The following is a 144,179-nucleotide window of genomic DNA, read 5'->3' as shown; positions in this document are numbered from 1 at the left end:
TGACTGAAGTTCCTAACATAATAAAAACGTTTAAAATTGAATAGAAATGAGCTTTATTGGAAAAGTATATATTAATAAAAATCAAAAACAACATAGCTTTATGGAAGTCAAACTATACAGAGGGTGTCTCATAAGTATCATACTTAGAGGGAAGACAAAGTTGATGAGTGAGCGTTGGTTTAATCATTAAAACAGTGGAGATTTAATGCTCAAAGATATTCAGATTATAAGGAAAGCTGTATAAAACCAATCTAATATCAGCATTCACTGTTTATCAATGCCATTAGGTAAGATGGTGCATGATTTAACAGTTTTTTGTCCTGCCGAAAGATGACGGATAGAACATGGAAAATTAATTCGATTCGATTCGAGTCGGAAAGTCGTGTTGTGTGTCTGGTTTAATTATGAAGGTTCTAGATGTTCGAGCTATCAATTCCGAGGTATATAGTGGACAACTGATACAATTGTTCTATCGGTTTCAGGTTTTATTGGAGAAATAGTTAATCTAAAGTAAAAGACAATGCTAAACCACATACTTGGTGGTATTTATTCAGATCCGTAGTGAAATTATTACGTGGGAAAAATTTTAATTCAGATGTTGAAAATACTGTGGAACAAACTAAACGTCGGGTTGAAACCATAAAATACTATGGGGTATACATTCTTTTTGTTTGATTGTTTAATGGGATCCGAAATTATTTATGAGACACCCTCTATAATAATGTCTTATGAAAGGGTTAAAAATATTGAACTACAATTATTTGTCGGAAGAAATGATACTGTGGAAGTGATAATACTACAGCATCATATTCCAAAATTAAAATAAAATTCTTGTCTCGTCTAATAATTTTTAATTGGTTTGAAGATTAAAAATTGAATTATTGGGGTCCCGTAACTAAATCCTTTTTCTTTAAAAAATAAAAAAAATACTAAACAAAACTATGAATGGAAGCGAATTTATCTTCGGAAAGTATTTATTTAAAATGTTTCTTTTTACCTATTTAGAGGAATATAAAATGCATACATTAATTTAGTTTAAAATTTCAGATCTTTCAGATATTTCCTACAAAGTAATAAGTATTTTTTTCTCTTTTATTGATTTAATTTTCACTTTTCAACGTTTCGTGGTCTGGTTTGCATTGCAATACGTATGTACTCTTTTTTTTTCAACAAATTGCTGGTTCCCAGGCTAAATATGAAACTTGTTTGATGAGGACATGAAAATTCAGCGTCGCAATTAAAGAGGCCAGACATCTTTTTATTTTGGACAGAATTATCATTACACTACCAGTTTCGTATACCTTTTGGGCATATTTACGACGTGCACTGACTGAATTTTTAGTTATTCTGTTCACTGAGACTTTTTATTTTCAGTACTTTAAACAGGGAGAATTGTTTCTTTAATTTCATAATAAAAAGTCCAAAAGTTCAACAGGAAAGTAAATTTGATTGGTATAATTAAAATGGTGTTTAACTGAAAAATTACACCAAAAGTTCATTTAATTCCATGCTATCTTTCTATTTAAAAAGACAAATGAAAGATCTGAAATCTACATATTTGTTATTGCTTACACGAGGGCGGTGTAGAAGAATGATTTTCTAATAAAAATTTCACTTTAATGTAAAAGATTTTATTTTTAAATATCTCATTGATAGTCTACAAACCTAGTCCATTTAATTTTCAATTCCAAGACAATCAAGGAAAAAAATTAATCTTCAGATTTTGAAGCCGATAATTTGGTTATTGAAACGTCGGCCAAACAGTTACTGCGACCACGCCATGTGACCTTGCATTTAAAAATACATTTCTCCGAACAAACTTCCTCAATAAAACAATAGTCCATCCACACCTAACTGACCGATACCAGACCCAGGAAACTCCAAATAGCATACAATGAATTCATCCTCTACGATATACCTTACTGGGAAAAAAATAATACCTTCTACTTGTTCCATACTTAACGAACCCAGACGAGGCGTTTAGAATCGTGGAGAAATTCATTTTGTCTTAAGACATCGAAGAGATATCAGCGAAGCTGCACCGACGTGGTTTCCATTCTTTCTTTTTATATATTTTTTTGTATATTGTTTTGTAGATGAATATATAGTGAGTTTAAGTTATCTTACTTTGTTTATTGTACTACCCTCGATACTCGAAGATTAGCGCCCATACAGTGTTGTAGTGGTAGCGTAAACTTTCGTGAACTATCAACAACGGTGCCAGAAATTCCAACTTACATACAAAAATAGTGGTTGGGAAGTTTATTTTTGTTTTTTCGTCTGAAATTGCTTTTCCCAAATCGTTTTTTTTCCAATAAAGTAAGGGTCAGGCTAATAAGAGCAGGAGCAGTATTGTTTTAGGCAAAAAACTATTTTCTTCAACAAAATGTAGTGTTTTTTTCTAAAATTTAGCTTCAAAATGTGTAAGAAAATATGCAAAATATTGGCTAGTTATCGTTCTTTATTTTTCTAGCTAATTATCAAAAATTAAACTGTGGTTTTTACTTTCTTGGGGGCATGATCTTCGGACGATGTACATTCAACTGCATTTTTGTTTGTTTGAGTATAAATGTGTACTCAAGTTTCATCTACTGTGATATGTCCTCGGTTTCTTTAATTGTTTTTACCCAACAACGAAAACACTGTTCTTGGCATTGAGAAGCTACGTCATTTTGAAAAAAGCTTTTATTACTTTGTTTTTAATAAAAATAATTACATTTTATGTCATATCAGTTTTCCGATAACTCAATTTTAAAAAATAATCACAACTGATGTATAAATAAATATTATCTATGGGGGCCATTGATAAAATTTCAATAAGTTTATTATATCTAAATAACGTTACATCTGGTATAATGCCAGACAAACCAAACATTAAAGTTTTGGTCGAGTTTTTACAAAGAGCCAACGCATTTTGTTTTGTTTATATTGTGCTAGACCTTGACTGTTTTATTTGATTTATTAGGTCTTCAAGTCAGTTTGCCGTAGGCTGTATTGGACAAGGGACCACCTGCCCTCTACATCGTCATTTTCAAAAACTGGATCAGGAGAGCGTACGAATTTCATTAAAAACCGTACACATACAACGTTCTTATTTCGGATATTGAGTTTAAAATAGGGGCAAGTGGTTGTATCGTCAATACAAACTATTCGTAAAAAGATTCTAATAAAAATCAAACCCGGAGCTCCGTAAACAGTAACCCACTGACAAATCTATATATACATAAGGATTAATATTGAAATTGATAATATCTATTTTATAAACCACCCCCTCCCCCCTTTTTTCATTTCTGTTTTTGTTCTAACCGTACTAGTATTAGTAATAGATACATTTGATCCATATTAAAAAAATCATTGATTTTTGACAAAGGCATACACATGGCAGACAAAAATCGAAAGTCACTTTTTTATTATTTAAACACCTTGACTTTTTTAGTTCAATATTCATGTGTAATAAACAATAGAGAGCAATAGATATAATTTATTTACATTTGGAAATAGTTCAAAAAGTCGTGAAATGCATAGACAGAATATGACGGTGCAGGATGAAGGAATTTACACAGTTTTTTTGTGCCCTTTGTGCCACTTGCTGCCTCCTTCACATCATCTAGCCATGCTCTTCTTCTCGTTTATAATATCTGTTATTTTCCATGTTCTGCGAGATTAGTGATACTTATGTATAATTTATTTTGAACTAAATTTATTCAACTTCTACTTTTTTTGGGTCCATGTAGCAGCAGCATATATTAAGGTCTCCCTTAATGTTTCTAATCTTTTAATTGTCTCATAATCACACCGCTTGTGCCTATAGTGTGCTTTTAGCTCAAATCCATCTACGTTTCTTATAAAACAATTTTTTTCTCTGATTTTTCTTCAAAGTTAACGTGTTCACTTTGGGCTATGTATTGGTCAAAGTAATGATTCTGTTCATGAAAACTATATAAAAATTTTATGTCACGTTCAATTCCGTTTTAAAGTCACTGAAAAAATTTATAATTGTCGAATATTTTCAAAACTAATAGCCTTTTACATCTTGATCAAAATAAAGATTTATACTATGCACATTTGAAATCATTTCAAATTCAATATTTCGAAAATATATTCCGCATTCCTTCAAAGGAGAAAACAACTCCTTTCCTGGCTAATACCTCGACGAGTATTGAATTACATCTCCTCTGAAGAGCGTGATGTCAATCGACTTTTTGTTAATATTAACGTCCTCAAAGAGAGGTTGTAACTACTGACTAGTTTCGACGTTATTACGTCTCATCAGAGCATTTTAATAACCCTTTTTCGGGCTTGAGACACGAACTGAAGACAACGTCAAAGAGCGTCGCTATTTGAAGAGCGTGATGTCAACCGATCGACAATATTAACACCCAGCAGTTTAACTACATGAACCAAATAGAGACATTCTTTGACGTTGTCTTTAGTTCGGGTTTCAAGCTCGAACGAGGGTTGTTAAGCTGCTGTGATGAGACGTAATAACATCAAAACTAGTCAGTAGTTACAACCTCTCTTTGTAGTTGCGAGGGGGATGTTAATATTATGAAAAGTCGATTGACATAACGCTCTTCAGAGGAGATGTAATTCAATACTCGTCGAGGTATGAGCCAGGAAAGTAGTTGTTTTCTCCTTCGAAGAATAGCGGAATACATTTTCGAAATATGGAATTTCTAAATTATTTCAAAGGTGAATAGAAGAAATCCTTTATTTTGATACATTTTTAACTTTTCTGTTTTAAAATTAATTTTTTTTAAAATAATTTTTGAAAGATTGATAGAAATTGACGTTTCGACTATTTTTTATGAATCTTTTAAAAATTATTTAAAAAAAATAATAATTTCAAAATAGAAGAGACCTAAAATCAAGAATATTTAGAAGCATTTATATAAGTTAACGTACGAAGATTTCAACTTTTCATGATGCCCACTCGCCCCTATACACGTCAGAAGCCATTCGTTTGAGATAAATGCATTTGATTTTTTTGTTCACTTACGAAGTCTAACCGCAGGTATCTAAAAATGTTAATAAGGGCTTAGGGTGTATGATGGCAGTCCGGCTCAAGTTATTTTTTTCAGCGTAATGGATACATCACAAGCAAAAGTTCAATAATTTAAAAATGGAATCAACGTTACATTAAAAATTCTCTCTGTAGAATGTTTTGATGCTTGAGAACATTAATTAGATTTATGACATTTTAGAATTATTGAATTGAGGATTAATCCATTCAAGTTTCGAAAATTAAAAGTAAAACGAGAAAAAAAATCGTTGAAGATTGAATGCCGTTTTGTGTTGTACTTGAGATATTAAAATTGAGTGGCGTTTTTTTCCGAAGAGTGACAGATTCTCTTGAATGCCTTTTGCTTCTCGTGACCTTCCTATTAAAAGACAAATGATGTAAAGAGATTAAATGGAAGTTTATAAAATTTTTAAGAACTACAGAACTAATTTCTAGAGAGAGGTTTCTTTAATATATATTGATATCAGTTGATATCAGGTTATCAACTTATCTAGTATTTTTCTTTGAAAACCAGTAAGTACAGCTATATCCTCAATTAACTCCTTTCCTTTCTTCGACAGTGAGTGGGAAATTAATCAATCGATGTCATAGGAAATGAAAATCGGCCATTTTATGTTGGATACAAAGAATGAACTCCACTGGAATATACTTACAAGTAAAAGTATTTTTTCTAAATACATGAAATCTCAACTATTTGATCATAAGTAAAATAACTAGGAGGCTCGGGATACATTTTTGAAATCAGGAAGCAGGAAAGCAACTGTTAACGAGGTTATTCACCCTATATTATGGGACGCACTGTATTTCGTTATTTTCCAATTATATTGAGTAACACTTAACTGAGAAATTGTTCCTGAATTAACAAATTTTGTAAATGAATGAAAATATTGACTGCAGTTTCGAAAGTTCCTACAATGACTCATTATTCAGTGCTGAACCTAATGAATCATCAAAACTTTGTCAGAAATTTACATTTCCATTGATTTTCGTAATGATTTTGTAACAGTTGTATTAATTAGTATCAATGAAATGTGATATACGCTGGTATAAGTTTGCTTAGTATTGACCCAAATTTATTACAAAAATTAAACCCTTGGAAAATTTCTTTAAATAGCAATATTTCAACGATGTGCTAAAAAAAGTGCACTACTCATCAACAATAAGTAGACTGATTACTCAACGATTATACTGTTAATTTATACATAAAATTAAAAAGAAAGTCATACATAGTTTTGAAAATAAACGAATTTAATTATATAATACTTAGACGCCAGGTTTCTCAATAAATAGTACAGGTAAAACAGAATTAAACCCGAAATTAAATCGGTTACCAAATAAGTCTAGTTTCTTAACAAAATTACGGGTGCGGGTTAACGAAATTTTGGAACTGGTAACTCAAAAAAATTTTGAAACGCGAATAACTCGAAAACTAAGAGGAATTCTAAAAAAATCTGCTCAATCACAAAATGTAGAGCACAAAATTTTCTACAAAAAAAGTCTGTAGTCATTTTTTCGTTGTAGCCACTAAATCTCCCTCAACGCCGAAAGCCGGAGCATCCGTTCGCGAATTCTTTCCACTGCGAGTTAAAGCCAATTAACGTTCCAGGCGCACATAGAAACTGCTCTAATTCTTTAAAAACTACTTCGTTTTCAAAGAATCAAAATGCATCATGATGGTTAAAATATCTATTTTCTACTAGGGTAAGCTAGCATAATTTTCGACTTGGCAAATTTTCGAAAATCTTGCGAGATGAAGAGGTATATTGACCATATAAAAAATTCAAGTTTCAATGGATATATTTCATCATTCGCTATATAAACAAGCAAATCCAACAAGAGATTTATCATTTATGTTGTTATCAATATTTTCATGTATAAAACACACTTGAACTACTTCTTGGTTTCAAAATGAACTTATTTTTAAAAAATATGTTTATGAACACCATTTTCGTTCTCGGTTGATTATTATATCAATATTCACAAATTTCTTAATAGTTTCTCTTTTACGAAAATGTGAGTAATCATGCAGTTTTGGCTCGGGTACTTTGTTTCGAATTTTACGTAGTGTTCGAGTTATTCGCGATTGAAACTTATTTTTGAGCTTTCAAACCCATTTTATAATGTAAAATTTTAAGGTTAGGAAAAATTAGAACCTTTTTTGTACAGAATGTTGTGCTCAACTTTTTTTGTCTCGTCAGTTTGTGGCGAAATCCATAGTTTTCGAGTTATCCGCAATTCAAAATATTTTTGAGTGTACAAACACATTTTAAGGTGAAAATTTTGAGGTTAGGAACAAATACCTGAGACACTTTTTTGCAGAGACTTTTGTGCTGAACATTTTTTGCTCGAGCACGTTTTGAGGTTAAGAAAAATACTTATAGACCAATCCGTAGAGAATTTTGTGTTCTACAGTTTTCGCTCCAACACTTTTTTTCGAGTTCCTCATAGTTTTAGAGTTATTCGCATTTCAAAGTTTTTTCTGCCAAAATTTTGATAATCCGTGTCCGTAATTTTGTTAAGAGTTGCTAGATTTATTCTGTATCCCAAAACCTCCCAGAATCTACAAAATCAAAACCGCCCAATTCAAGGTTTTAGCTAAAATCGCCTAATTTGCCTATAGGTACAAAAAATAATATTAAGCAAACGCAATAATTGTTTCAATTTCTTTCTAACTACACTGATAATATAAAATCCAAATCTGAAGCTTCATTCTGCTTAAACCACATCTTCTTCAGTCCAGTTTAGTAAATGTAGCTATAACTTTGAAATTATGGTATTTGGAAAGGTAAAAATAATCAGTATTTCTTAAGGACTTCTAAAATAAATAAATAAATAAATATATATATATATATATATATATATATATATATATATATATATATATATATATAAAGCCGTTTCCGAGTTAATTGGGGCGTTCCATACATAAAACTTACTCTGTATATTACAACAACATTATAAGTAATTCTAGTAACAACAAAAGGAACATTTAAAAAACTCCCTATGTAATTTTGTGGTCTATTACACACTATATGTGAAAAGGAATCAGAAAAGTGTCATTTCGTTTTAAGAGGATTTTCGTTACAAGTAAACAAGTAGTTTTATTTACCATAAGGGATCCGATACCAGGGCTGTGGGTACCTTTATAGACTGAGCTGGTTAAAGTTTCAGATAATAAAACATGTCATGTAGCGACGTGGGTAGTCCCGGCTTATCAATTTATTATTTGCTTCACTTTTCCAAGTCTAAATGTTAAACGTTGTTTTTAGAACATATTTCTTACAAAATTAACAGAAATACTTAAATTAATAATAAAACATTAGATTGAAATCGAATACGATACATACAGGATGTACAAACAACTTGTATTATGTCTCCAAATGGCCTGGCAATACAGTGAAACGTTGAAATGAGTGAATGAGAGTGAGTTGAACGATGGCACTGTTTGTTTTTCATATAGAGTTGTCGTTCGCGGTCAAGTTCACATATATACACACACATACATTTTATAAGAGCAGTTAGGTAGGTGAGAAACGGTCAGACCCATCACTCCCACATTTTTGAACTAGGTTACATGGATAAGTATGCATAATTGATAAAATCATTAATTTCAAGAAAGTAAAAACTAAATATGGTAATATATCCTTCCAATTAAGAACCGTATCAAGTCGAAAATTCTTATTGTAAATCTATTTTTAGAATTGAGATATTCAGAGAAATTTCTTGAATTTTTAAGTCCAATAATAAGTAAACTTTCAGATTGAAAATTCTCCCAAAGGGTTCTCCACAAGGTCTGTTTCATGTATACATACATAATCCATTACTCTAACTAAGCACATTTTCATCAGAATATATAGATTGTCACAGTTAAAAGAACCGATTAAGTAACTGGAAACATTTAGAACTGTATTGCTTTAGTATTATGAAATTATATGTTCATTAAATGTTTTTCTCAAATTATATGAATCCTCTAAATGACCACAACACCATAAAAATTTATTAACGACATAAGAAACACATTTTATACGTAGCGAAGTCCATAAGTTTTTGACTTAACATTGAAAAAAGGATGATATTTAGAAAAAGCTGTGATTATTATTTAAAAATAATATCCCTTTTGATAAAGTCTGACTAAAGCTATGACACTATAAAAATATGATGCATCTTATGTGTCAAAATGTTTGTATACCGTCTGTTTAATATCAACGTCGCTGTTAAATCTTTTAAATCTCCAGCTTTGCGAAAAAAAAAATAGTTGAACGATGCCAGATCAGGGCTTTATGGTGGGTGTTCATTCATAGAATATATTTTAGATGTCGGATCATAGTAAAAACCTTAGTTTCATCACTCGACGCTGATATTGCACCGCGCTAAGAAATCTTGTATTGGAAATGCCGGTTAATGCTACAATTTTTTTCGTTTTTAGGCGCTGGTCAGTTTCTTCCACTAATTTAATGTTTTCTGGAGTAGTCATAGTTACAAGATCTCCCACACCTTATTTATCTTCTAATGCTTCTCGTCCCTAGTGAAACAACGCTAGATCAGGGCTGTATGGTGGGTGTTCAATCTCAGTGGAGCCAGATTCGTGTATAGTAGCCTTGGAAAGCGAATCAGTGAGGTCTAGAACTTTTTCTCATAATTTTTTGACGCAACTGCCAAGTAAGAGTAATATGTCTCGTTCACAGTGGTATTTGATTCCTTGAAGTATATCAAAAGGAAACCTTCGTAGTCTCAAAATATTGTAACCATCACTTTTCGGTATTATTTGTGACCTTTTTTGGCACTGGTTCTCCGTTCCAATGCTACTTCATGGGATCTCTTGTAGATGTCGGTTCATAGTCAAAACCATAGTTTCATCACTCGACGCTTGTACTACGCCAAGAGTTCGACTCAATCACTTCGCACTAACTATTTATGCTGCAATTTTTCTCGTTTTTAGGCGCTGGTCAGTTTCTTCCACTAATTTAATGTTTTCTGGAGTAGTCACAAGACCTGCAAGTGGTTTTTCTCTCTCCTTTAGAGGAAGCGATCGGTTCTACAGCTAGCGAACAATTATAGAACCGATCGTAGTTTATGAAGATGCCACCTTTTCGTATTGGTGAAACGTTAGGAACAAGACACAATCGAACACACGGCTGAATGGCCCAAAAGCCGTACATGTATTGGTTGATAGCCATTAAAGCTTCAAATAATTCATAGAAAAACGTTAAAAAAATATAACTACGGCGATAACTGCATCATCGTATTTGCTTTGCGGCTTTTCAAATCTATTTTCTTTCTAATTAACATCAATAAATAATTACAATAAATAAATTCGAAAATATGGAATAACATAATAGATTTGAACAAGGTTAGGATAAGAATCATCAAAATGGTGGTAGATGATAAAAGAGAGACAGTTGCTACGCGATTGTGGTCAAATAAATTCTTGTAATTCATAAAAATTTCATTTTTCCATGCACTTTTACCATTTGAATATAACCGGTGACGACTGTGTACCAGTTATAAAACCGCATTAGAAATATCTTCCGTTTCTTTTCTCTTTTCAGTATGTTGTTATGCAACTGTAATTTTTGGGTTTCTCTTTCTTTTACATCGCAATTGTTGTAAGAATCAAATCAAAACCGTTTGAAGTCAATGTAGGTCACTACTCTCAGCAAAAGCATGTCTTTTGAAACTCTTTGTTTATACAGGGGGCCCTAAATAAAACCGATACTTTCGATTTATTGATAATCTGAAATGAATAAAAGAGAGAGAGACAGCGAGAGAAATTCATTGGATGATTTTTAGATAGGATAAGGGACATTTTTTATGGAAGGAAAGTTTTTTGAGTTAGCCCTGATAAAGGAGCTGCTTCTCTGCAGGGCTGTGGTTGTGGTGGTTGCCTGGGGTTCTGCTTGCCCTAGCTAAAATGGAGGAAAAGCGATGAACCATTGGCCAGAAGAAGACGAATAGATAGATCTAGTTAAGTAAAAACGGTTCTCCTGGATTTTTTTGTAAGGTACTTGTTTTTTATTTGTTACTTTCTTAATTTAAATGGGGGACAGGCGGGAACAGCTTCATTTGTATTATTTCCTATCGTAACCGGTTCTCCAGGTTAAAGGGAAACCGCAGAAAATCGCACACCGACGATCGACGAAGTGTGTGTGGAAGGGGAAATTGTCTAGGAAGTTGAAGTAAACTTCAGGGAGGTCTTCGTATACTATTGTTAGCAGCCGGAGGGATGGATAGGATAGTTTCCTCTTGAGTTTTAAGGCGAGGGGCCGAGTAATGGTGTGCCAGGGGGTAAGAACAGTTTCTTTTGCCGTGGAAGTGTTTAATTCGATAGTACGAATCGCATAGTGGGCTTATAAGTTATTTAGATGGCTTGGGATTAGGGTTATGTCTGTATTGATATAAACGGTGTTACTGGGGCTGAATCTACACTTGTATTAGCAGTAACAGTTAGTACTGTTAGTATGAAGTAAAGTGAGGGAGTGGGTTCGTCCGAAATTTCCTCCGAACGCCTTGATAGGACAGACTCGCCTCCGTACTCTGCTCAAAGTATCTTTCAGATTAGCCGCCTAACTGAGAGTGTGAGTGAATTTCACTCCCAGATAGACGGCTTCCCTGCGGATCTCCTCCTCTCCTCGCCTCTCTCCCCAAAGTCTCAAGTGCAAGTTTTGTGGTTGATGTTTACGCAAGGAATTTATATGTTTGAAGACGATGACTTGAGTTTTTGGGGAATTGAGAGTCACCCTCCAATTTGTGCATCAATCCGAAAATTTATTCAAAAGATATTGGGATTAAACGTTGAGAGAGCGCATGTTTTCGGCGGAAGCGATAAATGCGGAATCGTCCGCATACAATTGAACCTTTACTGCGGGGTCTTGAGGGGATGGGGTATCTTACATCATATATAGATGATGTATAGAAGTGGATCCAGATTGGAACCTAGTGCCGCGTTTGCTCACAATGGAAACAAAAGCAAAGTTGTGAAAATGTTTGGCAATGTTTCACAGAAATAATACCGAATTCTTGCACTGTTTGATAATCATAGATGAATATTGGATCCATCACTTCACACTCGTAACAAAAGAACAATCGAAACAATGGAATGGAAAGGAAGGAGCGGCTCCAAAGAAAGCGAAAGACCGTTCCATCGGCTGATAAGGTCATGTCATCGATTTTTTGGAATGCGCGTGGGATAGTTTTCATTGATTTTATTGAATAAGGAAAAAATATCAATGGCGAGTATTATGCGAACTTATTGCCAACTTTTGAGCGAATTAATCAAGCAAAAACTGCCACATTTGGTTAAGAAGAAAGTGTTGTTCCATAAAGACAGTGCACCAGCTGACACATCTACAATTATTATTACATCAAGTACCCTATTGGCCAGATATAACCCTCGCGGATTATTTCCTGTTCGCCGACTTGTAAAAATGTTTGGATGGTTGATGATTTTCCAATAATGAAGATGTGCTATCGGTAGTTAGTAGCTATACTTCTGGGAGCATTCTCGTAGATGTCATATAAGCCATTAATGCATTTTGTAAATATAAAAGCTTATGATCCGAAGAGTTTATTTGTACTATTTTTGAATAGTTCAGCATTAATCCTACTGAACCTACGGCGGTTCTCCCATTTTTTAGTTGCTTCGCTATATTTATAACTCTTGTTAACCCCATTCTTCTTATTAGTAAATGGATTAAAAAATTCATTTTGTTATTTATAAACTATAATAGATATGTACGTTATCAATAAATTGTTTCGATCTTTTTCATTCTTTTCCGAATATTAAGTTTCTGGTCACCTTTAAGAGAAAGATACAATGTTTTAGTTAAAAAATGCACACCCAATATGAGATTGGAATCATTCACAAAATTTTTGTTTATTTTTTCAAGAAGCTGGTCTTTTAAATTTTCAGACAGTGATTATATCGGGCCATAAGAACATGACATGGGACAAGATAATTTCATGACTACGTCTCGAAGACTCTTCAGTAATAAAAAATGCGCGTATAAAATTTGATTATCTTCACTTATATTCATGGAATATATGCAAAATATCAGCCAGGAACTTTTTTATGTTATAACAGATTACACTTCATAGGAGGCCGAATTAAAAGGTTCTTTTGGAGATTACACAAGACTTGTTTGAATTTATGACATTGATTATCTTAGAATACACTGTTGATTCTGAAAAACGCGCTAAAAGCTATATATTCACTCGGACACTTATTAAAAAAGTTAAAGTTTTATATAGGGTTTTTCAATGTTCACTTTGTTTATTAATCCCATATATCAACGTATTCTATGGTTTTAACCCAACGTTCAGCAAGCTCTTTGAGATCATTTTTTGGGGTTAGAAGGTAAAAACTGTCTTTTGATTCAAATTTTTACCAGCAAAGTTTAAACGAGGCCGTACGACCTGCGAAAACCAGCATCGCAGTGGTGACGACTCCAGAAATGTTGAAAAAAATCCACAAACCGGTACTGGATGATCGTCAACTGAAAATTTGCACGCTAGCCGCGTTTGCACACAATGAAACAAAAACAGCGTTATGAAGATGTTTTCATCGAGTATTTGGCAATGTTTTACAAAAAAAAACCGAATTTTTGAGCCGTTCCTTAACCATCGATGAACAGTGGGTCTAACACTTCATACTCTAAACAAAAAAATAATCAAAACACTGGACTGCAAAAAGACAACCGGCTCTAAAGAAAGGAAGGCACGTGCAGGCACCATCTGCAGGCACGTGTGGTAATTTTCATTGACATTATTGAAAAAGAAAAAACTCGGCGGCGAGTATTCTGCGACGCCGACGTTTGAGTGACCAAATCAAGCAAAACCAGCCACATTTGGCTAACGAGAAAGTGTTGTTTCATCAAGACAATGCACCAGCTCATCCGTTATTGCGATCGCCAAAATCAATATTATTAAAGTTTGAATCACTACCTCATGCGCCAGATTTAGCCCCCTCTATTATTTCTTTTCCCGATAGCCATTTTGAGGAGCTTGACGATTCTTATTATAAAAGGGGTATCGAACATCACTGGGAAAAGTGTATGGATTCCAAAGGAGATTACATTGAACAATAAATATATTTTCTTTGTTGGGCCAGGTACTTCTGGAACCATCCTCGTATGTTAGATTTAGGCGCGTAATTTTGGTAGCCCATAAATTTTCAATTACTTTGCATTTGCTACAAAAATGAAAATTTCGTCTCTACAAATTGATGATTTCATGATAAAACTTACATGACATTTGTCTGCTTACAAAAATTTTATAAATTATTTTTTTTGTATTTTTTTGTGAACTCATCCTAAAACAACCCGTAAATAATATCGTTATGGTATCGTTACCTCCCGGTATTAGCTGCTTCATCTTCTATAGTGAAGAAACTAGAGAGAGACCGTGACTTTGTTCAGTTAACGGAATATAAACGGTTGGACTTGACTGAAATCTAAAAGTGCAATTGCCATACTAGGTTTCAGATATATCTATATGTTCATTTTGTAAGATTCTTCACCAGGACAATCAAATGCATGAGGTCATGGTCATATTACACTCTTGTTGATTCTTGCATCGAAATTGTTGTTCTGGCCGTTCAAACTTCATTTTACCTGTTTACGTATTCCAAATGTTTCAGGAAAACATACTGGGCGGCCATCAATATACACCGCCACACCCAAATTTTCGACGTCATCTCTCTCAACTATACCATTAATCGATTTACTATAACTTTAAATTTTTATATACCGGGTGTCCTATGTAAATAGAAAACGTCTTCACAAAAACGTTTTTTAATAAAATATTTTTATTAATAAACAATAGTAGTAAACATATAAATTTCTATTTTTTTTTTCACAGGGTAGTAGTAAAATAATAAGTTGTTTTTAATTACTAGAGGTTAACTTATTTTACACAAATAAGTTAATAACTTGTGAAAACTCTCCTTCAGAATACAAACAAAATTCATCTATTGAGTTAATTTAAAAAATCCAACAGTTCAGTTAAAACTTCGTTTTAATAAGATTTCTTGTTAATTTATTTCAATTTATATCAATTAGTATTGAACATAACTTTCTCAATATTAGTTTTATTAACCTAAATCATTTAATTTCATACCAAAAAGGTACTTTTGATGAAACTCGATACTGTGTACTGTTTTCGGAATATTTTGATTTGGAAATTATGAAGTAATACATGATCATCAATTTTTTATTTGTTTCAAACAATATTAGTGTCAGTTATTTTCTTAATATATAAAAAATATAAATTTTTTTCATATGCTTTTATTTTAAAATTGAATTCGGACTGTAGATAATAAAGATATAGCAAAATACTGATAAGTTTTTTCCTAAATTCAGTTTTTTCACTATAGTATAAGAGAGTATTCATAAATATGAATGATATTGTCAACTAAACCACTTGTTTATTTTTACCTTCACCCTCTTAACATCTGAATTAACATTCAACTTTAGTTGCAATTGGTCACTAAAACAATTAGTTTTAGCCTTACTTGCGCAAAAATTTTAGTTCATTGGAACAATCCCTTTCGTGTTTATTTCAACAGTTATATCAAAAACTTTTCATTGTCCCTCACAAGGACAGATTGTGAAATAAATTGAGTTAAAAACAAAGAGAATTCATATTAAAACAGATATTTTAGTTCTATAGAAAGAAATAGTTGAAAGACAGGCAGATGATGAAATTAAGTGAAAATGAGAATATTTTGAGATCAGTTGGAACAGTTAACGAAATACTGACTGTATACAAAACAGGAAAACTATATTATACAGACAGCGGCAGGGCCGAAAGTCGCATAAATTTAATTTTAAAAAACCATTTTTATTTTGATCACATTCTTATTGTTAACGGTAAATAGAATACGCAAATCGTGTCAAATTATGTGAATTGACTCCAAGAGTACAGGTGTTGTCCTTAAAATTCTCTCCAAAATAGTTTACTCGTATTCATGATTATCAACCAAAACAATGTCGTATGAAATTTCAATAAAACTGTTCGGTACCCTTTTTCTAATAAGAATCGTCAAGCTCCTCAAAATAGGCATTAACTGTCGATATCACCTCTTCATTTTGGAAAATCTTTGACCGCAGAACTATTTTCTTGAGTCTGAGAACAGTAAATAATCCGAGGGACCTAAATCTGGCAAATAGGGCGAATGAGGTAGCAATTCAAACTTTAATTCATTAATTTTTGCCATTGCAATAACGGCTGTGTGGGTTGGTGCATTGTTTTGATGAAGCAATATTTTCTTCTTAGCCAAATGCGGCCGTTTTTGCTTAATTTCTTAGCTCAAACGTCGCAGAATACTCGCCGTTGATAGTTTTTTCTTTTTCAAGATAGACAATGAAAATTATCCCACACGCACTCCAAAAAATGACGCCATGCCGGTTCTCCCTTTTAATAATAAATTGGAACTTTCCAGATCATTCCAGAAATTTTGAGATCTTTTCAGAAGTTATCATGTGTTAAAAAAGGACAGAAATATACGTTTTCACATTTTCCCTACCCACAACTACCCACCGCGACTAAACTCCCTTACTATGACCTGTAGTCTTAGTAAGGGCAGTTCATTGGAGTTGGTGGTTATGAAGAAAACCTTGTCTTTACGTACTTTTTCTAAGTTAAATCCTTTCTGTTGGTGACAATTGAACTTGACGGAACTAATTTGGAACAAAATTATGGTTCTGGTTATAAATTGCTTCTCAATAAATTATTGTACCCAGGATTCAAATTCTGTGGTTTTTTGTCAGATCACTTGTTGTATATGTTTATCGAAATCAAGGTAAAATGTTAGTTGTTTAAAATATTTCGAATAACTGAACAAGCATATTTGTAATTTCCACCATGTGAAGACGAAATAAAATTTGTACGGGAAAGCCGGAGGTTTTTTTCGATGAATCTGTTAATTTTTTTATTTAACTCGTTTGGGAACATCACCAGCTAGAAAGATACCAGTGGTGATGCTCCAGTTTATATGGATTTTTTGTTACCACTTCTTAACACTAAACTGCATACCTGGTGAGTTATAGGATCTCAAAAAAAAAGAGCCTGGTATTTCGAAAAAAAAAATTTCTTAGCATCCCTTACTTATACAACGTAACTTGCAAATAGCAAATTAGGTATCCTGTAGAAGACTGTTAAGGACATTAAGTAATGGTAAGCGGAAGGCAATCGAAGTAATCTAGAGGGTTAATTAGAGGTTACCTAATCTTAAAATTTCACAGTTTTTTATCTGTGAATTTATTAAAAAATGTGATTTTTATACCATGGATAATTTGATTCTAAAACTTTTTCAAATATCGTTATTTTTCATAAGACTTTGTGATTTTCAAGGAAAATTTCACTAAAGGAAGGAACACTGTTATTTAGAAAGTCAAGAGTCATATAGATTTGCGAGCGATTCGCATACTTTATATTTAATGAAGTTATGTGGAATGACTGTATTCATATTACAAATGTTAGTAATTGTGATACGTATACCATAGTTCTTATCAATAATCCCAATTCCCCCTATCTGAATTCGCGCACTCAATTTTGCGAATCACTCGAGTCAAAGACTTCTAGTGGATTAGGTAAGTTGAGGTCACTGTTCTAACGAAATATGCGCATTTCCGTGTCCAAAATTAAATCATTTTGATCGATGAACCTATACAACATCTTTTAATGGGAGGTTATGTAACGGTTCATGGAAATTAATGTTCTTCTATGCCGTTATATAGAAATTAAAGAATACTGCAGATTTTGATGACTTACAACAACAAAAATATAATAATTAAGAGAAACATTTTCAATTTTTAAAAGTAGAATGAAAATGAGCTTGTTTACAAAACAAAATAGTTTTTATAGGAAATATATATTCATTAAAATTATTGTATTATTAATGAGAAGTATAGATACAACCCTGATATAATCTATTCCCAACTGGAAAGAATATTTTTTCCGTACGGCATAGTATTAATTAAAATATAGATGCGATACGAGGTCTGGCTATTAAATAACGAGACTGGTTAGGAAAAAGGGTTTTATTATAAAAATTATTCTACATTTCATACGTTCTTTCCAATGATCGAAGCAGTGCTGGAATTCTTCTTTGGTGAGGGCCTTTAGGAGCTCTGCCGTTTTTTTCTTTACCGCTTCCATCGACTCAAATCGAGTCTCTTTCGAAGCAGATTTGAATAAAAAAAGTCGCACGGTGCCAAATCTGGTGAGTACGGCGCAAAATCTGGTAAGGCGGGTGTTCGAGCACTGGAGTGCGCTTACTGGCAGGTGCGTTGTTCTGGTGCAAAATCGATGAGCTGTTCTTCGACAACTCGGGCCGTTTTTCACGAGCTCGTTCTCGCAATGTTGCCAAAACTGACAAATAGTAAGTCTGGTTGACAGTCTGACCCTCTGGAACTTGGAGTCATCACGATACCGTTAATGTCGAAAAAACGATCAACATTGCCTTGAATTTTGATGTACTCTCTCGGCCTCACTAAAGCGCTTAACCGCTCAAAAACACGCGTACTAGATAGAGAATTGTCCCCATAGGCCTCTTGCAACAATTTATAGCACTCAGTCCCCTCGCCACACACCTTTCCAATAGTTTTTTCCATTGATCGAGGAAGTGCTGGAAGTCCTCTTTGGTGATGATCTTTAGGAGCTCTGCCGTTTTTGCTTTACCACTTCCATCGACTCAAATCGGGTTCTTTTCAAAGCAGATCTGATTCTAACCTTTCAAGGACATCTGAGCAGACATATTGACGCAAGAGCTTTTGGTCATGAGTCAGATTTTTTGACACCAACTTCGTACAGACTTTTGCCATTTTTCTAACCGTTTCTTTATTGGCGTGTACAGCCACGGTAATCATCCAGATACTCATTCGACAATCTGCACGTACAAAACAGTCACAGGGCGACCTGGCGCTGGTCATCTTCAGTGCTCTCTCGGTCTTCACTAAAGCGCTTAGACCACTCAAAAGCACGCGCACGAGATAGAGAATTGTGCTCATAGGCCTTTTGCAACAATTTATATTACTCGGTCGGAGATTTTTTCAATTTAACGGGAAATTTGAGATTGATACGTCACTCCACGAGAAAAAAACACGTTCGTTTCAAACCGCTACTTGACAAATACTATATAGTGACGGAAACGTATTTTGGGACGTGCATAGACAAGATATCTAAATACCCAACGCACTACTCGTTTTTTACCCCGTCTAGGGCACCCTCTAGGCGCGCAGTCTCGTTATTTAACAGCCAAATTTCGTATTTATCAATTAAATCCTAACAATGAATTATCTATCCAATTGGTTCAGCTATAGGTTTAAAATTATTCATAAATATTCAAGATGGTTTCCTGTAAAAAAATATAAATACAGAGAGTGTCTTATAAGTAATGTCGGTGAAAATTCCTATGCCTCAATTTAAACATGTGGCAACTTGTTAAGACTAGTCTTGATTCTATGAAGAGGACAATTGCTTCACATTTTTTTATCATTTTTTTCTCTAAGATCATTCAGGATGCAATTCTTCCACGTAGCAGAAGTATCCATACAAAGAAAAATAGGAGTATTCAACCTTTCGCAAAATATCATCAACATCTTCAGTTATAAAAAATTAAATACCTAAGGGACTAAACTTCTACCATAATACAAATTGTACAAGAAATGTTAGCTATTATTAATATCAATGATTCCTAAATATACAAATAATGTTGTTCTTAGAAAAGTGTTATAAATAAATATGAACAGATTAAAAGGTTTTTTCGGATAGGTAAGCATACTAAAAGTCAATAGAGATGCAGAAATGTCAAGTTTGTACAAAATAGACATTTTGAGTTGAAATCTGTAAGAATACTATAGTGAAGGCGTTGTTAAATCGAGAGGTACTATGTATTTCGTAATGTGAATATTGTGATAGTTAAAATTGAAAGTATAATAAACAAGTAATGAAATGATAAATGATTGCATTTTGAAGTGTATAATAATTTATAAGCCGACATTAAGGTGAGCCTCACACCATAAGAAAGTTGTTGAAATAGAACTTATTGATATGTGGTCGATAGCGTATTGCATATTATGTTGTAAAATTGTTGTCTAGCTCAGTAGTGTGTCACTTTCTAATCTCATTTAATAAGTATTTCATTAACTTGCATACTTATTAAAGTAAAATAGTGTTTTTGTGGTTGAGACATGCAGCACACTCAACAAATTGGTACACGCCTGTAGGTGTAGGTTATTTATATCATTTTGTTGATCCTAATACATAGAATAACAATTAAAATGATATTTTCCATGAAAATCTATCAAAAGTAGTTTTTGTAATCATTGGCACTAGGATGCAACCCCAACCATCAAGTATACACAGGCACAAATTCATATCCAGGCATTTGATTATTTTATACTATTAAATATTCTTCTAACAATGTTTATTATTTCTTTCTACCCTCATTTCAAATACATGAAGCTCAAAATTTCGCAATTCAATGGCTTTTACCCCTACAGAAACAGAAAGAGAGAAAATAAGAATATGGAGCTTGCACTACACTACACTAGACTTTCACTACGACTTCGTGCCTACTGATAAATAAAGCGTTTGGTCCTTATATTCCTTGGTATTTATAGGGTTCCAAATTTCCAATTTACCCTGAAATCTAGATCGTTCCTTCATAATTTTTTCAGCGAAAGCCTTTCTAAGTATGCAACAAAAACAACAAATAACATGTTTCCATTTTGAACTGAGTTGGTTGTTTGTTGATAGATATAAGCACAGAACATACCCCAAGAAGAAATGCGAACAACAAAAGTGCGGATTTTTGATGCCAGTGCCCTCGATGGTACGTGGCGGAACTAATTTATTTTCGCGGTTCATTCAAATTTATACGAAGTGAAAAGTGTAATATGTAAATAAATACGTAAGTCATTCAGTTGAACAACAGATTACATATCATTACAATGATATATTTCTGTCATTTTGGGATTTAACAACAAAAACATAAAAGTTTGTTAGTGAATATATACATCAGGGTACGTTAAAAGGTTTAAGTTCATCTTCCAACAGCCTATGTCAAAATGATCAGTATTAATTCCAGAGACAGCAAAAATTTTTCCCTATATAGTCCATCGTTTTGCTCTACCTTGTCTATGAATATTTCTTAACTATGAATTAAAATTTTCTTCTATATACCCAAATGGTCCAATTTCACACAATCAGAAATGGAAGTATACCATGAAGGCAGATGAGAGGTAGGAATAGATGGGATAGCTTCGTACTTCAAATTCAAATTCTTTCCATTTAGAACACACATCAGGAAAGCGTTTGGTGAATTGAAACATATGTTCATTTATCTTGACAAATGACATTGACAGTAATGACACATTTTTAATATACTAGCGTCACAATTGTGGCAGAACTAAATTTGTGTTGCTGAAATTTAGATGCAAGTTTATTGGGTATATTTTGTGAATGGATAAAAGATACGAAAGTTGAAAGTGATTTGGTTAGGTTGGAAAATTTTATATATTCTTGATATTTCTGAGTAATGCGAGCCATTTTTTGTAAAAAAGGGAATATTCTCTTGGAAATAATAAAAAATTTTTTGAAATATTTATCATTTTTCGATCAATAGGTATTTAGAAATTTTCATTTCGCTAAATTCCTAAAGTTTGGTACTATTTTTGATCTTCAGGGAAAATTCCAAAATTTTTATATTTTCATATATAATGGTATAACAAAAATATCTAGATATTTATCATATTTCAAACTAATTTATGTAAAATCATAACCCTTTGAATTCATTTAATAACAAACTTATTTGCTTTTATTTTCATTTTTTCTCAGCGCCACCAAAAAAAGTAATTAAATTTTATTATCGTCTTGAACTTATACAAGAGCAAAATTTCAAGTGATTTGCAAATTTGTAGTAATTCCCAAAACATTGACCTCAAGTTTCAAGGCCAATACTTTAACAATAACGGTTCTTTATTGCAAATCTGGTAGAGATATTCTAATGTGATGGTTCACACACCTATTATGTCATGTTTATTCGCAATTCTACTTTTATCAGGGGCTATTAAAACTACAATGACCTGATATAATTAGTTTAAAATGCTACATGATGTTTTTTCTTTATAAATGATTAGGTACGTAGACACAAAGAACTTGTATAAATTGAATAATAAAATGGACAGTGTGAACCTACAGAAAACTACAACATGTTATAAGGAAAAGTAGTCGAACGAAAAAATTTTATCTTGAAACATTTTTGTTACAAAAATGTAAACGTTATGACGTATTGATATGAAAAAACAATATACTATAATAGGTCGCTGTTTTAGAAGAGCCGTACTTAATTAAACTTGTCTTTGTTGCAGTTTTTCTGGTCAGATTTTTCATCAACCAAATGGCCGACCACAGCAAATTTAGTAGCAGCAACTATACCTCTTTCATTGCTTAGTATAATTGATCCTAACTCAAGGAAAAGCTTTAACATCATTAGTGCAATAATTCGGAAAATCCCACTCATAATAAATCCCAATTCAAACGCTGTCGAGGAAGCAAATTCTACGTATAGGAGATCTTCTTCCTTTCGCTTAATTATAAATTATGTAGCAGAGAAAATGCTCAAATCGGAAGCTTCTGCCAACTAAAACCTCCACCTCTTCTTCCGAACACCAACATGGATGTGTTCAATACATTAATTGGGTTCCTTCTTGCGCCCTTCTAGCTCGCTCGTTTCTCTCGCTTTTGGTCAGCCTTTATGGTAAACGAAACTCTTTGCGATAAACGCAAAATATACATGTCCGGATAGAAATTCTGTTTGGTAATGCCAAAATTCGCCACGTTCTCTATTTAAGATACACGCGTGGTATTAATCGCTTCGTCCATCTTCTTATTTAATCTGGCTTCCAAGAATTAAGCCATTTCTCTATCAGGCGAGTCTTTACCTCCTGCGCTATTCTCCTTCCGAATACCTAGACTTTTTTTCAGATATATTTTACTTTTATTCAAGTTTCACAGCAGGCTGGCACCGAAACTCTCTAATCAGTTGAAGCGACTCTCAATGCCACTGTTCCCTACACTTGTGCTAGTTTTTTTTATAATCAGGGGTTCAGCCCATACTTCTGCGCTATACGAAAGTATCTACTTGTTGCGGCTTTGTCAGCTGCTACCAAAAGCTCAACTTACTATAGATATTCCAAGCTACTTGGCTGTGCCTTTTGTTCGAAGCTGCCCATTTCCCTCGGATAGGAATTTGTTGTTAATCCTTTTTTTGTAAGAATGACAACTTATGTCTTGTTTAGGGCCAACGAGAATCCACCATCTAGCTGATGGCTTACTGCACCACCTGATTTAGCTCTAGCTGGTCCCTGTCCAGATCCCAAGCAGCGCTAAGTGCCGCTATATCGTCAACATATCCTAGTAACAACGACTCTTCCTGAGCTACTCCTATTCTGTGCTGTCACAGTCGGTTCTTCAAGTAAGTGTCCAAAATACTGAGAAGATTCCTTGGCGTGTAGAAATTATACTCCAATGCGTACTCTCACAGCATCTTGCCGAATTGCACGCTTTCTTAATATCTAGTGTAAAGTGCAAACAAAACCACCCCGAGTGATGATTGTGACTGTTAACTGTATTATTTTCTGCATCGCGCCCATTGTTGTCTAGTCATTCCTAAATCCATATCATTGTCTTGATGCCAAGCCCCCGGCGTCTTCTATTGAGAACTACAATCAAGGTAGAGGTGTACTATTTTCAGTTTAATGTATGAGTTTTGTGAAGAAACGATTTTAAATGATAAATTTGGATAGTTAGTCGCATATTTAGAGCTCGGCTTCCAAACATTCCCTGAAGACTCAATGCAGAAGAGAGTAGTTCGACTTAGTGGCGATCCAGAGTTGATCAGAAACTTGGACAGTTTACAGCATAGAAGGAAGGACGACCTGATGCCACAGTAAATGCTCTTCCGAGCTGTTCAACATGATCTCGACTAGACCAGTATCTATAAAAACTACACAACAGGCAGACCTGGTTCAAGTGCACCGAATTCGACAGCAGTCGCCAAGAACGCCAATTTATTTATTTCTTTGGAGAAGTGAAAGTCTGTGGAATCAGTTCAAGATCAATATCCACAGGCAGACACCACTTTGATTTTTACATAAAAAAATGGAAGCAAGCGTTCAAGGAATTAGGATGAATTAGGTAAAGAATTTGACTGTATAAGGGAAATGATTAAAAACTACATTCAATCATCAGTTTTTGGAGTTATGGAAGAAACAATGAAAATTTTGTACGATTTTTATTTTTATGACAGAATTATTTGCGTATTCGTGAGATGTCGTTTATATCGAACTGACATAAAAATTAGGTCGTCTTATTCATTTTTTATCAAGGTATGTAGCTCAACTTTCATTTAAGCGATTTAAGATTCATAAAAAACTAGCTTACACTTTCTTTCTTTCGTAACAATGATCATGTCAGATAATACTTGCTTTAATTTTTACGGGTGTCTATTCAGCAACTCATATTGTTCGTTCTATTTGTAATATGACAGATTATAAATTCATATTTACAATCGAACGCCCTCATTCTCTCTTCTGAGTCCGAAAAAAATTGAAAAATATTCATGACAATCCTACTAATATTGTACATTTGAAAGTTTGAATATTTGTTACTAAATTATGCGAAAACTATCGAGCGAATTTGAACTTTTTATTCCGGAAAAATCTTAGGTTATGAACCGCGTTTTGGTTCCCACTTTGAAACCACTATCAAGAGAAGAGAAGAGTGGGGGTAGGGATAGGGTGGTTATTCTTTTATTGGTGGAAAGTGATTCGATTCCATGGTCTCAATCTGGCCACTCTGCGTAACGACTCGCCCCTTTGTTTAGGTTGTTCCCAAAGCCTCAATCTGCGTACTCCTTGGAATTACACCGAGGAAATGGAAAACATCAAGAACACTGTTAACAGTAACACACTTACTGTTGGTCTTGAGCTAACTGGGGAGCTAGTCACCTGGACCTTGTAATTATAGGAAACCTATTGGGTTTTGGGGTTTTGGCGCGTGAAAGAAGTACATTATTGGTGGTAGGAAGGAGGGATCCCTTTTTGTTTTCTTCTGGTCAATGGTCATTTGCTTTTACTCCTTTCTAGCCAGCAAACACAACCCCACGTAACTACCATAACCCCAGACCTGCAGAGTAGCAACTCCTGTATCAGAGCCAATTCCAAAAAATATTTTTCTCTCTCTTAATATACCAAGTAATGAAGTAATCATCTGTTGAGTTGTTTTTTTTGTTTTTGTTCTTTTGGACTTATTAATTCCCTGGATAAGGTTTGAAATTATTGGACACTTAAAATCTGCTATTCAGAATACCTGTAAAGATATGACAATTTACAGGCACGAAAAAATTGAAATTTCCACTGAAACATTCGATAGTTCCCTCAGTATTAGAATTCACAATTAACAGGGAGATGATTCAAAATGATAGTTTCTTACTAGCCAATTCATGGATTTATTTAACCTGACCAAATTCGCTCTCTAAATAATTTTTGATTTACATAATTGTTTTCCTTAATAGATAAATGATATTTTGGTTAAAGAGAACTGAAACTGAAAAAGAAGTAATGCGATCTCGACCTCGTATAGTAAATATAGTGCCTTCGCAAAAATCTGTGATAAAAGTGATATAAGTCTCAACAAGCATAATACAAAGTTTCCACCTGCTGTTTGTAACCATTTTATATTGAAGTAGAGCTCGAATGACCACTCAGTCGAGTCGTTTTGAAAAATGTCTCAAATTGAGTTACGTTCCGTGATGAAAACAAGATTAACTGCAACATAAATCAAAAACAGAATAGACGCTGTTTACAATGAATTAGTGAAAGCAATTGTTCTAAGTGACCTGCGTCTAAAAACAAAAGAAATTGCTGCGCAGACCGGCCTTTCCAAAACAAGATGCCTCGAATTGTAAGCGCAATGCAAAAGCACCGTCGAGTAGAAAACCAAAAAAGTGTAACAGATAATGAAACTATGGTCGTTTACATTCAAAAGAGATTTTATGAAGTGATTTCGGAAAGGAGATTCCGTACCAAAAAAAGCACAGGTTACGAAAAACATCAAAAAGTTTATGGCTCATTATTTTGAGACTGCGAGGATACCCTTTTATGAAAAAAGGTGCGTCAAAATCGTCCGAGGTGTACACTTACTTCACTTACTTCAAGACAATGCTCCAATCCACATTGCTTCACTTTCCAAGGTTACTGTGGCTTCACAAGGATTGAGTACCCACCATGTAACCCTGATCTGGCTCTGTCCGACTATTTTTTGTTCGTAAAGCTAAAGGCCGAGTTAAGGGGTAAATAATTTAAGTAGTAAGGAATAAATGAAAATAATTGCTAACCATTCTGAAATTAATGGTTTCCTTGAACTATTTCAAAATACAAACGTAGTTTACGTGCAGTGCCCAAGGAATCGTGATGGTGAAGGAAATCAAGTAAAACAATTTTTTGCAATTCTTATTAACATTACAAGTATTATCGATATTATCGTGAAGTTTGGTGGAATTTTGGCACGAAAAATTAAAATAATATTGTATAATTTTTATTCCAAATTGAACATAATATATACAGCAAAATGATTTGATTAATTCGCTTGATATTTATTGATATTGACAATGGAAAAAGCGACAAAGGAAAAAAGTTTGAAGAAACTGTAAATAATTTAAAATATCATCACCTTTGTGTGGAGTTTCACGGTATGATGTCGAGAGATTCAACTTGTAAAGAGTACAGTTGGATTCGAAGACATGTTTCTAATATCTAATGTTTTACACGCTTCGTTTTTGCGTGGTCATTAGACGATTCCGTTACAAAAACTTTAAATGGCGGTTCTCTGATACCAGTTGAGGTTATACCGGATGATTAAAGAATCATTTTACTTTCAGTCGATAGACAACACTAAAAAGAACATTTGGAATCTGATTTAACTAGAAAAATGTGTAGAAACCTTCTATTGAATCATTCATTTATTATTATACGTACTGTATGTTTTTATCTATTGTTTCATTTTTGTAACTACGTAAAACTGACTCTCAACTAATTTATTAACTCCAAGAATATAGCCCGATAAATATTGGCTAAAATGTGGGTAAATTTATACCTTCACGGTCCCCTCGTTTTTTAGGCTCTAGAAAATTGAAAAATCGTCCGATTTCGATAATTTTTTTTAAAATCTTCATTTTTACGGCCAATTTATGAAAAAAAAATTGGAAAATACGTCACCTGGAGTTTTTTATAAAGTTTTAGGTGATGATAAATGCACTTCTTCGCTTAAAATCGTTCATAAATTTTTTACAAAGCATCAAACGCAGTTCATATATTTTTTGTGTTAATCTACACATAAAACGAATATTTTAGAGAAAAATAAAAATTAAAAATGTTTGTTTATTCATTTTGTATCACTAACAGTATAACCTTAGTGAGCTACCATTTTTTTAATGGTGAAAAATTTTAATTTTTCGAAGTTAACTTTTAATATTGTACACGCGATTAAAGTAAGTGATTTTGAGAATGCTTTTTTTTAAAATAACTTTAATGATTACTTAATAAAAAATGTACAAACGATTATATGTAAGAAAAGGTGAATTAGTATTATTTTTAATTGTAAAAACATGATATATCAACATTTTTGTATAAATTTTCTTTCCAATTCGTTCGTTTTTTTTTGTATAAATTACGAAAAAAAAATAAAACAACTTCATTTAATTATTTGGAAAAAAGTTATCAACAATTATACGTGAATGAGGGCATTTTCATGAACATTTAAAGCACTGAAATCAATATAAGTTTTCATTTTTTTCATTTCCATAATATTTTTCGTAAATCTGCCGTGAAAACGAAGATTTTTAAAAAAATTCGTCGAAATCGGATGATTTTTCAATTTTCTAGAGGCAAAAAACGAGGAGGAAAGTATAAAATTACCAAAATCTGTTTTCGGCAAAGGAATGTTATCTATTCCAATTTAGGACAGCCTGTATAGTAAATTAATGCTACTTATTTAGTCAGAGTTGTTGTATGTCTTCTTAAATTCAATTGTTTCAATGAGAACATCTAATTACCTATTATTAGATATAGAAAAGTTCGTATACGAGGCTGCGAAAGTTTTCATTTTTAATCTTTGACCTTATTTTGAATACTTTGCAACTTTCATATATGCACTAGATAATCGTTGGAGGATGTCAAAAATCGGTGTCACTTATTATGAGCATATTTGTACAGGGAACAAATATTATTGTGCAACTTCCTTAATACATTCGATAATGGTTACCTCATAAAAAAATTTCAACACAAAAGTCAAGGACAGGCAGGCCCGGCATACAATATGACCGCGGTCATATAAACAAAACTACTATCTATAAATATTAAATTTTGTTATTTGAAATTATAGTACTTTTATTTAGGAATGAATATTTATTCAATGCTTGGAAAATAGTCAAACATTGGCAACATTGGCAATTTTTAAATAACAACATGGATATTGAGATTGACGTGTTTATTTACATGATATGACAATATATTTATATTGCGTCATCTACTATAGGTCTTTTCAATGACGGTAACTGCCCACCATAACCTACAAATTGAAAATGTATTTAAGGCAGTCTTCCAGTACTCAAACTGTTTTCCCCTGTTTTTACTTTAAGAATTATTGTAATAACTTTTCTGTAACCTGTAATTGTAACTGTGTTATCAGAAGATACAAGGTCTGGCTATTAAATAACGAGACTGCAGGTCTAGAGGGCGACCAGTGGGGTATAAATATCTTGTCTATGCATGTCCCAAAACACGTTTCCGTCACTATTATAGTATTTGTGTAGTAGCGGTTTGAAATGAACGTGTTTTTTTCTCGCCATGTGTGACGAAAAACTGCAGCAACGTATCAATCTCAAATTTATCGTTAAATTGAAAAAAAAAACTCCGACTGAGTGCTATAAATTGTTGCAAGAGACCTATAGGGACAATTCGCTATCTCGTGCGCGTGTTTTTGAGTGGTGTAAGCTCTTCAGTGAAGGCCGAGAGACCACTGAAGATGACCAGCGCCCAGGCCGCCCTGTGACTGTTTCAACTCCGGAAACAGTGATCGAAATCAACCAAATTGTGCGTGTAGATCATCGAATGAGCATCCGAATGATTGCCAAGGCTGTAAACGCCGATAAAGAGACGTTTAGAAAAACTTTAGTCGAGGAATTACACATGACAAAAGTCTGTGTGAAGTTGGGACCAAAAAATCTGACACCTGACCAAAAGCTCTTGAATCAACGGGTCTGCTCATTTTTCTTTGAAAGGTAAGACAAAGATTTGCTTTGGAAGGGACCCGATTTGAGTCGATGGAAGTGATAAAGCAAGAAACGACAGAGCTCCTAAAGGCGCTCACCAAAGAAGACTTCCAGCACTGCTTCGATCAATAAAAAAAAGTGTATTGAAAGGTGTGTGGTGAAATGAGGCGAGTATATTGAAGAGGAGCATTCGAATGTAAAATAATTTTTATAATAAAACCCTTTTTCGTAATCTGTCTCGTGATTTAATAACCAGACCTCGTATAAGTACTCGCATTTCGATACTTTTACCTAAGAATAAATACTTATTTCTTATTGAAAATTTGCTAAAGACTCCTCAACCCATTATCTTACTCTTATTTCATGGTTATATGTTTTATATTGGTTCCTTATTATTTGTGTAATGATTATGTTGACTATTTTGCATAGTCAAATAACCTTCACGGCACAAATTTATAAAGTAATCACAATTTGAATTGAGAAGAGTTAAGTCATTGACCTATTGAATAATTGTCACATAAATGTAGATAGCAGAATGACAAAAAATATTGCAAAAGAAAATAAAAATTTATGTATCGCAATTTTTTACAGAACCACAATGTAACTAGCTCATGTAGATAGTTATCCCTATTACAGTTCACCCTATATTGACAAATTTTCTACATTATTTTCTTCACTTTGCTATTTTTTTTGTTTGTTAATCAATCTGCGAGTTGATTTGACTTAAAGAAAGAAAGCAATGACAGATTTAGGATTGCTGTTGTCGGATGCGCCACCCTTTTTGATTAAATGGATTTCATTAATTTTAGTCCAATATTTTTATTTCAAAATAAATTTGAAAATTTCTTTTCCCGCGCAAAAACGTCGATTGTATCCTCAGAACTAGCTTCAATAGACATATTCCTACTCTTTTGAGAAAAAAGATTCTACTCCTAAACAATTTTACGCCGGAATACTCAAAAAAATTCGGAGAACAATGTCCACATTCGGATCAACATATCGAAGGCTCCATAAATGCAATACAGTACATCTTCTGTTTCTACTAAGGAATCATGATAATGGAAATGAATACATTGAATGCCGAACGACTCTTCCAAATCGTCAAGATATTTACTGACTAATTTATTGGCAAAATTGTTCAACTCGTTTGTATCTATTGCAGAAAAATCATCAAAAAAACTGAAATTCTTGTGAATGTACACTCAGAGTGTCTAGAATAGGGTGATAAGCATTTGTACGAGAATATTCTTTTCCAGAGAAAGGTGTTCTTGCATTTACACGTGATAATAATAGTAATAATCATGATATCCAGATACTGCTTTGGATTTTTTTAATATTCCAAAAATTGTCTACTTCTCATGTCTTGAAAAAATAAAGAAAGAGAATAATAGATCTTCACAACGTATGATAAATCAGCTTGAGATTCTTGAAAGTTATTACTACCAGTGTAATCATTCTGTAGCTTCAGATCATATCTGTTTTCGGCACTAAATTCCACTGCATCAATTCATTGTAGACCACTCATTTTCTAATGCGTAACCCCTTCTGGCGACTGTTCAATGATTTTTTTTTTATTACTGAAAATAGTTCATTCAGTAGAATGTCGTTTCCCTATGTCAATAAGCTCAAAAAGGCTCTCTACGTAAGATGAACGGTAGTGTTTCTCGGTGGGACTCTTATGTAGGTGACTCAATAAGTTGTGTGACTGACACACAGATGGCGCTGCCATTCTCAAATCCATATGACGTTTATGAAGTACCAACTTTCAAAAGACTATGTATAAAATTTCATGACATTTTGATTAGTCGGTAAAAAGTGACCGCCATTTAAGTGAAGCTACTTTTGTTATTTTCAAAAAAAATTTCGTGTGTTAATTTATCATTGCTTCTTGATGAGAAAAAATACTGTACAAGCTCAGCAATTGCTTCAGAAGTATTCTCTAGATTCTGCTTCATCGAAAAGAACCATTTGTCATTAGTTAGTTAGCTAAATTTAATCGTAGTCGTACAGACATCGATTGTAGTGAACGTTTTGGTCTTTCAATTGAGGTGAAAGGAGAAAACATAAAAAAGGTCCACAAATTGGTCATACCTAATAGTAAATTGAAATTGCGTGATAACTGATAACTAAGACCGTAAAGATATCAGAAGGCACTGTCACAATTATCCATGAATATTTGACCATGAGAAAACTTTTTTCAAATTAGGTGCCACGTTTACTTACAGTCGATCAAAAACACAACTTGTTGATGATTCAGAGCAGTGTTTGGCCATGTTTATACATATAAATCAGATTTTTGCGTCGATATGTGACAATGGATGGAATATAGATCCATCACTTCATTCCCGTATCAAAACGATCATCATCTGAGTGGTATGCAGCCGTTGAATAACGTCCGAAGTGTTTAAAGTCACAACAGTCAGCTAGGAGGCTATTGTTCATCCACTATCGCCAAAAGAGAGAAACAGTCAATAGCGAATAATCACAAGAGTTTTTGGATTCATATGAATGCAAAAATCAAGGAAAGACGGCCTCATATGTCGAAGAATAAAGCACTGTTTCACTAAGACAATGCACCGATTCACAAGTCGAAGGCAACGATGTTTAAATTGCTTAATCATCCACCGTATAGTAAAGATCTGGACCCCAGTGATGACTGCTGGCAATTCGCCGATCTCAAAAAAACGCTAGCCGGTACGAAATTTAGCTCAAATGAAGGAGTAATTGTTGAAATCGAGGCAAAAAACAAATCCTTCTACAAGCACAGCATCGATTAGTTAGAGAAGAAGAAAGAAGACTTATTGAGTGTTTTATTATATATACAATTTATAAAATAGCTTGACTGGTAAAGCTTCCAGAATGTAACCATTAGATCTGGGTTCCATTCCTATCCTGAATTGTTCGAATCATTTTTCCGCTACCAAAATTTACTCCATAAGCTGGTCTTCCATCTCATTTATTCTTAATTTCTTCATTTACCCAATTCGCTCAGAATGGTAATACCGTAATGGAGTTATAAGTTTATTTGAGAATGCCCACTAGCTTTTATCTTTCTTACAAAAAAATTATGAATCCCGGCGATTGTAATGTGATAATCAGATATTTTGATCGAGTTATCACATCGTCGTTAGTGTTTAGCAATTATGCAAAGTTTTAATCAAATCGAATCTATTTAAGTAGAGCAAAATCGAGGCCAAAAGGTGAACTACAACATGTAAAACTAATAAAAGCGTCTTGATGTTCATTTCTTATCAGAACTTTTGAAAGAGAATATTTTCTACAATTACTGAGTACGAGTCGGATTAAATACAAAAGATAGTACAGTAAGTCTTTTGTGAGGTACCGCCCTGGCAATAGATCGTTACGACTTGTCGCATAACTTGAAAACGTGACAAAGATTATTGTCTGCCGGATGTTGTTGCTATCCAACGATCTCGTACCGTGCAATGTGAGAATACTCTTACAATTTTTTTGTTGTCTGTAGTAAAAGTTATTATTGAAAAGGGAATAACACGACAGGATCTGGAATATGATTTCTATTGAATTTCAAACGATTTTGATTACGGTCTTCATAAGTTAGTTGATTATGTCACCATCTACCTATACCATTTAAATTACCAATTCGAGGTCCCAGTTTATAGTCGAAAGATGTAGAAATTAACATATCAATTAATAATATCAATTCAAACAATAATCCAAACTTTTTTCTCAAATTTTTACTATTCTCAATGGAGAAATTTATCATAATATTGCTTAGACTTCAATTAAAATTAGTGCTATTATATAAATGCAAACTTTTGCAAACTCTTGGGCCGATCCTGTGTTAAGGTCAATGGAAACGGTTGGCAATTTCAACTCTAACGGTGCCTTGTGGCCCGAAATTACTTCTAATACTTTTTTTAAGAATTCCTAAAGGTCAAGGTCAAAGCTACTTTTATTTTTACATTTTCTGGCCGACGAGAAATATTTTCGTTCATACAACAGATTAAGAGAAACCATTTTTGGAACGTGGGTTATTTCTAACATATTCAAACTGATGAGTGCCATATAATTTATTCCCTTTCTCTCGAATACCTTTCATAACGAGTTAAAATTCAATATTTATATGAATAACCTTATTTCGTACATAGTGTTTCATACATAAACTAATATTTTTTGGTTCAATTGATCCACCTTCGACACATTTTATTACTATTACGTCACTGATAATCTGTAATCAGAAAATTACAGAAATGAGATAAAAGAGATCGAAGAAGTCGAATATCCTTTCATATTGATGTAGAAAAGAATTTTGAAATTTTGTGCATTTTCAAGATCTAATACTGTTCTAGAAAATCATCCTGATTTCTGTCAGATGCATCACCTCAGTCAAAATATGTGGAATTGTTAGCATGGAGTATTAAGCTTTGCTCGATACGCATTATTAAAAATTCTTAACAAAAAATTAGGTTCTCAGATATTGTTTTCTTTTTAAACAAATGTGAATATGTAATGTTCAAAAAGGAATAATTGTTTTTAATATAGTGTTATCCTAAATTGTTAGATCCTGTACTGAAATTTTTTATTTTCCCCGTAAAATTCTGTCTTTGTCATTATTTAATTCCATAAGTTATACTTTTGACCAACGTGTTTTTTCATATTTATTTGATCTTAATGATTTCCCTGTCTGCAGTATAAATATATATTGTCAAATCCATATGACATTTATGAAGTATCAACTTTCAAAAGACTATGTGTCAAATTTCACGACATTTTGTTTGGTCAGAAAAAAGTGACAGCCATTTAAGTGAAGCTACTTTTTATTTTTTCAAAACATCTTCGTGTTAATTTATCAATGCTTCTTGATAAAAAAAATACTCTACCAGATCAGTAATGGCTTGAAAAGTGTTATCCGAACTCTGTTCCATCGAAAAGAACAATTTGTCATTTATTTGCTGAATTTAAACGTGATCGTGCAGACACCGATGATGGTTGATTACTCCAGAAAACATCAAAAAAGTTAGAAATTTGTCATATCCAATCGTAAATTGAAATTGCGTGAGATAGCTGAGGCAATAAAGTTATCAGAAGACAGTGTGTTTACAATTATGCATGAAAATTTGACAATGAGAAAGCTTTTTTCAAAGTGGGTACTGCGTTTACTCACAGTCGATCATGAGCAACAACGTGTTGATGATTCAGAGCAGTGTTTGGACATATTTACACGTAATAAATCAGATTTTTTGCATGGGTATATGATTATGGATGACACATGGATCCACGACTTCACTCCGGAATCAAAACGATCATCATCTGAATGAACTGCAGCAGGTGAAACACGCCCGAAGCGTCGAAAGTCACAGTCATCTGGGAAGGTAATGGCTTCTGTATTTTGGAATATTGTTCTTGGATTATGTTCAAAAGGGAGAGAAAATCAAAAGTGATTACTCTATAGAGTTGTTGGACCGTTTGAATGCAAAAATCAAGGAAAAAAGACCTCATATGTCAAAAAAAACCAAGACAATGCACCGATTCACAAATCGATGGCAACGATTAGTAAAGTGAACTTCTTCATCCACCGTTTATCCCAGATCTGGCCCCCAGTGACTACTGACCCAAAAAAATGTTTGCCGGTAAGAAATTAAGCTCAAATGAAGAACAGTTACTGAATGAAGCCTATTTTGAGGCAGGAGACAAATCCTTCTACAAGAGTAAAATCGATTCTTGTTTTCTTCTTACTTAGTTACACGACTTGATGAGTGATGGTTTATATTTTTAAATAGTTTAGTTTCAAATTTTTTTTTCTAATTTTAACTTCACTGTAATAATTTATGTTGAAACTAATGGTAATTTACTTTATTTTGATGTATGAATATTGCAATGGAACCTTAATCTTTCGTCCTATTTTGTTCATGGCCCAATGGAGTAATCGGTAGCATTGAATATATGGAGAAAATTGTATCGCCCATGTTTGGTAGTTCAACATTTTCTAATTCCCACAAGTTTATAATATGTTACAGTGTCGTTCTCAAGTTATGTAACAATTTAAGAAGTCTCATTATTAGGCTGATATCGATATGGTTTTATGCAAGTGGTGAAGGCCATTAGACTTTTACCAGTAAGTCGGTTAAACATTTTATTTGAATTTGAAGTATAGAATGTTATAAAGTATATAAAATATGATACAGTGAAGCAATTCCATTTTTTATCACCTTACTAATACTTCCAACCAAAGAAAACATGTCCCGAAGCAATACTGGGTGTATCTTGGATGACAAAATTAATACTAATATCTCATTTTACTTGTAGAAGCATTTAGAAGAAAGTAATAAGATAATTCTGATAAAATTTTTATTTTATTTAATTGTATATTATTTATTCTAATTTTTAATAAATAACTACCTCTAGAAAAACTAAAAATATTTAAGGGTATTTCGTAAAGTATTCTTGTGGTCATCCTGTAGATTAAGCTGAGTTAAGAACCGCGTACAAAGTTGTTACCAAGTTTGAACTTGGCATAATGACATGTATTATATTTCCAGTATTACGTAAGACTAGAAATTCTTCTGTTTGCAAACATTCCATCTACAACGAGAAATTTCAGTTATTACACAAATACCTAATTTAGTTGAATAATCAACGACAAATTATTTGGTTTCGTACAAGGTGGGAATATGGATAATATTTTGATAGATAAGATCTAACTTTTAAGATTAAAATCAACAGGTGTTGTTGGATTATGATCTAAGCGTTCACTTCGCTTTCTATCGGTACATTTTTAGTGTTTTGTTTGGATTCTAATTGAACGAAAGAGAAAATTTCATTTTCACGAGACGTACCGTCGAGTGGGGGAAGACGGAATGTTTTTTTACTCTTTCGTTAATACCTCCAACTGCTAATGTTTAAGTTAGGCCGGATATTAGTTCAACAGGGGATTCTTTCAAAACATATTACAAAATATAAATGCAATCCCCTGCGTTTTTTCAAAATTTTTCTCTATCGTTCATATAACTCGTACTTTTGGTGTATATTATTGAGATTTCATCTTTGATCGGTTTGTTAACATGTTCACTAGTCTTCATGGACCGTTTTTTTGACATTTTACGTTTCTGTGCCTGAAAACCATTCTCCAAAGAAGAGGTCTACAGCATGTAGTAAAAAATGGGGCAGTTTAAATAAAATTAATTCACCATGGGAACTAAAATAGTTTTTATTTGGTAAATATTTAGCTTTATAAAATAAAATATCTATTCAAATACAAAAATTCAATACTTTTTTGGCATACATACAAAAATTTTAAATGAAACTTAAGAACAAAAAACTACAACACTTCACAATCTACAATTTCAGCGACAAATTTCTACATTGTTTCTTTTTTTAGAATTTTGATTATATAACAAACGTACAGTAACAAACATCTCATTTTTTAAATTAAAGCCTTTAGTTTCATTATTTCTGTAAATCCTCTTATTCTTCAGATACAGTATTTTCGTTACAATCGTCCTCATCTTCACTACCAACAGAAATTAAAAAAAATTCTGATACGCTAGCTTCTACCCAATTATTGGAGGTTTTGGATATAGAACTTAAGCTATTTAGATCAAAATCATATGTGGACACAGATTTACCTGGTGGAACATAAATTTTCTTTTGCCTTTATGGCTTCACATTCAGCACATTTTCAGTCAGGGTGTTTTTCTCAATGAATTGAATACTTTGATTTCTTTTATCCAAAAGCTTGGATATGCTCGTTTCAGCGTGGAAATTGCGATTTCGGTAGCACCCCATGAATTGTTTCTTTCTACGCTATAAAAATTGGGCGTCATGCCTGTTTAAATGGTCCAAATACACAGACATCTAATGGTTAACATATAGATGTGGTATTCGGAGGAAAAAATCCGAAGTTGATATTTTCTTCTCTCTTCTTTACAGCTTCATATGATAAGTGACTGGCACAATGATCCCCTATCTAAATCTTCTTTCCTTTCTGTTTTTTCAAATATGGTGAAGGCACTTTAATGAACCAATCTTCAAGGATATCTCCATCAAACCATCATGAAGAAGACAGGATACAAATCCTTGTAAATCACATATGGTGCTAACAATTGACCATCTTCTGTAACGCAGAACACTTCCTGACGTAGATGCCCTTCTTATTAAATCCTTTTGCTTTCCTGGGTTATCGGTTATGTTAGTTTCATCGAAATTTATTGTGGTTTTCGGAGATACGCCTTCAAATATTCTCAAAATACTTCACAATCGTTTCTGTTGTTACTTGTGCCCTTGAGCGTTTTATGTTTTCTGATAATCTCCTTGCTATTTTCGGATTTCTTACCAAAAAAGCTAAATTCCAATCTTCTCCAAACAGATTGTTCTGAAATACAGGAATCCAAATGAGACGGCAGTAAATGAAGCATTTACAATACTTTTTTCTTTAATCTACTACTTAAGACAGCGGCAGCTCCAATTTGTCTCTGTTCATCCTAAGGTATTCATTGTATAACGTAGTTTTGGGAACCCCAAACGTGTCTGCTGCTTGTTGGAACGATAGTTGCCTTGTATAACACCTTCAAGGGCTCTTTCTATGTTTTCGGTTGAATAATTTCGATCATACAGGGTGTCAATCTTGTGAATATTTCAGCATTTTTTTAGAACTGGCGATGTTTTTGCCAAGTTGTTTGAATCACATGAAAGTTGAGGTTATAGGTATGTATTAATATAATACCCACTTACTAATTTCATAAAAAGAAAATTTGACATCTAGCGTCAAGTTTTAGGATGACATTAATAGAGAAATTTAGTCAAAAAACAAGGTTGTCATCCCTAATAAGTCTTAAATTCAAAAATGTTACACCGGCGGTCCATATAACCTGACTATTCCACATTTCCCCATTTGACGTTACTTAACAAAACTTTCTACTTTACAAATAACGTACATTTTCTGAAAAATAGTTACAGTTATTATTTGTTCGTGAATAAACAATCTTTACGAATGTCTTGAAAAACTAGAACCATTCAAATTCTTTTTGGAAATAGACATAAAAGACAAGATTGGCGTTTAAATCAATGCATTTATATGATATAATTAGAAGAAGAGCTTATATAAATAGCGAAAAATTTCTTAGTGTAGCTATTATTATGGTTAGAAATCATACGTAAAATCACAAAAAGTGAGAACACCCACGATATATTCAAAACTTGACATTAAATGAAAGTTTCCTATGTCAAAATTTTAGGCTTATCAATAATACAAAATTCTCGATTCCATTTTTATGATTGTTAAGAAATGTCTGATATTCGTTTATGGTGAAGAGTCCTGTAAACAAAAATGAGTGAAAATCAAGTCCCTAAGTAGTCCTTTTACTTTCCAGTTTGAAATTTATGTACCTGCGAAACGGTTTGACCAACAGTTGTTTTTGTAATTATTTTAACTGCTTCAAAATTTATTTTTACGATTGTCTAGAAAAAAATCCCACCTTTTGTGAAGAGTGTGTTTTAAATTATCTCTAGACTTCTTGGTTAAGCTAGTATCCTTTGTTTTTAATCTTTTGGTAAACTACATAATATAATAGTGAGATTCTACCAAAAAAATCACATCGTTCGTATATATATATATATATATATATATATATATATATATATATATATATATATATATATATATATATATATATTATTAATTCTCAAAAAAATATATATAAAAATTTGTGTGGAATAAAAAAATGTTATAAATGATATAAAGCTGTTTAAAAAAGACCACAAAAACGTGTTTGATTATACCTTATCCTCCGATTTGTATAAATTCAGAGGACTACATTATTTATTATCAAAATAAACGAAGCTTGCTTGGTAACAAAATTAGTAAGCAAACATTACACCGCAATTAAGCTAATATTTTAATTAAAAGTTTTACCTCATTGTTCCCAATGATACAATTGTTGAACAAGAGTTTGTAATGGGTGAAAAAGTATTCCTATATTCCAAGAAACGAAATTACTGAACATTCAAGTAAAATCGAAATTGAAACTTTACTAGAATTTGCATTTCTCCAATTGCAATGAAGTTGTTAGACGATGCTAACTTTCAAATTAAAAATTCTAGACAGTTCACTCAATAAACAAACGCCATCAAATTAGATTACGTAATCTCATGACAAAAAACCCTCACTGATTGTTTCTTCGAAGTCGTATTATATAGACAATCAAAAATTGACTTTGAACATCGATTGCGTATTGGAAGGATATGGATATTATAGGTAATAATAATAGGCAATAAACTAGTCTCGCGTCCGTAGACATATTTTACCACTGATGTCGTTTATAATCAGAAAAAACAAAATAAGGCCTAGTACTGATCCTTGGGGCGCTCCACATTCTATTAGCTTGCAAGATAAATATCGTTTTATCAACCCTTACAATCTGACTTCTGTTGGTAAGGTATGACTTCCCCTGAAACCGTAGTAGTACAATTTGTTAATTAAAATATTTAGTTAGGAGCAGCATCTTGCAAAGGAGGAAAACTGAAAAAGTGTATCTATAAATAGCAAATGTTCATCAAGATTCACCAAAATAGTGTTAGCAAGTGGAAATGATTTTAGCAGATATAGAATGGTGTTGGTTAAAAAATTTACTTGACTTGTGTAGTTGAGAAATATACAGAATTTAGAATATCAACTACTCACAAGTTAATTCATTTCGAAGCTTATTCACAGTACATTTAATTATAAAATAACATTTTTGACAGTGCATTTTTATTAAACAATAATGTCTGAGTCCGAATATTATATTAACTAAATTTATAAAAATGTTGATGTGGACGTTACATGTGTATTACTTTCCATATATTATATATTTTATGTACAATTTTCGATGGATTGGATAGATGGATTGAAAAATAAGAATTTAATTTACTATTCTACTAAAATAATTTCTGGCGCCACCTTAATTTGATCGCTTTCAAGAGACTTTTCGTTACACTTAGATGGTTAACTCTACATTCTATATGGAAGAACAACTACTCCTAGTAGATATGTAACCAGTAATACAAAAAAATTGACTATGTACCAGAATATTTCTATTTTTTTTTTTAAATAATTATAATCAAAACAACGTTTGAATCAAAATCAATATTATGCTATTAGACTAACAATGTTGAACGATATTATATAACAATAAATTCTTTCAAATCTATTGTACCTTTTATCAGATAGGTAATAAAAAAACTATAAATCATGGCATGTGTTTTAGAACTTCTTCCTACTAGTTATGTAACCAGAAATACCAAAATATTTAAATCAATTTGTTTTAAATCATTAAAATGGAATCGATATTTAACATGTATCAAAGTTTAGTATGTTACTATAATAATCAGATTAAAGAATATAACATTTTCAAATACTTCCACTGATTATTTTCTTGTAATTAGAAAACTCAAAATACACTATTAAGCACCACCTGCTCGGTGGATTCAAAATCATTTCTAATAGCTATGCAACCAACCATGTGGTACTTATAAATGTATCATCTACAAGTCAAAATAAATTACTTCATTTTTATCAGATATTTCACCCAAAATTTCTCGTTAGCTATAATAAATAGAAATAAAGCTATCAATTAATTTCTAATGGATCTGATAATTGTTGACATATATATACCCCCTTTTTTTATGAAAATGAATTCAAGAAAACAAAAATTTCTTTGTAACTTAACTTTTCTTTAAGAGTAAAGCACATTTTTTAGACCCTATATGTTGCCAAAAATTGTTGTATATAAAGCCTGATTCATACATGTGGATCGAATGTTTGTTTTTATTATAAAAGGACCTATCCCTTACGTCATTGGGTAGTGAAAGCATGATATTAGATAAAACAACGTGAAGACAAAGGAGAATTTGGCAATAATAACAAACAATGGCCGTAGGAATCTGAAGATTGGGTTATTGGAATAACCCAAAATTGTTAATAACGATATAGTAAAAATGGCTTATTCGCGGATTTGTGAATTTTCTACATAAATTTTATCTTTTATACTTAAAATAAAATTAATAGAACGATATTTGAAAATAAATAAATCGTCCAGAATCCATACACGCCGTTTTGAGATATGATTTTGTGGCTAGTGCAAGATTTCTTGCCCGAATTTTACTCTTTCTAGAAATGCTCGATAGGATTTAAGTTCGGTCAACGCACTAGCTAATTCATAGTGGAAATTTCGACATTTTGCCATACCTATAGAATCATTAGGATGGCACTTGCATAGGGGATGACATGATCCCTCAAAATTTCTTCTATGTATCAATTCGCCTCGTTAATATCCCCAGTTCCAATGACCACAAACTAGATTTTTGCTTTCTTTGAAATGCCCGTCCAAATAATTCAGGAACCTACTTCAAAAGCGACGTTTTCGTTTATGCAGCACTGCGCGAATCTTTCTCAAGGACTTCTCTACATTCGTCTTGTTCTATCGCTACCATGTAGGTACATTCTACTTTCGTCTGAGAAGAGAACGGAACCCCATTGCTCATCAATCCAACTAACGTGCCAAATTGTAGACGGACCGTTCGGTGGGCTGTGGATAATTTGGGGCTAGTTTTTGCCCTTTTTGGCTCAAAGTTAGCTGCCTTAAGTCTTCTTCTGACTGAGCAGCCGCCACTCATAGCAAACTCCTAACGTTTTTCTGAGCTCTCATTGAACTTAAACGCCATGTGCTGACAATGAATCGGTCATCTTTCTGGGATATGCAACTTTTTCGTCCGGAATCGCGTCTTTCAGTCTCTTGGTAATCGCGGTAATCTCTGGAAACAGCAGACTGACTCATGTTCAGCGCACTGGCAACTTCTCGTTGACTCTGGCCTTGTCGCAATAGAAGAACAGCTTTTTCCTTTGTTGTGTTCAGGTAAATTCTTGATTATTTTTTACGGAGATGTGTATTGGTTGACATTTGATGGCTAACTGATAGTGGCGGATCAGGTAGATAACCTTTTATTAGGAGCATTTATATAAACTCCTGGACGAAATTAACGCTCCACTCTTATTTTTCTCAATATTCCTTATTAATTGATAACTTACTGAACGACAAATAGACCATGGACCTTGTTTGACAGTGACAGTTATTATTTAAGTTAACTATAGTCTCACATAACCTTATTTTGACAGTAATTCGTATCAAACCTTGTTTAAGACTAAAACTGCGTTAACATTTTCTTAAAAATTGCTGATTAAAACAAGGTTTCTGTTAGGAGCAAGCTGTTGATTGTAATTGTTTTTATTATATCCATATTTGGAAGTTCATTTGGGAGTATATTAAGTGAAAAAATGAACTGCCAAAGAAATTTGTTAATGAAGGAGGTAGTACGAGCATCGACTCACCTAAATGAAGGATATCCAATGCGATATGTTGCTGGTTTGTTAGGAAAACATCATTCCAGTATCAGTCGCATAGTGAGGCGATATATTGAAACGGGTTCGTACCATCGAAGACCAGAACAAGAGCGAAAACGTTGCACAAATCAAATCGATGATCGTTTTCTGAAACCTGCTCTCAGAAATAGGAGAGTCACCATCAATTTGCAAAAAAATGAATTATCATATGTTCAAAATATCGATAATCGTCTCGGTTAGAAGACGTTTACTGAAGCAGGGTTAAGCAACAGAAGACCAGCCAAAAAAGCCTTGCTTAACACAGAACAACAAGTTCAGATATTAAATTTCGTAAGACTACATCAAAATTAGACCATCTATGATTGGAAACTGGGTTCTGTTCTCCGATGAAACTAGAGCTAGTCTTAAAGCTCCAGATGAACGTGAGCGTGTTTAGCAAAGGCAAGGAGCAGGTTTACTAGCTGTAATATCTCTCCTATAGTGCCTTTAAAATGTTTTAGGGAGGAATTTGCTTCAATGCTCGTACGGAATTAATACCAATAGAGACGAGGTCTACAAATACCCAATATTACTTAGGCAACATTATTGTCGAACATGTAATGACTTTTGCTTCGTTTGTTGGGCCTAATTTTATATTCATGCAGGACAATGCTCTTCCCCACGTGGCTAGACAGGCCATTGGCTACTTACATGCAGTCAATATCATTTATTACCGTGGCCACCTAACACAAAATGAGGATTCGAAGTTATAGTCCCCTTGTGCTATTAAAGAATGGGATAATATTCTGTAAGCTTTCGTTGAGCATTTGATATGAAGCATGCTTCGACGCATGAATGTAGTGATAAGAAGTAGAGGACATCCTACGCAGTATTAGGGTTGATCCATAAGCATTTATTCTCTTTTACTGATAGCTTATTTATGCATTTCCAGTAAAAAGTAACTTTTATGGAAAAAAGGCAAATTGAGGGTATATTAAGATCATATTCGAATAAATTGTAGGTGTTCATCATTATTTTGATGTAACTTTGTTTTATTTTGTGTTTATATTGTAAATATTTAGATTAATTTAAATGGTGTGTTAATTTTGTCCAGTAGTTTATTTCATACTCATTGTATTGAATTTTTCATTTAAAGAACCTCTCGGAATTCCATCGGAATTATATTGGTAAAAAAAAGCTTCTATGAATTGTTAATTCAGTATATTATCTCTTTTGGGAATATTTGTGGTATGCCAAGTATAATATACAAACAACCGCAACTCTGTAGTATATCACAACCAATTCCCCACGTGCTAATAAGTAGAGCAAGTTATATATTAGAGCTAAGCGCAATTGTTCTGACTAAATCAAATCATGAATAAATGGAAGTGAATATTTTATTCACCCTCGTATAATTTATCGAAAAGAGAATTGTGGATATTTTTTAGTAAGCTTTTTATACCGGAAAAAATCGGCGACATAAAAAAGAATTAGAAATGTCATTTAACGTCAATACTCTTTGTTCTATTAGATTAGGCTAGACTTTGTTAGGTTAGGTTAGGTTAGATTAGGCTAGACTTTGTTAGGTTAGGTTAGGTTAGGTTAGGGGGAAGGAGTGCTGAAAATTTTTATATTGAACTGAATAAACATTCTATTCAAATCGTTACTTTAGAATATTTGGGGGAATTATTAAAAAGCCTAATTTCATTACTAACAGTTAAAATAAGAAATTACATACATTTATTTTAAGTATTCCATGAAACTGTCAGTTTCGACGAGTAGAAGATTCCATCTCTTATTATTCGAAATTGTGTATTCGCATCTCGAAATAAACATTTATAATGATGCTGGAAGTTTTATAGGCATTATTATATGAATGTTCCATGCTTGAATATCATAAAGTAGTTGTAAGTCTGCACCAAGAAGTTTACGTGATTCTTTTGAATATATGACTGCTTGACAACACTGTCAAGTATATTAGTTACATAGTATTCGGCTGAAAACTGGTTTGTTTTTTGTAGAAAGATTGTAAGAGTAAAACCACTAAAAACTTTCAGGCATAAAGTTATATCAAAAGTATTTCCAAAACAAATTTTCCAATTGGAAAATATGTATATCTACAGATTTATTTCATTGTTATAGTTTGGGAATTACGAGAGTTTTGAGTTGTAACGTGAATATATCAAATTTTTAATGGTGAACGTACTTAGGTTGTTTGTAGATACTTGATAAATTCATTTTGGTCAGAAGATGGAACTGAATTACAAACCTTTTCTATGACTTTCAACGTGGATTAAACCAACGGCAATGTGCTGATTAACTTTTGGTGATAAAACGATATTGGTCGCTGGTTTTATGAATCCAATTTAGCCACATCAAGATTTTCTTCAACATTTCTGGAGTCGTCACCTCAATTGGTCGACCACTGATGATGCTGTTCTTCGCAGGTCGTGCGGCCTCGCTTGAACTCTGCTACACTCTTCTGGTAGCTACACACTTCTAGTAGCTGGAACTTTTGTATCTCAGCTGGCCTAACTACTGAATGATTTTTTTAAGTAAATGAACAATTTTTCAATATAAGTGTTTGTAGGACTTATTTAAGGAAAATGCATGTCATTTCTGACATACCCTCCTCACATCTATGTTCATATTTTTCTCTAAATGAAAATTTGTTTATTTTTTAGAGAATCTGCTGTAACTTTGAGGAAATGTAATGAGGTTGTGATTAATCATAGATAAGTTAGCTAGTATATATAATAATATATTTTCTGTATTGATTTTGTAACTAGATTCTGTTTTTATGGAATAACAAAGTCCGTTCAGTTTTGGTAACAAAAAAACGATCCCAGGTGCGTTCAGCTTGTCTCGAATAAATGAAAAGCCATAGAATAAACGAGTGAAAACCAGCGGGATAGTCTTTTCATTTTATGACAAATGAAGGTATCTACAGTAAGAAATAAATTACACAATTTTATAGATACTTATGAATTGTGAAGGATTCGTAAAAATAAGAAAAATGTTGCGGGTTTGTGAACTTTAGAGTCACTGAATTAAATTTGGTACATTTTCTGTGATAAAATTACCTCTAGGGATTATTAAAAGCAGATTTCACTTTTAATACATTATTCATATACTCTGTACTTGATGACCGACAGGAAAAAACACAGTGGCTATAAAACAACAAGCCATTCGATCTGCTACATTTTCCATAAAATATTTTTTTTTATTGATTATTACTATTTTAAAGCAGCTTCTAAGCTTAGTTTTTTGAGCGTGGCCAATCAGATCATGGATAGATTTATTCTGGAAAAAATAACAGAAACTCTAAACGCAAGTCCCATGCTGAATTCAGAATCTTGGATTGACCATATTGCATACGAAGAAAAAATAGAGATGGATGGTTCAGGCACTGCGAAAGCAAACGCTATGCTATAATATAAAAGGATAAGAGACAAACAGACCTGTATGAACATGGAGAAAAATTGTAAAAGATAAACATGGAAAGAATCTACAGTAGTAGCCAAAAAGAGAAAGAAATAGACAGCTCTTGTCAACAAGTACCAAAGTACAAAATGATGCTACCAAGAGTAATTCACAATTTAGACTACAGTTGAGGACTGTAACCATACAGGCCTTCCTTAAATAAGTTCCGTTTCTTATATCTTATTTATATTATATTTAAGTTGTATTTAATTTCTAACTACCTTGTATTGGTTAAAACGAATTTTATGACTTTTTTCAATGAATATATTGTCGCTGAAGCTTTTTTTTTATTGTTTTACAGCAATTTTTATGAATTACGATAATCATGCTTTTCTTTAGTTTTGTTTAGTTTCATTGAAAATCTGATGAAGCCCAATTTACTATCTATTATTCACCACCTCTGAGTACTAGTTAGATATTTGTTAACTGAGGTCGGATACCACTTCCTGAAGAAGAACCTCTAGCCAATGACTCAAAGGTTACAAATATCTGATTAGTTGGGTGGTGTGTTAAATCAATATTAAAAGCATATTTATGGTTTTAGATTTAACAACCACATTCCAATCTTTGTCGCCTGTATTGTTTCATTTAAATTGATGTATAAAAGTTTTCCGCATAACAGTTTTTCTTATTTGATTAAACTATGAATTCTGAAAGTTATTTATTACTACGTCCTCTTAAAAACAAGACAAACAATATGAGATGTGATGAAATAAAAAGAGATCTGTCAGTGAATGTTCACTTCAGATTAACGAACATAGTTGAGCAGGAAAACAATCTGCTTTTCTTACGTTACTCTATTTTTCACTCCACCGACACTCGGAAAGGGTTTTGTTTTTGAATCAATCAAAACGTTGCCCTAAATAGTTCTTCCAGAACTTCAGAAACTAAATAACAAAATACGAGGATGGTCCCAGAAGTATCTAGCCTAACGAAGAATATTTTTTAAGAAAATATATTTATTTTTCAACTAAATTGAAAAATAAATAAATTTTAATTTTCTCTGAACGAGAGGCATGTAATCGGCAAGGGTTTTTTGTCCGATATTTGTTTGTGAAGACCGAAATGTTTTTAATTATTGTTGATTGTCTGTAGTATGATTATCATTTTTTCCTGTTAATAAATTTCTGTGCTTCTTCTCGAATGAAATGCTTATGAACGCACGCTGAAATTAGATGAATCTTAAATGAAGACACTATCACTAGCTTCATAAAATTGCACCAAATACCATAGCTAAGACACATAAAACGAATGAAAAATAATATTGAAGTTAATAGAATAACAGAATGGAAGCCCTTAGGTAACCGGCACAAAGGAAGACCAAAAAACCAATGGGAAAGTCAAGTAACAAATTATCTGAACAAAATGGAAGTTCGTGGATGGTGGAGTAATACCCAGACGGAAAAAAATAGCGTGAGAAGCCAAAACATGAGAGAAATATTAGGTTTAAAAAATTAATAGAGCGTGGATTCACTCACCACAAATTCAATATTCAGATTGACGTTGATAGAAATGTTTCTGTCAACGTCAATTTGAATATTGAATTTTGAAACTTATGAATTTAAAATTTTTACAATAATTACTACGATTCAAAACCACCGAAAATCTTAATAAATTATTATTTATAATAATAATAATAATAATGTATTCGAAAACTAGGAAAATATATTAAAGTTAGTCCACTTTGGGGTTTCATTGCCACGTACCCAATAAGAAACCTCTCTTTTATATATATATATATATATATATATATATATATATATATATATATTGAATAAACTAAATATATATATACTTAGATGGAAATTACGATTTTTCGAATATAATATTTAGTTAAAACTATAATTATATTTATTTTATCAACTGTTTCATAACTTCCGAACAGTCCCTCCTTATTTTGAAAGCTTCAATTGTTTTTTTATATGAGGGAGAAAAGGAGAAATTCACTTCCACATACCGCATCATGTCTATATATACGAATTATTGGGCAGGTTTTCACAATATTCTAGTGCGCGACGTGCTATGGCGAGTCCGCTGAAGCTGGAAAAGCAGGGTGACTTCAGTATTGGTTAAGGTCTTGTAGAGCGTACAGCATCAACCCTATAAAGTTCTCTAAAAATTACGCGATTTCGATGCAGTAATGGGTAAGTTTTTTTTTTCAATTTCATGTTCAATATTCTTGTGACATACTAAAATTATTGGAAGTTATTTTTTTTTTGGAAATATATAAAAGAAAAACAGAAGTTTTTATAACTTATAACACTAATGAGTTTTGTTTTACTTGTTGAAAATATTTATCGAAAATTACTTCTTTCCCTTCACGTTTATTTGCAAAATGTATTTTTTAAATAAGCTCAATTTCCAATTTGTTATTATCAATTGTAGCAATTATAGTATTTCAAATATTTACGTTTCGATAATTATGAAAACGAAAGTTGTTTATCTTGGCACCTTTTTGCAAACAACTTTGACCCTCAAAGACATCGGATGTCTGTTTCAGCATTTCCAAAACAATAATTCTCTGATATGATAAACGTATAGAATAAATTTTTATATAAACTAAGAATTGTTGTAGCTAATTTTTTGTTTACGATCATTTGGTTGACTATTCTTGTTATCTACTGCATTTTCCTATTATTTCAACTCTATTTTAGATCCTGAAAATTATCGCTAAAATTCATATGGTATCTTCTCACTCATCCATACAAAATTTCCCTCGATAAAAAAGTAAATGAAATCTTCTCATCTATCTTTTTGTGATATAATCTGTCGTGCAGACTATTACATTATTTGCTTACCTTCCTGTATATTCGTATCGATATAAGTATGAATTTACTTTAGTTATGGTGCTCATATATCATTTTATACAAAATAAGAATCAAATAATTCTCAATGCTACTCAGATTTTGAGTTTCTATTTAATATCTATAGGTTTGAACAAACGATAATATTGGGCAGGTAGAAAAAATCATTTTGAACATTTATCATTTTCGATATATTCGTCGTTGTGTTTTATTTTTGAAATTTCATTAGAAAAATTGAGTTTTTAGAACAAGTATGCGATTAAGAAGTTTAAAATTTCGAATGTTCAATTATAAAATTGTTACCAAGGAAGTAGTAAGCGAGAGCAATTTTTTTCGATGTTATAGATGTAGAAAATACTAAAGAAACAAAAGAAATTATTTGACACAACAATGCTGGTTGTGTGTTTATACTACGTATACGCTTTCCTTCGCATACAGTTTTCGAGGTAATGGATTAGATTTTCCAGGAAATAACACTTTTTGCTGAGATCGTTGAACATATTTGAAAGCGTTAACCAAAAATGTTTTAAAATGCATTTGAAGTTTCCAATTTGATCATTATTGAAATGAACAATTTTCAGCCTCAGTTATCTTAAAAATTATATTAATATTTAAATTCAATTTTAATGCGTACTTTATCAGAAACTCACGTTTTTCTAATAATTTCTATGAAATTAATTTTGTTATACTTCTTAACTAATCTAAATAACTTTATACAAAATTAATTATGATAAAAAATCAAAATAAAGAGTTGGAGATTTCGAAGATTTACTTTGAATTAAGCTGCAAAGTAACAAAAAATGAAACGAATTATCAAACACTATGTTCGAAATTAAAATAGATTTTTATAAGTCATGTTTGTTTTATCCAAGACGTAGTTGAAAGCAATTGAGTTGGTAAATATATTTTTAGATATAGTACAAAGGAAAGTTTGGTTAAATACGAAGCAAAGTTTTTTCCTGAATCCAACGTTTTCACACTACAACAAAAAAATTCAAAATTGACTTCTCCATCTTATAATTGATGTTATTTCAATCTGCTGCTGGAGGTAAAAAATAAATATTTTGAATCGAAAATATTACACTGTTTTTGGAACAAAAAAAGATAAGTTTTCATTATTTCATTTATGCTGAAGAAGCAATCAATAAGCTACAAATAGCTATTCACCCTATATATGACTGAACGAAGGGTTGGAAAATTAAACTATATATAGATCATATTCCAAACACAGCAAAATAGTTTGGTATTAACCAGTTGGTTACCAAACTTCGATGAAAAATGAAAAAAAAAAAAGATAACTCGGTCTAAAATATAGAAAAATATATTGTCTAATTGGTAGAAACTCCACTTGGTAAGCAAGCAGCTTAGTAACAATCTAAATATTTGGAAACAAAGCACTAAGGAACATAGTAGATGCTTATTGGTATATTCGCAAACCTGGAATGTTCACTAGATCATCAAGAAATTAGCCAAGGCTATCCAGCACATTGACAATACTGGGTTAGAAAGAAGACTCAAGAAAATCAAATCCTTTTAGTTAGTTTAGTGTTTTTAGTGCAAAAGCAGAGTTTGTGTGTGAACGTTGAAGTTTAGTGCAATCTACAGGATCTAAGGAACGCTGATGGGTATAGTTTCAAACTCTATTAAATTGATAAAGTTAGAATTAAAAGGTTTATTCGTCACCAAAATATGAATAAGATCAAAAACGAAGTCATTTCACAAAAATTTCCCTATTTAACTTTTTTCCGAGATTTGTGGTTATACTGCAAATCGAAATAACTAATTTTTACGGTTAAAAACTCCCCTCCTATATCTTCCCTCGACCTAAGATCGCCCATAAATTATTTTTCCTTTCATTTTTGTTATATTCTCTTCCTTTTCCAATGGATTTCGTCCTACCATTTTTTCATTTTTTACCATTCTCCAAGGCTATAGCCCTACTCTATAATATAAAAAAAAACAAATAATACTTCTGTTTATTCCTCCACAAGTATTCAAATTATCAATGGGTGTGTTAAATACTTTGTGAGAGATATTTTGCGGCACGAATTTTGTCTTTCTTACATCCCTATTTGTCGTTTATTATGGTGCAATAACTTCACTATTGTATTAAATTGAGTTCTGTATGTAATATTTTGGATAAATATCTCAAAAAAATGTTTATTTGATAAAGGTGTAGCAGCAATACACTATTACTTGCAATGTTTATAAAATTTCATGCTAATAAACATGTGGAATGAATACATTGATTGTTTGCACGAGTTGGAGATTGAGAACATTTCAGATAAATTGAATAAGGCGATTATTTATTATTTTGTTTACCTACACTATTAATTTCACATAATTTATAAAATTCTCTCATATAATCCCTAAAATTTACCTTAGCAGGGAGATCATTAAAAATTAGTTTTCTTTTGAAGAATATTCTATGCATAAAAAATGTTTGTCCTTTTATATTGAAAGTTCAAACTAAATCTAAATTGAACTAATTTGAAATTTAAAACTACTTTCTTTATTTATGCGATGGTGAGTTTAATTGATTTTTGACTAAAAGCCAATTTTACATGTGAAATTTAAGCCTCAAACGTCGGTTTAAACTACAGATATCGTTTTTTTTACGTTTACATAAAAAACTTCGGTTTAAACATTACCGGTGGTAGTTTAAACCTCAGTTCAGAGGATCTGAATCTAACTTGTTGAATTATTGAAGATTTGAATTTTATCGATAAACTCGACAATGATGATAAAGAAATTATCAACATTATCGACGGGCCGAGAAAATTAAAGTTATTCGTTCTAGAGTTATCCTTTGAATTGTCCCACATTTTTCAAATTTTTTATTGTTCTATCGAAACAAGGACCGTTTTGTTATTTTCATAAGGTGATCCAAAAGTACTATTCATAGATATTGCGCGATTTTTTTTGTTCTTTATTTTTTAAACAATTCAACTATAAAACATATATTGGGAAATTTTCATTATATTTCCGCCCTAATGACAACTGGCAGAAAAAGGTCTGTACTCGTACAGGAACTGGGATTTGTAAAACAGAGCAATTTTGTTTCTTCTTGGCTTAAACTTTAGTTCAATCTCCAGTTTTACCTTAGGTTGTAAAATTGGCCTTAAATAAGTAAGACAAATATCCCGCTACATCTTAATCGCTCTTTAATACACATTTATACGGGTGTTTCTGGTTAGTAAAATTGTCAGCGTCTTCAGCAACAAATTTATATTTCTAGAATACCACAGTTCATTTAATTAAGGCCTGGTTTATCAATTATTATTAAAAATTGGTATTGGTATTTCAACTGACAGATAAACCGGTTAACTGGAAGATAGCCCGTAGAACAGCAATTTGATGATTGGCATCTGAATCTAAATATTGTTTTGTGAAATATATTTCGTTTCCGGTCAACGTGAGCTTTGGCAATTTTTACTAGTTTCTTGTGAGGAAATTTATTTAAAAGAAATGCAAAATGCTAACACTGAGAAGCGAGGCAGCAATTTTGCTCTCGGAAAATTTACAGATGAGATTTGCTATCAAGCAGAAGAATATAATAGAAAATAAAAAAACTGATCGAATCTAGCATGAAAATCGTGTTCATTATATTTCTCAATATCATTCACTCTGTACCTTACTACTTAAGGCCTTCTTTCGTGCTGAAGCAATTCCAAAAGATCAAAATACTCATCATTATCCAATGAGTAACCAACAAAATCCACCCATATCAAAATAAAAAATATTGATTAATGAACAAGAGTTTGAATGAAATTGTTTATTGGTCTTTGGAAAGAATACGCAGCCAATCAAGTCTGTTATATCTATTTATCACTATTACCGACATTTCTTATAAACCAGTGTAGAACTTGTGTAGAAAATATAGAAGAAAAATCCAGTGGAACATTGCAGCTGATAAACGTGCCCTAATCCGCCGATCGCAGACTCAAGCAAAAGAAATGTGCACAATTTTCAGGTCACTGCTGCCGACCTGCTCTTTGTAGTGCTTAAATGAAAATGCCGCTGCTTGTGAAATCAGATTTGTGCTTCATTTTCTAATCAGTGATTTTTTAAGAGGTATAAGATCTAATTTTGATAAAAACCACAAAAAATATGAAAAAATTGATGAAACCTTTATTGGAATCGATAGAACGATCAGTATAATTTAATGTTTGAAGATAATTTGATGCAAACGTTGGCCGCGGCTCCGCTTTAGATAGCTTCAATTCTTGCACCAGCCGTATCTTATAAGGTTTTAGACCTAATTCATTTTTCAAAATTTGGAGTAACAAAGGCCCAATTGCTGCGATCGGCGGCGAATCGACATTTTACGATCATCAGTAATACAGCCGCAATATTTTCTTCGGTCCTCACTGTACGTTTGCTTGATAGTTGTTTAAAGTTTAAAACTTCCGAATAGTTCCCTCAGTAGGCCACCAAACTGCCCATGAAATGAAAGAAGTGAGAGATGCACTAACCGAGCATGAATTTTGATAGTAAAATTCAAAATTTTGCTAGCATTGTTCGTTCGTAAGTCGATTTATGATTAAATTAAAGACCAAACTGAACGAGTTTGACAATGACACAAGACACGATTCACGCGAGATCTGTCAAAAACAGTGTTGTCAAAAAGATACCAGCAAAAATCACTTTTTATATACAATAAAAATGAAAATATCGTAGAGGTTTATTAACAAAATACTATGAGTATTCAATGATCAGAGGATTGGTACGACAGTTTAAAGAAGGAAAAGGTGCACAATGAAGAACGATGTTGACGCTCGTCTTTGGTTACTGATGAACTGGTTAACGCAAGTTAAGAGAAGCTTAAGCACAATTAGGGCTCTTACTCTAGAATTGTTTCAAATCTCGATCGCTAATTCATGAAATTGTTTCTGGAAAACTGAAATTCACTCACGTAAATTACCCAACATTTTTGTGCATAGTTTGTGACACGCTACAGTGATTTTCTTCCTTGGATAGTCACGGGGGATGAAAATTGAGCATATTACAACACCAATAACTAAACGGTAATGATTTCTTACCAGGAAGCCAAATAAGCAAGGCACATATTCATTGCGAGATTTTTAAAAAATTTCGTCGAGGATTACTGTCAAAAAGTGTTTTATCAGTGATAATACTGACCACAAAAACTTTTACAGGACTTAATTGGGACATATTTAGACCTAAAATCTTTCCTTGGTGCATGATGAAAAGGTGAAAGAATATTTTGCCACATTATTGAAAACGAGTGAAGCAACCTTTTACGAAGAAGAAACTTGTGTCTATAACGTTATGTAGAAAATTAGTTCAACAGTTGTATATTTTTGTTCTATAAATATGTCTTTCTGTATCAACATGCTTCTTTATATAACCAGCAATATTTAGTTATAGTTGTTTTACGTGTTTTTCAAAAGCCGCGTCCCCACTGGACAAACAATGGACAAACATTGTTTGCCAAACATTTGTCGAAAATTTCAACAAACTTTTTTTTTGACAAACAATGTTCGCCGGTGTTTTTGGTGTGGACGCTATTCCAACAAACATTTCATGTATGGAAAGAAAAGGAAAATGGAAGGTTATTTTTGTTTGTCTAGAATGTTCTCGTCCTAGACCGAACATTGTTTGTCAGTGATTTCCCCTACCACCTGTATAATGGTTTTTCGGCGTAATTTTTGGATAAAAACTTTATTATTTGTATTTTTTTATTCAAAATATTCAGTGGAAAAGTTTGTGTGTGTGTGGTTTTTCCGCAAATGAGTAAAGAGTTTTGGAGCCAGGAGATTTTGATAACTTTAATTAACGTTTACGAAGGTAAGCCTTTATTGTGGGACCCTAATAATGATGATTTTAAAAACAAAACCAAAAGAAGAGTTGCATTGCAAAAGATTTAGGTGTAGATAATGTCGCCGAGATTAAAAGAAAGATTGAAACTCTTTTAGTGCAATATGAGGGTCACAGAAAAAAAGAAGCACTGGTGGAGATTAACTTATTTCAATTTTTTGACTGACAAATCAACACTCCGGGAAACTTTTTTCAGCGTTATATCAGTCCAATTGGAAAATAGCGACAGTCAAGTGGGATCGCCATCGATTAACACCTGCGTGAGATCGTCAGAAAAAAGCTCCACGAGTAGCATGCCGTCGACGAATTCTAATAAAAAGACTAGCAAGACGCAAGCTTCAGAAGAAGCTTACATGATAATGAAAGAGTGCTCTGAGGGACTGAACAAAGAGAGAGATGAAGAATCTGTTTATGGTGAAAACGTAGCCATCAGATTAAGGAAAATCTAAAAAAACTTTGTGTTTTAGAAAACAATATCGATAATTTATTATTTTAATATGAAATGGAGGAATATATTGACGTGTTCAGAGATTCACCGTTGACACAGTTTAGTTCACTATGTGGTTTCAAAATTGACTAACCTTTATGGTTCATATCAAATTATCAAATTACTATTTATCATTTCGGAATTCATCACCACTATATTCATAACGCCATCGACGAGAACGAGGTTCTTCCATTAAAATATAAGCTGCAGGCCAGACGACGGCGGCGGTACAAATCACTCATTCTTCGACACAACCTAACTGACTAAGTTTTCATGCCGAATCGCAATTGTTTGGTGAAAATGTTTGTTGAAAATATTTGTCAAACAATTGTTCGTTGAAATAAGAAATAAGGAGACGCACCTTAAGTGTAATTTTTTTAAGTAACAAATCCAGTCTCCAGGAAATATTCGAGATATATTTGTTTGCAGTCCCGCAATTATTAAATACTTGAATACTTCGAAAAGAAATTTCAACAAATGCTGCTTTATTAATTACGAAGTCAGAAAAATTATAATTGTTTTATCGAATACGGTCTTGTCGGAATGACAATAAAATTATTTCAAAATACTTTATTTTCTTTCAAACTTGAAATCGTGACTATCTAAAAATTAAAAGCCTCTTCTCGTTCACGTTTTTCAGAAGTTTCTACTGTTCAAAAACTTGATTGAACGCCACAGATTCGTCAAGTTATGTAGATCCTCATCAATCATCCAGAGGAACAGGCTTCGAGATGAATTATGCAGTTATTTATAGGCAGGCATGAACTTTATTCTTTTTTTAGAATTGTCTTGAATTTCGAATCATTCATATTCCAAATAATCATAAATACTTCAATGATATACATAAGTGAATACAAATTTATCTACGTGTATAATATACATGGTGTTTGTGAAATCTATCACATAATACAGAGTAATATCGCTTTTCATTTGTGAAAATTCCTACGCCTACATGTCTTATTCTACAGTACAGAGTACAATTGATTTACTTCATTTTAGTGTAATAAGTGTGAAATTAGTGCACATTCTTGGAAATAAAAGGAAGGAATATCCAGTTACCATACTGCGAAAGTTACGGGAAATAAGATTGAAAAACTCGGTGGCATTGAACTCCAGCTTTTAGTCCGGACTTCGCACCGCCAGATTACTATTTATTCGGATCCGGAGCATGTTGAAAATGCATCTAGTCCCAAAGAATGGTTTTACCAAGGTCTCAAACAGTTTGCTGAACATTGGATTGAAACTATAGAGTACGATGGGCTATTCTTTGAATATTGAGGCTTCTTTTTTTTTGATAAGGAAATTGAACATTCAATACGGTACAAATTTGTTTAAGCTGATACTACAACGTTTGCGCTAGCATTCGTGTTCCAACGTAGGGCTGACCATTGGAAGGAACTCTGAATGCAGTGATGCAACTATACGATGCGTCCAATTTGTGCGCCAACATTCACCTTCCAACGTAGAACTAAATATTGGACAAAGGTTGAAAACTTACCCAAAGAAATGGAAACGTGGCAAAAAGTAATAAACAGCATACACGCGCAAGAGGACGAGAAGTTTGTGTAGTTGTACAAAAATCGTTGGTTCCAACTTCGTTGCATTATTGGGTACTTCCTTGGAGATGGATAAAAAAACTTACTTTCACATTATGCGTCCAACCATACCACTGTCCAACGTTGGAAGCATTGGACGCATCGTTTGGTACCTGCTTTAGTTTGAACGCTATACGGTTTGAATTAAAAATTTTGTAAATTAATTCAAAACAGGTTATGTGAATACTTAGTTTGATTTGTTATTTTTTCTGGCGAATGTTTAGAAAACATTTCGTGGAAACTCGCATAACCATTATAATTTTTTTTCACTATCTGTAGTTCTTCTTCTTTGAATGTCCTCTTCTAACGCATACGCCAGCAAAGTAATTTCCGTTTCTGGCCCTTCTTACCGGCGTCTGAGAGTTTAAACCAGTTCCACTCCATGCTTCCAAAATACTACGATCCCATGATCGTACTTACGATGCCCCAAATACGTTATGTTTACAGCAATTAAGGGATCACATTAAAAGATCTTTGGAAGGCACTACGGCACTGAATGAACGTGAAAGCGATTTGCCAAGTAACAATTCGTTTTAGAAGACACGATCGGTACTTGGTTAGTAGCTGTACATTAATTAATTATCGCGAATTATTCCAAACGTATAAATTCACGTTGTACTCAGGCAACGAATTACGCTAACCCACATACAAGATTATAAGTATTTTATAAATGTCAGAGTTCTATCGTGTTCGGTTTTCGTCCAAATTATATCAGGTGGAAATCCTTTACTAAAGGAAATTGAGAAATATCGATGCAGACTATGAATTAGAATTTGAAGACAATGCGGAATACCTCCAGGAAATGGATTTTTCAAATATAGATCTAAAATATAATTGAAACATTTAATTTGAGTGAGTTCTTAAACGCAGGTTCTATAAAATCGATAATTCAGTAGACCTTTCTAATCTTAACTACTCAGGATGGCCTGTTCTTATCACGTTATTTTGAACTAAGCCTCGTGTCTGTTTTGTTTGTTCAAAATTTGACATTGTTATTTTTTTTATTTCAGTTTAACATGCCTTGACAGCGCTGATCATTGTCACACAAAAACAGTCACAAGATATATAAGTTGAATAAAGGACTGTTACAAAATCTATTACAATACGTAAATTATTTATATTTTCTCATATAGCTTGGTAGCTTCAAGAAACTATGATTTTCTTCATTTCCTTTGGGCAGTTAAATGTCTTCTTGAGGTTGGTTTTCATATCAAACTGCTGGTATGCGGTAGAGTATTCTCTTCAATCAGTGAGGATGTGCTTAACAGACACAGGAACGTAACAACTTTGGCAAACAGGACGACATCAAATAGCCGTGGTTGATGCGGAGTCTTCCTATTGCCACGGCTTCTCTCCAATTCAAAAAGTTTATGGAAAGGTGAGAAGTAGATGGGTGGATGTTATGTAATACTGTAGTACACTTGCTTCATATATCACGCCAAGAGTTTTGTGAAGTTAGCTTTCAGATCATTGGCAAGCTGAACTAGGATTTCAGGAGGACTGTTCGGCATGGCGATCTGCATATTCGTTTCCAGCGATTCCAGTGTGTTATGTGAAACATGATAAGATGGTTGTAATTGACTGTATGAAATCAGCTTTGGAGGCATCCGTATCCATATAGAAAATTAAGCCAAAGGATTTTTTATGTAGAATTTCCAAGAATGCTTTCTCTACAAGAACGCCAGGAAATTCGTGTTTATTATAAATGGTTAGTGAGGTATCTACTATGGGAATATTTTTGGTCCAAGAGGGAGAAGAAGACAAAGAAAGTGGAAAGATCAAAGAACGGTTGGTATTTTGGAGTAGAGGTGCGAGCACTTGAGGAATACAATTTACAATTGTTCGTGAGTTAGTAGGTAAGGACATGGTGGTAAGTAGCGATTGGACAGGAGATGGATTAGAAGATACTTTAGCAGCATATGACAGGAGAAGCGATTGTCGTCTTAAGGACAGTGTTGGCTTAATTAGCTTCAACATTGACACTAGCGGCGGGGCTTGAATGAAAGGCTCCAAAGCAAAGGCAAAGAGCGGTGTTGTGTACAGAGTTCAATAAGTCAGTTTTAGACTTGGAAGCGGACATATAGATAAAACAACCATAATCAAGTTTTGAGATTATGAGAGCTCTATAAACTCTTATCAGTATAGTTTCGTTGGAGCCCCTTTGAAGGAGGCTGAGGGTTTTAATTATGTTCAGCCCCAGACATTGTGATTTGAAGGATTGGTATGAAAGAGAGACTTTTTAACACTTAATATGGTACAGAAAGTATTGAGTTACATTAATTAAAATTTCAAAAATCGGTTTTGAAAGCTCTAAAAACAAAAGCATCGAATCAAAAATAATCATAGCAAAAACATGATTGGAGATTGAAATTACTTGAATTCGGAAATATGAACTTTTTGTGAAAATAAATAAGGCAAAAGTAAGAAATATTTTTTGGATCATTAAGTAGTAAGCGTGCAGTTAGTAGTTATTAAATGGAGGAAACGTTGAAAATGAAAAGCAGGATGAAATCGTCTTTAGGCAAATCGAATTTTTATATATTGTTCATAATTATACCTAAATTGTCTTTGCAAAGACAACATTGTTTGAAACAACTTCGTCAAAAGCATTTTTGATAGTCAGATAGAACAAGCTTCATTGATTGCTAATATGATTATTGGGAAATATATTTTTCGCAGTCAGAAAAAAATTATCAAATTTATCAAAAAAGGAAAATATCCAAATGGAATTCTAATTAATTATTGTGCGTAAAATGATATCTTTTAATCAATATAGAATATTAAGAACGAAAAAATAATTGGAAATGATTTGAGGTGTTCAGATATCTCGAAATTTAAATGAAAATTCTATAGCGGGATTAAAGATTCACTAACAAACAAGCAACGAAGCAAAATGAAGAAAAGAATGTAATAAAAAGTTATTCCAGGAAAAATAACTGCGAATAAACATTTGTCACCAAGGGGTATTTTCTGTCCTTGCTGGAATATATGCAACTTATTAATGATTCAAAACACGTCTTGGGTCAAAGATAAACTGTCGGAATGAAATGAAAGGAATAATCGTGGACAATGTTCAAGTCTTCTGCGGCTAGTTCATATCACTAAATTGAAATAATTTATGTTGTGAATAACCACATAAGCCGAAATCGTTTTTGAACAAATTTCTAAAATTATTTATGAGGAAAAGTTGACGTTGAAATAGAATAATTAACAAGGTATGAAATAAAAATAGAATCCTTAACACACTATTTACTTCTCTATTCATTGATCCCGCTATACAATAGAATCTTTTATCAAATACATCGACAATAGCGCTGTCAGTGTTTCTATTCGGCTCCCTCTTCCACTTTTTGCAAGCCTACTTGTTTTAGAGTTCCCTTCCACTTCATAGTGTCAAGATTCAACACTGTATCACGAATCCAGCTCATTACCAATTTTGATTTAGTTATTTTTGAAGCTATTGCTTCTAAGTGAGCTTAGCTATCTGTTTAGTTGCTGTTCATCTCTTTCTCTTATCAGTCTGGAAAGTTTCTTCAGTAATTTTCAAATAATTTCCAACCTCGTGTTTATTGTGAGCGGGACAAATATATTGCTGAAACCAAATATCCTCAAAGTTAACAAGAAGTAGTAGGTCTATAGACATAGTTTGCTTTTGTACAAATATTTCTATAGAAAAAGCATTTTTATACACAGAAAAAACTTGATTGTACTCTTAATTTTTTTCTACTGGGTATACTTGTCGCACAGACCGATAGAACACATTATAACAAGTGTTGCCCACGAGATGGGACGAGAAATCGCAAAAATTTCTATGTATATTGTATCATTATATTAATAAAAATATGAGTTGACTGTTACAATTTGCGTATTTCCATTAATCAATAGATCACCTACATCATGAATATCAAAATGACAATAAAATCAAAATGTTTTTATCCTTAGCTTTTATGTCTCAAAATTATTCGTGGTTGTATCAAAATTTGAAAAATAGGACTATGAATTTTACTTAAATCAGTTAGATCTTTTTTATCATTCATAGCTTTTTAGTTCTTATGAATGTGAACAATGTCTAAAAATTCTCTTTTTCGTGAATTAGATTCCGTTCCCAAAAATTTTTCAATTTTCATAATTGGAATTATGTTTTTTTGATATATCATCATTCGTTAATGCAGTTTTATTGTTTTTATCGTATTGATGACCTTTTAATCTAATTTCTAAATACTGAGATGTCTGCCCTATGTAGACAGCGTCACAGTTAATACAAGGTACTTGATATATAATATTTCTCTTTTGATTTTCGGTGCTTTAGATTTTAATTTAGTGAAATATTTGGATAATATATTATGTTCTTTATGACTTATAGTTGTTGGGAAAGTCCTAACGTTTTGTTTTTTAATTGATTATAGCATCTTTGTCTCGAATATGTTATTTATTATTCTTTCCTAATAATTATTTTCTTGTAAGGTAAGGAAAAATATTTTATATTTTGATGTATTTTGATTTTCTTCTCAATCACTATCTTGCAAAAAAACAAATTTAAAACATGAATGAACAATCTTAAGATAAAAAACATATTCAAGAGAGACATAAACAAATACTACAATCAATTGAAATACGAAAAGTTAAAACATAAATCATTTCTTCTTACCATATGTATAAGGACTTTATAGGGATTATTTCAATAATTAAAATCTAAAACACCAAAAAACAGTAGAAATAATATTATATATCAAGTTCCTTGTACTTATTGTGACGCTGTCTACATAGGGCAGACATCTTAGAATTTATAAAATAGATTAAAAGGTCATCAATACGATAAAAAAAATAAAACTGCATTAACGAACCATGAGATATCAAAAAAGAGAGACGTGCGCAAGATTTGAGATAAGACTTCGAGTCTTGTTTGGTCTCACAAGAAAATCATCTCGTACAACTGCGATCTATACTGACATGAAGATTCTGATTTATCTTATCATTTGGTGTGACTATAGTACTCCAAACTGTACATCCTAAACGTGCTCCGCAATTTCGAATTTTGCACTAAAATGAGATTTTGTTATCGGGGATAGATTCGGGAACAGGATAGATTCAATTTTATATTATTGCTGTTTATGCTGCAATATAAGGAAATACGACCGCGCCCACACCTTTCAATTAATATGGTTTATTGATCAAATGGAGTTTGCGGTAAACTGATTGCCTTGCTTCGTTTTAGCGAAATCTAATGAGGACGGGAAATTTGCGTTTTCATACTTCATTTACTTTAATAAGTTTTTTTTATAAACAAAACAGAAAGTATTCGATTATGATAAAATCCCCATTAGTTTTTATGATGAATACAGTTTCTATTTATAGTAAAACTGGTAATCTGAAATGGAGCTTTGTGGAAAGAGAAATCATTAGAATCAAGCTAAAGCCAGTATCATATGAATTTTTAAAATCTTAAACCCACACGACAATGTCTCCCTTCATCTGTATCATTTAGGGAATGAAATTCTCCAATGCTAAGCTCAACAAAATAATTCATGATATAAATACAATGTAGGTATAACTTTTGATTCAAAAATTAAAAAAATCTGAAGCTTTATCGAAAAGTTAGTAAATATTTCCCACTTTCAAAGAAGGTTTAGGCATTTAAGAAAAATCTTGTAAGCAAGATTCATGTAGAAAAAAGTGTCTAGTGAAGGATTTATTACCAAAATTGTCTAGGAAGATGCCAAACAATTGATTTGAATACATTTAATGATGTGTTAGACATGTTTTCGTGAACACTACTTTGTTCTTAATCAGCAGGTTTCTACTAGTGTTATTCATGAGTATTCTAATAATATTTCTTAGAGGTCATTATATATGAGGGCGGTTTATATATTTCTGATGTCATATGTCAAAATTTTACGTTAATCTGTCGACAGATAGATCAATATTAATATGAATTGTTTTTTTCTAAATCCAGATCAGGTATGAAGCCATATTCGTGTATAGTGGAAAGCGCAGCAATCTGGACTAGAGCATTGTCTTGAAGCAAGCGTATGGCTAATTTTGCCGCGTTTTTTTCGATAAATTCAAGTCAATCAAATGGATACTCTCGCAGTACCAAATATTGTAGCATTTAATTTTTTGGTACTTTTCGTGACCTTCGCTTTTTTGGCACGAGCTCTCCTTTCCGATGCCACTTCATGGAAACTCTTTTAGATATCGAATCATTTTAAAAACCCATAGTTACATCACCTTAGAATTTATCCGATTTTCTTTTTTGGTCCTCGCGCCAATGCTCTAAAAATCGCTCACAACTTTCTACTAGATGCTGTTTTTGCACTGCGCTGAGAATTCGACGTACTAAGCTGCGATTTCTATTTTTCTAGGTGTCAATGACATAAACAGTTTTCTCCACTAATTCAATATTTTCTGAAGTAGTTACCGTCAGAAAATCTCCCTTCTAAAGATTTGCGTCCCCAACTTAACAATTTTCAATTGTTGAAAATATTGGACACGAGTCACCGTGAGCAGCAACCATTCTGGTATTGATTTGTGTTGGTATTAATCTTTCTTTAGTTGAAATTTCATAATAGCGCGAGTGTCAATTTGAGAAATTTTTCATTACAAATTGATTGAATGGTTGTTGGAGCTCTACTTTAGTGAAATGAATCGAAGTAGCAAGTTCAAACTTTGTGTAAAGCTTGTTGAGACTTGTAATAGACATTTTAAGCGCACACTCTATTTACTACATGAGGCCAAGAGCTGTACTACGAGGATGGTCCCAGAAAAACCTGACCTGACCTAGAGATGGCGGCAGTTGCTACATAAATCCCACTGTATTAGAAAGTACATAATCTTTACAGTGTAAGTTTCGAGTATGAAGACGCCACGTTGCTTAGTATGTTTGGTAATTTTTCACAAAGACAAATCCGAATGTTTGCCCTGTTTCATAACCATGGATGAAACTTGGGTCCATCACTTCACACCCGAAATAAAAGAACAATTAAAACATTGAACTGAAAAGAGAGAACCGGCTCCGATGAAGGAAAAGACCAGAACATATGCAGCCATGGTCATGGCTTCGGTTTTCTGGGTTGCGCGTGGGATAATTTTCATTGTCTATCTTGAAAAAGGAAAAACTATCAACGGCGAGTATTATGTGTTGTGTTGTGTCATCAAGACAAGGTGAATCGATACTTGAATTGCTATCTCAAGCACCCTATTAGCCAGATTCATCCCTCTCGGATTGTTTTCTGTTCTCAGACTTCAAAAAATGACTAGGTGGTCAAATATTTTCCATCAATGAAGAGGTCATATCGGCAGTTAATTGAGGAGCTGGACGATTGTTATAAAAAGGGTATCGAACTTATTGAATATCACGTTTTACGAAATTTTTGATTCTTCTGGGACCATCCTTGTACATACTAAATCTGTATGATAAACGTATTTAATGTAAATGTCCACAGGAATGGATTGAATGCATATAAACAATACTACAACAATAGAAAACACGACTAATTCGCTTTGTTAGGCGTTCAATTTCACGAGATTAATGGCTGTCATATCATAATTTTATTCTTAAAAATATCAATTATTCTCCTCAAATTGGTTTTAAAAATATAAAGAACGTAAACAGACGTGAAAAATATAAATCTGTCAGCTCTTGACTACCCCATTTTATTGAATTTCTGTCTCGTTATAAATTGGTGAGTTGTTATATTATAAGCTAAGAGAAGGTACTAGGTTCGCACGCCTTTGCTTTGATATCCATATACTGTAAAATATAATCTTTATATCTTTGAGAGGAAATAAGAATATAAACCGTTTCGCTCCGTTGATTTTCAGGAAAAATAGATCAAAAAAATAGTCCATGAGGGAAAAATTTTATAGCCTCCAAGCTCATGAGAGAAACGTAGGTCTAAGTAGAGATGTACTTGATGGTATATATGTTCATTTATCTTTTTACTTCATTAGTTATTGGTTTTTAGTTATTCTCTATCTACTGTACTCTCTGAAATTTTAGTTTACTCGTATGTGATACCATAAAGTAGGAACTGGCTTTAAAATCAAAATTTTTTATATAAAGCTGTGAGTAATTCCATCTTCTTTTTAAATATCGTTCAATTAATAAGATACGATAGTTATTTATTGAATACACACAAAAAAGAAACCGATTTGTAGAATTACACCCGAATTCATGAATAATTTTGAGTAAGATCACTAATAATTAATGTGAATCTCCTAATCTGTAGTACATCTTTTCTTGAACAGTCGGAAAAAAGTCCCAATTGTTTTTTTCATTTTGTTTGTTTACTCTTCTGGACTTTGCAGTTTTTTGCTGTACTTTCCATTAAGTAAGTTACTTATTTTATGTTCCAATTTATTCAAGGATATTTCCGGAATTTCCAAAGAGGGTTCCAGATATTTTTTCGAGGATAATCTATTTTTATTATGAAGTAAAATCGCTCTACTTTATTTTAATCATTTTCTCTTTGTTTATTGACGACAAAATACAGATTTATAATAAATTTCTAAGCAAAAGTTCAAAGCAAGCAGCAGTTGGAACAAGGAAAATATGCGAAACTGAAGGGGAAGACACAGTTAATCAGCGAACGGTACAGCGTTGGTTTATTCGTTCAAATAGTGGGGATTTGACGTTTGAAGATCGGTCGCGCTTAGTCTGTCCACCTGCGTGGAATATTGAAATAACCCGAACACCAAAAATCAGCGGTTAGACAAAGGACCATTACCAGAAAGCAGAAAGTCTTGTTGTCGAGGTATATCATGGAAAGTTGTTTCAGGTGTTGTATAGAAAGTACAAGACAATTCTAGACGACATAGTGCAAAAGTTAGGCGGTATAAAATCGTAAAGACTTTCTACCGCATCCAGCATTGAGTTCGGACTTTGCACCGTCAGATTATTATTTATTTATATCCATAACGAAATTATTGTGTGAGAAAAATGATGGTGATCAGAATACAGTGTGATAATTTTCTGTATCTAGGCACTAAAAATTGTTTTAACCATGTATTGCTGAATGATGGGTTGAAACTATAGCATTTAATAAACGAAGTGAACGTTGAAAACCGACATTATTTATGGGACATTTTCTATATATAATTCGGAATTCGAGGTAATAGCACCTTTAAACCGAAAATGATAAACGACACTACAAATTCTGGTGGTCAATCCACTTTTTTTCTGCTTTCTATATCCAGCTCTTTCAAGTAACAATCACCGCCGACGAGCTTACGTTTCCATTTTGGCACCTTTATACGATAAAAGATCGATTAGATGTATGATATATGGGGGATAGGGTGAATGAAATCCCTCATAATATATACAATTCTAAATATCGCTCATATTTTTTTAATATAATCCCAAATTAGGAAAAAATCAGGATCGGAATTTGTGTAGACAACTATCAAATTTCCCGTTGTCTCCAAGGATATTTCTAACCCACTTTCAGTGTCAATTTTTACGCTAATATTTGTTAAATATTCTCAACGCGTTCAAAGTTGACGATTTATTATATTTATAGTATGGGGAGATAACTACAGCGTATGCAAAAGCAACTAATATTAACCACATTTTGAAAATTCTGACTTCAATAAAGTCTCACTTTAAAACTATAAAGGTCGCTTCATATTCACACAAAAATCTTGGAAGATCATGAAAAAATATTTGAAAGTCATGAATGGTTCAATGCGAGATTGTCATGTGAATGTATATTGGCCGTAACATAGAAATTAAAAAATATTCTTTACATTCCCCTGTGGTCAATACAAAATTCTAAAATAATTTCTGAGAAGCAGCAATTAGCATTATTATTTGGCTACCCGGTATATTTGTTAGTGTTAAATTTCACTTATTCACATCATATGTGAAGTACAGAATAAGCTAGAAACAACCCGCACGGGAACTTTTACCTTTTAAGCTCAGAATTGCTGCTTTTTACATTTATGAAAGATCTGTTGTTCTCAAAGAAGAGACATTGCAGTGTTAGAAATAATACACTATGTTTCACTCTTATAACAAAGCACAGCTTTCAAAGTATCTACTTAAAATAATGTAATTTAATTATCAGATCTTGACCTAAAAATTAATTCGTCTACCTATTTGAAAAGAAGTGAAAAAGTGTATTTTTAAAAATATTGTTTTAAACAAAACTTACGAGGTCTGGGTATTAAATAACGAGAATGGTTACGAAAAAGGGTTTTATTATAAAAATTATTCTACATTCGAATGCTCCCCTTCCCTCGCCACACACATTTCCATACGTTTTTTCCATTGATCGAAGCAATGCTGGAAATCTTCTTTGGTGAGTGCCTTTAGGAGCTCTGCTGCTTTTTGCTTTACCGCTTCCATCGACTCAAATCGGGTCCCTTTCTAACCAGAGAAACAAGGAAACCTGAGCAGACCCGTTGACGCAAGAGCTTTTGGTCAGGAATCAGATTTTTTGGCACCAACTTCGCACAGACTTTTGTCATGTGTAAAATTTCTCTAACCGTTTCTTTATCGGTGTTTAAAGCCTCGGTAATCATCCGCATGCTCATTCGACGACCTGCATGCAGAATTTGGTTGATTTTGGCGACTGTTTCCGGAGTTGAAACAGTCACAGGGCGACCTGGACGCTGGTCATCTTCAGTTTTCTCTAGGCCCACACTAAAGTGCTTACACCACTCAAAAACACGCGCACGAGATTGATAGTTGCGTGTATTTCATCACACTGGGGGAGGAAATAAGACGTTCGTTTCAAATCGCTTCTACACAAATACTATAATAGTGATGGCCCCTCCACACAGCGAGAATCTCGCTGAGAATATCCACGAGAACGTAGTGAGAACTTCTTTAGGGTACACACTCTCACAAAGTTCTCACTTCAGTTCTCCCGCTCGATAACGATGGACGCTGCAGTGATTTGCATATTATAATTATGAGAAAAGAATGACTCGGCGACTCGCTCGTTACTGAGAAACATGCGATTGTGAAGTCAATAAACTTTCTCGCCTGTTCTCACGAGAACAGTGCAAAAACTTGAGGAAAATACGCGAATCGGTTCCCCTTTCGCATTTCTCATATGTTTCTTAAGTTCTCACGAGAGTGTGGAGGGGCCTTGACGGAAACGTTTTTCGGGACTAGATACCCAACGCACTAATCGTTTTTTATCCAACCCGTCTAGGGCGCCCTCTAGGCGCGCAGTCTCGTTATTTAATAGCCAGACCTTGTATACATTTGTAAAATCTCCATGTTGAAACATATGCACAGGGTAAGTAAAATCCCTCGGGCAAATGAACTCCGCTCTCATATCATTTTATTCCCCTCTTTGCTGTTACCCTTCCATTTTGCTAATCTTAATATTGTCTAGAGAGTCCAAGCTGTGCTATTCACTTCGTTTCTTGTATTTACCTAGAGGTAGTCCGAAAAGTTTTTTATTATATTGAGGCACGACCAATTATTTTTTCGTAATAATATATTATTTTCATAAAAACATTAATCGACGCGGTTACCCTTTCTGCTTTTCCATCCAGAACTAACTACATCCATTGCAATTTCCTTGTTTTACGAACTAGAACATGGCACTATGACCTGTTCGCTATAGATACACAACACATAAATTGCAGATAATAAATTCGTTCCATGAAATTATAGGAAATACAGGAAGATGCGTAGAAGTGCCGAAATATTTGTTTTGATTAGAGTCAAAAATTAATCATTAATGGGAACAATTTTTCTGTTTCAATTATACGAGATCTTCAAACCCCTGGACACAAATCCAGTGCATTAGTTTACAGTACATCCGTTGTCGAAGAAATTTTAGCTACTGTTAACTACATAAACTATAATTTTGTTATAATTAAAATTAATATTTTCAATGTATGGTCACAATTGGTTGATTTATAGGTTATGTAAACAAAATCTGCCAAAAGTGAATAATTTTTATTGAAAAAAAAATACAAAATGAAGAAAAAATAATAAATTAACATATTTTTGGAAAAACGTTATTCTTCATTTTTATGGTTTTCTAACAATTTATGTAATTCCAATAGCTGCTATTACTTCCTCTGCTACGGTAAAGAGCTCTAACCCTGCGAGGTATCGAAGAAATTAAATTCTACCTACCTTACTACATACCATCCCATTCTACTTGAAAAGAAATTTGGAGCTGATTTAAGTCTCTAGGAAAAGGAGTACGCCTCCTGGAATTATCCCCCAAATGTCTATGGGATTCATATCGGGAGATCGTGCAGGCCAGTCCAGAGTTGTAATTCCCACTTGCTTTAAATATTCGGTAACAATTCTGGCGGATGTGGACGATCATTGAAATGAATTGGAGCGAATGGGATCACAGCCTCTAAAAGGACTTCCTCGATGTACCTCCAAGCAGTCAAAGCTCCATTATTTATGAAAATCAGTTCAGTCCAAACGTGGAAATTAATTCCACTTCAAACCATAATTGATCTCCTTTCAAAAGGCCGTGAATCACGAATGGTACATTGAGCAAATCGCTCCCCTGGTCGTCTCCACACTCTTTCTCGATCGTCTTAGTGGTATAGACCAAATCGAGACTCACTTGTGAATACAACAGTTCCCCATTGCTCCAGAGTACAATGAAAATACTGAATAATCGTCTTTCTCTTCGTTGCCTTTCCAGGTGGTTGGGAACTGTTACGTGTCGCCGCCGCACTGTATGTGCACTGACATGTGTATTTCGAACCATGTCAGGAGTCGTTAAATGTGAGTCCCTCAATACCTAGAGCGTAATAAATCGATCGTCTATTGGTGTTGTTGTCCTTGGTCGCCCACTGAAGGCCCTCCTATCGTAGCTATCAGTCTCCCGGAGACGCCGGAGTGCATCGTGAATGGTAGACTTCAATACCCCAAGCTTTTCGGCTATTTACCATATGCTCTGGCCTTCTATGACCAAAGCATCAGCTCAGGCTGTGTCAGAGAACCATTATTTTGATCCAAAATGAAAAAAAACATGTCTTTTAATCACAGAGAAGGGTTGGTTAATAAATAAAGATGTTTGAATGTGCGAAAAACTTTTTTTAGACAAATAAATCAAATTTGAGTTCTATCTATAGTATTTACTAATCTTGGATTTAGACCCTATATTCTCTGTAATGACTAGAATATCCATAAAAACAAACACGCTGCTAAAAATTGGCTTTCAATAAGAAAAATATGGAGTGTTGTTTTTTTTCTGTTGACAGTATTATGATATGCTATTTTCAAAAATATAATAAGTTTTTATCAGTTCTAGTTTTTGAGGTATACAACAGAGAAAAACATATATTAACTAAGAAAAACTTTATAAACAAAAATTAATCATTTTGTTACAAAACATCTTCGTTTTAATGCTCTTATCTTGAGAGATAGACTTGAAAAATGACATTGTATTCGAATTCCAGAAATCCTGGTAGCGCTTTTCCATGACGCGTGAGTTCTGATGCATACGCTTTACCTGCTCCTAGCTCATATTTCCTAAATTTTTAGGGAAACTTGTCTAACTGACTATGTAGGAAGTGGAGCTTCATTTCCATATTGCTCTTCATAATTTTTGGCAGAAGGTATTTTACAAGTTCAATATAATTTTTAGATTTTTCCCACTTGCTAGTGAAGCACTTTCAATGGACATTTTTTAATACACTGAGAGGGTTCTTCTAATCCATACACTCCATACCGCAATCTCTGAAGTTTGGTTGTTTGTATTTGGTGGTTCGATATTAGAAAATCACCTCACAAATTTAAAAGACACAGCCTACTATAAATAGTTTCTAGTAGTTTGAATTATTTTTAAATCGGAATATATCTCGGAAAAGTTAATTGCCAAACGAATATTTTAAATTGGATTAATTTCTTTGTTTTTCCGCACCCACCGAAACGAAGAAAAACGATTTAGAATAGTTTATGTGGAGTTTAATGGAGTAACATTCATTAGAAAGTTTTTCAAATTATCTTAGAACGAAATTAGTTTTATCAATTATTTATTTTCTGGATATAAGAATAGATGATTTATAATTAAACTGCACAATCACGTCATTCGATAAGAAAATATTCTATATAGTTTTAAAAAAAATTATGACTGGACGACCACAGTTTGAATACTAATAAACCAAGTCTCAGTGGTTAAAACACAGAATGTTGTCTGTACTAAATCTATCCAAAAAACAGAGCGACCCAAACAACATTCTATGCGTGATCGAAACATGATCACCTCGCGCATATATTGGCTAATGATCATTGGTCAATTTTTAAAATGTCAGATACGGATACGGCTGGAGAAACTGCTAGCAAATCCTTTATCGTCAGTGGATGAAATCGTGAGAAAAGTAGAAAATATTGCTGAAGTGATCCCTCCAAGGTTTTATACAGAAATGTATTATTTTTCCGCTCAAAACCAAACGAATTCATAAAAGAACGTTATTGAATTGTTAAACTATTTTGGAAGGAACGTACATCAGTTTTTTTCCAAAATGAAATACCAACAATACATTCAGTTTTAAGAGTGTAAATGATATTGATGACCTACCAAATTTTAAAAATCGACAGTACATTTTTTATTCATATTTTTTCTATACTTTCCGCTGGAAATATTATCTCTTATTCTAACCATAATCCGAGTTAAAAAAGCTCGCTATTCATTGAAAAAATTTAATTAATTTTCAAGTGGAATGTCTATGTAAAGTAAATTTATGAGGATCTCGAATTCATCATCGCTTGTTAAGTCTCAAGACAAGTTGAGAGCGATTTTCTTTACGAAAATTACAAGAAACAATTTTCACCTTATGACAGGTAATTAGGAAATGCCTCTTTAGCTACCTAATTAAAATATAAATTTGATTAAATAATACCAACACTATGAATTTATTATAAATAAAAAATACTGATCTCACATAATAGATAATAAACAAAAGAAAATACTGTTTCGGAGTCTTGTTACGAAGATATTTCTCAAACATTCGTTTTTAAGATGGAAATTCTCATGAGATACTTATTTATAATCGAAATGTCTTTCGGGAAATAACATTTCCTGTCATTCATGTCAACAGGGATGGATACTCTTATTTCCATTCAGATGTTTTATTTTTAGATTCTTTTTGTTGGATACTGAAACTTCGTTATTTCATTTAAGTTCACTTTGAATTTTCCCGATACTTGAACGTATTTAATATACAGGACGATACACTATATTCCGGAGTTTCATAACTTCGTTGTCTTCAGTAATACGAAAAATAGGTCCACAACAAAGTTACATAGAGTAAAAACTTTCCCATTTTTAAAATATTTTCTAATCTACAATGAGTTTTATGAGGTCACAGCATGTTTAAGATTTTTATTCGCGGAAATTAGAAATAACAAAAATCAAATTTTACATTTAAAAAATCGTGTTCTTGTCAATTCGATTATCTCAATTATTCTTTTATATTCACGTCCAAAATATTAGTTAAATGTATAGATAAAGGACAATGTACGGGAAAAGGATCAAAAACCTAATTAAATGAGCAATCAATGTCGTGAGAATATTGTGATCATTTTTCTGTTCCCACAATAAAGGGCATGGAGAAACGTATATTAAGTCATTTAGGAGGCCAAGTTCCGGACTCAGCTCATAATTTTTTGCTAATTAATCACTTTATTATTGATTTCGTTGCTACATTAACTTGGGGTAGCCAAGTACAACATCTCGGCAACGGAGGAAACTAGCGATACAAGCCTGGTGTAATATTTTGTTGCTTTCACATGGTATTATCCATTTTTCACGGGAATACCCCCGGTCGTATAACTTGATAACTTTCTTTTGGGTTATTTGAAGTATTAAGTTATGGTACCCAACTGCGATATCTCAGTAGTGAGACGAGTTAGTTTCAAGGTGGTTTTATCAAAAAATTCCAAAACCCAAAACGAGTCGAGCTCACCCTCGCAACCACTTGCATTATTAAGTTACGGTGACCAACAGCGATATCTTGGATGAGCTAGCGACATGAACCAGGCGGCATATTTTGTTTCTTCAAAAGTATAATTTGAAAACCCCTTAAAAATACCTTATACGCCTAACCACCCCTGACTCCTTAGGTATTAAGATACGGCTACCACTGTGCGAGATTTCTACAAAGGAAATAGTTTAGTATGGAGACTTGACGGCATATTTCGTTTGCTATTTTGGTTCTGCAAGATGGTCTAATGTGAAATATTCCGGAACTCTCACTCCCATTCAAAATTATCCTTGCTACTGCCATATTAATTTGCGGCAGCCATTTGCTTTATCTCGAAGCGATAATTATTTGCTCAAACGAAGTCCTTGGTATATTTTGTTGATATAAAGTAGCTCCTCATGTGCAACTTTGATTTATGTGATCGATAAAAATGAAGTTCGGGTTCAAACAAAACAGTGAAAATTTCAGGTACCAGAGTTTGAGATGCGGTTTTCTAAATTTCTAAATGAAGCCTAATTGTAGACTTGAGATAGAGGAAAAGGCTGCCGCCACTTAAGAACAAATGAGCAAGCTAAATAGGCTGTTAAGTTAACTATTGTCGCAGCGGAGATCTCGCATAGCGACTGTCGTAGATCAAATAGATATCGCAGTTGGCTACCGTAACTTAATATTGACATGTAGGGGTGAGTTTTGAAATTTTAGATAAAGTCACTTTGAAGCAACAGAATATCAAATCAATTATCAAGTGAAAAATAATCAACAAATTATGATCTCGGTCTAGAACGTGCCCGAAAAAATGGCCCCTGAAGCTTGATATACGTCATTTAAAATATTTATCATTACATTACATCTTGGATTTGTCCTGTATACACAATAAAATATATCAAATAAGTCATAAGTTGTATCTAAGCTAGACTAAAGCAAAAGTCTTGTGGTGTTGAGAAATCAACCCTCAAATAATAATGTTAATTATAATGGGGTAGATTTTGTTAAGATTTTTATATAAAAGTTTCCCTTGTAGAACCTAGTTAAACCCTACGAAGTTCCCTATAAATTGCGTAGAAGAAAATGTTAGGCAAATCTGAAGTATAAGTTGATCAATCGGTCTCTATAGTTAACTTACTTGAACTGCTTGTTTCTCATTTCTTGTTGATATGATTATGATTGCAAATTAATGGAGGCCTAATGGAAGCTGGTGAAATAAGTTCCTCAACTGTGTAGCCTACACACAAAGCGTTTCAGTAGATGTGTTTGTGAATATTTTGCAACTAATTTACGAATTTACGATTTATGTGTTTGGCTGGGGAAAGCTATGAACCCTAATAATCCATATGAGAAATTTTACCTATCCTGGATAATACAGAATAACTGCGGATAATGAGTTTATCAATTTCTCGTATTCAACCGAACAGATATCCAATATAAATGTTCCTTTGTTAGTGCAGGTAATAAATCTAAAGAAACAATATAATAAAACCATGATTTTTTCAAATATTTTTTATTACGTTTGAATTAATCAACCTCGCATCAAAATAAAATTAATCCTAAACATAATATTGAATGTCAAACGTAAAAGGTTTCATATCAAGCTTCAACGAGTAAATTATAGAGCTTATTTTAATTAATCATTGTGGGTAAATTAAAATAGAATATTACTACATTATTTTTAAGTACGTGTTCAAGTTTGTAAATGATTTGTTGGACTTCTAAAAAATTCAGAACAAAATGTGTCACGAGATTATGAGTTCACTCACAAATAAACAAAAGTGAAGAAAACAATGTGATAATAATAGTTATTTATGCAACAAGTGAGTAAAGTAATACTTTTTTTCACTAGTAGGACGAGTGAAAAAAAAGTTACTTTACTTACGAGTTTCACACACAAAATTTTTTTTTCTACGTCCGTTTCGACAAAGCTTTAATCAATTTTTATTTTGTAATAGTAAAGCTCACCATACAGGAACTTAGAGCATGGAAGGTATTTGTTAGTGTAGTGAGGGGATTTTTAGGCAACAATATGGATCCAAACAACCAACAGTTAGTGGCTCAACTTCTACAAATCCCTTGGTGCTCGAATGTCATTGAAAATTCATCTCCTCCATTCCCATCTGACGTTTTTTCCCGAAAATTTGGGAGCAAGGTGGAAGATTCCACCAATATATTAGTACAATGGAAATTCGGTATAAAGGACGATGAGATTCGGCCATGATGGGTGATTACTGTTGGTTTTTAGAAAGAGAAAGTGTAACCCCTCATAAAAGGGAAAAGTAGAAATAATTTATATTTGAAGTAATTTTTTTTGTTTTTAATAGATGTGAGGCATGTTTATCAGATGTAAACTATGAATATATATACGATTTAAAAAACAATCTCGTTTCTATGATAGCAAATTTGTTGTATATTATTTGTTACTTATACAAATGTATATTTTCCATCTTTTGAATTTTATTCTTTTAAAAAAAATCTCGTATTTTTCTGGCCCTACTCTTTCTAAGCCACTTTTCCGTGACAATAGTTTCTAGGGCTCTCCATATTTATGTCTGAAGACGAACTTTTCCGTTTGTTTCTCACTATTATGCAACAGAAACACAGTAATTTGCTTAGTTTCAAAGTGATCTTTACAACAAGAATAACTATTGGAATGTCGCCATCAATTTTTGTATCGCCGTGGTTTAGAAAAAAATAAAGAAAGACAAACAAAGTATGTTTATTTTAGAGATCGATATAAATAATGAGATGGAATGAAAGTACTGAAAAAGTTGTACGCAACAAGTCGCGCTGTAATAACCAATTCAGTCACATAGTAAGACCTCGAAACCAGCGAAATTCATCACTTTTACCTATTAGAAATAATCTGTTTTATTGTAATCCATCCATATTTGTAAGAAGCATCAATGTCACTATCTGTTTACTACTCTTACCCCCATGGCATTTCCGGTTTTCAAAAGTTAAGGTGTTATTTGGGAAACATTTTAAAACAACCATAATTCATCTGCATTAAAAACGTAACCATCTAATGAATGAGGTAACACATTACCTCTTCATTAAATACAATCTTCATCAATCACATTAATACTTTCTTAACATGCGTCTTCAATTTAAATCCAGCCAGTGCTTACTTCAGAGTTTGTCTTATTATATGACTGAACTCTAATGCTTTCTCTAATTTAAATTGAAACTATTATAAAACTGCTTTGCCTACGATTTCATACATCGATTTCTTTGACCTTTTGACACTTCCATTTTCAATTGTAGTGTTGAATGTCTGCTTATTTTTCACTGTACCTGTCCAAATACCACACAATCTTTATTTCATGAATAACTTTCCATTTCTTTCATACATATTTATGGTCGACAGATAAAGTTTTAAGGAGCGTTTTGATGACAGTATGAGTAATACAAATAAAAAATCGTCTAATAAATCGTACAAGCGAATCGAAACAAGCAGAAACTAAACTGGTTGCATAGAACGTAATACAAGAAAGAAAAACTTGTTACAACATAAAATGTTTATATTTGTTGGAATATGTTGTGTTGTGATTCAACATAAGTTGTATTATATTGCATAAATTCGTTTTTAGCGGTGAAGGTCAAAGGATAATATGAAACAAAGTGAAACATTTGTCAACATTGCTTCGATGTGGACGGATTGTTGCGAGTTGAGACCTGTTACAAATTGAGTGAATAGACAGTAGATATACTGCCGCGTGATGGCGTTTAAGTAGACTTCGGAGAATTGTTTAAATTTAATTGACAATTATAGACGACATGCATGTATTTGGAATCCTAAAAATGTTAAATATAAATAAAATGATTCACGGAATGCAGCTTGTTCAGCTGTAGGGTGCTTATCTCAGGAAGAAGCAAAAAGAAAAATCCGTAACTTGGTAGCTCAGTTTTATAGAGAGCGAAAAAAATATCGCAGCCTTTCTATCTGCTTTTCTAATCACTGGTGCAATTTTTCGCAGCAAAAATTCATTATCTGAACTACTCATGGGTAAAAAATTTTTGAAGCACCCATCGGTTCGAAGTTTTAATAAAACGTCATCTTTCTTTAAATCCGATAATAATTCCTGTCCACCATATTCTTCCCTTTTCTTCAAACTTGGATAGACTTAACATTTACGCTTCCGTTTTTGTGAATCACCATACAAAATTAGAAAACAGTTAGAAAACACGCGGTAGTAGTTAATAAGTCTTCCTCTATCATGTCACAAAACTACATCAGTGTGGACAGAATGTTGTACTCAACTGAATTTGAGATTCGACAAGTGCAAACATTCATTAACATTGTTGCACTAGTGAGGACAGTTTGTTTTATGTCAATGTTTGATGAATTAGAACATTTAGCAACTTGTTGCAACATAAAATTGCTACAAGTTGCTACATGTTGCTCCAGTGGGGACGTACCTTTATAAACAACAAGTTATAATAAATAGTAATAAGGGGATTCCCCCCCAAAAAAATTGAAGTTGGTGCCAATTATGATGTTTGAGTCAAGATATTCAATTAGAGTAAGCAAAGCAGAATTACAAATATTTCTTTCCGTGTGCCGCTATTAACTATTTAGTTAGATTTATCAAAATGTTCGAGTACAATGTTTTGTGTATCGATTCTTTGTGTTGATAGAGTAAATAACAAATTCGGTTGCATAATACGTCGCATAAATCAAATTTGAAAATTCCAAATTAGAATATCGTTATTGAGAACCAAGGAAAACATATTTTCCAGCTTTGAGCAAGCGCCACGCCACAGTTATAAGAAAATAATTGGATACCGCTTGTGATAAATGGTTCGAAACATTAATCGTTCATTTGATCAGTTAATTTTGACATGAAAAGACTCTTTTTCAAAGTTAAAAGTGAGTCGTAATTTAATTACGATACTTGAAATGATAATTTTATACAATTAAAAATATGTTGTGCTTCTATAATTACTGAGAAATATCAATTAGTTCTTATATTGTATATAACTATGCGTTTCTAACTTAAATCAATCTATTTGAAGATTCACCGTTTACGCGTTTTCCCGCTCGCATCAAAATCACGAACCAATATATGTAGAAAGAAATAATTTTTGTTGGACAAGAAACGTCCCATAAATTTATGTCTTTTTAGTTTAAGTAACCGGATTAATTCCTTGATTGAGTTTATGTCATGTGGTTGATTAAGCAATTTGTTAGGGTCAAGAGAACTAATAGCAAGTCCGGAGAGTCTTCACTCTGCTCAAAGTAACGTAAGCTTGACCTTTTGCAAATAAGTTTCTATTTAAATCTACAACTGCTCGGTCTGAAGTTGTGCCCTGAAATTTATGCACCGTCACTGCCCTGCATGAAATTAAGGGAAGCATTCGTCGCTCGATCTTGCCTTTACCACGTAAAACATCAAATTCTGTAGTCCAAGGCTCTATCCGGACTCCAATACCAGGTCGGTTCCCTGTTATATTTGGGTCATCGAACTCCACAAATACTGCTTGTGGCAGTTCTCCCAGCTCCAACTGCTCTCTTCGTGCTGGCCAATCTATTCGTCGGATAACACCCATAGCACCGTTAACCAGCCCATGGTTAACATTTATGTTCCATCTGAGCTTGGCTCGAAAGCCTACTCCTAATTTCTGTTGGTTTGGTATACCACCTGTTTTATTGGGATCTTCAGGTAAGTATTCCTCTCGTAGTTTTTGACCATTTGTTTTAGGATCCAATAAGTTGTCTACACCACTAACGGTGTATACTTTTGTGGGCTTTTCTAACTTTTCTGTCATAGTCGCGTTATATGCATCAACTAGTCTAGTTGTTGGGAAAATTCTGACTGCTTCTCTATCGTCAAATGGCCCTATCAACGGTACTCTGCGGTTTTCTATGATAGATAACTGCTGCATTGTAAGTTCTCCAACGCGAAGACTGTTTAATATGTCCACAAAAGTTGTATCTCCAGCTTGCCTCATATTTTGGGGCAACTCACAATAATAAAGATATTTAAATCGCACAAGACAATTATAATTATAGTAACAACGTAGGTCCGTCCTCGTAGTAAATATATTAGTCACAACGATACCGTGTTTTAAAAACCTAGTGGCGCCATCTATCCGAATTGTTTGTTGCGTGCTGACTGATGCTTCATAATAAGTAATAACCAGAAGACACAACAATACTGCGTTTTAAAAACCTAGTGGTGCCATCTATCTGCACCGGTCTGAATTATTTTAATTAGCTATTTTTTATCGTTCCATTTAATATTAAAACTGCAAGTTATATACATATTTACAATCAGTGTTCAAAATCCTTCATTTTGATACCCAACTCGATATGCTTGGTAGTAAAGAAAATTTTTTCACCTCACAACATGGCGTCCAAAATCCGCCATTTTGGTTTTTTTTAAATGTCTCCTATCTAAGAACACTTGGACTAATGAAACGAATATAACGATACCTCAAATGTGAAAATCCGTTTAGCGGTTCTGGAGATACAAGGTAATAAAGAATATTATATACATACATACCAAGATACGCGTTAAAAACATAACCCTTCCTGGCAGTCGGGTAAAAAACAATGCATGAACTTAATCAATTGATAATCAAAAAAGAAAACTACTCGAATTTCATCCAATCGTAATGTAAAAACATCATCAAAACACTCAATTTTAGGTCGAAATCTACCATTCATAGTTTTCGGAATTCACCATAAATTGTAATTTTTCACTTTCTATTCTGAGGCCTCGAAAATGAGCCCTTATAGAGCAGTACTCTGCTTTAATCATTCTGAAACCTCGAAAATGAGCCCTTATAGAGCAGTACTCTGCTTGAATCATTCTGAGGCCTCGCAAATGAGCCCTTATAGAGCAATACTCTGCTTTAATCATTCTGTGGCCTCGATAATTAGCCCTTATAGAGCAGTACTCTGCTTGAAAAGTGGAAAGCACTTCTTTCAAGGGTCAAAACTCACACTAATGGAAACTATTTTTTTATGATCCAGAAACTTACTTCACAGATCTCATATTTAAGCTTATACAAGATGCTTTTACTATTATGTCAATAACATCACTAAAGTTGCCAATAGCAAAAAGAGTTCTAGTGATATATTCTATTCTAAATTAGTCGCTTTCAAAGTTATTAAAATTAGTTAATCATAAAATTCCTCTCTACAACTTTATTACGTGATTACATTCTTTTACCATATTCTAAAAATCCAAATATTAAATAGTTCATTTGCATTTGTTTGATAATCCTTGGAAAAATAACATAACCCCACAATTTGTTCAAATTTTCTGTAAATTTAGAATGAACATATCTTTCTAATACCTATATACATATTGGTTCACAACCTTTACCGAATTAAAGAGAAATGCGTGAATCAAAACCACCCAATGATTCAAGATTATAAAATCACGGTTATAATAATGACAACAATATATATAAATGTAAATTTCTGTTTAGAAAAACATAGTGGAAAACGTACTTAAGATGAAATGTTTACTAAAAGCATGTTCCAATATAACATTTAAATAGAAAATTGCTTGACTACGATATGTTTTAATAAAATCTGAAGAAGTGCGGATGTTAATATTTTAAAGAATATCAACTTTGTTCGAACTAACGTAAATCGTTTTATTCATTTCCTCTGTAATATTATGTTTTGGGGATTCGCTTTTAATGGTTTTTCCTCCCGATGTGAACTTTGGTATTTAAGGCGAACTTTCTCAAACAACTGACTTTCGTTAGCTAACAAGCTTGAAGTTAATTTAGGTGATTTGTTGTCACCTCGGCATCTGCTAGTCCTTCACGAAGAAGTGCAAAAATATAATTTTACTAAAAAAATTGCAAGAAACGTTTTCTTTAGAAAGAAATTTTTGTAGCAGTGATCTTGTCCTGAATATTGAGAAGGGAATAAGACGCTGAACATTCCCGATATTTTTGAATGGATTTGAAACCGAAGCGATAGAACAAAGATTGCCCCAAGTAAATTCGCTAGAGAATAAGGCTGATTTTTGTAACAGAATGGAAAACTACTTCACATAATGCAAGTTAGTATAATGAGAAACTCACTAAGCATCAGATATTACAATACCTTCCCTAGAAAACCTGTGTAAATGATATGGGGTTCATCACCGTTCAATTATTACGTATAACCATGGTGGTTACAAATGTCTGTAGCGACTGAAACTGATTAATAAGGCAAAATATGTACAACTGATCAAAATCATGAAATTAATGTTGAATTTAAAGTGTTGACTAAATAGAATTTGAAGCATTTTCAAACTTTATCACTTTTTTATTTAATAGAGGATATGTGTAAGAAGCTCTAGAATGAGCAAATTATGGCGTCTCTCTATAAAAATTACCCAACTCTCAACATCAATTGATGCTAATTGCTGGGAAGCTAGAATAAGATTTTTCTTCTAATTAAATTATTAAAAATGAACCTTAACACGAAAAGTTGATGGAAATTCAGGAGGAAATTGTACATTATTAGTTTTTGATACAAATATTTTTGCATACGTTTAGTCGTGAAAAAAATTGAGAAAAATATTTTTCACGTAGATAACTAATGAAAGTATGCGAAATGAGGTTTCTAAATAAAGGATTCATACGGTTCGTTTTCCAATAAAATTATTGTTTCAATTAAAAACAGGGCGTTGAGAGGAGAAACAAATATTGTTTTAATTGAAAAAAAAAGAACGAAAATACTGAGCATTCAACTGAAATACTTTCGATAATACAAAAAATCATGAGTGGTATTTTTAACACTGCCAAAAAAATTTCCTGAATTGAAAGATTTTCACGAAGTTTAAAAAGTGACAGTACGAGAATTATGAACTAACTAAAAAGTTTTAAACAAGAAGCTTTATATAGCAATTCATGAAACAAGAATGAAGCCAGTTAATTTATATTGACGAAATACGATGGTCCTCCAATATCTTTTGTTAAGAAGCCATCTATACTAAAAGAAAAATTTCCATATACCTAACCTCATAAATAATTCACCTAACCTCATAAATAATTGTACTTTTCTGTATCCAAATATCACAGATTTGAGAGCAGCCATATTTGACCAAAACCATTAAAATTAACGTATTTGTATATTAGAAAATACTTGAAAACACCTTTTTTGTTTCACCTTACTAGAATTAAGTTGGAAGCTCTGTTCAAATGCACAGTTTCATAGTTAAAATTCGAAACCATCCACTAGCTACACGCCACGCCACCCCACGCCACTTGTCTAATATGTTTTTCCTTTTTTTTATTTAATTCAATTCTCTGCGTACACACCCAGCTCACCACACTCCACTCCACACCACGCCACACCATGTTTTTCACGGTTTTTATAGATTTTATGAACACAAAATCTATTTTCTCTCCCACACTCGCAGCAGCACATTCTTCCAAAACCTCTTAGTCATTGAACGAGTTACTAGTGTCCTCCATAACGTACTAAAAGCTACTGATTTTTTTTGTTCAAAATTATGGAATAAAATGGGCGTGTCGTCGCGTAGCGTGTTACATATGTGTACACAACAATGTACCACGTGAACCGACGTCACACAGCGTGGGGTGGCGTGGCGTAGCGTGTTGCTAGTGGGTTTCGATTATATTCTTCGCTTTCGATGTACGTCGATCCTAATACCTTAGCTTGCTCTCTTGGAAGATGCAGAAATTATTTGTTCAGGGATTTCATAGGCTTCTTACAAAATCTGCAGCTGTCGGTGTTTTTTCTTGCATTCTCACGAGGTGTCAAGAAGAATCCTTAAGACCAAATATAGATTTCTATCAAGTACTCGACCAAAGTCTTGTATTTTCCCTAATTTTGCTTCAAGAGAAAAATTTATCTCACATTGTTTAATTCCTGGTATATTTCTATATATCTTCAATAAATAATTTTCACATGATTATCCACAGATTCATAAAATGATGAAAAAACCTCGAAGTCATCATTGAATAAACAGTAACTAGCAATTTGGAACTGAGATATAAACATTAATATTATTCATAATCGATAAACTACATTATTTTGTCGTCTGTGGGTGGAAGTAGGAAAGATCACTCAATAATATAAACTATTTTGTATTTAGGTCACTGTTTAGATATTATTCTTTCTCGCAAATTACAACTTTGGCGCCAACACAATTTTAAGATGGAATCTTTCATATTTGAATAACAAAAAAAATCAACTCCATCACATTTAAATCAGTTTCTAAGTACAGAATTACTTTTTTTAAAACCCTTTATTTATTAATAAATAAAGTACAGAACAAAATTAGTTCCATAAATTCTTTCTGAAGTTATTAATTCATCTGATTCATATATTATTCAGTTCATTCTATTTTTGAAGAATAACAACAACTAATTACGCTCCTTTTTTGTAATTTCGCTACAAGTTTTCGAACAAACTGTGACTGCAATTCGCATAAACCGTTAAGATAAATTATAGAAATTATTTTCAGTCTAGTTAAAGATTAATAAATTTCATAGGTTGTACTACAAAAATACTCGGAATTAACGAAAAATGCGAGGTTATTAAATAACGAGACTGCGCGAGAGGGCGCTTTAAACGGGGTAAAAAACGAATAGTGCGTTGGGTATCTAGATATCTTGTCTACGCACGACAAGGTGTGGCGAGAAACAGGAGCAACGTAACAATCTCTAATTTCTCGTTAAATTGAAAAAAAATCCGACTGAGTGCTATAAATTGTTGCTGTGGAGACAATTCTCTATCTCGTGTGCGTGTTTTTGAGTAGTGTAAGCGCTTTAGTGAAGACCGAGAGTGTAGTGAAAATGACCAGTGCCCAGTTCGCTCTGTGACTATTTCAACAGTGTCAAAATCAACCAAATTCTGCATGCAGATCGTCGAATGAGCATGCGGATGATTACCGAGGCTTTAAACACCGATAAAGAAACGGTTAGAAAAATTTTACAAATGACAAAAGTTGGTGCAAAAAAATCTGACTCTTTACCATAAGCTCTTGCGTCAATGGGTCTGCGCTCAGTCTCTTACCTTGGAAGGTAAGAAAAAGATCTACTTTAAAAGGGACCCAATTTAAGTCGATGGAAGCGGTAAAGCAAAAAGCGACAGAGCTGCTGAAGGCACTCTCCAAAGAAGACTTCCAGCACTGCTTCGATCTATGGAAAAAAAGTATGGAATGGTGTGTGGCGAGGGGGAGGAGAATATATTGAACCTTTTTTCGTAATCAGTATAGTTATTTAATAGCCAGACCTCGTAGGTAGTGCGGTACAAATGTTCTTGGCCTCATGTAGTACGTTCTTAGAAATATTTATACATTCGTCAGTCTCAACAAGCTTCACAAAAAATTACAAATTACAATTAGAAACTAATAAAAAAATTGAGATTAATAAACTCAGAGAAGATGGAATGACACTGCGAGGAAATAAGAACTTAACGTGGAACTGAGAAACATTGGAGAAAATATCAAAAAGTTCGAAGAACCAGAAAATGATGAAAGATGATGGAAGAAAGAAGATTATTTAAGAGTGAGGATCTAAACAAGTGGAAAGAAAGACAACGAACAATAAGAAAGATGAGAAAGAGAAATGTGAAGAGGTAGAAGAGATAGAACGACAATTTCAACATTCACAAGAAATTTGCAGAGCTAGTAGGAACCAGAAAGCAAAAATCAAAAAGCTTATTAATAGATAAAGATGGCAAAATAATCATAGATATTCAAAGGAAATTAGAAAGATGGACAAAATATATACAACAACTCGATGATAATGGTATAGCAAAATCAATATAAGAACTAAGGAATTTGGAAAGTGGATTAGATATAATAATAGAAGAAATCAAAAATATGACGAATAACAAGGCACCTAGACCTGATGAACTACCAGTAGAAATACTTAAGCTGTTTGAGGAAGATTACAAATACTGGCAAATCTTTCCAATACTATTAATAAAACAGGCACAGGGCAGCCATCAGATTTGCTAACATCGGTTTTCACGACAATCCCCAAGAAAGTAAATACCTGAAAATGCCATGAATATCGGACTTTATCACTAATCAGTCGCTCGCTCAAAACAAGTTATAAACAATAGAATATATCGAAAACTTACTTGTGAAAAGTGAAACTCACTTTGGTTATAGAAGTGGACTTGGGACTCGTGATGCCCTTCTCAGTTTTAACATGTTAATTCAACGCTACCTTTATGTTAACAGAGAAGTTCATACGATCTTTATTGATTACGAGAAGGCTTTTGATAGAGTCTGTCATGAAGAATTTATATAGATACTGAAAGAAAAACTAAATACATGCACTTCTCGGAAACGAAACATCACAATGCACAGTTACAAATTGGAAATAACCACATTAAGAAAGTACAGTAATACAAATATCTAGAGACTTGGATTAATTCGAGAAATTACAGCACTGAAGAGATAAAAAGAATTGAAATTGCTCGCAGTGATAAAATGTTACATATACTCGACATCCTTCTGTAAGGAACGGAGGCAGCTACTTTAAACAAAGCAATCATGAAAAAACTGGAAGTCTTTGAAATGTGGATATTGAGAAAAATCTGTGTATCTGTGTTTTGGAATGACCCAGGGGGTACATAGGAGTTAAATACATGATTAGCATCCTTGAATTTACTTCAAAGATTGGGTTTTTTTTATATTTATTATGTATGACATTTTGTTGGAACGTGAATCTACGATAAATGACCAATAAATACAGTTAACGAATTTTTATAGCGGCAATTACTCTTATATGTGTTGACACAAGCAATTACAAGCTTAAGGTTTGTCAGTTTGCCACCGCTGCGCTGTATTTACAACATGGATCGTGATCTACACATCAACATGAAATTTTGAAAAATCTTGTTAAAAACATTTACTAAGTGTTAAAATTTATTTATGAGGAAAATAAAGACTATTTACGATTAGTATGAACCAGTTATAAGTGAAAATGAATCACAAAGAAAGATAAAACATTTTTAAATGTGATGAATAAGTGCCAACTTCCAAAATTCTTGACAAATAAACAAAACGAAAATCATTTTCCAGCTTTCTTGGAATTGAAAAATTGTCTTCCTGAAGATCCGAACTTCATTATTAACCATTTATGCACAAAACTTTGTTCAAAAACGTTTTCCAAATTGTTTGTCTTGAAGATGAATTTAGAGGTTTCAATAAAAAACCAGTGATTAACTAACTAACTAACCACCTAGAGGTTCATGAGATTCACACATTAAGACACAAATCACCTCTGATTTGCTAGTTTTTGCTATCTAAACTCATCAGATTTAGCATCATGTGACGTACGAAAATAAAAATGTACTGACAGGAAACGCATCGACCTAACCATTGATAAAACTGCGAGAGCATATGAAAGCTATTCTGAAAATGGATCCAATAATGGAATAAGTAAATTAATTTATAAAGACAGTACTTTGCAGAAATTCTTACTTTGTTTTTGAAATAATAATTTACTGTATTTTCATACCGTACCTTGTATACCTCTACACCATAGATTTCTATTAACTTCCACCACATGCTAGTAGGTTTGGGACTTTCTGCTTTATTGTCTCATCACCAAAGTTCCCTATTTAGGACTGTAGTCCTTATAAATAAAGAATGGGATACTATTACTTTTCATCAAGAGTGCTACAGAAATGAACTCAAGTGAATTGAATAAAGATTGATGGAAACTGTATGTTATGAAAAGTATATGGAGCTCTAGCTCTAGCAATATGGATTTGGTACATATCAACAAAACAGTAGATCTTTAAAGAATTAAAGGTTTCAAAATATGTAAGATATGTTCTTTCATTTGTTTTTTTTTGATCATTTGGGGATTTTTGATATGTAGCAGCATTTTATAGTAGATTGTAAATTTGTAACCCGACGAAATATGAGAAAATACTTGAAAAATAAACAAGTTTTGCCAACAAAAAAATCATCAATCGATTCAGAAGGAAATTCGACTGACAAGCAGATAGTTAATGAAGACACTTCCTTGAAAAATGACAAAAAGTTTTTTGGGCTCTTTGCAAATTGAGTAAAAATATTTCTCATCTACTGAATTGTTGAGTATATAAAAAATATTTTCGAATTCGAAAAATTGATTTACTGAAATAATTTTTGCAAATAACTTGTTTTTTCGAAAAAAAACTGATCAATTCGCAAGTAAATGACATGAATAAAGGATATCATCATCTATTTATCAGTTTATTTCATTGAATTAGTTGATTACAGTTTTCACTCTATTTTAGAGATTACGTTCCTCCTAAATGGTTAAGATAATTCATTGGAAAACCAATCTGCAAACCATCCCTATTAAAAATAAATGTTCAATAGGGGTCAAAATATAAAGAGTAGTACGTGACACTATATATTTCGTGCTTACTTTCGAAATGACTAAAATGTTGTACTTTCAGTATCACAGAATAAAAAATAAATGTGGTTATATTAGAAAAATAACTATGGCAAATAAATACGTCTCCCGAAAACATATTTTCCTCCTGAAACATTGTTGTATTTGAATAGCACAGCAACTGTTTCGTTCCTTTATATTTTCAGAGAATATCTGATAGAATTCTATATTATGTATAAATAAGTACACAATACTGTCCGACAATACCTTCATACAATAGTGACTTTTCAATATTTGTAATTTTTGAAAACTCTCTTAGAGTATGAAGTAATAATACAGAGATGTCTTTTTATCACAACTACATCGTAGTAGTAGAGAAAAATAGCATCTGTGTATATTCAATAAAGCATTGTAGTGGACAAGTGACCTCTGTGACATTTCTATAATCAGATAGAACGAGATGATGGTTTCTGAAAAATCAATAGAGAATTCGTCCGGTCTTAAACGGCTTTTCCTTCAACTGCGAAAGCTAGGAATGGAATTTCAACTGTCTATTTGTTTGCACATTCTAAGATACAACAGAATCATCGGTTTATAAGGATAAATGGAATGTAAATATAGAGTGCTTGCTTCGCAAAGCTTATTGGTAGTGAAATTGTCTAAATACCTACAATTTACATATATTTACAAATCAATAATTTCTCACCATTTAAATAGTATAGACATATGAAAGAAAAGTACCTACTGTTATGAATGCGTCTCCGCCCTGGAGCCGGTTCTGCCTGGATGTTGTGGAATTCTAAAATTCGGCGAAGTTTTTGACATAATTTTTAAAAACCGCAAAATTCGTTTGATGTTTATTTTGTATAAGTTTTTATTATAGCAGGTGATTTATTCACATTGTTTCTTTTGAAAAATGTCTGGGAACGCCTATTTCATTATTTGTTCTGTTTCTCTATTTTCTAGAAGATTTGAGATTCCTTTTGAGATATATATGAGCAGTTTAGTTTAGTTTAGTTTATAATAATTAATCGTAGTAAACAGAATGAATTATCAAAGTAATCGAAGAATTTAAATAAACTATAATAAATAAGTTAGTTAAGTGATAGTGATAAGTGAATTATATTATAAGTTAGTGTAGTGTAAAGTATCTAAATAAATTAATTAAGAAGGACAATGTTTATTATTTCACCGCACGAATAAAAATCGTATAAATAAGGAAGAAAAACATTACAGTGTAATACGGGATCCAATAATAACCGGAATAGCATTAGCGTGGACGAAGTTTTTGTATATGGACGTGGTTTGTTCTGATCGCTGCAGTGATTGTTTCGTTTTGTATTATACCGAGTTTGAATGAACAACTTGTAGCTTGGAAATTTTATTCTCTCCTCGATAGAAATATGAAACCGTTTTAATTTTGAAAAAATCTCACAAAGTGTATCTTATGCTCGCAGACTGTCAAGTAACTATTGATGAACTGTCGATTGGTAGTGGGTTATCTTGAAGATAATTCAGAGAATTTCAATGGACGATTTGGGAATGGAAAGATTTTTTTCCTCAGGCACTGACTGAAAATCAAAAATGAGATGGAATTGAAACATGTTGAAAAACAGCTTAAAACTGATATAGATTTTCTATCGTGAAAGGTCATTACTGGTGATTAGAGCAGTCAATTCAATGAAAGACTCTATCGTCACCAAATCAAGGTCCAGAAGGTCAATCAAACTTTTTATTCAGAAGACCCGATACTGCTTTTTCTACCTTTACGCACAACTTACTTCTTTTAACAGTTTCTAGCTAAAAAAGGCATGATTACGCTGCCCGACGCACGTTACTCGTGTGATTAGCCTCGTAGAACTTGAAAGGACATCTATTCCACAACATTGTATAAAAGAGAACAAAAAAATACGAATAACGAAGCATCAGCTATTCACACAGATTAGTACAAAAAATGGTAGCGTTCGAATAGTACGAGAGCTGCTACTTAAGTTTTCAGATATGGCAACACTGATGTGAATATTTCAAATCTGACATCGCCATCATAAAGATTAACATGGTGAACGTACTCAGAACGTGTTGTCATACGAGTGCTATTTGAGTTGTTTATAGATACTTGAAATATTTATCTTGGTCAAAAAATGGAATATTCTATGACCTTTGACGTGGATCAAGCCAACAGCAGTGTTTCGACTTTCGGTGTTTCGCTAGTTTTCCGAATTCAATCGTGGTCGTATTTCGATACAGAATGAATTTAGTGAAGGTCATCCAAAATCGGCTACCAGAAAACTGATATTCCAAGAACGTCATGTGATATACCGTGAGATTGAAGCATATTTGGACACTCGCATACATCCAATATTTTCTGAAAATTTGGCTGTAAAAACGATTTGAGTGCGTTGGATACCGCATACTTACCGATAATCGCTCAAAAAAAACTGAAAAATTGTAATAAGACGTCTAAAAAATCGTTACAGACGACAAATTATTAATCTATGGATACGAACTCAAAACTAAATAACAATCAACTGATGGGCCTTTCAAGATGAGCCAAATCCAACAAAAATTTTTCGCGCACGAAACACCTCCAAGCAAATGTTCACTTTGTTTTTTTTTTCGAATAACTGGATATGTCGTTCCATTAGAGCAATGTAGAACGGTTAATTCTGAATGATACACCAGCTTTTGTTTGCCAGAAGAATCAGAGAAACCAATCCATTACGACAATGCAAGTTCTCACGCATCAGTTCAAACAAAAACGTTTTTGAACAGTCAAAACATCGAATTGATGGGTACAGTCCTTGTTTAGCACCCAATGATTCCTTCTTATTTCCGCAGATCAAAAATAAATTACGATGTCAACGTTTAGAGCTTAGCGCCATCTATTGGCATAACGTTATAAATAGTGTTTTGTTTTAATAGATTCGCAAGTTACATTATATGATAATAACAATATCTATGCCTATGTCCTGGAAACATGAAATAAATTTTTATTACGATTCGATGAAAAATTCACTTTTTATTATGTGATATTGAATAAAAAACTTTACGTTACTGATTAAAATCGTAAATTGGTCGTTCAAAGCGTTGTTTCGAGTTAAACTGAATGTATTTCAAATGAAAAATCATCTCTGAACCATAGTATTATTTTATTTCATAAAATAATAATCATTATATGCAAAGGTTCTGAAATATCTGAATATTATTCGTTGTCAGTAGCAGATGGAGCAGTTTCATATTTTCTGCACGTAAAGTTTCCCTTTTAATTTTCATCCTTGAAAACACTCCATGGAATAAATTGGAGATTGTAAATTTCGCCCATTTAAATTTGTAACTGACATTATAAGAATTCATTCCTATTTTCAATTATCTTGGGTTCTTATTTTCCAAATAGGTCAACAATTTATCGTCAATCGTTCATATTTTGCGAAAAGTTGTTTTTTTCTCATTTAAATTGTTAGTACAACAAAGAACACCTGTTCATTCCGTAGAGATTTTTTAATATAATCTATATAAAAATACAGGATCTTCTCCATACTTAATTTTTTATAAAGTCGAGCTTGTCTCATGTTCTTATTTGTAGTTGTAGTAGGTAGATGATGGTTTCGCATCAACCATGCTGGTTATTATCGAAATTGCACACATAGGTTTATTACTTCAACATAGTAAATATTCGTGCGTAATTTTAGTCTGACTTATTCTCAGTCGAATTACTATTATTTGTTTTGAGCGATTACTGCAAATTCGCCGCCACTGTTCAACACTTTTCTTTATTTGTTTTAGTTTTTGAAATAATATTTGCCACCCAGATTTCCAATGAAGATTAATTTTCATTTTGATATATGCTTCCCGTCACTATATAAAACACTATTCACTATATACGAGGATATATTGAAAAATTCTTAGCCTACTATAGACCAAACAAAATTTCAATGTCAAAATATTTTATTACTCAACATATTCTCCTTTTAATTGGATACATTTATTACAGCGAACCTGCAACGTCTCTAGACCTTTTTTCTTGTTCTGCAAACCAGACCTCCACAGCTTTTATTACCTCCTCGTTACCGAAGAAAAATTACGACCTTTTAAACTTTTTTTCAGTTAAGGAAAGAGATGATTGTCGCACGGAGTCAAATCTGGTGAATAAGGACGGTGTTCTAGTAATTCAAACCCAAAATCACGAATTTTTTGCATGACAACATGAGTTTTGTGTGCAGGGGCGTTGTCTTGCAAAAACTAAACACCTTTGGATAGCTTTCCGCGTCTTTTCTACCCTTATCCAAAAAATCAATCATGACTACTTCCTAGCAATCCCAAAAAACTGAAGCAACAACTTTTCCAGCAGATTTTTGGACACGAAACTTCTCAGGTCTTGGAGAACCAGAGTGTCGCCATTCCATCGATTGCTGCTTCGTTTCTGGATCGTAGAAATATACCCGAGTCTCATCGATAGTAACAATTCGGTTTAAGAAGTCTACATCGTTTTCAAATCGAGCACAGATCGAACGCGATACTTCTACCCTTGTACGCTTTTGGTTAACAATCAAACGTTTGGGGATCCAAATTGCAACAATTTTTCTCATATCCAAATTCACGTGGACTATATGATGAACGCCTTCGTATGACATATTCAGTGCTTCAGATCAGATCCGTTTTAGCCCAATTCTACGATCTGATAAAATCATGTCATGAACTGCATCGATATTTTTGGGGACTGACACAGAAACTGGCCTTTCCGATCGGTCATCATCTTCAATGGAAAATTTACCTCTTGTGAAGCTTGCAGTCCAATTTTTGACGGTCGCATACGAAGGACATTTATCACCAAGGGTATTAAGCATATCTTCGTAAATCTGCTTACCTCTTAACCCTTTTAAATACAGGTAGGTACTTGATGATGGCTCGATAGTCCAATTTTTGATTTTAATTTATTGCGTAGCTCTGATTTACTTTCTTGACGTCAATCTTCACACTTACACTTTTAATAAGTTATTGTTCGTTGCTATGGTAACGCAATATTTTCTTTGTGCATGGAACTGGTCTAAGCTAACTAGATATCAATACATCGATGTACATCACTGCAAACAGTGGCGTCTTCTACGTATTTGTCAGCATATTAATTTCCTAGTATTCCTTGATGGGAGGGCACCCACAAAAATCTGACATCTAACAACCTCATTTTGTATTAGATGTATTGTTTCTTGATTTGTACTTCAAGAGGATTGTTGATATAGGAGGTATAATGCATTTAAGGAGTCTGTATAATTACAGTTTTTTGTAGGTTTGATGATAGAATTTTGACGAAAGCTTGTAGAATGGCATATATACAGAGCTTCCGTGAGGTCATTTATATTTCAAGGGAGTTTTATGAGAAGTAATGGCAGCAACCCCAACGCAATTTTGGATGCATCGGTGTTCATTTTATGGAAGTTAGAGTACATAGAGAGTTTCGAGTGAAAGTTCTGAAGCTGACGTTCTTGCCTTGTTAAAGATACTCAAACTTGTGTCAATGCTCGGAGATTTAATCCGCCATGCAGAAGGTATATAAAATTATTTAATTACAGAGTGAGAAGAAACTGCATATCTAGAAGAATAGTCGACTCTTTTCCTGAAATAGGACATGCTTTGATATCTGTTTGTGCTATTGTAGTTTGGATGTTCATGGCTGCTCATTACAGTATTTGACATATGACAATGTTAGATATTATCTTCTTTTACCTAATTACGACTCTCCTAGTTCTACTTGTAAACTTTCGATGGGAGATGAGCTGCAAGCTTCAGTAATTATGTGTAATGCTTGATTGGCTATAACCCTTAAACGATCCTAGAACTTGTGACATGCCTGTAGATTGAAAATACTTTTATTGTATATCAATTTAGGTCGCTTTTGTTGTCCTGAATATTCTAACTGATGTGATATCCCTATTTTGTTTCTAAATTCCCGTGAATTCAATGATATGCCTAACCAAAATGTATCATATATAATTCAAAGCTTGATGTGTCGAGTTTTAGGAAAAATACTCACCTCAAGGTTATTCAATGATTTCCAGTATTAACACTAAGATGTTGAAGTTAATGAGGTGTACTTAATTTTATCTTTGCCATCGTTAACCCCAACTTCCGTCTCCGTATACTCCAAGGTATATAGAATTATACTATATATTAATGTTCACAATTAATTATAACCTACTAACGTAATTAATGAATTTGAGACAAAAAATAAATATAGTTAAAAAAACAAAAAACACGCTTATAAAGCACATCTAAATAAATTAGCTAAAATTAATTAGCTCAAAATAATAATGAATTGGAAAAAAAGCGTCGGGCGTTCGATATACGAGAAATACGGAAAAACAACATTTTTCATTCATTATTTTTTTAAGCTTATTTAAGGAAAAATATTTTTAGTTCGATTTATTATCAAAAATAAAATTTTTCTTCAAATTCTCATTAGTATTATTAATCTCCAACAGAGGGTGCACGGTTGTGTGTTGTGTTGTCGAACAGCATCTCTCTATCTTGAGCTAGTCTAAATAACTGTCCTGCTTCTTTTGAACCAAGAGGCTTGTTTCCTTCCAATTCCTCTACAACCTTCAACTTTACCCATCATAATCAACAGGCTACCACGCATTATGTGTCCCAAATAAGCTATTTTCCTGCATTCTCAACAACTTTGTCGAGCAACATGATGAAATTAAAGATGTTAAATAATACTGATGCTGGTAGCATAATAAATCTCCAACAGAGGACAGACAGTTGACAGCTGACAGTAAAATTTGCAATGATAATTTGTAAAAAAAAATCAGTGAAAGCCAATGAAGCTAATATAATCGTATTAAAAAAAGAAAATTGGTACCACTACACTCTGTTTCGTAAACATTCGTAATAACAATATTTTGAAATTCTTATAAAATAAATACGATATCAAGTAAATGACATCTGATGTTACAGTTAGTGAAAAAAAAAATCTCTTGAAACTGAACATGTAAAAAATATTGGAAAAACCAGGTAAAAATGTTCAATTAACTGATGAAAAAAGTTAGATGTACTTCTTGAAATTGAGGAAAATCCGCATAAGAAAACTTGACAATGATGTAAGTAAATTATCTATTTTGAGACTTTTGCACCCCTAAAAACTTCTGTTGGTTCTGGACTTAAATGAAGATGATCCTGATAGAAGAGTGCAAGAATTCTGAATTGATGATGGACAGAATGAAAGCAGCTTCACAGTTTATAAACAAAATAGTTTTTCCTGATGAAGTGACGTTTCATTTAAACGAAATGGTTAACAAACAGAACTGTAGATAATGGAGCAGAGAAAATCCTCATTGGATGTTTGGGGCTCACACTCAATATCCTTAAAAAGTGAACGTTTGGGCTGATTGCCAAACAGACTGAAGACTGAAACCCCTCTCCAACAAGGTGCGACACGACCCCCTTCCTCATTTGAAATTTTCAAATGGGTACTTATATTCAAAGGGGGTACTGGAGGGGGATAATATTTTGATACTGTCAATTGTCAATTTAAGAATAAAAATCAGGTTATTTCACACAGCACATAATAATTGAATTTATTCCATATATATTTTATATGTTCACCATAAACTTCTTCAACTTTGTCATCAGCAACATCTTTAAATCAATTATACTTAGAGTAATTGTGCCAAAGTTTACTACAAAAATTACCAGTTAAATTTAAATAATGTGTAGATTTTCAATAATTAATTTTTTATTTGATTTTTCTACTTTTCAATTTGATTGACAATAAATGCGTGCTTGTTTAAACTATAATTCATAAACTATGAATGTATTGTAAAATCAATGTGGACTTGCAGGATTTTATTTGAACCTTCATATTATTGGACTATTTATTATGTACCTAGATGGTTTTACAACCTGCCAACCATTCACAGCAACGACACAAAGTAAGCACAGGCCGTTTTCGAGCCTGGTTTTCATGTGGGTAAACAGCGCCTCGTATTTATGATTTGTTTTTCAAGTAAATCTCTTTTCTGTGTCGCAAGCTAAAACACCTGAAGCGAAAATTCGACTACTTGTCACATTCTATACTTTATGCTGGCATGCTAAACTTAGAATGTCAATTTAGGCCAGAATTGGGATGTGGAATAAATATTATTTTCATACTGTTATTTCGATACATTTTTATTAAATCTCTAAATGAAACACAAAATAAGTAATATGTCTATCGTAAAAAAACGAGCCCCTGGACGTAGTAGTATTGCATTTGTTCATAATTAATTAGTAGAATTGTAATTATATGATATTATACCAGAAAGCAGAAACTAATACATTCGTAATTATCGAATGAAACCATAATGATTATTGTCCGAGTTCAATTGCAATTATAATTGTTGTTATGCAGTTTAAATTACTACTATTTAAGCTTATATAGATTAAATAAACTACCAAATTATTTTTCAGTGGATTCGCTCATTACAACGAGTTTTAAGTTTTCAACTGAACTAACTAATAATATAAATCATTCAATAAAAAACGAGTTTCTCATTATTTCATTTTTTTTCCAATTTGATACAGTCATACAAACCAAAGTATCTGTATCTAATTTTTGTTAAATAGTACAGGTAAAATAAGATTAAGCCCGAAATTAGATTGGGCGCTTCTGATTTTCTAGATTCTCAGACGTTTTCGATTACTGAGTAAGCCTAACAACTCATCAGAAAATTACGGGGACGAGTTTTCGAACTTTTGGGACTTGCGATTTTGAAAAACGAATAACTCGAAAACTATGAGGAATTCGAAAAAAATTACCATAAAAAAAAAATTTAGAACACAAAATTTTCTACAAAAAAGGTTTCTAGTCATTGGTTTAAAATGAACCAAAAACGCGATCATGAACACTAACTTCGTTCTCGGTTGTTTATTATTTCAGTATTCACAGACTGCTTGATAGTTTCTATTTCACAAAATTGTGGGTCTCATATTGTGCTCTAGATTTTTTGTGCGAGCACTTTTTTCGAATTTTTCTTATTTTTCAAGTTATTCCCGTTTCAAAATATTTTCGATCATTCAAACCTATTTTACGGTGAAAATTTTGAGGTTAGGAACAAATGTTTGAAGATCAATCTGTAGAGAATTTTTTGCTCCAGCACTTTTTTCTTATTCCTCGCAGTTTTCGAGTTATACGCGATTCAAAATATTTTTGAGTGTATAAACCCATTTAAGGGTAAAAATATTGAGGTTAGGAACAAATACTTACAATACTTTTTTGTAGAGAATTTTGTACTTTACATTTTGTGATTGCGCAGTTTTTTTCGAATTCCTCATAGTTTTCGAGTTATTCGGGTCAATTTTTTTTGTTTCAAGTCCCAAAATTTCGATAACCCGTGCCCGTAATTTTATTAAGAGTTGCTTAGTTAATTCAGTACCCAAAACCTCCCAGAAAGTAGAAAATCAAAACTGCTCAACTCAATTTGAAGTTTTAGCTCACAATTGCCTAATTTACCTGTACTAAAACTGCTTCCAAGTGAAAATGAGACAATTGGAATGATTCGAGCAGTAGGATAAGGAATCAACAAGATGTATTCATATTATGTACGGATTGTAAAAATATTTTCCATAATAGAAGGGAAACAGAAAAAAATTAGGACATGTTATATGTATATCCAATGCAAACCTGCACTCAACGCAAATATTGATTATCTAGGAATTCAGATGTCGAAAAGTTTCTACAATCAATATTAAAGAAACAACTATACACAACACTATACTCCACTTCATAAATAATGTTTTACTAAATTTTTTTTCTTTACTTTACTTCGTTGTTTATGGAAATTGAATCTATAATTTTGTGCCACAATTTTGATTTCAGTATTTAAACACCTCAAATCCTTTTTGTAATCGAAACACTCGCTGAAAATTTATTTTTATTATTAATATTGAAAAAGCTTTTCTTTATACCTCGGTTGGAAGTATGCACAGTTTGTACCTAATTTGAGACAAAAGTTTGACAGATTGGTGAAGCTGCACATTCACCCTTTGTAACAGTATGTACAAAAAAAGCTTCCATTACACTGTTAATAAATTTTGTTTACACTGATTATTGATCGTACTAAAAGACTAAAATACAGTTTCACGTGTCTATAATTAATTTTATTCAATAATTTAAAAAAAAATAATCTCCACTGAACGAATTTTATAATCAGATACATCACTAGAGAAGTCAGCTTCAACTACCCCTTTCAACTACGTAAGTTTAAACACTACGCGTCATGTATCTCAAACTTTCTATCCTACTAGTGTAATATACTAATTATTTAGCCATCATAATAATCAATTAAAATAAAACAGTATAATATCACATTTTCTTCACAAATTTTCCAATTCTGGTAACATTTTTGCACTCTGAAGCTGATTTCGTTAAAAGATAGTTTTAAAAGTCTTAACAGATTCTCGAGTTGATCAAAATGCTGTTGGCTCATTTTTTATTTGACTGTGGGGAACAAAAGAAAGTCGTTGTGCGATAAATTGGGCGAAAATCGATAATTTTCCCCATCTGAAATATATTTATCTCCCGCCGAAATGTTCATGTATGTGATATCCTAAGAGACCTCTTTATCTGTCGTGCCGATCTTCTTCAATCATGTTGCGAATAGCACCGATGTTTATCCAAATGTCAACCGATTTTTGCCTGAAGGACACACGACCATGACGAGATTCTGCAATCCATTTCTAAACAGTCTTCAGTACCAAAAGTTTCACGAAGCAAATCTATGCATTTTGTAGTAAGGCCTCATCATCCAATGCTAACTGTCACGAGTGATATCCATTTTTACACAAATTTACTTCTTTTAAACTTTCAACAGTTAATACAAAAACACTCGGGTCGTTATTAAATTTTGAAAAATTATCTTCTTATAAGTAGCAATGTAGCAAGAGCAGCATTGAAGTTTTTTATCCACTCGAGATCATTTATTAAAATACTTCGACGGGCGTTAATAATGAAGCAGACTGATAATTTTCATATCAAATGCACATTTGAGTTGTACTTATTTACTTATTATCTGATATTTTAGTTCGAATAGAAGATTAATCCAAGAAAGTAATAAGTATTTTGATAATGGAAAAAGGAAATTATTCAATTATACTGGCGTGTTAAAAGGAAGGAATGAGTATATGTTATTTAAAATTATTTCTCAAATACTAGATATTGGTCTAATCAAAGTATGTAAAGAAAAACAGTTATTGCTCTATATATTTCTGAGGAAAAATTTCTAGAATCTAGAATTTAATCCAGCTTTTCCTGATAATCAAAATGATAGCAATTTATACCGCAGAATACGGTTTGAACAGGATGGCGCACCGCCACCTTCGGCTATTGTTGACTGTGCATCAGTTTCAAGACATATAATTTCCTGAACCAATTAATCGGAAGGAAGAGAACATTCGAAAGGCTTGCTAGAATTGCCGACTTTGCATCCTCTATATTTTATGAGGTTATTCAGAATAACTACACTGACAATATCTGCGGAAAAAAAGCCGTGATCATGGAGGAAACGCTTAAAGTATTCTTTTATTTTGCAACAATTATTTTATTATAATAAATCACTATAAACAATATTATTGGTGAATAAATTCGAATTTAAATGAATGAAGGAAATTGTCTAACGTCATCAATCATAATTTTTATTATTTACGTTTCTAAATGTTCTTGATTTTAGGTCTCTTATTTTTGATAGACTTAAAGAAAAGTCGAAACATCAATTTTATCTATCTTTCAAAAATTATTAAGAAAATTAATGTTGAAACAGAAAAGAGACCTAAACATATCAAAAGGACTAGGAAGTGAGAAATTAAAGAAATTGCTATCATTAAATATTATAGTTGAAGGGCTCAACTTTTTTTAAATTCCTCATAAACTCGCTGCATACCGTGCTCTAACGGATTTTATTTTCCTTTCTATCTACAAATGTTAACCCAGAAATACTCAAATCCGCAAATCATTTCAGAGTACGCTTTTCCCGTCAATTTGATTTGTTGTAGCCGCTGGATTTATTATTTCACAAAAACAAAGTTACAATAAAAAATGTCACATGCTTATATTGTCAGGAAATTCCACAAAACTTGAATTTGAAACAAACACTTCAGTACAGACGATCGGTTGTTCCAGTGTGAACTAATGAACAGATCATTAGTTTATATTTTTATCTTTGGATCAATCATCCGTACAACGACTCTTGAATAATTCTTACAAGATAAAGATTCAAAGTAATGAAAGTAGAAGAATTTCCTATTATGATTGTTCTATGTTCAGGTTGTTTCGCCTATATATTGGTTAAGGAGCTATGAAAACTTTCCAGATTATTCTAGCTTCATAAATACTAATTCTATCGTTTTTAAATGGATTTAATGGAAAATGGAAACTTCTCCGTGATAGATAGATACGCTTGTTTTTTTTTAATAAATTATTCTCAACTTTTTTTTATTTAAAAGAAGTATTGTAATGTGTTTTATATTCTATTAAAATATTATGACATTGTTATTGACCATCAATATTAACAACAAGGATTTGTTTGGGTGTCACAAAAATTGAGATAAAGCGGAGAAAAAACCAAAACTAACCCGAATTCCGGCAGTGATATTAATCCATTAATAACACAAAAAGAGATGACTTTATGAGAGGCAGCTTCAATAAAACTAAAATGATCTAACAAAATATGATTATATCACGTCATCCTAAAAATGAACCAGTAGTTTACAGGGGAAAGAGAAAAATGCGGTACATTAGAATCTCGATTTTAATAAAAATTATTCTATAATTTAAAACAAGCAGATATTATCTAGATGGCGATGGATTATATAAAGATTCTATACCATCGCAGAGATTGGAAGTAGTTGGTCAAATTGATATTTCGACTTAAATTTACGAATATTCTTAGTCAGTTTTGAATTTCTACCCATTTCATTGGATCCAAATTGAAAGAAAAAATATTTGTTTCTATCTAATGATCAACGTTCCCAACATAAAACGGAAGCTTTTAAGATTTTGAGTTTACCCTCCGCTTGCTCTAACCCAAAAACTAACTCAATTTCTGATTGTCATGTCAAGTTTAACCGTTCGACCGACGAACTGAATTTATGTAATGATTAATGATCGGCATCAAATTTCAAATCTAAAAGACTAATCATTTATCCTTTATCAACGTATACCGAGTGTTAGTATCTCATTAATCACATTTTGATAAGATTTAATGAAGATTTTAGTGGAAACCTTCAGAATTGAGCAAATACTATTATGCCAAATATCTACAGATTTTTAATTAAATTCAGTATTACTTTTTGTTACTATGACCATAAGTTTCGTACGTAGAATTCACATAATTAATATTCTTATGTCATTACACAGCTTTTAAACTACCTATTATAGACTTTTACGTCGTTTTTGTATTTTTATGAAGTCATCATCACTATCATCAAGGCTTTCAATCCTTTCAATTATGGCAATCGCTTATAGCGTTTTAAAATTCTTTTTTTTTAGGTAGATTACTCCTCGTTTTCTATTTTTGTTTTCTTTATAGTTTAACCTTTGTTTTGGCTGATTTTGTTATTATTTTCCATTCCTATCGGTTCCCGCATTTTACCCTCCAGTGCTCTTATGTCCTCTTCTATTTCGTTTCTCCAAGTCTGTCTCTCCTCCTTGGCCACAATTGGGTCCATTACTTTAATCTTTGCATCATTTCAGTTGGTTTTCTTCTCATTATATGCCCAACCTAGTTGAGTCTTTGTGCTTTTATGTATCTCACTATATTTTCCTTCTCCAGCTCTTTCTCTATTTCTATTCTATTTCTATATCTCTATAAGTGTTGTTTTTGGACCTGTTATAGTTCTCATTATCTTTCTCTAGGTTTTTTTGAGTTCTTCTTCTTAATAATCATGAATTATTTTATTCGATGAAGATATGTGGGGCTGACTTGATAAGATAACGGTCAATCAGTATTCAGAGCTTGAAATTTCCGAAATAACTGAAAGAATTTTGAATGGGCAGGAGAAATCACATAAAAATATGGAAATTTTAACTACCAAAATGTTAGGAAAGTCAAACCTTTTCGTCCATTGCCAGAAGGAACTAATATTTTGGTTAAAACTCCAGATATTGATAGAGGCCGCGTTCCTCCAAGAAATGTATTGGCTGGTGTCACTGGAATTAGGCCACTAAATCGGAAAACGATCTCCCTCAAACTGATTCGCAGTTTATTTTGTAGTTACGTCAGGTAAAAAAGTGCAACTTCAAGAGCAAATACAACCGTAATTGCGGCATATTTCTCTGACTTTCTATGGCAGTTGCGTCAAAAAAATATCGCAAAAAGGCGCGGTGAAATCAGTCGAGGTGTGCGCTTAACTTTCCAAGGCTACTTCACACAAAAGTGGCTTCACAGGGATTAAATACCCACCATATCGCTCTGATCAGTCTCCATCGGACTATTTTTTGTTCGCAAAGCTGAAGACCGACTTGAGGGGTGAAATATTAAGCAGCGTCGATAAAATTATACAGAATGATGTACGAACATTTTGTACGATATTTTTATAGTGGCACAAAAGATTTTGTTAGATATTCTGAACAGTGTGGGAGAATATATTGAAAAATAATCACAGTATTTATGACTTTTCTTTCTATGTTATGGTTAAGAACTACGTTATATTCTAGGGATTTGTCTCGAACTGTTTAGAACAGGAAAATATTCCATTCTATAGATAAAACTAAATAATGAGCAAACAAGTAAAGATTCGTCATTATCAATATGCCGATGTTCTCAGCAACTTTATTGTTGAAATAAATTCTTCTGGCTTATGACTTTTTCACACTGGTAAACAATATAAATGCATCTCCCTGTAATATCAACATTAATTACGACATATTCTCACTTTTAGTGGTTATTGATTGCATTAAACGATTGATGATGTTTTTATATCTTGTTCTTACATATAGACGCAATCTGTTACCATTTCAGAGATAATTAAGGAACTCGCACAACCGTTGTTTGATTAATGATTTGCCATCCAGATGAAAAAAATCCTTTCCACTAGTGGTTTAAAATCTTTCCGAATCTAAGGAGACCTTGTAGCCTTCTGAAACAATTGATTGATCGGTTTGTCTTACATAGCCGTAGAATGTTTCTGAAAATTGTATCGAGAAATTTGAATTTATTACATCCTCATTTTGACTTTCCTTTTCATACTCTGATTCAAATTGAATTTATTATAATTATTTATTCGTAAATAATCATAATAATGAATAAGTGAAGTGGAGGATCTTAAGAATTAGTAGTCCAGTCACATATCTTTGGAACTGCTTTTGTTGCCAAAATCAAAATAGTAAGACGATCGTAGAAATTTGGACAAAATGAATTATTTTCAAAAGATTTTCTATTAGAGTTTGCTCTATTAATTGCTTAACATGAAAAAGTTTTCATACTAAAGGGCATTTAGGAAGCATCGAATCGAAACTTGACACCAAATTTTTAATATACTTCCACTGACTTTACTCATAAAATATGAAAGGCTTTAAAAAAATTAATATTCGTAGAGAAGAATTACTTTTGAGGTAGCGAAACGATTCATTAGAGGGAATTTAATTATACTCGAATATACCGTAAAAACAAACGGAAATACTTTTTCAGGACAACGCTCATAAATTCAACTTTTTCATGACTAATTTAGTCAAGGGAAAATGTTCTTTCTCTGTTCAAAGTTCATTTGAATATTATTCTGATTCAATTGAAACATAATAACAAATATGTACAGGATATCCTACGATGAATAAGAACAAATTTCCAGGGGTCTCAAGAGGTCCTCAAATACCCAAAAGATTAAATGAATATTCCGGTCGAGGCAATTTCAATTTATCTCCCTATAGCTTTTAACGAACCATACTGTGCTGAAATACTGCTTTTTTAATAGTGCCATATCATCAGTACTACCATATTCTGCGTGAGGTATCAAGTGTCTCTATTACATTGAGTTATTCGCGGCTGTATCCGCATAACATACAGTAATTTTTATAATATAAAGAATAAATGGAATACAAGTTTTATCTTCAAATATAATAGTCATGAGATACGAGAAGGAAAAACCCTTTTTCTTTCGAGTGTAAACCTCTTATAAGAGTGAAGATTATTATTATTATCTTTATTAGAAGCCAATGTAATTATCAGGCTATGCTAGAATTAAAAATTTTCATTTAAAATCCTGGTTCCATGTTGCTCAATGTTATTTAGTTCTTTTTTTTAATGTTGTTCTTTCTTACATTAAACTCAGATTCACTTAAGTTTAAACGAAACTTTTGTGGGCAAGTTTTAGTTATTATTATATATAATAGGAAGTTATATTTCGCTTCATCCAGTCCTAACTCGATAGGTCTAAATAAAATTAACATCACAAGAATGTCATATCATTTTCCACCCTTAATCAATAAAGATAAGTTTAATTGTATACGTACCGAAACTGATCAAGAAAACATTCCATTTACAATCATTTTTGTTATGGTTATACTGTAAAATTCGCATTTATGAGCTTATGGCTATATTGAAATAGGGGTGCGAATGTTGAGTCTCCTACAACTTTCGATTGTACTGAAAATGGATCCCTACTTAGTTGTTCCGTAATCAATTATCTGTTTTTCAATGCATTCCTTGAATTTTATTATAATTTTATTAGTAACATTAGATTATGTCCAAAAGATTCCAGTTTCAGTTATTTATTCGTTATTTGGAACATAGAATTTTACTGATTTACCGAATCGGTGGAAATATCAATTCAGTTCACTTTCCCAGGCGTATTCTAGAAGTGACTTCGCCCCATTTAAATGATATTGAGTATAATTTGAATATGTCTATTTTTCTTCAAGTAATTTTCAACTGAAATTGAATTTATTCATATGATCCCGACTGAAATATTCGAGGACTGTTTTGTTTTTCAACCTACAATCCACGGTATGATGGCCAAGAATACATCACTACAGTCGATATTTTTCAGCGCGTTGACTAAGCCATCAAGGAAACTCGATGAAATATAAATTATCCGAACGATGTTTGCAACTTGGGAGTTTCTTGACCGTTACAATACTGATGGAGAAAGATTTTTTGAAATCCATTGTGACAGGTGATGAGATATGGTTTCTGTATGACACTCCCTGAAACCACAATCACTCAAATTCTCCAACAAGACCCACAAAGTTCTAAAGAACCTGCAACAGCTGTGACATTATAGATGGATTTTATGCAGCTTGGAAGAACAATTAATGCAGATTCATATTGTGAAACTTCGTGATACTTACGACGAGACATGCTTCCAGTAATTTGAATGGGACATTTTTCTGAAATAAAGTAGTGGCTTGAAGGAAGGTGTTTCCAAACTGATGTGGAGCAAGAAGAAACCGTCACAATTTACTGTCAATCATTGGCGGCTACATTCTATGAAAAAGGTGTTGCAAAGCTTGTCCACAGATATGGAAAATGCCTTAATCGTCTGAGTGATTATGGGAAATAATCTGTATTATACGTTACTATTAATAATAAAATCTTTTTTTTATATTTACCCGTTTTTCTTTTATAACCCTTTAGAGGTTGAATAAAAAACAACTCTCGTATAATTGAAGAAACAATTCAATTAATGAAAATTAATAAAACTGATACCAAAAGGGTAAAAATCAAACAGTTTTCCGGATCACTGGAATCTCTAATCAATTCATAATTATCCGAAGCCAATCAGTTGAATTGGAGTTGGATAGTATAAAAATGCATTCCACAATAACCCACAGTATACATGGTCTACGGTCTACCGATTGCTGTACACAACTTGAATGAACTTCAATATCATATTATGTCTTAATTGCTATAAATATTTTTTTAAATGTAGAGCAAATGTCAATTTTATGCGCGAATGGGAAAAAATAATCTAAAAAGATACCGGGCAACGTCTTTCATCCGTCTGAATATGCACAGAGATGGCTCAACGAGGAGGTTTTACGCATGTATACCAGCAACCACTTGGTTTTTTTTTCACAAGATAAACCAGTGTATGGGAGCGGTAGCATTGGTCCAATCGCTCCTAGTTGCAAAATCAGCAGATCATTCAAGTGTGTTCAGAGGCTCTAAATAAAGATTCGAACTTCTCCCCGTTTATTTGGTTGGGTAATTGACATTTGGTGGCCCTTAATGTATTTATGAATATTGGGGTATCATATACACTGCGACCCAAATAATTTTTTGTATCCTCCTGTTAAGATCGGGCAGCGTCACGATAGTCTATAACTACCTATTTGATGGCGAATTTACATATAACAAAAGACAAAAATTATATAGTGTTAACGTATAAAAATTTTTCGTATTAAAAATCACTGATCATTAATGTTTTTGCAGCGATGAGATTGACTTGTTCAGGAAGACATTTAGGTGTTGATTTTTTATCATAATTTCCTATTATGAATCTAAAAAAAATATTTGAAATTTAGATTGAAAAAAAATACTGATAGATTATGTTAAACGCTGATTATATTGCGCAACAACATAATTTTCAGCTTTTCATTCAATAAATAAGGTTTTTTTGTTGCAGACGATGAAAATGAGGAATTTAGTTTCCACATAGCTCGCTATAGACCCGAAGAACTCCATAAATTAGCCTCGAAAACGAAATTTACACGAAAAGAGATTCAGTTAATGTATAGAGGGTTTAAACAGGTAACTGTGTATTCCACATCAAATTTCTTTTAATGCCAGAACATACATATTCATAAAAATAGTATAGTTTTCGGAAAATTCACTTCTTGAAATCTGAAGGATTAAATATTTTTGTCGACCTGAATACAATAACATCCACATTTAATCTGTCGGCTTTTGATAACTAAGTTAATGTCTTTAGAGACCTGCGATGAACTAAAACGTTGTCCAACAAATATGTTAAATTTTCCACGCAAATTCTCCTCTGAAGAATTCCTGTGGGAAAATCTACCTCGGCGGAAAACTACACATTTAATTCATATCTAATAAACTATAAAGTCAACTGTAAAAAATAGGAAAATAGTTACTTTATCCAAACTATTTCTGTATTTATTTCGAAAATTTTGAATGGATCTATTTTTAGACAACCTTTATATGATGATTATGAATAAAAAACCAGAACCAAAATCACCAATACCAACTATTTATTAAACAGTGGGTAGCTCTTTGTAAATGTAGAAGAAAAACATATTTATTAGTTATACAGTACAAATTATCAGTCAACATATGTGTGCCTTTATTTTTAATAAAACAGAATTTGATTAAACATACCATTCGAATAAAAATCCTTTTGTTACTGCTTATTTTCATATCCTTTTGTATATATAATCAGGGTCCTACAGCTTCCTTTGTCGCATCCCGCTATTTGGTGAGCTACACGCTTCTAACTATCCAATCCTTTTTTAGATAGCTCTGTCTTTCATGGTTTGTTCAATCCTTGCTCCATCCTCATTACATGTCTTCACCAGAGCAGTTGCTTAGTCTGTGTTCTCTCTGAAATCGTGTATACTTAACCTGTTCTTCGTCGTGTATCTTTATTCCGTATATGCTCTGCTCTGGATATCCTGTATGATCTTCTCAAATGATCCATTTCCGAAGCCTTTATTTCTTTTTCTTGTCTATCCGTCAATTTCCATCACACGCAACGATACCTTAAAATGGGCTCTACGAATTATTGTCGTTGTGTTAAGGTTAATTTTTTTTTGACTAAAGCGCTGATTTCAGCATTTTTGTATATTTTTTTCCTTGTTGCACTCTATTTTTTATATATTCTTTTGCTCCGAAATTATGCTTTCTAGATATTTGAATAGTCCTATTTATGTGCAGTTCGGGGTCTTATTATGTTACATCCTACCGGCAGATATTTTCGTTTGGACATATTCATATTCAAACCCCATTTTGCATATTTGTCGTCCGATTTTCTGAGCATATAATCTGCAACGTACTCGTCACAAGCTATAATAACTTGGTCGTCTGAGAAAAATAAAGTTGTTAGGCCCAAATTCCTCTATCTCAATTTCCCTTCTTACAATTTTAGTTCTTCAACTGCTCAGAGCTTCCTGAATGTATACTTTGAATAATGTTTTTGACTTTCTGTATATGTTCTGAAAAGCTCGAACATAAACATTGCTGAGGTCAGATTTCACCAATATATTAGTTGGCGTTTTGACCGGTACAGTGTCGAAATCGACAAATACGGGGTGAGTGGCCAAATTTCAACATTTTATGTCACTCTGTTTTCTTTATGTTAATTTCCATCTCCTTCCGCCATCTTGTTTCTTAACCTACCTCTCCTTTCATTATCTCTTTCTGATGATAGTTTTGTAATTCCTATTTCTTCCCATCTCAAATATTTTCCGGGCAATTTCCTCTCCTATTCCGCCACTTTATCCTAATCCGTTTTGTTTGATATCCATTTTAATATCTGAAGTTTATTAAATTCGAATAAACGGATCGATTTTTAATACTTCAGTTGATAATCTGTTCAGCAATCCAATTACGCAATCTTGAAACATCATGAACATTCCATTATGAGCAAAACAATACAGGGTGGCGCAATAGAATGTACACTTATTAAGTATAGGCTAAAAAAATAAAAACACAAGGTATTGTTGAAATAAAAGACATGATGATTAGGTAATTAAATGGAGACGGGCCTCGAAGACGGCGAACGTAGATTTGTGACAACTCTTGTCAATAAATCTGAGGTGATTGCTGCCATTTCCTGGCGGATATTTTCCTTTAGTTGACTCATGTCCCTCGGATTATTCATGTAGACTCTATGTTTGAGGAGTCCCCACAAAAAAATCAAGTGGTGTCAAGTTAGGGCTACGTGGGGGCCAAGGGATATCACCTCTTTTGGAAATTAGGAAACATCTGTCTCACAGCCGTCATTTGATGTGTGACAGGTCGCTCCGTCTTGTTGAAACCAAGTTCTCGTATTCACTATTCATGATCGTGCAAGTTCTGGAGTCAATTCCTTTGCTGCCCATACCGTTACTTTCAGATTATGAAGTGATTTGATGCTTCATTTTTTGATATTTTTGCGGTCCGATAACGACAATTTTGTCGGTTTACGAACCCGTTTAAATGGAAATGAGCCTCATCTGAAAAAAGGATGTTGTCAAAAGTGGAAAATCGACTAAGCATTTTTTCAGCAAGTGCCAACCTTGCTCCAAAGACGGTATCTTTTAATTCCTGTGTTAACTGGAGCTTATAAGGATGCAGTTTAAGATCCAACTTAAAAATTTACTGTAAACTTCGTCGCGACAAGTTTAAAGCCGATCGCTTGCGGATTTTCTCCTTCACCCTATCAATATTTTCTGTGGTCCTAGACGTTCTTGAACGACCTTTTGCTGGTGGCTTTTGCACTCGGAGCTTTATTAATGTGTCTTAATTCATATTCTGAACGATACAGTCGTCAAGACGTATGAATGACCGTTCTCGTAACATAAAAAGCGCGTCGTTTTCCGTCGAAGTGACTCATGGCCACTTAAACTCCACGAGTGCAACTATCCAACCACGCTAGGCTTCCACCACCCACGCACCCTTTACCTCGCGAAAAAAGATGACGCAATATGCACGTTCTATTGCGCCACCCTGTATCTTTTGATGATATTGTTATGTTAGGTAGATTGATGTGAATGGAAGGTAGAAAAATAATTCGTGCGAGCGTTATACATATTTTTAATGTTGTGGTTGTACAAGGAGCAATTAGGGAGGTCGCTTACATAACTTGAAATACGTTTAATTTAATGAGATTTTCAATAAAGTTTTCTATAGTATGCATTCATGAATATGAGTAAAATTGTTCTCTTAACTTTGAAACAGGTTACATTAGAGGAATTTATTCGTTTTCGTTTGATATTTATTCGTATTAAAGAAGCGTTTAGGAATTTTGAAAGGTTTTAGCATCAGAAAACTGAAATTTTTTTGGTTCTTCACCCAAGTATTGCATTACTATAATTTCTGATCACTTAAACGAATGTTTTTAGATAATACCAACTGTTTTCCGCATTCTAATTGATAATAGAAGATAATATAAAAGTATATATTGTGTACATGTTAGTTAAAAGACTTCGAATATCGAAAATAGTTTCATTAAAACTAAATAAATTAAATTAAGCGCCTCCTCGAGCTCTAATGACATCACGACAACGAAGTGCCATACCTCTGATCAAGTCCTCAAAGTAATTTTTGAACAAATGTTACCACTTTATCCCTTAAAGATTAGCTGGAACCAAATCTATGGAATTCACTGTTTTGTTAATGTTGTCTCACACGTGTTGAATAGGGTCTCTACACATATAGTAATTACCTGTAAAGGGAACATAAGGAAAAACATGTACCTATAGGCAATTAATACTCTAACATTACCAATTCTGTGTGATTCCTCAAAGATATTACAACCTTCAACATGATAGAGCATCCTCCAAAATTATTGGAATGTCTTATGTTGTAAGGTAAATACCTCTCATCATTTCTTGTATAAAAAGTTATTCTGAAATAAATGAAAATTGATTTTTAGACATTCTTTTCTTTTCGTTCGTCAGTTCGCCCCAAAATTACTGATCTTTATTATTAAAATTGCACAAATGTTCACTAATCTCAATCTACATTGATAATTACCTTGTTAATCAAACTATAAACTGAATTTTTACATAAAAGGTGGGTAATACATTGATTGAGAAGAAGGCTTTTCATTTCATCAAGTGTTCCAAATTGTAGAGCTACGCGCTCGTGTCCGTAGGAACGAATAACCTTATGTTTTATAGTCTTTTATACTATTTTATCTATTTCGTCTTGTATTCACATTATTTATTTAAAGAAAATTTGTTTAAAATACACAATAGGGAAATTACACACGTAGGTGGTCGGTTGGTAGAACTGATTCATGTTTGACAGTTGACTTTGGAATGATTATTTAGTAAATTCAAAAATTTGCTCAAGTCAGAAAAAAATCATCCTCTAAGTACTCCAATTCACACTATGAGAATTACGGGACGCCATAAACAATTATGAAAAAAGAATATGGAAAATATGTAGTTTGGTATTCGGATAATGTGTTAATGCTTTTTTTGATGCCTCGAGTAATAGTTAACTTATTACATGTTAAAGTCAATGTTAAATATCGCCAAATTCCAATCACTTTGAAGCGATGTTCTACGGAATCTCAAGCAAAAAGTCGAAGATATCAGATTATGCTGATTTTGAATAATTAATTAAAGAAGCGCCTGATGTTGATTACTTTGCAGTTGAAGTTACCCTATTAATCGGTTATTCGGGTGCATGCAGAAGAGATTAATCAACTAATTTTTTAATCGATGAATATAAACCTGAAACAGTATTTGTAAACGTACCAAAAACAGATTATTCAAGGTTGTTGGCAACATTGGATTGAAAAATAAGCTTATGACCAAGTCATACTACCCAAAAATCGATTCTTTCTGAATTACATGCAAGGGCGTTGTATAATTGAGTCTATGGGAATTAATAGAATGCAAAGAATTGTGGCCAAAACTTACAATTACCACAACACTGGAATCTGTTTTCGAAGGTCATCTGCATTATACCTGCCAAATTATGGCGGAGATTTAATAACCCTTTAAACGTAATAGGTGCTGAAAAAGTTCCAATATCCCCGAGGGATATGTAGATGCCTCCAAGTTAAAAAGATTGTGGCGGCAATGTTATCAAAATCTTCATGTTTGGTATCAACAGCAAAATCTGGAGCTTCAACTTCAACAATCAGTATATTAATTCTACTGAAGAAAACAATGATCATGAAAACATGCTTGGTATTTCAATTTAAGGAGGCAAAAAGGCCACAATATCTGTTAAAATTCATAATAACTACACATGCGATAACGAAAATTAACTTAATTATTTATTTATGTTGCAAATGATCCATTATACTAACTAATTTCACTAAAAATATAAACTGTCAAAATGAAACTGTTATTCAGGGGTACCAACCCACTACAGAAAATTACCAAAAATCAATTAAGAATGGAGTGCATTCTCACACGAAAATGCGTGCGAGAATAATGTTCTTATACCAAAGCAGAAAAAAGAAAATTAAATAATAACACGAAAATATTTGAACTGACGACAGAAACTGGTAGCTTCTTTGATAGTAGACATAAAAAATTTTCATTGTATGCTCTTATTGTTTATTGTGAAATACTTTAAATTGAATTTTGTGGAAGGTAATTAAAATATGATATATCTGAAGTGTAAGATACAGAAAGCATAATATAAAACCTTAAAACTATTTGTGCAAAAATCTATATTTTTTCGTTATTTTAATTCATTATTGTGGCTATTTTTTAAAAAATGCAATATAAGGGGTAAAGCTCTAGAAGGATTTTAAGTGTTAAGTTCCTCAAAATTGTGTTAAAAGCTGTGAATTCACTAATAGACAAACAACGAAACAAAATGAAGAAAAGCAGTAAATAGTAGACAGTGAATTGAACACACCCTATGTATTATTAGAAATTTGTGAGGTCATATCTCCAAATTAACAATTAAATAATTTAGCAACAAGCTTGCAAGTAATCAGTTAGACCCAATTATAAAATTAATATTAATCGATACTTTTTATCAAATTATTTTTGATGTAGATACAGGCAGTATGAGATTTGTCCGTTTAGCAAGATTAATAAGGTTCGGATAAATTCTAGATTACATAAAAATTATTTTTTCCAGGAATGTCCAACTGGAATGGTTGATGAAGAATCATTTAAACAGATATTTTCCCAGTTTTTTCCTTTAGGCGGTAAGTGTTAGGCAGAAGTACTTAGCGATCCCTACATAAGCACAGAAAAAATTATTTCACAATAGTACCATACGAAACTGGTTTTTTCACGATTATTATCTCTTATTCCTCCCATCAGTATTAGATCATGTAAATAGAAATTTCACAGTTTATTTGCATGTATATGAAACAGGCTTTAGGTTTGTTATAATTCATTAACGTATCCAGCTTTTGGAACGTCCCTCTAATATCAAAATTTTTGAGTCTTTTAATTTCTAAAGCCTTTTTCATAGTCATTAAAGTTAATTTTTGAGTATGCACGTAAATCAGAATATCATAATTTGTATGAATAATAGTTAGATTTTTTCAAAATTAACTATCAGTTGTACTACCACTTCATCTACTATTTAATGTAACTGGATTGCAAAAAAAAGTATTTGAGGAAATTTGATTTTGCAGAACATATCAATCCAAAATGTCTAAATTATAATAAACAACTGTTCAACTGGATTCCGACTTAACTATTATTAGAATCAAAGTCGAACATTATCAAAAGTAAAATAGGAAATTATTCGTCGCATTTGAGACAATAAAGTTTCTTCAAACTAGAATTTATTAGTTTCAAACATTTTTTTCCAGAGAATATGAGGGTTTTCTATTAAATTGGGTTATCTAGGATCTGCAGACGCTGTTAAGTTCTAATTTCCCGCCCCATTCTTGTCTGGGTAGCTTAAATTTGATTCCCTCACCAGGTGCGAATTAGGTTCCGTTAGTTTTTTGTGTGCAATGTCCGGTAAACATCGATTTCCAACTTTGTGATGTGTACAAAGAAAAAGTGTATAAGTATGCAACATTTGCACAAATGGTGCAAAGAATTCAGAGACGGACGTTTGTGCAAGGTGGTTACTAGATGACAACACACGGTAACGTGACGGACCTCTATCTCTTCCTGGAATTCAAACTTGAGAGAAACGTTATTCTTAACCAAAGAAGAGGTTTCAAGCTACCTTCACGGCGGGACAGCAGACTTCTACGACTCAGGAATAAAGAAGATGGTACAACTTATCAAAAAATGCATTGATCTTAACAGTAATTATGTCGAATCATAGAGGGAAATCTAATCTTTCTAAACATGTCTTATTTAACTCCGATAGACATTATTTTCATTGTGAAACTTCGTGGGAACTTCATTTTATGAACAAGCCTCGTATATAACAAATAATTGAAATTTTAGACCATAATTGGTTGGAATTACCTTCTTAAAAGTAAATAAAAAAAAACTTCAAAAATTAAAACCAACGATAATTAGAAAAAGTATATTCCAAATAGTTTTGAGCCCTACGTTTCTTGTGAATAAAAACTGGACGTGCTTTATTGAAATTTTTCCTGATAATTTCGAAAACAGGTGATTAAATATTTTGTATTGATGCTGCAATACCGCAGAAAACATAATTTGAATATTTGGCGAATGCGCTACGCGCTACCACCTATTTTTTGTATCGTTGCCTGTTGTCTGAAATATGACGATTGCGCTTAAATAATTAAAATTATGTTTCCGCATATACACCTACACTAATTACATTAAAAAGTAGATGGATGTTCAACCAATAATCGAAACTTATCAATCTTATCTATTTTTCTTGCATTACTCTTAATCATCTATCATCTAGAAACATTAATCTGTGCAAACTTCTGCAGCATGTACTTCTACCGACACCATAGCTATTTCTTTTATCATAGTGAACTGAAACATAAATTTATTTGATATACTTTGTAAAAAGATCACTAGAAACATTTAGTAAATTGAAAACGTATGCTTCAATATACAAAAATTTTTCTTTCGATCTCTCTTTTTGTGTAGCTTCACAACCCTTTATGAATTTCACTGCACGCACGAGCCGCCGCCAGAGATATTTAGATTTTTCAGATCTTTTCAAGCCTGGATAAAATAGGAGAATTGGATGTTGAATTAACTACTGCACATTGAAAAAAAAATTAACTAGTTATAAACATATTTCTGAGTAGGATAGTTCATTGTTATTCAAAACTTCAAAATTTTTATACGATAGTGATAGCAGAAGTTATGTTTCGATCCATGTATATAGAAATCGTCTCAAGAAACACTATAAATAATGGACCTTTAATGAAGCTGTTCCAGGAGGTAAAACGAATAACATACCCGCATTTTAATCACGACAATTTCCAGTGCTTAACCCTTAAACATTCAACAAATCTTTTTTATTGGAACAAAATTAGATTCCGTCATTAGAGTGATTTACCGTGATAAATATATTCTGGAAATTTTCCATTCACACAATGATTCACTGATGACCTAACTCGTTGGTTTGAGAACGTGTTTTTACTGTCGGGATTTTCGAATGGTTTATCCTTTTCATCGGAATAAAAAAACATGATTAAAATTAAAAAGGGCAAAAAACGAACAATAAAAATAAAATAATTTACAATATATTCTGTATTGGACGGATTGTAGATTGTATATACGTCCTCAAGGTATATTATGTCCCTCCATCATAGCTGACCATTCACGGCTCTATTATTCGGTCTAACTTTTCTTAAATTGACGTAGTGGTGAGCTGGTTATCCCAGTTTCATCAGGTGTCTAGTCTACCTAAACATAAAAGTGGTGCAAGTTGCTTTATTTTTGAAATTATTCCGTATTTATCCTATAAAATGATAAATTCTGACCATATTCTACTGACACAGTGAATTATAGGCTCAATTTAGTCCAGTTTGAAGTATTGGAGCACTTTATAGCCCAGATTTAGATTCAATAGACTATTATTACATTTTTCATTGTAGGATTTATGTAATAGAATAACTAAATACATTTTTCTATTGTTTATCACTCGGAATCTGATATTAACTTTTGATATGTACGTATACATACAGTATACATACAATATACATACAGTATACATACAGGGTGTTTCTGAATTCATGCGAGAAAATTCAGAAGGTGATTGCTCGTATTAAATTGAGTCTGTCCTATAATAAAATTTTCTCACCCCTTTCCGAGATATCATCCTAAAAAGGTGGTGACCGAAATTGAGTTTTTTTGTCATAAAATTTCATGCTAGAAACTTTGTAATTATTGTGGACTCGCAGGAATTTTATCAATAATCTTGTTACGGAGGTGAATCGTATTACATTTTACAAATTTATTGTTTTCTACACAATTTATTAAAAAAATTATGAATTATGGCGTTTATTGTTTTCTTTGCAGCTATTAATTTTGAGAAAAAAATTTAAAAATAAAAAATATTTTTCAATAAACAAGGATTTTGAATTGTAATTTTATTTCATAAAACTTTACCTTGAAAAAAGATATTGATATGAAATAAAGATTGCTAATTTCACTCCCGTATAATATAACAGAAATATCTAAGAAATATCCGTGGTTTTTCCTTTGCGAATGCACGAAAATTACAGAATTTCAAGTTTCTAGCATAACTGAAATTTTAGAAAAAAAAATAAAAACTCAATTTTAATCACCAACTGGTGGTGATATCTCGGAAAGAGGTGGGCTGAAAAAATGTTGTTATAGGAAAGAGCCATCTTTAATTTCATTCGAGCAATCGCCTCCTCATGTTTTTAGAAACACCCTTTATATATATATATATATATATATATATATATATATATATATATATATACTATTTTAGTAAAATCTGCACAGCCACACCTTCCTACCAAAACGGGAACCAAAATTTATTTATAGTTGAAATTTCACATCAATATCACGTAATTCATACGATGATACAGAATGAGTTTCAAGTATGGAATGAAAAATACTTGCACGGCTTTGATAAATTTTGTTTATGAAAGTTTTGTAATATGGTCAATATTATGGTGGTATTGACATATCAGATCTGTACTAGCTCGAAAATATGAGATGTAATGAATGGCCCCCGCAATCTCTCGACATAAATTTAGATCGCCTGTGAGGTCACTTGAAAAAAGTATATTATACACGATTGAATAATGGAGGTTATTATTCACGAAGTGAAGTTTACTGCCATGAGCGCTAACGAAAATTATATTTATCATTTTATATCTAATCTTACAATATTATGGTATTTATAGTTATAAACTATCCTAGTTGCCATTCAAAAACATTCCTTGATTGATTAAAATTTGAACACATAATAATGTGGACAGATATACGTCAAACACATTTATGTCGCTGACATCTGACAGTGTTAATGTTCCATGCCTTTAAAATGGAGGTTCCGGTTCCGAATCTGGTCAAGGAAAATTCACTTTTTCAATTTTTTTTATGTGTACAGAACTAAATTTAAAATACTTAGTAGTGTTTTCATGATAAAATTATGAAAACCGATTTTTCATAGCAAAATAATATAACTAAATCTAAATCTAAAGAAAGCATCTGACAGCAGTGGTTGATGACTATAATTATATACGAATATAGTGGGTACATTATAAAAAAGTCGTAGATAAACATTTTTTATTCGACAAAATATCTAAATATCTAGGAAAAAGATGATTACAGGCCTCTTCTCTAAAGCTTTGAATTTGCATACCGACAGACTTCGCTGAACCACATACTGCGAAAAGATCTAACTTGGTGTTATTGAGCTCCTACCACATCCAGTATTTATTCCCGATCTTGCACCGTCAGATTACTATTTATTTATATTCATAACGCAATTCTTGCGTGGGAAAAAGTTGAAATCCGAAGGAGATGTTGAAAATGTGGTGCGACAAGCTGCAACTAAGACCAAGTTCACTAAAAACTTGCTGAATATTAGGTTGAAACCCATTATTCGATAAAGAAAGTGAACATTGATACCGATTATTTATGACACCATTAATATTTGCCAGGTCATTAGGGTAACACGTAACAGAATCTCGTTGCGCGCAATTTTCGGCAAACTCAATAGTACAGGTAAAATAGAATTGGACCCGAAATTAGATTGGGCTTTTCTGATTTTCTAGATTCTCAGAGGTTTTCGATTACTGAACAAGCCTAGCAACTCATAATAAAATTACTGAGACGAGTTTTCAAAATTTTGGGACTTGTTACTCAAAAAAATTTGAAGCGCGAATAACTCGAAAACTAGTAGAAATTAAAAAAAAACTACTTCTTGGTTTTAAAAGAACTAACTTCTAAAAAAAGCGATCATGAACACTAACTTCAATATTCACAGACTTTTTTTTCGAATTCTACCTAGTTTTCGAGTTATTTGCGATTCAAAATATTTTTATAATGGAAACTTTGAGGTTAAGAAATAATTGAAACCTTTTTTGTTCAGAATGTTGTACTCAACATTTTTTGTCCGCAGTTTGTGTCGAAATCCTCATAGTTTTCGAGTTCTACGCAATTAAAAATATTTTTGCATAAATAAACGCATTTTACAGTGAAAATTTTAAGGAAAAAATATTTAGGGACCAATCTGTAGAGAATTTTGTGCTGTACATTCTTTGCTCAGGCACTTTTTTTCGAATTCCTCGTAGTTTTGGAGTTATTCCCGTTTCAAAATATTTAAATGTATAAACCTATTTTAAGGTGAAAATTTTGAGGTTAGTAACGATTACCTAGGACACTTTTTTGTAGAAAATTTTGTACTCTACATTTTTTGTTACAGCAGTTTTTTTTTAATTCTTCATAGTTATCGAGTTATTCGCGTTTCAAAATGTTTTTAATCCCAAAATTTCTAAAATCCACGCCCGTAATTTTGTTGAGAGCTGCCAGATATATTCAGTATCCCGAACCCTCCCAGAATCTACAAAATGAAAACCGCCCAACTTAATTCAAGGTTTCAGTTCAAAATCGCCTAATTTGCCTGTACTATATAATTTCGGATCAATTTCAAATTTTACACGCTCATTGAGGACATAAGACAATTATTTCTCAAATATTCATAGCATTATCCTTACCAGGTCCCTATTATAACCGATCATAAAATGATCAATTTTATAATTTGAAAAAAACTTAAAAACATGATTTAATGGTAAAAAATGAATCATTGTTCCCGAAACTAACTCTGCATTAAGAAATAGAGCTAAGAAAAAATTATTTTTGAGTATCCCACCCTTTAATAAAACTCATGGCAATGCTATACGAATCGATATTATTTATGTCTGTCTTTATCTGCATCTGCTTCACTGATAACACAAAAGTAATAATTCCGTATTTTCTCCAGTAAAAACATTGAAATATGGACGCGAGCTGGAAAATGTGAGGCAAATATCAAATTAAATATTCATTATAGAAATCGATGGTCCATTCATATTTTAAGTATAATACATCTTTCTTCATGCAACAAGTCAATGTTCATAGCAGCACTTGTTCTTACATTTATCAATATGTCAACTTTATTACTTCTTTGGGAACTGAACGTTTAGGGTCTGAATTAAATTGGAACGAGTATAGGGTCACTTTATAGCTTTCAAAATAACCAACAGTAATTTATTATTTACTTATAAAGTTAATTAAAATAATTTAGATGCATTAATATATTAAAAGGTCTAAGAAATGAGAAATTAAAGAAATTTAATATATTGTATTAGATAACAAGTTTGGAAAGTGATAAATTTCGCACTAGTTATTGTTTTAAAACGTAACGAGTGCGAAATACACTTTCCAACAAATTGCGTATACTATTTTTTCTACGACCACGTTAAAAATTCTTCACAATAATGTATTTTTCAAATAAGAAAGTCAATTAATCCATTAAATATTTTATATATTAACCAGTCATAGTAATAACTCTTAATTTTAACGTTGCAGACACTTTATTTGAGCACAAATCTAACCTCTTATTATCTACTTCTTTAGTCTTCTTAAATTTGGCCTTTTGCTTTTCGGCACCCAGCCAGATTCAAATTGTATTCTCGTATTCCCTTTATCGTTCGAGACCATATATGACATAAGAAAAAGAAGCATTTCAATACATGTATGTTTTGTTATTTTTCAGTACATGTGTGAAATAAGCTACTTTGTTAGGTAAAACTGAGTGTGTAATCTATTATTTGCATAAGTGGTCGTAGGAAAATATATTTTGTTTCAAATATGAAAATTTTAATTGCGATTGATTAAAAAATTATATGCGATTTTAACGTTTAATAATTAATATCACTCAAATCATGATACTGCATTTTCAATTTAACTAAATCCAATAGTCGACTGTTCTATCGGTTCGTAAAATTATAGCTGCAACGCTTCACCAGAATATAAAAGAGGGTAGCTTGTTCTGGCTTCAGAAACTCTATTGCAGATAAACTACCGTTTAAAAAATGTTCTTTTTTTTCAGATGCAACGAATTATGCACACTACGTGTTTAACACAATGAAACAGAAGCAAACAGGAAAAATAAGTTTTGAGGTAAATTCAGACATTTGGTTTCTGCATGTTTACATAGTATTTATTTCCGTACAAACTCGTGTTAACCACTTTCGAAATAAGGGCGAAATAACGGTAACACGGGTGAAAAACGATAAAATAATCTTGGTATGAGATTAAAAATTCACAAAAAATGATTTTAATCTTAACGTATAGGCGACAAAGTTATGGAAAGATCGACGTTTTATCTAATTTCGCGCTTTCATAATATTCAATAGAATCCTCAATTACAATGAAAATATTAATGTGGAATCAAATGATGTTAGAAGTATTGTTAATATGGAAGCAGGTCTTGAAGTATTATCACTATGGGTTATTCGAAAAGTCAAAACAAGTCAAAAGTAATTACTTGAAATGTCTTCGGATAGCGAATCAGACATACCATTTGAGATAAAGAGCGTCTACAAATGATGCAGTGGGTTGTTTAATACATGAAAAATCAAGAAGAAGATACGTCCTACCAAAAATTTGAAAAATGGTACAATTTGAAAAATATAAAGAACATCAACGAAGGATAGTAAAAGTAGTGTAGTTTATATGTATTTATATGTAAATAGTTTATCAGGACGACAAAAAGTGCCTCTCTCATTAGGTAATGAGTAATAGAATGGCCCGGAATGGCCTGTACAAGAAATCTCTTGTTGACTCGTGAATCAATAGTCCAAATTTGAACACTTGTTTACATCTTTTGTACTACTAGATTTATTTTTGTTCACTTTCTCTGTTTCTAAGTACTAAGTACTACACAAAAAGTGGAAATAATAACTATGCTCTAGCTTGAAGCTTAATACAAATACTGCTCTAGCCAAAACAAAAACCTTTGCAAGTGTAGATAACCATAAAGTAGACGAAAATGTTATTGATGTCAAATTGGAGCTGGACTTTAAGAGGAAAAGAAAATCCTGCAGAGGGAACAAATCATTTTTGGAGCGGAACGAATATAATCTGATACATCTCATAAGATACAGAAACGAAAAAGAGACAGATTAAAAATACTAATAGTGTCAATACACTCTGTATATTTAGTCAAAGAGCTGAGGGGCCATTTATTTTAGATTAATATTAGCTTCAAGCATCCATTTGTACCTTTTTGATTGTGGTAAAGTAACATTTGGAAACGGCGCTCGGTATTACAAAAGCTGATAATGACCACTCGAACGTGAGATGACGGTCAAGTAAGTAAAACACGGTTGTTCGCTATTTCTCTGCTTTACAAGCTTTCCAGAAAATCGGGATTTTCTCCAGAATGTTGCAAATATTGAAAAAAAAATCATTGTTATATGTGAATATTTTATATACTTCATTTTTTCAACTTTATAATACTCCTGCGAAATTCAGTTAGTAATTTTCAACGATTTGAGCGGTAAAAGTTTAGAAAAAGACCTAATTATAAACTGATTGGATTTCTGGTCACGTTGTTTCTCTGTGCAGTAATCAAAAGGAGAAACATGTACATTCTTTGGTGCAGAATCTTTTCACTACACAATTATACAAGGTGATTATTCAAAAACCCAATATTTCGAAACATGCAGAAAATTTAAAGGAAACTTTTGAGAAAGATAATTGAAATAAATAACCTAATTCTTACAATCTCAAATAGAAGTAGACTTTATGGTAGAGGTTGTTCAATCTTTTCAAATATAACAAATATATGTTGAATAATTTTGGAGACTACTAGTAACACCATAAAGATATTTTGTGTACTGGCACAATATCTAACCGCATTGACGGTCTAGATCCCAGAATAAGCTTACCATAAATTCACCCACAGAAGGAGAAACTTTAGATCTCTTTGTCGTTGGTGATCCAGGGCATGACCCCTTTTTAATTACTTTTTTCCTTGTGGGCGAGTTTCGTTTCCTGTAAGGATGTGATCGATGAAGTGATGAACATCAGAACGGTGAAACTGGAGAAATGTGAAACTGCTCATCATTCGTGGGGGTTTGTATCCATGTAGAGCCTAGTAAAAACATACCATAGAATCAAACTACACTATAGAAACGATATCATATTTGACGTAGAGTACACCTCCAATCATAACTGGCTCAATTTTCAAAACTTCTTGACATTTCAATCGCCGTAAATCATCTGGGAACTTCCACTGCCAATCCGTACACCAGTTGCATGACGTGTAGCGCCACTGACAATATGTATGGAGCTTTTAAAAAAATGATTATTAACAGTTTTCTAGAAAAATAAACTTAGGAATTCCAAAATTAATGGCTCATAAAAAATTTTGTTGTTTTCAAACACATAAAGAAATTTGATGTTTGTCGATAAAAAAAGAAGCTTGATATAATTTCTCTAAAATGCCAAAGGCGTTGAGCTGTTCGTAACATGTTGTATATGCTATATATATATATATATATATATATATATATATATATATATATATATATACGTATAGAGCGAAGAAATATTTTATTGAACAGTTACGAACAGTTCAACGCCCTTAGCATTTTAGAGAAATTATATAATTGTTCAGGATTCCACTCAATTTTTCGTTTTGTTAAAAATGATGTTGACTTGACAGAATCACTGTGCATGAAGATTGATGCTGAGTATCGGTACTGAAAACAAAAGTGGAAATGATGAGATGTGCTAAGTTTCTCGCTATTAATAGAAGGAATCAATATAACGACATCGAACGTAATAACCATAGCATGCCACCCTCTTCGGCTTCTACCACTTAGAATTAGTTAATTTAACCTCGGAACGCAAATTTTATTGAAAAATATTGATTCTACATGAAATAAATTTGGATGAATTCAAATTAATCCAAACAATAAGAAATAGATATTCAGAAAATGTATTGATACAAAAGATGCACAGGATGTTTTAGTTTAAATCTGACAAATCTGTCAACTATTTGTCTATGAACAAATACATTTATTTAGAACCCAAAAATTTCAGAATTGTATACCTTCGAGTGATTGACCGTTTAAATTGTCCAATACGTGTAATGTATTGTCTCAACGAAAAGGAAGCTTGGGGCGTCCCAAGACAGTTAACAACAACAATAACCATAAACGTGTTTTTGAGCGAGTTTTAAGCAATTCGAAAACCAGTCAAACAAAGACAGGGTTGCATCTTGCAAAAAGATATAAGAAAGGAGGAAAAGGTAGACCAAAGGAAACTTTGCCACATCAAGTAGTACAGGAAGGAGGAAGACTAGAGAAAATAATACAGTGAAAAAATGGATAAAACAAGAATTAAAACTGAAATCTCAATATTCTAACGCATAAAGGGTTCCGAGATAAAGAAGAACAGATATTTTGATTCAATTAGTTCTTCTATTTTTTTTTATTTATCTGTTGGTCGTTATTCAAGACATTGTGCGATTATACAAATATTCAGATTGTGATAAATGTTACTAATATTCTGTGTATTAGATTGTCTAGTACTGTTGAAATGGATTTATGGTATATTTATGTTCGTTTAATCTGTTTTTATTAACTGGCTTTTCATTACAATATATTTTTTATGGCATTCGTTGTATAGAATCGAATATAATTCATTCAATGCTCCCACGATATGTATATCTCTCTCCGATCTTGTTAATAATAAATTCAAAAATGAAAAAATGATAATTTCATAAAACAATCCCTTCACATAAACGACAAACGCTAACAATCTCGTCTTAATAATTCAATAAAATCTAATGTATTTAGAACATTATTTTATCTGATTCTTTTATGATTGAAACAGACGTGGTATTTATGCATTCATTTCTAAAAACTAAATATACAGGGTGCGTTCAACATATAGTAGTGATATAATCTAAACTTAATATTAATTCGCAAACTAAATTACTACGCTGTAACTAACTGAAGTCTTACTCCACCAACTCAAAAGATTTAATCCTCTGGAATCTTCTCGCTATATCCACATTGATATGATGATGAAGTCGTGGTCGATGATATACATATGAAGGTCTTCATGGAGGTAACTGCTTCGTGCAACCACGAAATCTTTAAATAATAATCTAGTTCAACTAGTACAGCTCCATAGATGAATACGATTCAACCAGATTGATTTAAGTATATGCTTATAAAGTATAAATTGTGTATACGCAGCGTGCAGATGTGAAATGGGTTTTTCCTTTAATTGTTGAGCTCTTTGGGTGGAGTTCACGTCCATAGACTTGTTCTCGTTTATTTTTCTATCTATTTACTTATACATTTAAATTTTCTGGCTTTTTCATGACTATATCCAAATGTTAGTATAGTAGTACCGTCTGCAAAGGCTACGCAAGTATCATTTTCAAATTCAAAATCAAAGAAGGCTTCCTATAACTGTACTGTACTGTATAAACGGGTATTCATGCATCTAAATGTTCTTAATTTTAGGTCTCTTTTGTTTAAAATTAATTTTTTAAATAGTTTTTGGAAGAAAAATAAAATTTGACGTTTCGACTTTTCTTTAAGTCGTTATCAAAATATTTTGATCTTATCTTCCTTTTAAAAACTATAAAAAAAAACTAATTCTAAAACAAGAGAGACCTAAAATCAAGAACATTTGGAAACATAAATATATCAGAAGGTCTAAGAAAACAAGAAATTAAACAAATTTATACGGGTATTTATTATATGTTTTAAGCCCTTATGTAGAATTTCATCGACTGCCTGAGCCACGACAAGAAATATTGTACAACAGACATTTTTTTGTCTTCAAGTTCTTCCTTTCATATTTGTAATTCGGTAGTCTTGATGGATAATAAATGTGAATTACGTAAAACTCTTAGTAGAACTTATCATTAATTATTTTCTCACGTTTTTAATATTCCATGCTGAACACGATCATTTCCATAATAGAACCCTCTTATCATTTCAACTTTTTTGTCTTAAAATCTGGTCCAAATAAAAAATTCAGACTTACCATATTGATCCCAGCTTGAAACGACCCTTTGCCTTCAAAATGTTTAGTGCCACAACAGAACATAACACAAGTTCTAATTAATTATTCCAGATAGCTCAAAACCGTGTTGGGCTTCAAACTATAATAAGGTCAGAGTTTAACTTTACACCTGTGAATCTGACGAAGGGTGTTGGTTTTTTAGGCCAGCTGTAATAAATGTTGAATTTCAATATTAGAAATATTTAGGGCATAGAATTTTTCACGCTGATATAGAAAATTATGTTAATTAGGAAAAGTGTATAAATCCCGAGAGGAATAGAGCACTATGCAGACAAGAAGAAATTATGACTGGAAACATATTGAAGAAATGGGCAAATTAAAAGCGCACTGCCATCATTTTTTTTTAAACCTCAAAAAATGGTTTCACCAAGAGTTTGTTGAAAGCTTTCTTTTTGCATGATCATCTATACGTTTAAAGTTAATATTTGAGACAGACATTGTTAATGAGACACCCTTATATATCAGATATCATTGGCTTGGGTCGCAAAGAACTCCGTAGTACTAAATTTTACAGTAGAAACAAAAAAATTTAATGAAGATTCAACCTGTTTATTTTAATGATTGGAATAGTGGCCAGATATAAATTTCGAAAAATTAATTGAAGAAAGACAATTGAAATAAATTAAACGGAATGCGGTTAGCTTTAAACAAAATTGCGAGGTCCTCTTCATACTTTTAAATTGTAACAGATTTTTTTAGATTAGATATGTTCAGGAATTATCTGTATAATGGTATAAAAACGTTGATATAAGAGAAAAAAACGAAGTTACGTGGCTTGCGACTCAAACCGACGTTATACCTGAATAGCTTTAATAATAATAATAATAATAATAATAATAATAATAAATAGTATAGCCCGAAATAAACAGTACTGAAACTGAAACATGTCTGTTTGTGCCCGCTGTCAAATGATTAAATAGTATTAAATACAGAGAACAAAGTGTTTTTGGCAGAACATTATACAACTTCTCTCAATTCTTTGATCATTATTCATAGAGAAAAAAATTCACAAATTTTGTAGGTAGTTCAAACATTTCAATAAGGCCGCCATATTTCGTGACGTCATAGGTATAAAATAACCACTGAGCATATGATTCAAAGTATATATGACAGTTATTTTCTCGGTATCATGTTTTGTACCAGGATGTAAAAACACCACGAGTAAAATATCTGATAAAGTTTTTTTTCTGAATAGAAATTCGTGAATACAACAAAAATAGTTTGAAAGTCGTTTTGCAATCCTACGAGATGTAATTACTTTTCTTGTCAGGATCATTTTAATGTAAGTAAGATTCGAATTTAACTTATTTCAATATTTTATAGTAATTAGGCTTATTATGCTTTCAATATTCAACGTAGTTATGTAATAATGTAAGAATTTAACTTATAAAAGATTCATTTATTCACTTTATTTTATATATATAGAAAAATATTTTATTTATACGTAAGATATATATATATATAAACTATATTATAACAGCCCACACTACGTTGCCGGCAACGATAACCTCGTCATCATCAAGCAGACAACTGCTATGACGTCACAACTGAAAAACCAATGAGAATCGTTTTCTTATGTAGTTAGAAATTTTTACGATTTTTAATGAAATATTTAGATATTATTTTTCCACTTTCAATTAGATATTTAACTTTTTGACATTATTTCATATCAAGAACTTCGTTCTCCATGATTTTGAAAGTTATTGAAAAGTTCAGAAATACGTGTAATGTATTGTGTCAACGAAAAGGAAGCTTGGGGCGTCCCAAGACAGTTAACAACAACAATAACCATGAACGTGTTTTTTAGCGAGTTTTAAACAATTCGTAAGCCAGCCAAACAAAGACAGGGTTGCATCTTAGCTTAAAATAGCTTCCTAGCAAAGAATTATGAGGGAGTTGGGTAAATTCTCGTATGTAATCAGCAATTACATCATTGCGCCAGAATTGTTGCGTTGCAATACAAAAATCCTGCATTTTGGAAAAAATGTTTAGTTTTCAGACAGAAGTACATACAATTTTTAACACGCTTTATGCCTGTCTTTCGTCAATTCTATCGTGCACGTAATTTGATATTTCGAGACCAATTTTTCCAGCAGGACGGAGCAACTTGCCATACTGCTACCGCTGTTCGTCAATGTCTTCAGGAACATTTTGCAAGCAGATTGATTTCACGATTTACTGACTTCCCTTATCCTTATTCTCATCCTTATGCCGTTAGGATCTGAAACAATGCTTATTCCATAACATGGGGAGAAATCCGTAACATCGGTATCAGTATCAATAATATGTATTTCTGGAAACTATAAAATAATCAAAATCTCAGTAGTGTTCATTTCGGACTATACGTTAGAATACAAAATTAATTCATCTCTATCCTCATTGACTAGCCTAAATACATTTATATCAATATACAATTATTATTTGATAAGGACCAAGAATTATTAACTACGGAATTCAGTAATAAATGGTAGTTGATTGTCGGGGTAAACTGTGTATAAATATACAATCACGGGTTGTCTTTAGGGTATTGTCTAAAACAATTTCCCTAAATTCTCTGTATGAATCAGTAAACAAAGAATTTATAGATTACGAGGTTCAATTCAAATCACTTCATCTCTTCCTTTATTGAAATTATTATGTTACAAATGTCATAAATACAATGACGCTTAAAAAGTTATTAAAATAAAACAATAAGAATTGTCTCGAGGAAATAGTTTCTTTGTAAAAACTTCGATTCAATTCTAAGGTATGAATATTTTCATAATTAACTATAGATTCAAAGGGTTTATAATTGAGTGAAGGTATTTTCCGTGTGCCAAAATTATATTCCTTTGTTTCGGTATTGGAACAACGTTAATTTCGCACGCAAGCGAGCAAGAAAGGACTTAATTCTTAAACGATTTTTGGTAATTTTCTGTAGTGGGTTGGTACTCCTGAATAACAGTTTCATTTTGACAACTTACTGGACGATGATTATTCTGTCATGTGTGAGGTTATTTCAATTTTAAGATATTATTTTCAATAAATTATAATGAACTTTTATGCAAAGTATATGGACAAAATAAACAAATAAATAAAGAAATTTTTTGGAAAAACCTCACATTATGGCTGACTTAAACAAATTTTTAAATTCAAATAATATCTCCAAAGTCAACTGTCAAACATGAATCAGTGCTACCAACCGTCTACCTACGTTACGGTGTAATTTTAAACAAATAATGTGAATACAAACCGAAACGCTACGCGCTCATGTCCAAATTTGGAGTTCTTGCTGGAATGAAAAGCATTCTAATAATTATCTAAATGGCTGCTGTATAATAGTCGTCGAACAAGTCTAAGTTTGTCTAGAAATTGCATCAACGCCTGAAAACCCAGCAAAAGTATAGAATATAATTGGGCACAATATAAGATTAACCGAGAAAATTACTAGAAGCTCTAGGTTCCTCTGACGATGAGTTCATTGTAGCCGTGGAGGTAACAGTTTTAAGGATTTTTACTTTTACTCGTGCATTGAGGTTCAGGAAAAGTAGGCTGAGTAATAAAATTTCTTTTAAAATGTATGTGTGCATCATATCTGATATTACTGTGCTGTTAATCGTTTACAAATAATTTTACACGTGTTGCTGGATTGAATTATATTATTGGTTGAGCTCATACTTTCTGATTTAGTATCATTTAATAAGCGTTGCTGTATTTTCTTCCAGGATTTTCTCAACATACTTTCTAAAGTTTCCAGAGGCAGCGTCAATGAAAAAATTCAGTGGGTATTCAATTTATACGATCTGAACGGAGACGGTCTCATCAGTAAAAATGAAATGGTTGACGTAGTATCCAGTATATATGAAATGTTAGGTAGGGCAACGCAACCTGCTGTAGAAGATTCTTCCGCCAAAGAACATGTAGAAAAAATTTTTAATGTAAGTGGAATTTCAGTATAACATATCACATAATAAGTCGTGTAACTAACACACTTTTTTCCAAAAATCGATTTTATTCTTTAATGTAATTTCCTCAAAGAGCAATACAATCATTCCAACGGTTATCTAACTTCTCGATACCGTGCTTGTAGAAGAATTTGTCTTTTACCTCTAAATAGACTCCAATTTCAACAATTTCTTCTTCATTTCTTCATTTAAACTGAATTTCTTACCGGCGAGCATTTTTTGAGATCAGTGAATCGCCAGTAGTCACTGGAGACCAGATCTGAACTATAAGGTAAATGAGAAAACAATCCGAAGTGAAATTCATTCAATGGGAATCGGTGTATTGTCCTGGTCAAACAGTTGTTTTTTTCCACAACATATGAGGTTGTTTTTCCTTGATTTTTGTATTCAAAGATCCAACAACCCCTTTTGGAGATGAACAATATTCCAATATTCCATTATCACATATCGATGCAAAAAATCTAATTTATCACGTGTTAACTTGGCCAAAAATTGCTCTGAAACATCAACACGTTGTTGTTTTTGATCGACTGTGTGTAAACGCGGCACCCACTTTGAAAAAACACACTGTTTTCTGATAACTTTACAGCCTCAACTATCTCACACAATTTCAATTTACGATTAGATATGACAAATTTCTGACTTTTTTGTTGTTTTCTGGAGTAACCATCTAACCAGAACGTTCACCATCATCGGTGTCTGCACGATCACGTTTAAATTCAGCAAATAAATGACAAATGGTTCTTTTCAATGGAACAGAGTCCAGATAACACTTTTCAAGTCATTACTGATCTTGTAGAGTATTTTTTTTATCAAGAAGCATTGATAAATCAACACGGATGGATTTGAGAATGGCAGCGCCATCTGTGTGTCAGTCACACGACTTATTGAGTGATGTAATATTTACGGAAAGATGCATTTTAGAAAGAACGTTAGTCCCAATTTCAAACGCTTTGAATATCACAAAATCCGCATGTTAATGAAATGACCGCTTCGCAGTTAGCTCAGATGCTTTCTCCAATTTTCCTCTCGAGTGTTTGTGCACTAATTGCAGTTAAATTTGCAGATGATTGACACCAACAAAGATGGAGTCATAACGATAGACGAACTAATACAGTGGTGTTCCAGGGACGAAAATTTTCTTAGATCTCTTGAAACATTGGACACTGTATTGTGATTTTTAAAACTTTGAACATTCTATTATTTACTTGGAACCAATATAAATTAATTTTTGTAAATTATATATGATAATATTCAATAATTAGGAACAAATGTAAGATTAAAACTTTAAAGTATTAGGTACTTTTTCTATTTCCAAAGTTCGGTGTTTTTTCTTTTAAATTTTGTACGTCATTATATAATATCAAATATTTACTGAATAGGTATGGACTCTGACTGTATGGGACATGTCATATTCACTTTATTTAATTCCAAGAAAGAGACATGTACTATCTTTTAATAGAAACTACAACAAATAAATTAAATATTTTATGAGGTTGTATACGTATTTCGATTACTCCCTGATCAACCTAACAACCCTGGAGACAAATCTGACTTAGTATTAGCATCTGTACTCATTATAAATTGAGGCAAAACGTTTTATATAACAATATATCAAATAGAGAATAGAGAAGAAGTTTATAACCTGAAATACATTCAATACTTCAAATATTATTTTTTTGTTTTTTCTTTTCAAAATACTCGAACCTATGTTTCTAGTTTTTCGTATCCAATAATTATGAAAGTACAAAGTGCTGAAGCTGAAGAGTTTGTTTGTTTGTTTGCAAATCTCAGAAATTACTGGTTTGAATTGAAAAATTCTTTTTGTGTCGAATAGTCCATTTATCGAGGAAGGCTTCAGATGCGATAGAAGCGAAGCATCAGTGAAAAATGTTGCAAAAACGCTGCGAAAACGGTTCAAGTTACCCAAAAAATATGTATGAAAGAAGTAGCTTTGGCAGTAGCTGCTCAGAGATCAACAACTAGATAATTCTCGACCCAGAAGACATGAAGAAACTTATGAACTACTGATTTGAATTTAGCAGCGTTTCGATAGAATTCCAGCACTGATTACTTCGTTTGCTTTGATCCATTGGACGTTGTTTGTGGCGCTTTGAATTAAAATTGCCATTATTAACTTCGCATCATGAACCATTCTATTCATTGCTTCGTTTCTAGCAAACACTTACAAATAGTTGTTTTTAAATGACTTAATTTGAGGCAGACATTATTGAAGAACGAGTATTTAATCCGACATTCAAGGTACTTTGGATATGCTTAAGATACTCAAAGGAAAATTCGTTTGAACTCAAACGACTTCAATTTTCCGTCTGTCTTCTCCTCGCTATGAACATAAACAAATCACTAGGTCGATGATTGAAAGTTTTTGGTCTGAATCTAGAAAACCCTTGGTCAATTATATGTGGAATGTTCGCAGAAGACCATCTGCGTTATTTGTTCTTGCGCCTGATAATAAAATGTGCTTCAACGAATAGTGCAAGTTTTGCCCCAAAATACCTGTTACAGTTCACATTATTCTAATTTTGACTAGCGAAAACTAGTTTACACAAACCTCTTCCGTTAAAACTAGTTTTTACTTGTCGAATCTAGCATTGACTAGAATCCTCGGCGCTAAAACTACTTTTTTCCCATTTTTGACTAGGGAATACTAAAATTTAGTAATTAAAGTAAATCAGTTAAAACTAGTTTTCACTAACGAATTCTACCAATGAGAAATGGTGTTTCCAGTTAAAAAAATTATTGCTCTAAAACTTTAGTAGAACACATGAGCAGTTTGAGCTTTCGTAACATTTTGAATGATTAAAAAATTACTTTTTTTGCATGAACAGCGATTATTCTTTAACTTTTCCATTTCTCTGCACCGATTTCTTTATTCAAATCTTTTCTTTCTTTTCCCCAAATTTTTCATTATTTTTTCTTTATTACTATCGTTTTTTTTTAAATTTTTTTATCACTCTCGTTTCTTCCTTTTCCATTGACTCTCACATCCCATCTCCTTGCTTTTCATTATTTCTACAATAATGTCACTTATGTTTCCATATGCAAAATAATTCTAGTTTCGACCAGTCTCAACGGAAGGGGTTTGTGGAAACTGGTTTTTCCTAATCCAAACTAGAATTAACTGTTAATGGGTTTTAACAGTAACATATAAATAACTTTATCTTTAATTGTGTTAAAGGGAAACACTTTTTAGTTTTCAAGTACCAATTCTAGTCTATCGATCTGTCAACATCCAGATACTCACAAAAAAGTTTTGCGAAATGGGAAGGAATACCAACTTGTTGCATCAATCTGTTCCGAATATTAGTATATAGAGGGTTTGAGAAACAAATTAACCAATTTTCATATATCTTGTAAAAATTTTAAACATCTTCACTTCATTGGTTCTATAACTTCATTTACTTCAATGTTATCAATTTATCTCACCATTTAACATAAACGTTTCAGCGTCTATTTGACCCCAATTTTTTCCACAAAATTCGTTCAGAATTATCTTCCAGTAATTTCTGAAGGATTATTAGTATGTGAATGACGACTGGTCAATTTCAAAATCGTTAGATATGCCCGCCTATTTTTTAATTGTCTTTCAAGTCTCCTTTGCGATATGGGAGGCAGATCAGTACATTTTTTGTGAGAAGTACATAACTTTGCGTTTTTTTTTCTTGATCTATTTCCACATGCAGAAGAATTACAAAAAAAAATAGTACATTACGCACCTAGGGAGAAAAGTAGGGTGACAAAAATGGTGAGCGAGAATGCGTGGTGGGTAAACAATTTTTTTTCTAGCCGTGATGAAAACTTCGTCCTTGACGTATTCTAATTCACTATCGTCTACATTAATTTTTCAATTTCAATTCAATAGGCCACATATTAGAGACGAAAAGCGAACTTTTCATCCCGGCGAGAGAAAAAACAATTTTTTCCAAATAACTTTGAATAGTTGCGAGTAATGTCAATATGTCCGTAGAATTTCTAATTAAATTTATCATTCGTGAACAAAGTTTTGTATTCTACTCGCCTATAATGTCACTCGAATGATTTCACTGTCGGTATATTTGGCAGAATAATTTATAAATGCATAAGAATGATTTAACATTATTGTTGATTCCAATCGTCGATAGAACAGAACAACTGAATATTGCCCATATCGACGTGATTATCAATAATTCCTATTGGTCGAAGTCGATGCAACTGACAGTGATTAATCTATCTTTAGATAGAAGGTACACAACTGGTAGTATGACGTTTGCCACTTTAATATTGTAAGATAAACCATATAGAAATATTTGGGGTTTAAATTGAAAGCGAGGTGGCAAGAAATAATTCTACATTTAAAATGAAAGTGATTATTTATAAAAGCCGAAACGTATTACGAAGGAAAATTGGATACGAGAAAAAGAGCGTGTAAAAAGGAGGAAAATAAAATGAGAAAATTGGTTGGGATTCGAGGACGATATGGAACCCGTGATAATTAATATTGGAAAATTGGACGACTCAATTTATTTTTAAATAAATCTTAAACTGTTTTAATTCGGTTAAATATATAAACGAGATTCCAAATTATAAGATTTTGTTATTGGTATTGATTTTCTTATGAATTCACCGTCTAAGGAGGGAACTATCTTCATAATCCTTTCATCTACTCAACCTAAATGGTCTCATAGATGTTATTAACTGACTAATCTACTAATCAGACAAAAAGAAAGCCTTAATATTCGAATTTATAGCCCAACTTATTTTAAGACCTTGTTAAAACTATTCATTGAGCGAGTCCCGGACTAAATGCTGGATTTATTACGAATTCAATACCACCAAGTTTGCCGATCTAATCTCACGTATTTTTCGCAGTATGTGGTTTGGCATTGTCTTGTGAAATAACCCACTATAATTTAACTTGATCTGTATATTTCTACCAAAATACCTCATATGTTTGCATTAGCTGGAATTATTTCCATATTTTATAATTCCACCAGACACGCAGCAAGACTTTCCGCTTGAGTCGACGGATTCTAATGTTGACAAATGAGTACTTTCACTTTGTACTTACAGAGAGCGTGGCTCTATTTTTTCAATAATATATATTGTACTTTGCCGTTTGTCACGTGATACTGGTCAAATTGACGTTACCTTAGTTGTGCGCGATTTTTATTAAAGTTATTAGTTGTGGGTCAATTCCAAACGGAGTGCAGAAACGAACATTTTCGGCATAGTTTACTTTTTTATTTGTGTAAAGGAAAAACAGCTGCTGCGGCTCACAAATAAATATGTTTATGGTGCTGATTGCTTAAAAGGGCGCACATGTCAGAATTGGTATGAAAAATAATGTTCTGGAGATTTTGCTCTCAAGCCCAATGCTGAGATCGGCAAACTGAAGTTGAGGATGACCAAATCAAAGTCATAATTGTCAAATAACTGTCAGAGAGGTTGCGAAGTGGCTACATGTATCGGACACAACAATTGAAAAACACTTGGGCTAATTAAGAAGCTTGATATTTGGGTACCTTACGAATTGAAAGAAAGAGTCAACATTTGCGATATGCACCTTAAACGACCCTTTCCTTGAAAAAGAATCATCACTGGTCCTATACAGTAACATGGAGCAAATACGATGAACCAGCACAAACTACATCGAAAGCTGAAAAACAATAGAAAAAGCTCATGCTGTCAGTTTGGTGGGATTACAAAGATTTTGTGCTTTTGGGCTGCTTACAAGTAACCAAACGATAAATTCTGATGTTTACTGACAATAATTAATAAAACTAGATGAAGTAATCAAAGAATTGTCAAATCAGGGAGGTTTAGTGATTCATCATGATAATGCCAGACCTCACACATCTTTGGCAATCGTGGGAAACTATTGGAACTTGACTGGGATTGATTGGATGGTCAAACTTTTACAAAGGCGATGACTTTCAATCGCACTTAGTAATAGTGGGTAATAATGTGTCTGATAAAACCTCTACTCAACGTTTCGCTCGAATTTCGATTCATTCGTATGGCACTATTCGCCAACTTTTATAGATCTCACTTAATAATTTCAAGTGACGGTGTATGGTCAGATAATCGGCGAGTTGGTTTTCTACTATTTCCCTTGTAACCCCAATACACCACGCAGGTGCCGTTCGCTATTTGGCTATTACACCATAATTGCTAGTCTAATACCGTTGAAATCGTGAAGTCACTAAACTATTTCGTACGATCCGAAATTTTGTTCGTAAACTTTTTGGCAATTTTAATTTCCCACGACTTGCATGAATCCTACTTACTACGCCAATTTTATTTTTCTTAACTAAAAATTCGTTTTCATAAAATATATTTATTAAACCAATTACAAGTTTATTGTTAGAGATCTGAACATAGATTGAATGTATATGAAGTTAAATTTATCTGCATTTATTGCTAAATAAGAATTTTTAAGAATGGATAACATTTCTGCTGCACTTTGATGTTTTCTAGATAAACCGTGTATGTAACTAGCGAGGTCAATAAACCAAGAGATTGATTAAAAGAATTAAAAGAATTTGGCCTCTGTATGGAATTAGAGACTGGTAAAACAACACATGTAGAGCTCGTCCATAAAATGTCGGATCAAAACAAAAATCGAAAACAAGTCAAATCCAAACAAAACAAACAAACGAAACGTAAACACACGATCGTCTCCTACGACTGCTACTTCTGTACTGACTGAATCACTAGATTCAACAAGATACGACATGTTTAAATTTGGGCATTCGAATTTTCGCATATGGGAACCGACATTAATTATGAAACACCCTCTGTTTTCTCATTACACTTGGTCTAATTTAAGTAATGAAAATCCTTTATAAAATATTATTCTTATACTACGGTCATTGTTGTCTAATGTTTTTAGAAAAAGGTCGGTCTCAATTTGCGCGATTATGATTAATACGCTACATACTTTCGAAACGAACTTTAGTGTACCATCCACCTCAAATATTTGTTTGTTTATTATGTTGTCCAATAATTTTAATAGTTTGGTGATTAATATTAAAGTTTGGTACCTACCGAATTTTTAATGGTTAATTTCGCATTTATACGATCTAATTTATTACGAGGTCTGGCTATTAAATAACGAGACTGGTTAGGAAAAAGGATTTTATTATAAAAATTATTCTATATTCGAATGCTCCCCTTTAATATACACCCCTCCTCTCGCCACACACCATTCCATACGTTTTTTCCATTGATCGAAGCGGTGCTGGATGTCTGCTTTGGACTCTAATCGGGCCCCTTTAAAAGCCGATATTTTCCTAACCTTTCTAACCTTTTAAGGAAATCTGAGCAGACCCGTTGATGCAAGAGCAATCTGCACGCACAATTTGGTTGATTTTGGTCACTGTTTCCAGAGTTGAAACAGTTACAGGGTGACCTGGGAGCTGATCTTCTTCAGTGCTCTCTCGGTCTTTACTAAAGCACTTACACCACTCAAAAACATGCGCACGAGATAGAGAATTATCCCTATAGTCCTCTTGCAACAATTTATAGCACTTTTTTCAATTTAACGCGAAATTTGAGATTGATACGTTTTCTGCACGAGAAAAAAACACGTTCGTTCCAAACCTCTACTGCACAAATAATATAATAGTGATGGAAACGTGTTTTGGCACGTGCACTTCTCGATTTTTACCCTACGCAACTAGGGCGCCCTCTAGGCGCGCTGTCTCGTCATTTATAGCCACACCTCGTATTTGGCCGTCGAGAGATCAAGTTGGTTAATTGACTTCAACAAAGATAACATATTTTTTCGCATTAAGTTAATATTCATTCGATAAAAGGCAATTATTAGGCCGGGTCAAATTTGTATTTGTCTTGGACTACGTTATCCTGTGTATCTAATAAATAAACGATCATATGTAGAGCTATTTTTTGAAACTAATTAGGTTTTTAATTGTACAATTTAGTTGAGTAGATGGAAATACATATACAATTAAAATGAAAATTCTTTCATCCATATCTAATAATAGAATAATTAAGCTGTAAATAAAACATAATGTGTCTTGTCTCTTTCAAGGTGTTAATGAGTCAGGTTTAACCTTTGTACATTCCCCTATTACTCTGATATTCACTTTTTTATTCCTGGCTTTGCATACTCGTAAATCTCCCCAACCGTTGGATATAGAGATTCACCAAACTTATATCGATTCAGGAAATAATGCTCTATAAACTGAGCCTTGTAACTTTTTCATACTTCCACTTTAGAACCTTGTATTTCGGAAAAAATATTTCTAGAAGCTAATCCTTCAATGTGATTTCTTGATATGTAGCTCCATCATTTTGGTTTACTACACAAAAATAAAAGTTTGCATATTTTTACGTAAAGGCATAATCAAAGAAGGCATAGCATGTTTATTTGAGTTTCATATTGTTTGTTTGATGATTTAGAGGAATTTTTGTTCAATATATTCAATATATTGTTCAAATAATGTGAAGAACAATACTTGAGATAGATTTCGAAAACGTGACAAATCTATCCAACATTTGATTTCACTTAAAATAATGAGTTTTAGTCTTATATATATTTCCAGGAAAAAACAATTGTTACAGTCGTGTGCCAAAAATATTGATAATTTTTAATGTTGAAAATTGACTTAACATTGTTTAAACAAACTTATTGAGTGTTATACTATTTTCATTAAAAAATTGTTGTTATTATTATGCCTGTATTGAGGGAGAAATATGAAAAATTACAGAAACTTTTCACTCCGCACATGTCTTTAAAGTTTGAAACAAATATTTTCCACAAATTGAATCTGTTTGGCATTATTTGATATCATTTTTTAACTTTTTACATCACTTGTACCTAGTTCATATAAACCGATTCCATATCTTCAGTATTTTTAGGAACTAAAAGCATAAAAAACTCCAGATTTATACAATATCCTATTTCACAAAAAAACTATTTATTCTTCGAAAAACTTACCTAGAAAGTAAAAATATGATACTTTACTAAAAATATGTCACTTAATAATAATGTGTATTATATAAAGAATGCAGAAGTTTACTTTCTTTTATAGCCAAACCAACTAAAAATGAAATTGGTCAGCTACATTATCGATACATATAAACATTCGAATTCAAGTTCAAAAAGCGCAGAGATCCAAATTATCTATATTTTAATGTGCTTTATCATCTGTCCTGTGTTTGATATTTCACAAATAGAAAATATTTATTGCAAAGTACTTTTTTGAAACGATTTAGTTTGCTTTATTGATATGGAGCCATCACGAATAACGACTAGTTTGATGTTTTCCCATAGCTAATCAACTATGAGAGCTCTAAGCCCTAAAATCATGACATTCAACCTGGTTTGAGAATATCTGGACAAGCTAAATGTGCTGGGTAAGAAGATTTCCGAATATGCTGACGGACTTGCAGAAAAGCCCTTCATAGGTCGTACATCTTTTTGTGGAATCAGCTACAGAACACTACAAAAGATGGTGGATAGGGGTAGAGCCAGTTACGGGAACAATCTACAAGGGTTGAGACAGGCATAGATACTCCTGGGAAGCTATAACCAAGTATCAACTTGGAAAGAATAATCTACGAATTTTAACAAGACATGTTACACATGAAGATGCTAGGTTCAACAAAGAATTCAACGTATAGATTCTTTTACGTAGAGGACGAAGCTCCACAGCATAGAAGACGAAGATCCTTTGCAGCTAGAGCCATCCAACATTCTGAACATTCCAACAAAAAGTAGAATTAAAGGAGACTCGTTAAATCCTTCGGGTAGCAGTTTACATAACATCCTGAAGGACATAAATAAATACCACGACTACTTTTATAGCCGCAACCACTGAAAAATTGTAGTTTTTCTCTGTTGAATGTGACACCAAATGTGGTAACGCCATATATTGCTGTACGTAGTCTGTAATTTGAAATTTTAACGCACCAAATAACTCTTCATCTAGGTGGAAATTATCTGTATAAGATTAAGTCCACAATAAGACGGTAGCACAATGTATTGAATGTAATTACCTCGACGCAGTTTGATAATTGCGTTATCTCTAATTTAGTTGCAAAATCATCGTATAAAATCGTTTTTCGATTGCTAGAAGTGGATTTATAATATTAAACTGATGTTTGAAACTTTGCAGTGTGGACTTGAACAACAATTCGAAGTAATATGAGTTCATATCCTCATGATACTCGATATATAAACATCACGCCACTTTCTCCATAAATCCAACCTAGAATATTAGGTCTATCATGTTATTAATTCATCAAATTACCCTTGACAGTTTCGAGAACCATGTTGAGGATTGTCATTGGCATTGTTTCCAGTATATGTTATTCATAATCATGGAAATGAAAATGATGTTTATACTTATGTTAATCTCATCAGATTTCGGTTTCTAGATCTCGCCCCAATATTCTTTCTGACATACATTTCTATTTTTTAAAATTAATCCCATTCCATGAATCTTTATCTACACTGCTCGTACCGAATGAATATCTTCTTTATTGGATAGGCACCTTCTTTTATCATATCACTAAAAAAATTGTCTGTAGGTCTTCAATATTCCAACAAAAAATAAAGCTTGAATTATTTTATGTACCCTTAATATATCTGAGTTATTTAGTATTTAGTTTAGAAACCGTTTTATCTTTATGGGGAAACAAGCGCTGTAATAATTTAAGTAAACTTGATATAATTGGGTTACCATATTTTATAAAAGTAAACCTATAATAGTCATTCAAATAATAAAAAAACACTATAAATAAATTATCAAGAAACGAAAAGGATGTGTTGACTATTTTTATAAATATATGCTGTAGACATTTTCGGCTTTTATTCATGAAAATAAATTGCAAATCCTTAAGGTAATAAAATCGATAGCTTCTAAGAGTAGCAATGAATCCAGGCATTTATAAAAAGCCCGAATGATGGAAGGCCATTTATAAAACAACAAAGAAGCCAAAGGAGCAAGGAGCACCTTTCATATTTTTTCTCTGCAGACTAAAAAGAGAGGGTCAAAACATTGCATACACACCAGAGATGGACTGAAAAATATTTTTATATATTTGTTACTGAATATTTACATATTCAAGATTCGATCATGACATTCTCTTGATATTCAACTGGGTATATGGGAATTTTGTGAAAATAATTCTAAGAATTCGTGCAATCATAGGAAATTCAATTTTACAAAAACAGGTTTCCAATTTATTTTGCATAAAAATTTCCCAAACAAAGTTGATTCAAGCACAAGCTTTATAGCTTTTCTAAATTTAATTTGGACAGAAAAGTGCTTCTCCGCATTTTATTTCATTATAAAATGTTTCCTCCAAATTTAGCTTGGACAGAAAAAAGGTTTCCATAATTTAATTATGTCGAAAAATGGTATTTCCTTATTGATTTTAAAAAAAATGTTTTCTCTGAGTAAAATATGAATTTTTTTAATTTAGTATCAATTAAAGTAGCCTTTCCCAATTTAATTTTGACAAAAAACTCTTTTCCTAGCTTTATTTTGTTTTTGACAAAAATTTAGAAAAAAATGGAATCTCATTGTCGAAAAACGACTTTTTAATATTAATACTAAAAATATTCCAAATCTAATTTGGACAAAATAATGGCTCCTCGGAATTTAATTTTGTCAAAAATTTTTCTTTGGATCAAAAATATTCATTTGGTCACAAAATCAATAACTTGTTATTATTGTACTTATTATTTTCTGCTGATATATTTTCTACATTTAAAACACTGAACAACAATTTTTGATAATATACGAATCATTTCTACGAGGTCTGACTATTAAATAACGACACAGGTTACGAAAATGGGTTTTATTATAAAAATTATTCTACATTCGAATGCTCCCCTTCAATTCAATCCCCTCCACTCGCCACACACCATTCCATACATTTTTTTCATTGATCCAAGCAGTGCTGGAATTCTTCTTTGGTGAGGGTCTTCAGGAGCTCTGTCGCTTTTTGCTTTACCGCTTCCATCGACTCAAATCGGGTCCCTTTCAAAGAGATTTTATCTTCGGAAACAAAAAAGTCGCACGATGCCAAATCTGATGCTGTTCTTCGAGCCGTTTTTTACGAACTCGTTCTCGCAGTGCTGCCAAAACTGACAAATAGTAAGTCTGGTTGACAGTCTGACCCTCTGGAACCCATTCAGTCATAACGATACCATTAAAGTCGAAAAAAAAAACGATCAACATTACCTTGAATTTTGATTTGCTCTCTCGGCCTTCACTAAAGCCCTTACACGACTCAAAAATACGCGCACGAAATAGAGAATTGTCCCCATAGGCCTTTTGCAACAATTTATATCACTCAGTCGGAGTTTTTTCCAATTTAACGAGAAATTTTAGATTGATAAGTTCGTTTCAAACCGTTACTGCACAAATACTATGATAGTGACGGAAACGTATTTTGGGACGTGCATAGACAAGATATAAAGATACCCAACGCCCTCTAGGCGCGCAGTCTCGTTATTTAATGGACCTAAAGAAAAAGCTTTGGTTTATTCCTTCTTTTTTTATTTTCAATTGGACAAAAATCAAAATTAAATTCAGTTAATTATTCAAAACTACCCTACATCAATGATGTCATGAGAGCCAGTTAAGAAAATCACGAAAATTGGTGAAAAATAACAGAAATCAATTAATCAACAACATTACAACTTTTCCTAACTGCTGAACGTATTATAATATTAGTAACGGTATTGGAAATTTAGGCGAGTACGGCCCTTTTAGAAAAGTGGCCGCTTTAGTTGGCAGCTTGTTGCATTATTAAAGAACATCGTGGCCATGGTGAAATTTATTTTCATAGTTTCCATTTCTTATATCTTTCATGTCCCGTGAACGATTATTTGTGACAAAAATTCATTATCATTATTATATCAAATTCAAATCATCAAGAAATTTTATGTCATTTGTAGTCCAAGAAAAATGTCATCAGTGATTTTACTGACGACATACGAAGGAAGCACAATATGATTCGTTTTATAAGATTTAAAGAGAATTTTCTAGAGTTCATAATAGTTATTATTGACAATATTTCTCAGGAATAAACCTGCATGGAAACTTTAGATTGTTTGATAAACATATCATAGCTAACGGATTTGTTTCCTTTTCATTTTTGGGGTACACGAAAAAAGGGGTATATTGATAAAACATACCCCATCCTAGTACACTCATATGATTTGATTTGTTTTAGATATTTTATTAAAAATGCATTAACTTTATCATTTAGATTACGAAAATTATAAACTTTTTCGTAAACCCGTGGTTAAATGAAAATATTGTTATCTATAGCTGATAGTCAATTTAAAAATTACTGATCTGAATAACAGATGCAGGAAAAGTTTCTGTAATTCAATAATTCAAAAACTTGTCTATCCGATATCAACGATTGTTCGAGAATATATTTTATATGTAAGCTATAATATTTATATCAGTTTAAATAAGACATTCTTTGAAAACAACTTTTGAAGAAACTGTACAAATTGCCCCATGAACGTAGCCAGAGCAGAGCGCGCCACGGTGGGTGGGTACTTGTTGGCGTCTGGTTAATTTGTTATAAGAAAAATTTACATCTGTCATATCAATTCACCAGAATATCTAATACCTAATTAAAACCTAAGATGGATATTTTAGAACAGAGGTGCCAAACTCTAGTTTGCACAGGGCCATATATTAAATTTTGAATTCGTAGGTGGGCCAGATTGAAAAAATGAAAAAAATTAATTTAATTATTATAAAATTTTATATATTATATTTATATGAGTATATAAATATCAAAGTTACAAAAGATGGTAGGTAATTATGTTGAGCTCGAGGATCCAGATACCTGACTTCTCTTGTTTTTGATAAGCTCATTGATGTCAGGTATCATATTCGTTGGAAATTGGAGATGTTCATTGGTAAGTTTTATGCGATGTTTGTTCTTATTTAGTTTCATAACGGAAAACATCTGCTCACATAAATAGGTGCTATCAAACATGGAGAGAATGCGTGCCGCAAGCTTTGTTAATTCCGGGTAATTACCCAAATGAACTGGTGACTGTGAAGCTTCAAAATTGAATGGATCGTTGAAAATTTGAAATTCCATTCAATTCAGTTTGTGGAAGTCTAAAACGATTGTTGAATTCGGTAATCAAATTTTGCAGAAGTTGAGAATATTTATCCAATTTTTATGTTTTACTTTACCGATTTTAAATGAGGGAAATGCTTCAAAGTTTGATTTTTGTTTAAAAGGCTTGAATATATGAATACCTTTGAGTGACAATCAACTTTATATTCAGATCAGTCAAGTGTTCATTCATGTCTACCAAAAAGGCACAATCAATCCACCAGTCATTGTCATTATCAATTTTTTTAACTTTTTTTAACATGAGAAGCTTAAATAGGGTCGCTTAATACAAAAAATATTTCTGAAACTACTCCTCGACTGAGCCAACGAACTTTGCTGAAATAAGGGAGATCAGAAAACTTTTCGCCCAAATATTGTAAAAATTGGCTGATCTGTCGGTGATTTAGTCCTCTGCTCTTTATAAAATTTACAATTTTAATTATACGTTGCACGACTTGGTCCATTTTTGAATGTTTGGATGCCAATAATTCCTAATGAATTATACAGTGAAATTCCACAAAATTCCCTGATGTTTTCTGTTTTAATTTAGTTACAACGCCGTAGATTTGAGAGTACAAGTATTTAAAACATCCGTAGAAGAATCGAATGAAGTCTAAAAACTCTAAAAAAATTATTCTTCTTTCTGTGACACATTGCGATCGCGAGCCTTATTGATAGAGCCCAGAGGCCAGAAGCGGCCCGCGAGCCGTATCTTTGACATGACTGTTTTAGAAAAAAAAAATTAATAATATAACCAGTCAAATAAAATGCGCTCATCATATAAAGAGGTAGAGGTCTTGAAAAAACACTGTGAAGAAAAAAATGCCGAGAATATTGAGGTAGATTAAAAAATGTATCAAATTGTAGGACGTGTAGCAAATATTCTTAGTGAGAACCGGAAAATAGTGATCACACTTTACCTAAACACACTAAAAGAGCTTGTATGTATGTGTAAACCAGGGTGTCATATACACTGCCACCCAAAAAATCTTCATCTTCTATTCCATACCCCTACATTTGTAATGCTTTGGAGGTTTCGTCCTCTACGTAACAGAATTGTGAAGAACTTACCTGCATAGTCTTTGATTACACCTCAAAGTAACTTCAATATGGTATTAGACTTCTTGAAAAAACATAACAAATTTTTGGTGAAGCTGAACTATATGAAATAGAATCAGTTGAATAACTTGACATGATAAAGATTGGATGCGGTTAAGAATAACAAAAAACTTCTTATATACATAAAAATAAGAGTTTCCGATGAAAGACATAAATTTGAGACAAATATTTAGTCAATAATGGTAATTCATTAAAGCTAAAATTTCGTTTAGGTTATAAACATTGAATATTTTTGAATCAATATTTCATACTGGGTATTCTAGTTTTTTTCGTTACACCCTGGAAAGTCCTGGCTACGTTCATAAATTAATACCCTATTGAATACACATACTTTTAAAAAATGTATCATGGAAAAATTTTTAATTTCATTAGCCATTTACTGCGAGTTTATATTTTCAATCTTCTTATTTTAACTTGAAAAATTCGCGGCTGATCCTTGTATATATAAATTTGTATGTATAAGTTTATACAATAATACTTAAAAGTGGTGGATAAATTGATTTTCTACGTACTTATAGAAGCAAATGAAAAATTCTGGAACAGATTAAGTTTTATATATGAAATATCTGAATAAAATTATTAACTTGTGACTTCCCAGCAGAGATAGTTTTTGACAATTTTACTTAAAAAGGATAACGTGTGATAGCCCTAAAGATCGTACTGAACACACTGTTCATACTATACTCATACACTCACGATTACACTGTCTGAGGTGCCTTTCGATAGACAAGTTATCGTCTTCAGAGAGGTAAACTG

The 144,179-nt window shown here is 32.5% G+C and overlaps 1 protein-coding gene across 1 annotated transcript; it reads left to right on the top strand.

Moving 5' to 3' along the window:
- Positions 1-48,234: 48,234 nt before the first annotated feature.
- Positions 48,235-132,427, top strand: LOC130892657 (Kv channel-interacting protein 2-like). Its single transcript, XM_057798179.1, has 6 exons — positions 48,235-48,317; positions 105,729-105,853; positions 111,881-111,950; positions 119,225-119,295; positions 127,935-128,147; positions 129,241-132,427. Exons 1-6 carry the CDS (start codon positions 48,314-48,316, stop codon positions 129,349-129,351), a joined length of 594 nt encoding a protein of 197 aa, XP_057654162.1. The 5' UTR covers positions 48,235-48,313; the 3' UTR covers positions 129,352-132,427.
- The last annotated feature ends 11,752 nt before the right edge of the window (positions 132,428-144,179 follow it).

The sequence above is a fragment of the Diorhabda carinulata genome, chromosome 1 (assembly GCF_026250575.1).
Source record: "Diorhabda carinulata isolate Delta chromosome 1, icDioCari1.1, whole genome shotgun sequence".
NCBI classification, from domain to species: Eukaryota; Metazoa; Arthropoda; class Insecta; order Coleoptera; family Chrysomelidae; genus Diorhabda; species Diorhabda carinulata.
The sequence above is the reverse complement of the archived record's forward strand: the minus strand, read 5'-3'. Positions and strand labels throughout refer to the sequence as shown.

Bases quoted from the DNA above. Each gene is read 5' to 3' on its own strand.
- LOC130892657 (XM_057798179.1), top strand. The intron at 105,854-111,880 runs GTAACTGTGTAT...TATTTTTTCCAG, and splicing joins TGTATAGAGGGTTTAAACAG to GAATGTCCAACTGGAATGGT. The intron at 119,296-127,934 runs GTAAATTCAGAC...ATTTTCTTCCAG, and splicing joins CAGGAAAAATAAGTTTTGAG to GATTTTCTCAACATACTTTC.